Here is a 143,771-nt window from a genome sequence, read left to right as displayed (position 1 = left end):
GAGAGTACAACTCTACCATCTTTGATAGGTTTCTATTCTCGTCCCGCAATACTTCTAGCTGGTGTCGATTCACCTCCACTATCCTTGACCTCTCCCTTTTCAAGCTTTTTATAGCAGTCTGACACTCCTCAACCATACTTCGCTCCGCCGCCAACTGACCTTTCAGCACCTCTACCTCATGGGACTTCGCAAGTAGGCGATGACCCAAACTTGCGACTGTTGCTGTACTCTGCACGCTCAGTGCCAGGGCATCGCTCACGACCCGGTTGTCATCCCTTGTCCCCAGAACACGTATATCTTTAGGAGTCACTAAATTTCTAGCCACTCCAATGGCAACATCGTTGTCCAGGAGTATTGAGTCAGTTACTGTCACAGGCCCCCGTGCGGAAGCAAAGTAGGGCATCCATACTGGTGCCGCTGCTTGGCCTCGTGTCTGAGTCGGTGGAGCTAGGTTGAGATCCAACGAAAATGGGTAGTTAGAGGCCATTTGATTTCTCACTCTCTTTTCTTCTTTCTTTCTTTTCTCTTTTGTGTGTTTCTGAGTTTGCATTTTTTTCACCCTTTCTTATAGACTTAGTCTTTGACAAACCCTAGCCATTACAGCATCTGAGCATTTTCTGAATCTCCAGCATTCCTTGAGTCCCACAACCTTCTCGCCTTCCAACCATACCCAACTCATTTATCACGACGTGTCTTTTCTGAACGAACGCGTTCAATAAAGTCTTCGCGCCTTTCCATGAGCCCGTAATTTTTGCTTGTGGAGTCTGCGGCGCCTCTATGCGTCGACACGTGTCTCGCCCTGTCTGTTGGTCCCTTACACTGAACCGAGACATCATGACCCATGTTAAAATCTCGCTCTTTGTGTTGCTAATCACGGTTCGATAGTTTGTTTTTACAAAACTAAATAATAATAAAAAGCCGGAAATGAAAACAAATTGTGGGTCGGGTTTCACTTTAGTTTGGGTTTCAAAGTGGGTTAAATTCACCGTGGTTTGTGTTTCGAAATTGTGGGCTTTGGGCTTCAAAATTTTTTTGGGTTTCAGAATTGTGTGATTAGGGTTTACTGTTTCATTTTTTTGTTTGTTTGTTTGTTTGTGTTGTAATTTTTATTTTATAATTATTTTGTTTTTGTTTTCTTTTGTGATGTTGTGATTTTTTTTTATTTGCTTTAATACCTTTCATTTGTTGTTATGACATTGTTTGTGGCTAATTTTTAAACATTGAGGACAATGCTCATTTCTAGGTTTGGGGGTATTGGAGTTTAGCAAGTAAACTTGGTTTTTCTTAAAATTAAAAAATTAAAAATTTTAAAAAAAAAAATTAAATTTCTTTCTTGTTTTGAATCTTATTTTGTTTAGTCACTTTCCGAACACATTTGATGAGATTGTGATAAATGTTGCATGACTTAAATAAAAAATTGAATTTTATTTATTTTTTTAATTTTTTTTCCTTGTAAATTTTTATTGTAAAATAATAATAATTAATTAATTAATTAATTTGGCATCGTTATAGCATGACATGTTCGAAACCTTCTTTGCACTTGCCATTTGTTTCATAATTTTCCAATTAAAGGATTTGCATGATCTAAAGAATTGTATGAATCATAAATTAGACTTATTTAACCAACTATATAAAGTGAGCTTTTGAGCCTTGTACTTCAATTCATGAGTGTTATATACATATTCTTATTTTCTTGTCATCAAAGTTGTTGTTTGATCTCATTATTCATTGATTTGGTTGAACACTTAAAAGTCATTCATTCTTATGCAATTTGATTTCATAACATTTAAGAAGTGATATTAAGGCCCTCTTTGGATCGTTTGTGCCTTTCAAGCTAACCTTATGCATGCTTAAGCATGATTTTCCATTGTTAACCATTTTGAGCCTACATGTAAACCTTTTCTTTCATTTTACCAATTATATTTCCTCGCCTTAGCCCGAAAAACAAGAATTTACCTTTCTAAGGAACTCATGAGCTCTAATTCGGATGTGTTTTTCATGCTAAGTTTGGGAAGGGATATTACATAAAGAAAAAGAAAAAAAAATTCACTCAATTGGTGAAAGAAAAGAAAAGAAAAGAGAAAAATTGTGATTAAGTGGTGGTTGAATGAAATTTCATTTTTGGGTTTCATTTTTGGGCCTTCTAAATAAATTGGTGTTTGTTCAATTCAAGGAAAGGAGTATGAATAATTGTAAATGAAGGTATAAGGAGTTTTGATCGTGTAAAAGAAAAAATCTAATCGTGATGATTCGAAGTCTTGTAAACAATTGTTTTATGCTCTTATATTTTGAGTTTCTTGGACTTTGTTTTATCCATACCCTTCATTTCTTACTCACCTTACACCCTTGGCCCCATTACAACCTATGCTAAAGACCTAAATTGATCTTAAATGTCATGTGGTTGAATTGCATTTATTTTTCTACTTTTAAGTGTTTGGCATCCTTCTTGAGATCATATTAATGCAAGTTCTTCATCTTTCTATTGCGAGTTAAGTCCCTTATGGTTTAACTCTAATCTCATGTTTATAACTGAGTGTTGCATTGTAGCCCTCTTCCGAGTGATTCATTTGTGAGAGGACAATTTTGGTGAGATTTGAAGTTGAATTTGTGCTTTGTATAATTTTTGAAATTGTGTGAAAACTAAGATTGGGGAATTTGTTGCATTTGGCTATCACACTACCACACTTTGAGCATATTATGTTTTGAACTTTGCCGCTTTGTGAATAATGTCCAAAATTGAGCTTTTATTGTTAAAAACCTTTGAGTCATGTGCATGAGTCATTTCTCTTCAGAAAATGTTCGGAAAGATTGTTTTGAGTTCTTTTTATTTTTTTTAATTGTTTTTCTTTTTGTTTTATTTTTTTGTTTTTGTTAATGTATTTATGTTTGTTTTTGTTTTTGGTTTTGCTTAAGGACTAACAAATCTATTAAGTTTTCTAACCATTTTGTTTTGTAGAGTTAGTAAAACGTTTGTGGGTATCGTATCTGTTAAACCCTCAGGAGACACAACTCCTCCTACTAGGGATGCCTAGAGGTTTAAAGGCTTGTTGCATACGCTCAATGCAATCGAGTTACCTACGAAAGTGGTCTAGTTAACTTCTTGTTTTGTTTTTAACTTTGTTTTGTGTTGTTTTGCTCGAGGACTAGCAAAATCTAGGTTTGGGGGTATTTGATCGGTTCATAATTGTATATCATTTTGTACCCTTCTAGCTTATGATTTGGTTATGTTTTTTAGTTAAACTTGTGCTTTTAATCCTTTTTGTGTTTATCTTTCAGCTTTAGGTAACAATGATGGCTTTGGATAGGAAATGATGCAATCCATGCATGTTAAAGCCTGATTTGGATAAAGGGAAGAAGTGCTTAAAGACAAACTCATTTTGGCTACAGCCCCCTGCCAGTCCAGTTTCGTAGGTCATATTGCAAGCTTTGTTTTAGCAACCTACATAGCTCGGATGAGGCAACATTCTTCATGAAAGTTGTTCCAATGGGTGTATACTATAACATATCCAAAATTCAGCCCCATTGGATAAATATGGAGTCTGTTACCTAGCAAACACAGAGCCATGCTCAGGATAGATTTTATCAGCGCGCAAAATGAGTTAGCAATTTGTTTTGGCCTTAACTTCCTCCTCCGACCTTGGATTGGCCCAAATGATATATGGCTGGAAAGAAGACATTCTGAACTTCAAGTTCGAGTGCTTAAAGTCTTAATTTGCTTACGTGAAGCCCAATTTGTAAGCCCTTGAAGTTTCTGGTCATGCTGACCTCAGGATGAGCTATTGTTTCTGGTTGGAAGCTTGGTCATGGTGAGCTAGGCATGAGCTATTGTAGCTGGTTGGAAGCTTGGTCATGGTGACATGAAGATGAGCTAGGGCTGCTGGTGGGATTCATTGGTCAAGTGCATCAACCAATTCATATTTTCTAATACAAGTGTTGTATGCATTAGCCATATCAAATTCAGATTTTCACTTCCCCTAGGCCTATAAATAGAGAAGTTCTCTAAGCTTGTAAACACACCCCAAGGGGGGGAGCTCTCAAACACTTCTCTAGAGCTCCCTTCCCTTCTCTCCCTCAAATTCTCTTAGTTTCTCTTTCTAGTTTTCAATTGTTATAATGAGATCTTTGTGCTGAAATTTTCCTTTAAGTCTTTCCAAGTTCTACTTTAATTTTCATTGTTATGTAAATTCTTTTCTTTAGTTTCAAGTTTGATTAGTTTCCAAGTTTCAATTATGATTTTTGTTCTTATTCATTATGCTTATAAGTTAATATGCTAGTTTGAATGATTGATCACCATTTAGGCTTGCATGTTAGCTATCTTAGTTTGAATTAAGAGTAGACACCATACTTTAATTCGAATTGAACTATGAATAGGAAGAGTATGTATGGACATTCGACAACAGGGATTAGATACATGCTTGGTTGTTTAAATTGTTCTTCTATGCTTAATGGGTTCCTAATGCTTAATTTTAGGTTAGACAACAAATGATCAAATTAGGGAATTAGGAACACAAGGTTATGACCACACACCATGGCTTAATCATACATTAGCTAGAATCAATCCGTTAATCTAATTGAACTTGGGAACTTATCTGCTTGAGTTAGTTATTTTCTTTCTTCCTTGTTTTATTTATTTCCCTTCTTTTTCATTTCTGTTTTGTGTAGGGAAAATGAATTGAATCATTCAATCACCAATCCTCGTGGGATCGACCTCGCACTTACATACGCTATACTACCGAACGGCTCGTGCACTTGCGAGTATCACAAGTTGAGGATGCAGCTGAATCCATTTTGGTGCAGCTGTATCTACGCAACAGCGTGCTCAGTTCAAAGCCCTTCTCCTTGGGTATGACCTCCTTGGCTATGTGGATGGCACTCTCGCTTGTCCTGCCAGCAACAACACCCTTTGGAAACGCCAAGATCAACTCCTTCTCCACGCTATTCTTGCCTCTGTCTCTGAATCTGTCATCTCCCTCATTGCTGCTGCCTCAACCTCTAAAGACGCTTGGGACAAACTCACCAAGCTGTATGCGAACCGTACACGTTCTCGAGTCATGAGCCTCAAGGAACGTCTCACCCTTGCTCGTCGTGATTCCAAGCCCGTGATGGAATTTCTTCAATCCATCAAAGCCCTTGCTGACGAACTTGCCCTCATTGACTCTCCTATATCCGACGACGATCTCGTGATCCATATCCTCAATGGTCTCGGCTCTGACTTCAAAGAGATCGCTGCTGCTATTCGTGCTCGTGAAACACCTATCACCTTTGAAGAGTTGCATGATAAACTCGTTGACTTCGAGAGTGCACTCAAGCGCCATGACACTCATCCTGAACCTCTTGTTGTCACTGCCAATAATACCCAGTGAACCAACTCCAACCGTTCCTTCCACAAGGGTTCTACCACATCCCATGCCTACAGGCCACCTTCTCAGCAACGTGGTATTCTTGGCCCCGGCAACTCTTCTCCACACACTTCCCGTCCGTTCTCCGGCCAGCGTCGCTCCTTCAATCAACCAGGCCACGGCTACAAAGGTTTCTGTCAATTGTGTGATCAGCAAGGTCACAGTGCCAAACGGTGTCCACGTGCTCAGGTTCTCCCCTCCTCTGATCCCACTGTGAACGTTGCTACTGCCCCTCATACAGCCACCAGTTGGCTCATCGACTCTGGCGCTTCTCATCATGTCACCCCTGATCTCGCCAACCTTTCTCTCCACACCAATTATGAAGGTCCTGACTCAGTTGTCATTGGTAATGGTTCAGGCATGGGTATCACCCATGTTGGCTCCACCTCTCTTCCTACCTCCTCTCGTGCTTTTGCCTTACATGATGTCCTTTGTGTGCCATCTATTAAAAACAATTTAATTTCTGTCTCTCAGTTTTGTAAATCTAACCATACTTCTGTTGAATTTTTTCCCTCTCATTTTTCTGTAAAGGATCTCCGCACAGGGGCGACTCTACTTCAAGGCCCGAATAAGAATGATGTGTACACGTGGCCCGGGTCAATGAGTGACGTCTCCTCCCCTTCTGCACTTGTTAGTACGGCTTCTACCCTGCATGACTGGCATAGTCGCCTTGGCCACCCTTCTCAACTTGTCTTGGATCAGCTCATCCGCTCTCACTCTCTCCCTGTCACTTCAAAGTCATCTGTTAAGTCTCCATGTGTGTCGTGTCAATGTAATAAGAGCCATAAGCTCCCATTTCATTTAAATTCTCTTTCTAGTCACCGTCCATTAGATCTTATCTACACAGATGTCTGGGGTCCTGCTCCCCTTCTCTCAATTGATGGTTTTCGCTATTATCTCATTTTTGTCGATCATTACACAAAATATATTTGGTTTTACCCTCTTAAAAACAAGTCTGATGTCTCTACAATTTTTCCCACCTTTAAAAACCTTGTTGAAAATTACTTTCACTCCAAAATTGTTTCTCTTTATTCTGATGGTGGTGGCGAATACACAAAACTTAAACCTTTTCTCGCCTCTCATGGCATTACTCATCTCACCACACCTCCCCACACCCCCCAACATAATGGTTCCGCCGAGCGTCGCCATCGTCACATTGTTGAGACCGGCCTTACCCTTCTTCATCAAGCCTCTATGCCACCACTCTACTGGTCTTATGCCTTTCAAGCTGCTGTATATCTCATAAATCGTCTTCCCACTCCTCTCCTTAAATCATCCTCCCCCTACTCATCTCTTTTTGGTCAAATACCCAACTACCGTAAACTTCGTATTTTTGGTTGCCAATGTTTTCCGTGGTTACGACCTTACAACACCCATAAACTCCAACCCCGCTCTCGTCCTTGTGTCTTCCTTGGCTATTCAACCTCTCAAAGTGCCTATAAGTGTCTTGACCTATCCTCCAATCGTTTGTACCTTTCTCGTCATGTCGTTTTTAATGAGTCTATTTTTCCCTTTACCTCTCATGTCTCACCTCTCTCCTCTGTCTCTAAAACCGCTATGCACTCTTGGTCGGTTGCAGCTGATCCGGGACCCATTCATGATCCTATGCCGAACCCACCAGTCGTGCCCCCTGCTATTACAGCCGTGCCACTTGCCCCTGCTATCGTGTCCCCTGCCCCTGCAGCACCATTGCCCTCACCAGCGGCACCAGCGTCACTTCCTGTTGCATCGATGCCTGCACCGTGTACACATCCTTCTTCTTCTGTCTTGGGTGAGTCTTCTCTTCCTTCTTCTGAGACTACCATTCCCTCATTGCCCTCCCCTCCACCACCTCCTCCCCCTTCTCGTGTCGTTACCCGCTCTCAAAATAATATCTTCAAACCTAAACAGCTTCACACCACTACTAAACAGTCCACTACCCAACATCCTCTTCCACCCTCCCTTGAACCTACATGTGTTTCTCATGCCATCAAAGACAGCAAGTGGCGCTCCACCATGTCCGATGAGCTTACTGCCTTGGCTCGGAATGGAACTTGGGAGCTTGTTCCCTTTCGCCCTCATCAAAATTTAATTGGATGCAAGTGGGTGTTTCGCATCAAGCGTCATCCGGATGGACGTATTGACAGGTACAAGGCTCGTTTGGTGGCCAAAGGGTTCCATCAGCGCCCCGGTATTGACTTCTATGAGACCTTCAGTCCGGTGGTCAAACCCACCACTATCCGGGTTGTCCTCCATCTTGCCCTTGCTCGTGGCTGGCCCATCCGGCAACTTGATGTTAATAACGCTTTCCTTCATGGTACTCTTCACGAGGAAGTATTTATGTCTCAACCTCCTGGTTTTGTTGATTCAACTTATCCCTCTCATGTGTGCAAGCTCCGCAAGGCCCTTTATGGTCTTAAACAGGCACCTCGGGCATGGTACAAGGAGTTGAGCTCCTTCTTGGTGTCTCATGGTTTTCATCACTCTAAATCTGACGCTTCTCTTTTTGTTTATCACCATGGCTCTGTTGTGACTTACTTTCTTGTCTATGTCGACGATCTAATTGTGACTGGCAGTGACAGGTTGTTCATCACCAAATTTCTTGACACTCTTGCTCAGCGCTTCTCTATCAAGGACTTGGGTTTAATACATTTTTTTCTGGGTGTTGAAGTTATTTCTACACGATCTGGTTTGTTCTTATCACAGCACAAGTACATTCGGGATCTTCTCATTCGCGCTCACATGGAAGGTGCCAAGGATGTTTCAACGCCCTTGTCTACCACCCCTGCCCTTGTGCTCAACGATGGTGCAACTCCTGCTGATGCCACTCTCTTTCGCAGTCTTCTTGGTGGTCTCCAATATCTGAGTCTTACCTGTCCAGATATTGCCTTTGCAGTCAACAAACTCTCTCAATTCATGCACCGGCCTTCTGACCTCCATTGGGCTGCTCTCAAACGCCTGCTCCGCTATCTCAAAGGCACCATCTATCATGGTCTTCATCTTCATCGCAACACCACTCTCTCTCTCCATGCCTTCTCTGATGCGGATTGGGCCGGCAATCCTGACGATCGCACATCCACCACTGCCTATACCATTTTCCTTGGTGGCAACTTGATCTCATGGAGTTCCCGCAAACAACGCTCTGTTGCTCGCTCCTCTGCTGAAGCCGAGTATCGTGCTGTTGCTTGCACCGCTGCCGAGCTCTCATGGGTGCAGAATTTACTTCGTGAACTGGGTGTTTTGCTTCCTTCACCACCTGTTATTGCCTGTGACAATATTGGTGCTACCTTTTTCTGTGCCAACCCTGTTCTTCATTCCCGCATGAAACATATTGCCATTGATCTTCACTTTGTTCGTGATCTTGTCGCTAAAGGCCTTCTAACGGTTGCTCATGTATCCACTATTGATCAGTTAGCCGATGCCTTGACGAAACCTCTTTCTCGCCAGCGCTTCCAGTTACTTCGTTCCAAGATTGGAGTCACCGACGGCGGCTCCATCTTGCGGGGGCGTATAAGGGAAGCTGTAATTTCTCCTACACTACAGCCGTATCAAAATCAAATCAAATAGCTGTCTGCTATTAGTTTACTTTCCTTGCATATATTGTTGACTTAGAATATTCAATTGTAATTTATTTCCTTTCCTTCTTAGACACAGAAATCTCTGTATATATGTAAAGGGTTTTTTGCCCACTGAATAATCAATAAAATATACTCGTTATCTTACACCACTTAGGGAGACCCATTTTGGGTCTTCATGCAATTACACAAAAATATTGGGTCCAAATTTAAAATGTAGTATTTTCAATTTTGGCCCATAACTTTTGAAATTACAAATTTTGCCCTAATACACTAAAAACAAAACTGTTTTGTCTTTTAGTGAAACATTAAAATTTTATGTTTGATTTAAATGTTCCATTGGAAATAAGCCCATAGGTTCTAAAGTCTCAATTGTTTAATGTATCATATCCTTTATTGTTTAATTTGATTAAATGATTGGAATAAGGATGATTATGGACTTAAGGCCCTAAAAACCAAATTGAGCTATGGGTTTGTAAATTATGGACTTGGCCATTAATTCATTAGATGAATGGGTTTGATTGAATGGATGGATTGTAACTAATTTTATTTTTGAGGTTGCTTAAATTAGCAATTGGTTTGTAAATTAAATAAAAGCTTGCATGCTTCTCCTCTCTCATTCTCTTATGTAATTTCCATCTCCCTCCAAACACAATTCCCTCAAAGTCCATTGGGCCTTGAGTCTTCTATAGAAATTAGGAAGAAGGAAGCCCAAGAAGGAGACAAAAGAGAAAGAAGATTAGTTAGGGACTTTGAGAATAGTCTTGGATCCAATGCCCATCAACCATGAATGTTTTAAAGAAGTTAAAACGCGTAATAAAATCAATCACCCACCAAAGACCTAGATTCAACATCTTGGCTCAATGTTGAATCGAAAATGATAAGTCCATAACCATCCATGAGCCTATAGACAACTATTTAACCATACTTAAGAAATGCAAAATGTATTTCGTTAATAGTAACACATATTCCCATTTTCAAGATACAACAGTTTTATGAAATTGATTTGAGTTTTTTTTGAAACTAAATAGTGGGAGTATAGTGTAACTATTAATATGTTTAAATGGAGTAATAATTGTCCTAGGACAATATGTTGTCAAAACGATTAAAGTGTTTAACAAGATAAAAGATGAGACCCAAAACTCCCTCAATCAATTGATAACATTAAGTCGATAAACGAAAGGCATTCTTGATGTCCTTTGCTTGGCCTTCCACCATGATGGATTCCAAATGAGCATGACACTTATGAAGGCTTGCCTCAGACATGGGGAAGTTGACAGCAACAACGCATGTTTAGGAGGGATCCATTTCATGCATTTGATGTTGCAAAGGTAGGAACAAGCAAAGGCCAACATTCTAATATGATTAGGTTTCATGTTTGATTCCTACACTAAGCAAGCATGGTGGGCTAAGACTTAACTAGTACAATGGGACTTCACGATAACATTCAGGGGTTCACATTTGCTAAAGGCCAAATGAAATGGGTAATCACATCAAGATGTGAAGAGGTAAGTGCGCCTTCTCTTTATTGTATAAAGTGCCCTTAGATCCTATTATGGTGTGGTGATTTGGATAATAGGGAGCCTCCCATCCCACTGCGAGTTTTAACCAAAAACTCTTAGATTCCATGTTGAGGGATATGAGAATTTGCCAAAAATAGTGGGGGTTACCTTTTGACTTAAAGACACGAGTCAATGGTAAATCTAAAATCAATCTAACACTTAGCTATATGTGTTTATAGATATGTCTGGATTGTCTAGAGGGTCATAACTTTCCAACATGGTACCGCAATCTTAAGATATTCATGACTATCGAGAAGATTGTGTACGTACTAGAGTAAGCTCCTGACATAGAGCCCTTTGTTGAAGATGCTTCTCAGGAAGTACGTGCTAAGTATGACAAGCACATGGAAGCATGTGGATGATGACTGTCAGGCTAAGTGCTACATTCTGGCTTCCATGAATGAGGAGCTCCAGAAACAGCATAAGCATATGATGCATGCTTGCTGACATGATAACCCATCTCCAAGAGCTTTATGGAGAAGGCACACGCAACAGATGTATGTGAGCTTTTGAAGACCAGGATGGTTAAGGGAGCCCCAGTCCACTAACATGGATTGAAGATGATAGGACTCATTCAGCAGCTAGAAAGTCTTAATAGTCCACTGGACCGCAACTTGGCTAGATTCTGGCGTCCCTTTCTGATTCCTTCTCCCAGTTTGTTATGAACTATAACATGAGGAAGATGGAGCATACTCTCTCAGATCTGCTAAACATGTGTGTGACTGCTGAAAAGACCTTCAAGAGAGAAGGAGGGGATGGGACCATTGCTGTTTTTGAGAAGGGTTCAACTTCTTCTGCTAAGCCTGGTAATAAGGGTAAAGGCAAATTCAATGCTAGCAAGAAGAAGAAATGGAACCCTAAACTCAAGCCCAAGGGAGGCGTTAAGAAGAAACAGGAAAAAGGAAAAGCGGCGAAAGGATAGTGTTTCCATTGTGGGAAATACGGACATTGGAAAAGGAATTGCTGGGCTTACTTAGCTAGCCTGAAGGACAACCGAGCTGAAGGTACATCTTAATTTGTCACTAAAGTTTTAAGCAAATGTTTATACCTTACATGAGTCTAACAAACAATGATCTATTGTAGGTCATGTTGTTGCCCAGATAGAGAACTAGTAGGAAGCTCATAGAGATGAAGATTGCTGGGATTCGGAATCGTCAAGCAAGCTTTTATTTGTTTATGGAGATCTTTTAGAACTTATGAACTTATTTAGTTTATTTGGTTTTTGGCATGTATAAAGAACTTACATGCTATCTTCATGTTTTAGAAGATAGTTTTATGGTTTCTATGACATAACCACTAGTTTGCTTTATATATGACTATTCGTATTATGGTAATATGAAGTTTGATCTCTATATGCTTTGTGAGATGAATGTATGAAACTGTTCTTACATTAATTGTTTAGAATATTGAGATATGATAAATCTAATACAAGAATGATTTCTAAAAGGTTTATATTTCACAATCAAGATAATATTCATAGATAAACAACGTGTGGTTCTTTAAAGGTTCCAATTCTTACCTATGAGTTGCATCTAGAAATTGAGAAATCCAAACAATCTAAGTTATAAACTAGAATGGAGATCACATGAGTTGTATAAGATAATGAATGGAATGGTACCCATTGTCTCTCTATAGCATTCACCGTTGATCGCTCACGGTTGGACTTTACTAATTCCGAAATCCAAGAGATTTAGGATTTCAAGAAAGCAAAGAAAAGGGAAATCATTTGGAGGGCATCGACACTCTTTTAATTGTTATGAAGGGTTAATGCTTAAACAAGATACCTCTTAAGAGTTAAAGAGTTTTCTTTACAAGATATCAAGATATCTCAATGGATGATCTTTTTCACAAAGGATAATAAAGTATAAATCCTTTATGATAAGTCATCGAAATCCCTCCTTACGTCGTAACCCCAAGGATAACAAAATATTTGATACGTCCAATTGAACGGTAATGAGATTGAAATTGTTATAAAGTTTAGAACTTTATAGTTCGAAAGGAAAACTTATGGGACATCCTAGATCACCTAAAGGATGTCATATCCATCAAAGAGTTAATGGATGCTTGTTGTGAAACAAGTGTAATGATTGATTGTAAGCCACAAGAGGATTATCGGACAAAGTGACAATTCAACTCTTTTTCGTTGACTCACCACATTTAAACATGCAAGATAAATGGTATCTTGAATAAGAATTTTAGAAATGGTCATATTCCAAAAGGAAAAGTGGGAGCCCATTCAAAGTTTAAAAGAAAATTCCATCACCAAATGAAGTCTTCTTCAAAAGAAATCTACAAGAAAGGAATGAAAAGTTCATGTACTTTATGTGATATGACCAAGATACTATTATAGCAGGTTGCACATAATGCAAGAGTATATTAAGGACAATATGATGACATCCCAGGATCAGAACCTGGACAATTGATAAGTATGTCTTTTGTGTTAGAAGAACACAGATAGACAAAAGGCGAAATATGTGAAGAGAATAGTATTAGAGCATTAGAGTGGAAGTGTACACCTAAGTGACTCTGGTTGGATCCTAATTCCTATATTATAGGAAACAAACTCTAGAAAGCTGTTCTCGATACTTGGACATTGTAACATAGTTCATGACCAAAAGCAGTACATATCTATGCAAAAGAAGTTGATACATCAACACCTTTTGGATGAAAAGAAAAATCTCCTTTATAGGAGTAGTTCCTACCATGAAAGATCAATGCTCTTATAGTAAGAGAAATTCTCATGGGGCAATAGCTCAAGCTGAGGAACTCAAGTCTCATCAGGCATCCAAAGTCCGGAAAAGACGTTATATAAATGAGTTGGTCACTCATGACGTCGATCGTCTCTAAGTTGCAAAAGAAAGTTGATATAGCAAAGATCACAAAAGTCTAGAACACATTGGCTATAGCTTCGTCTCTAAGTTGCAAAAGAAAGTTGATATAGCAAAGATCACAAAAGTCTAGAACACATTGGCTATAGCTTGATAAGCGTCTCAAGGTCAAACACATTGTGTGGCTGATTGGCTTTACGTGCAAGTGAGAGATTGTTAGATATATGCCCTAGAAGCCAATATAAAATGGATAATTCTAAGGAAATAATATATAGTAGTAAATGGGCAAGAACGTTGCTTTAGATACATAACGTACACAAAGTACAAGTCCATGAATTAAGATATAAATGGAAAGTGGTCTAAAGAAGTTGGATACACGAGACCTTTCCATATATATGAATATCGTATCCTAAAATGTTCCTGGTTATAGGATCACCAATTGGATAATGGTGATCCGCAAAGATTGGTACACATTATATTTGCTCAATTGGGAGAATGACTAGTCTCAAGTCATTCGTGTAGAGACACTGAGACAGATGTGTCGGTGCTCTATAGAAGATGGAGTCCACTGAACGCGATCAACTCTAGAATTCTTGTATGGAAGTCTTATTCACAAGTGTCAAACAAAGAATTCTAAGTTGTGATCATGCGAATTAATCCTTAAACCTGAGACATCACAGTTGTCTTGTGTATATGTTGTTTCTCTTTGAGAGCACTATACGATCGTATCAAAATGATGTGACTTAAAGGTCTTCCTCAGGATTCTTAGCATGTACGTAGAGACACGTGAATGTACAACAAGGAATCTCTGCTCTTAGTAAGAAGAGAGAATACTCTAAAGATATGTTTCGTGAATCTTTGGCCAAAGTATTGGATGGAAATTGAAACAAGAACGTTTGCAATTTCATCAAATTGAATCATATAATCTAGAGATGTCATATTAGGGATTTTGACACAAGTTTACCATATCCCGAGAATATGACATAGAGTATTGAATTGAGAAGGATCGAATTGCATTGTAATCACAAACTGACTAGGTTCTCTAAATGAATTCTTTTTAGCTTCGGTAGCAATGACATACTGCTAGGTGTCACTCATGGCTTGTGGAAGCCCTCTAAGGACTAATTATAATTAGCCTTCACCAATAGGGAGAATTGTATGAAGGGATACAATTCACACTTCATTCAGAGTGAATCATTCAAACCCATTACCTCGCTAATTAAAACCTATAAGATTGCACACCGAAAAGCAATCGATTGGGAAATTAAGAAGAGAATGAATGATTTTGTGACTTGGTCAAAGTCAATGTGAAAGTCAAAGGTCAAAGTCAAAAGTCAAAGGTCAAATGGTTGGTTGACCCAACACTTGACACAGTCAACTAAGGATGACGAGGATCAACATTTGTTAGTACTACTGTTAACCCCAGGTGTTCGGTACGCTAGTATTACTATTAGCCTTATCCTTGAACGTAACTCTAATTTGTAAGTTTGTTCCATTCAATTTTATTTTCTTGTTTTATTTCAGAATTTCCATTTGATTTCATCTTGTTGTGAAATATGCCACTTTTGAGTTGGATGAATCGACGAAGGTGTTGCAGACGAAAGTGGATGCCATTCAAACTCCTTCCCAACCTCCCTTATCTCACTTATCAATCAAAGAATAAACACGGAGAAGAGCAGGTTGACCAACAATGGACTATCATCTCCCCTAAGGCATTGGCCGTGTAAATTATGTGAACTAGAGTTTACATCTTTTAACGCTTACGGTTGCCATATGAATTCTCACAGGCTTCGTGGACCTAAGCCGAAATACTTACCTTTGGCTGCCAAGCTGTACAACTGTAAGATATGCAACAAAGGGTTTCCTCACTAGGTTCGCCCAACTCGGCCGCAACCCTTACCCCAGGTGTTCGATACACTCGTACTAGTCTTAACCTTATCCTTGAACGTAATTCTAATTTGTTATCCTCATCATCACCGTCATACTCATCATCTATGCTATCACCATTTAGTAGCTCATTGTCTATCCCATCTTTTATATAAGCTTTTTTTCTTTTTTCAATTTTTTTGATACGATCTAGCAAAAATATGAAAGTTGTTGCGGTGGGGCATCCTTTTTAATCATCCTTTAACAATCAATGCTTCGGATTTAAGTAGTAAATTTCATAGTGCAAAATCTTTATACGTGATTAGAGATCTTCAATGTGATGGTTTCGTTGGCTATGAAGATGAAGATGGTGCAAAACAACTTTGAACAAGGCAGCTAATCACATCTCATTCTTAGGTTTATGAGAACTCTTAACCTACTATTTTGATTTTTGTGAATTCTTAATGCCTATATATAGTGTGCCTCTACTGTCTATATGTATTGTTTCTTTATTGTCTATATGTATTGTCGTTGTGGCATTCATATAGTGTCCCCAAGATATCGCTAGAGTATATATGTAATGTTTTATAGTGTCCATTGAGTGCTTATATAACTTCTCCATAATGTCTCTGGAGCCAACCAACAAAAAAGCCAATTGGCAAACGCATAAGTGTTAACTTTAAATTTGTATTTTTTTTCTTTGAGACGAAGCGATACATTACATTTATAAATCAAGCACAAAGGATGTTAGGCACCTTTTAAAATTTTATTTAATTCACCAATCAAGGTTATAATTATTCAAGTGTTGTGAGTTTTCCCCTCCCAATAGGCGTCTTTTACAGAACACTAGTGTGGATTTATTAAAACCCACTCTGTTTCGTTTTTTCAATTCGTCTATTGTATTTTCACTATGTTATGAACTTTTGTGTATGGTGCTTATGTCTTCTCTCTCATGTATTTTCAATATGTTATGAACTTTTGTGTATTTCGATGTTGTAACTTATAACAATGTATGATCAAGTTTATGGCCACTTCGAGCCTCTACATTGCTCACATTGTGTCCCTGCACTGCACATCACATCATTTGGCCGCACTAAAAAAAAATTGACTTTTAAAAATAACAAGATTTGTGTTGTATATACCAATTGTAATTCACATTAATTTAGGTGGATTGGTTGAAACAAATAATTGAAATGGGGTAACTAAATATGGAATTACATTTAAAAATGTATGTGGGGTGATTTATCCCCTAGTCAAGGTTGCAATGGTTGTACATACCCCATAAAATGAATAATTGGGACCCTGCAACATGTCATGGTTGCACTCGCTGCAAATGGCTCACAGAGATGAAGTTCTGGTTCAAACTCTTTAAAAGACTGACATATTAGTGTTCCCATGTTTACAGGCTACAATTCAGCTTTGGCTCAAATGACTTAATACCAACATGTCAATAACAACTTTGGCTAAAGGAATACCAAATACTTAAAACCTAAATTGTGATAATAACACACCTATATAATATATTTAAAACATCTCCCGCTCCCATTTTTTTTTACCAATGTGTGTAAGGAAGTTTATAATAATAAGTTGGTCATATATATTGTAAGTTTGTCTGCATCCCACTAACATATAAATTAGGGAAAAAAATAATGTGTTTTAACCATTTGTATATAAAAATAATAATAATGTATGATACATTTTGGGTAGTTGATCTTACTCAAACCCCAATACTCCACCATTTTTCTCAAGTTTGTCACGTCCTTTTTATTAGTTTTACTTTTTGATATATTTTATTTTCATTGATTATTATGCATTATTTGATACGATTTCTTCTAAATTATTGAGGTTTGACGTTTTGACATGACCCTTTGTCTAATATATTAGATGTAATGTTAGTTTATGTAGTGTCTCTTTAATAAAATTAGATTATTAGTTCGTCTCTTTTTTTGATACACCTATGCTTTAATGTCATTACAATTACCCTCACATAACAAGTATGTCTTGACAACACTTACAGACAACTTAGCATCATATAATAGAAACATGAAGAATTAGACATGACCATCAAACCTTGTACTACAAAATGTTCATATCATACTAATGTTCCCAGTTCGTAACGACTCTGCTCGTTGTCATCAGGTTATTATGGCCACCACAGTTGTCGAGGAGCCACAACAACACTTATGCAGCACTCGGAGTTTCAACACTTGTCACACTTCGCAGGCGCTACTCCTTGGTGACAAAAACTTCATACGACCCACTAATCCAATCACCCGATGTGGCAGAGGGCAGAAATGCCTTTTTCCGTGCACTCTTTGATATTGATTTCTCCCTCATCAGTAAAGGACTTCAATATGTCCATAGAATTTTCACTCATTTCGTTATATATGTTCCATAAGCATATGAGATACAAGGCCGACTTGTGTCCACCACGTGCAGTCACAATGAGCTGTTCGACCCCTCGATGATATTTTTCTTTCACGAAAAGATTACACATCGCCGCACTGACGATCATAAGTGTGGTAAGGTAAGTCCAATACAAAATGAACTGGAAAATTAACTGGTCATCGCTAAAGTGGGAATAATCAGATTGCTTGCAATATTACAAAATATTCATATGATTTGAGTACATTGTTTCAAGTCTTCATCCAACACACAATTTGCAATATTATAGTTTTGACCAGTGAGGGATCCCACTACACTTAACTTACAAGCTTTTGAAAGCAATTCACTAAAACGCTTATTCTTCACTCCACCTGCAAATCTTTTGTGACATGCAAAGGTGTGTGCACTCTCCGGACATAGTTTATGGTTATGATCTTTCACAAAATTATGAACATGCCATTTTCCTATCTTTTCACATATAAGATTGCCTTGCAATCTGTTTTCAAGAAAGGTTAAGGGTTAAGAGAGTTACTTTTCCTCTTTTTTCCATATCTTGTACAAGAAAATCTTGCCTCAATCCATTCCTCATAACTGTAAGAGTGACGACCACCTATTTTTGCAACAACAAACCTTATATTAGCTTGGCATATTGTAAATATAAACAATATGCATCGAGCTCTAAATCAAATTCCATGCCATTATAAAAAGGGTGGAAGCTTGTATTTCCATTAATTAAACTTCCACCATCAATACGTTCTTCACCCTCATCATCATTATTGGGACTCAAATTTAAGTAAAAATGGAGTCCCATCACCACCTAATAAAACATATAGGAATGAGAATACATTTATAGAAGCAAACAAATCAAACTCACCAACCAAATTAATATTTACTATAATAGAACTCCAAACAATTCATAATTTTGGAAATTGAATTTTTATTTAAAACAATTCCAGTATAAAGATAGATTAGCGTAATAATTGGTCATTTCCATTCGTTGTGGTTCCATTCCTGTTTCATATCCCTAATAAAAATAGTTGGTCATTAGGAACTATTCCAGTATAAAGAAGTTTTACATATGTTTTGGTTTCATTTGTAGAAATGAAAGAAGAAAACTATTCCTAGTAATTCACTGATATGGTTGAGAGATGCATGATCTATGTGGTAGCATGTGCCTGCCAGAAAGGGAAGCATGAGGCTTGTGGTTGTAAACTGCCAAGAGAGAGAGAGGACTGGCGCTTGTAGATCAGAAGATGACAGATAAAACCTTCAAAATTCCATTGGGTTTTTTAAACAAGTTTAATTAAGAACCCTTAAATCCTCCATTTTTCTACAAATAATTCAAAATAAATTTGTTGCACATAGTGGCGGATCCAGGATTATATGGCTAAGGGGGCTTACTTGTAGTTGAAAAAAAGGACGGCGGACGGTGGCAGAAGGTGGCAGCACTGGGCCACCAGTGAAGGGTTGATGGAGGCTAGGGTTTGAGACAGTTGGAAGAGTTGTGAAATTGGGACTAAAGGTTTGGAGAGGTGCTGTGCAGAGTTGGGGTCGGGTAAGTGATGCTGTTCGTTTTTTTTTTTTTTTTTTTTAAATTTTTAAAACCTGGCCCAAAACGACATCGTTTTAAGGCCAGGCCAATTTTTTTTTAAAAAAAAATTAATGAGCCTTGGACCAAACGACGTCGTTTGGCAAGGCTCGTTTTAAAAAAAAGACACGCAATGCACAGTTCAGCTACGCAACAGAGGAAGCCAACGCCTGGGACTTTCATCGAGCACTTGGTGTCATACAAGGGGGCATCCAACAACTGTCCAAGGGGGCTTTCATGGAGTCCCTTGCCAACTTTCCAGCCTTCCAAGGGGTTGTCCGACCCCTCTTGTCCCAACGTGTGTCCGCCCCTGGTTGCACAGATATGGGTGAGACACCTACCCTACTATGGGAAATGATGACAAATATCAATGCTACTAAAAAGTAAATCTTTTTACCAAAAAAGAAAAGAGTAAATCATATCTAAACCCATTATTGACCAGTATCTAACTCCACTGATGGCCAGCATCTAAACCCACAATTGTTTGCCTCGTTAACATACAAAATTAACCTCTTTTAAAATACCCTGGTCACACACTTGGTGTTTTGCACCAAATTTTAATTCGAATAACCTTACCAACAACATTTTTGGTACCAACACCAACCCCCGAAAAAACAGCACCAACAAGGTCAGTACTAGTCTGTAGCTGAACTCTTCCATCAGTGTCTGCTTTATTTTTTTTTTTCCATAAAAAAAGTTGTGGGTGCAAACCACATGGTAGCTCTCACACATATTGGTGATTAGGCAGGGAAAATCAAGCACGGTGCGAAAATTATCAAAATGTCCATAGGACATGGAGATGATTGACATAAAAATAAGTTGGGATAATGGAGTAAGTTCATGCTGAATTAATTTAAGGATAACACAAGTGGCTTCCGAGTCTGGTGATCTATGTTTCGAAGGAGAGGGAAGAATGTTGGTGTGCACAATAAACCATAGCAAACTATAATAGCTTTCCATATGTGATTTTGCCCATATCTGTGGGGAGCTGTAAGATCTCATATCGACCAACGAAGAGGGGGTGATGTGCCTTATATGTAAATGCCCGCCTCCATCTAGCACGAGGCCTTTTGGGAGCTCACTGGTTTCAGAGTCATAGGAACTCCGAAGTTAAGCGAGTTGGGTCTAAAGCAATCTCAGGATGGGTGACCCACTGGGAAGTTGCTCGTAAGTTCCCAGAAACAAAACCGTGAGGGCAGAGAGGGGGGGCCTAACGCGGACAATATCGTTCTATGGCGGAGCCAATCCGGGATGTGATAATTTGGTATCAGAGCCACTATGCCGTGTGGTGCGAGTGCCGACGAAGACGTCGGGCCTCTACGGGGGGTAGATTGTAAGATCCCACATCGACCAACGAAGAGTGGGTGATGTGCCTTATATGTACATGCCCGCATCCATCTAGCACGAGGCCTTTTGGGAGCTCATTAGCTTTAGAGTCATAGGAACTCCGAAGTTAAGCGAGTTGAGGCTAGAGGATGGGTGACCCACTGGGAAGTTTCTCGTGAGTTCCTAGAAACAAAACCGTGAGGGCAGAGAGGGGGGCCTAAAGCGGACAATATCGTGCTACAGCGGAGCCGATCCGGGATGTGACAGGAGCGGATTCGCTATCCCCAAATTCCATGTCCCCTTGTGTCTCCTTTCTAATATTTTGAGATGTGTGTACCCACTTAACCTTGAAATTAACACCGTCAACTTCGTAAAATTTAGAAAGAAAAACCTAAAAATCAAAGAGAAAACAAACACAATAGCAGCAGCCACCACCCCCATGACTTCCATGCCCTTTACCCTTCCATGACTTCCTCCCTCAGCCACAACCTCACCACACCAACAATACCTACCTCTTTACAGTTGATTGCCCCACTTTCGAGAGCACAGAGTTCATCCCGGTCAGATTGAGGGAGGCCATGAGTGGTGGCGATGTTGTATGGAGACAGAGGAATCCTTTTACCTCATACAGGAACAAAGCAAGGATACCTTCTTTCTAGGCAAGGTCTAAAATATCGATAGTTTCGAAAATATCGGTAGTCTAAAAACACGAAAATTTCAATGGAAATATCGGGATATTATCGATATCGATAAAAATTGAATAAAAATCACGAAAATTATTAGAAAAACTTGGAAATTTTTCTTGAAACTTTGGAGGATGTTTATTTTGTTAATTATCTATTACTTTGTCACAAAAAATTGGAAGGAAATGCAATGCATGATGAGTTTAACTGATTTAACTTGATTATATAGCGAGCTGACAAACACTATGAGTGTAGAAAATATGTAATAATTAATGAAAGAAGATTAAACACACCATAATCATTTATTTATAATGATTTACTATAATATTTTACACTTTATACATTGCATGATAAGTTACATGAGTGGCTTAGTACCACATAGAGTTCCTATAAGGTTCAAATTTGAATTATTTACACTAACACCTCCTGAGGTTTTCGGCTTTTTCACAAAACTCCTTGAGGTTTTAGAAATTACAAGAAGACCACCTGAGGTTTTAAATTGTTTTCACAAAACTCTTTTTCATTGATTTTTCATCCAAAGATTGATGATTTTATACAAAAACAATTCTCCAAATGACAAAGTTAGCCTTTGAGATTAGATTGCATATACTTCATTGAGGTTAATTTTGTCATTTGCATAAGTTTTTTTTTCCAATGAAATCATCAATTTTTGGACAAACAATCAACGAAAAAGGGTTTTGTGAAAACAAACTGAAACCTCAAGAGGTGTTCGTGTAATTTTTAAGACCTGAGGGAGTTTTGTAATTTTCATTGTCTTCATCATCTCGATATTATCGATATATATTTTGGCCAAATATTATTGAAGTGTGAGAAATTATCGACGTCGATATTTTCCGATAGTATGATACTTATACGATATGTGTTTGGATATGTTCCAAACTATCCTAGATCTGAAAAAAAAAAAAAAAAAATCCTCGATATTATCAATATTTTAGTGATTGTTTTTTTGTGGGTTTGCAATGAATTCTTTCTCCTACCGAAAAAAAAAAAAAAAAAAAAAAAAGGACCTAAAAATTCAGAAACAGAATTGGGAAATAATTAAGGAATTATAGCTGCAACTTACTTTGTCTTTTATTGGTTTAAGCTTGTGAATTAATAAATTTTATTTAACCAGCAGCCTGATGATGATAAGCTGAGCATGGAGGGCAATCTCTTTGAGGGAATCGAAGTTCCTGTTAGGAAGTTTTGAAATTTTTAGCAAATGTTGTAAAGCATAGCTTGGGGGAAAAACAAAAACAAAACAAAAGAAAAAATATTGACTTATCTTTCTTAGCAAATAAGGTGTTGTCTTGTTTGAAGTATTAGGCTAGACTTACATAATTATGTGTAAAAACATCTAAAAGGAAGACTTAAAAAAAGAATAATAATATTAAAGATATTATTTTTCTGACGTGTAGGCTAATACAATCAAATCTTTAATTAATAATACTTTAATGTAAAATATTATACCATTAGCCATGGTGCTGCATTATCAAGTTCATTAAAGATTTGATTGAATTTGATCAAAATATTATAGGAGGAAAATTTTGCAAGGACCACAAACATTGGGGCTCCACACTACTGGGACGTATCAAAATCAAAACCTTATAGCCTTTATTAGCTTGTTTGGTAAGTTGGATTATATGGCTCAATAGGATTTATAAATTGTAGCCAAATTTTTAGTAGCCTAAAAACAATATGGATTAAATTCTGTCTAATCATACTAAGAGGCAACTGAAATGGTTGGGATTAAGTTGGATCGGATTATGTCTAATCTTGCTAGCCCATGTAATAGCATAGTTTAGTTAATGCAGCTCCTTAATCATGAGTAGTACTAAATACATCCTTGGATTAATATTATCCTCTCTAATCTAATGCAATCTAATTCTACCTCATTCAATCCTACTCGCCAAACATCCCCTATTTGTAGAAATCCAAGCAATTTTATTTCATTAAACGAGGAAATAAACTCCATGCAAAATCAGAATATATATATATATATATATATACAGTTATTCTCTTATTCGGATGTCCGCACGTTATTATCGTGCGGATCCTATTGTAAACAGGCAGGAAAACAGAGAGGGGTAGTGCAAAATACACGGCGTCCGCACGATAATAACGTCCGGATGTCCGCATAAGAGAATTTTTGTATATACATACATAAATATAAAGTTTCAATTCATCATCTTTTCAAATTTTTCAGTCCAAAATATAAAGTCAGATAAGAGGTTCAACACAAATTCAAGACAATTAGGTTTTATGCTCCTCTTTAGTACAAACCAACATCAACTTCAGATGTCAAGGTAGGACAGGAAGTTCCACCTTGTCAAAGGAAAAGAAACTCACCCACCCTTGCTCTTCATGGCAAACCTTCAAAGGAATGTTCTCACATTGTCTCTCGAGGGCTTCAAGGTCTGCTTTGGATGGTGGAGGACCCCTAGAACAGAGAAGGCGAGTGTACAGTTAAATACTATTACACAAGATTGGGATACTCGAATCGATTACTAACACATAAAATTTTGAAAGAACATTCTTTTTATGAATGCCAACCTCCCAACTAATTTATCCATCTAATGTTCAGCGTCCACCTTCCACCACCTATTACTATTGATGAAGAGTCTAAACTTTGAAAAGATGATAAACAGGGATGCATTAAAACTTTTAAGATGACAATTGCTAAGGGACAGCCTCAAATTTAACAAGATTTCCAAATAATAATTGCAAAATAAGAGTGCAAGAGAAGAAAATACAAGATAGATGCCTTCTTGTTTTGTTGCATAAATAAATTTGTTAACAAAAAGCTTCTCAATAAAGTAACTCCTACTGCACAAACTCCGTCACATACAACCTCGCCAATATGCAATTTAACATGGTTTTCTAGTTACTAAGGAACTAACTGTTAATTACTCACAAAATATGCAGTCTTCGGACTATTCAAGGAATAGATATATCTTAAGATAATAACGATTGATACTTCAAAGAAAAAGAATCATGGCTAATCACAAACAGAATTAATTTTGTTAAATTCTCAGGATTGCCAAAATATGCATACCTAGTAAAGCAGAGCACAAAACTTGGATCACCAGGAGAAGACTTCCTGAACTTGCTATTTGGGAGATAAACATCAAAAATCAGCCTTGCTTCATTTATTTGCATCCCATGGAACAATCCAATGACAGACCTAGTCTCTTCTGATCCCAATTCCACCACCTCATCACTTTCCGGACAACGTTGAGAACAAACAGTTTCATAATTACTCTTCAAACTCTTCATAGACCAGGGGATACCATGCCGCCCAACAATGTAACCAAGAGACTTGAGTTGCCTATAAGCTTGAAATTCCTCCCAAGAACACCCATTCCTTCTATCTGAAATCTTCATATATATATCTTCCAAGGAAAGTGTACCACTATCATCCAAGAGAAGCAAGTCGCCTATTTCAACCAAAAACCTTTAAAAGGACTGTTACAATTTGCAAGAACTTCCATCTCAACGGAACAAGAAATAGGAAATTTTCATGCTAATGAGTACTACCAGACTCTGAATTTACGTTGAACCCCTACTACATTTATTTAACAGTCCCAAGTTTTGGTTAAAGCGCAGGTAAATTTTAGTTGACAATAAAATTTCAGTTGACTTCATAATAGACAATGTTTGTGGCCCTCTACCCAAATTTGTTCCTCTTCATGCACTTTCTTTTTCGTTTGCTTTAAAATTATTGAAATGGAAAAATTTCAGAAGATAATTGTAAGGCCACCAATGCTTGAAAGGTAAAAAATTCAGATACATACAAAACATTCAAATTTAAGGCTCATTAAGGGAAAATTAAGACAAATGAAATGAAAAAAAACCAAGATTGATATAGTTGACTTATTTCGAGTCAAGTCTATTGGTTTTTACATAAACTTAATATTTCAGTAACTTCGCAAGAGAAACCCTCAAACGTAGAGCACAAGAATCAGAATAAATAGACTATATTGTATTTCACTTACAAAACTTCCTCAATAGAGTAATAGAGCTTGCTATGGCGCACAATTCCCGTGGATATCCGATATCTACCCTTTTCAACTACCACCTCAGCCATGCCCATCTGGTCCTTCCAGTGAGCCTTGGATGTGATTTTCCTGAAAAGAATGATCAACATGAGAGCAATATAGAAACTGTACTGTATTTTGTTTTTCATAAAGATAGTCATTTACCTGGGCTGAAACTTGGATGCACACCCAGAAGCATAGTGATTTTCTTCATCAGTGCTGTTGGCATGTTGTGCACGGGCCTCAGAAACACTCTCCCCTAAATAATTCCCCCAATCCACGACCTCCATAATACCTAAAAATTTCAATCAAAAACCACAGCCATTCAATCTGCCACTTAAAATAAGGTTACATCATATAACAAATTCAGAATTCATTTCAATGAATCAATCTATATAAAATAACAAACGCATTCAACCGACTACTTCTATTCAATCTAGCATGAGAAGATTAATAAATAAAAAAGAAAAAAAAAGAATTGCAGATGAATGATAGTAGATAGTACCTGGCAGCGACTGGTGTTGCTGACTTGCTTCCGTCGGCCGGTGACTCTTCGACGCCTACCGGCGTGCAAGGGGTGACGGTGACACACAGTAGCGGTCACTGGTCTGCACTCTCAGTACTCAGCAGAGGGCTGGGTTTTGCCTTTACTCACTGGTTAAACGGCTTCCGATGGGCCGTTTATTTTCAAAGCATGGTTTTTATTTTATTTTATAAATGGTCTATTTATTGAAAGTTTATGCTCTCAAACTTTAAAATCAATTTGACCCAAAAAAAAAAAATTAAAAATCAATTGATGTATGTTTGCACATAAAATTCATCATTTACGTCGCATCCCATCAAAATTTTATTAAAATTGGTAAAGGGATTTTTTTATGAGCAAATTATAAAAAATACCATGACAGAGAATGGAGAAATTGTAATAATTCTCGAAAGATGACTTAAAAATGTCATATGTGCCAACAGGGTCTAATTAAGTGGAAAATGGCATTAACTTGTATACTTTGAACTCTCATGTCATCGTGATGTGTGAGAAATCCTATCCCCTCCTATAATTTAAACTATCGTTTGTACTAAAATCAATGTCATAAGCAGATGCTCATATTATTTTAGCCACTATTTTGTGCTTTTATTTTTCCGGGCCAAAATATCCCAGGCTTTTTTAATTTTTTGGGATCAAAACACCTTGATGAGGCATCAAATACTTGAGCAAAACATTTCTAATGGAATATTGCAGGTTGAATTAGCATAGTTTACATGACGTTCAAGCTTTCTTTATTGTACAATTGTTGTTGGGAAAACGCATCGACTTCAATACCACCCTTTTCTTAATTAGACATTCAAAAAGCACGTACTACTTAAGTTGGATTGGATTTAAAACACCATATTCTAATGTATAATCTTCGTTCATCGGAAGGTTCAAATATTCAAATCCCAATCCTATCCCAGTAATTAGAAAACGCAAGTTCAAGTATTCTTAGCAGTTCCAATGCACTACAATCAATCAATCTGTCTGTATATATATACTGCTAAAATTGCAAAAATGCACTTTGGAATATTGCAAAAATGGGAGGCAGCAAAGGATCTAGTGGTAATAGTAATAGCCAGGTGGCAAACCAAAATGCTGGTGGGGCCAAGTCATCCGATGTGGCAGCAGCAGCAGCAGCAAGTGGTGGTGGAGCCCATGCAGCAGGCCAGGGTCTATGAAAGCTCCTGGAAGAGATGATACAATCTCCAGGGAGAGAGCATTGAGAGCAAGCCAGTTGCCTATTTCAAGGATTTGCGCAAATAAAATAGCTACGAAATAACTACTTACTCACTAGTATATCAATAAAAAGTACCCTCATCTTGGATTTGGGATTAATTACTAATTTCATGTTGTGTTTAAGTTTAAGCTTTCTTTCTGCCATTATTTTGAAAATTTGTTTTACTATGTGGAATTCCATGTGATATCGTAACAGGAGAGCCGTGTTCTTGTTGAGCATTGTCTCCCATGTGGATGAACTATATTTTGACGAAAATACTCTTTTAAAGTTGGTCATCTGATGAGACGAGATCAATTTTAAAGAAAAATGTGATAAATGGGATGAGAATGACCAAATTAATCTCCATTACACTCAAACATCGGAGTTCAGAATAACTTACCTTTCTCATATAAAATATTTAAAATCACACACAAACATTGCGGTAAATATGTAATGCGCGTGATTTTGATGCTCATATGTCGCCGGAGAAATCCGACCACAACTCACTTCAGCTTGCCTAGTTGAATTCAAAACCAGGAAATTGCTAATATCAAATTAACAACTGTGTCATCGAAGTACTACCGCTACTTTAAATTGTATTTTACAATTGGTTACATGCATGGTAATATCAACCAAACCATACAGGCATCTTGGCCTACTGTAGTTCGTCCGCTTTAAAAGCTCCGGGCAACTTTCTCATACAAATCGCGAGGCCAATTCCTACTGGAATTATTTGCAATGAAGCTAGCAATCTGCAAAACCCAAAGGACGCGGTCAATCATGAAGCAGAAAACAGTAAATCAACTTCCAATCCATCTAACTTTTACTAGTATCCAAAGTTAAACTACAATGTTCACCTAACAGTAAAACATGAAACTATTGGTCAAAGCATACCTTAGCCCTCAAGGCGCGAAGCGATCCATCAGAATCCACCATGTTGTCCAGACAAGTGAGTGCAACCTTCAGGAGGTCCGGAACACAGGCTTGGACATGAGGAGATAAATTCTGGAACACATCAGTGGTAGCATCTGGTGTCCGGGGATCTAATGGAAGAAATGGAAGTCTGGCAACCTCCCTCAAAGCATCAGCATAATGGCCTCCTCTTGCCAATTTATGGATTGACAGTACGGCCTCAAGTTGTCTTAACACTATATACTGCTCTGAAACACTTTCCCTCTCTTGAGGACTGCACGGTACATTCAAATGAATGTTACGTCAGAGAAATTGCATAAAAAGTGAAATTTCATTAATAATGAGAAAAAAAGAGTTAGTAAGAATTGAAAGAAAAAAACGAACAAACCATCCCAAAAATACAGTTGCTCAATGTATATTCTTTACAAAAATAAACACGACTCTTGTACACACTTCAGCATCCAGAAAAATACGACATGTTTATGGTGAATCAATTGCCAAACCATATGAATGCCAGAGGAAAATATGTTTTATTTCATGCGTATGTTTGTAGTTCTTGAAATCTGATTTACATATCCTAATCATATCGTTGGGAGACTCAATCTAAACAGCATAGGACTCAATACCAACTGTGTGAGCATATCCCTCAAAATTAGGCACCACTGTAAACAGAAACATCATTCAAACTAACTCAAATTTAGAGGGAAAAAAAGTACACATAAGCTGTAGAGTGTCAAAATGACCTGATTTCAGGATAATATTTGTGCATCTCCAAGATCTCATTTCCAGAGTGAATGAGACCAGCAGTTCGACTCTCACCATCCAATCTACCACGTGAGAGGGCACAAATAGCTTCAGAAAGGCACTTGTTAATCGTATCCAATGCCATCGAGAATGCCCCTATTCGTTTCTGAATTTCTATAGACTGAATGGACAAAGAAGAGTGGGGGGAGAACACAAGATTACAGAAAAGAGCAAAAATAAGTCGTTATAGCATCAAATATATATATGTGCATATAGTGGGAAAATCATTTACCTATTTTTTTTAAAGAAAGAAACAACATATTAAATAAGGAAGAACAACATCTGAAGAGGGCAGAATCAAGATTAAAAACATTTATCTGGTTTTTTTGGGGGGATAATAAAGCACTTCCCCAAAAAGTTGAGAGCAAGATGGGAGGACCAATCCAAGAAACATTAAAATCAGAACCAGAAGAAAATTGCAAACTGTTGAGGGTTAGAATACTCAACTCAAATCAAACCCTCTATCCTAACCAGCTGCATGAGGTAATTTATAGGGCTTTCAATACATAGTTAATACTTCATTATACCCAAATAAAAGAAAAATGGTTCATAAAAATGGTTCATATTGGAGTCCAATTTTGGCTCAAACAAGACCCACCACCCAAGAAGTACTAGAAGGAACAGGGTAAATCCATCAACAAGGCCAAAAAAAAAAATAATAATAACAAAAGAATAATTATTATTTTCCCTTTGAACTGCCAAACAGTAACTAAGATGGGAATCAGAAGGAAAACTTACATTACTAAAAATAAATAAATAAATTAGCCCAAACAGAGGAAAGAGGATAAGCACTACTTGCAACTTCTCCATAACAAGAAGCATGGAAAGCAGGGAAGATATATTACCTTTTCATACAATCCAGCTTCCTGACATTGGTGAGCAGCTTCAAGCAGAAATTGTTGTCTTTCTTTTGCATCAGTCAAAAATCGCCCCAATTCACCTTCTTCTCCGGCACCTCTTGAACCAAGTAAAAGATAGATGCCCCCATCCCGTAACAACAGTTCTGTAAGGAGCTGCTTCAGCATCAAATTTCTCTGCCTTTGCTGATCCACATTACCTCTTCCAGACCATGACAACTGCCCACCACCAACTGCAGCAGCAGCTTGTGCATAATATTCTAATGCCACCTGAAGATTACCAAGACGTAAATACACAGACCCATACTGCCTGATTATACTAGATGCCTCTGCGTAAGCATCCATCACGCCCATTTTCTGTCCAGCCCCAGCTCCTTCAGAAAGGACCCCATGGTCTGCTAGCACAATTGATATGTGGGCAGCGTCAATGTTATATCCTTCATCTCCAGTTTCCTTGGACAAGTATACCACACCTGGTATCAACTGGATGCTTAAAAGCAAAACATATGGGTACACCAGAGGGTCCTTTCCATTTTTTGTATAGTATGAGGGGTCAAATTTATTCAAGTAAATCTGCAAATCATCCAATGTGTATGGTACCAAGCTCTCATTCATGACAATGGGTGCAGCTCCACCAGGGCAGTCTCTTACAGCTGACAATTTGAACCACAAGAAATCCTCTATGGTGTTAAAAAGAGTAGGTAGATCTCTTAGTAGGCGGTCGATTTGCCTACGAGAACCAGATATGAGAGCATATAGTAACAACTTTTTCTTGTCATATGCAGCTCGGCCCACACGATCACCCGTTCTTAACATTTTTTCACATTCTTCTGATGCAGCAGCTGCAATCTCCGCAGGCACCATACCTCCAGTATTAATCCACTCAGTAAGCTGTCCAAAAATGAAGTAATGAATAAGCCGGCATATGCTATAAATTTAAATGAATATAAAAAAGTCTTTACCAGAGGAGCAAACTGATTTGACACGCGAGATGACAAAGCAACAGCTCTTGCTTCATCATAATACCCAGTTCTCAAGCAAAAGTAGATCTGCCACATACAAATAGAACTTAGTGACAAGCATGCAAAAATTATGTATTACAAGCATTTCTTTTTTGACATTTCCGTATTCTTCAAATAGTTTCACACAATAAAGTCATCCCCTTTCTCTGACACATATGACATACTTAAAATTTAATCTAAGGAACGATTGAAATTTGTGAAAATGTGCAAGTATTAAAACTTGTAAGCTGAATATATTAATTATATTAAAATTCAACTTCATATATTAGGATATGTGGTAAAAGAAAGGTAAACAGGGAGTGAAATTGTAACTTCAGAAATGCAAAAGTGAAAAACAGAAGACCTGCTGCCAAGTGGTATCAACAGGAGGCTGCCTACGAGCATCGCCTGCATCAAAATCTAGAACTCCATAATCTCTTAAACGAATCTGCAGAGAAACAAAAGAATACAAAATTGCATGATAAAAGATCCTGAAGGATAGTATTATAACATGTAACAACATGCTAGATCTCACAGTTTAAAGAAAAAAAAGATTACAAACCCGAAGAAAGGCACGAATTCTTTGTAAATTTCCAACAACTCCTCCAAGGGCTGCCTGCAATGAGATCAAGAGGTGACCATGAATTGTGATTGTTGTGATGAAAAGTGATATAAATTACACACGATATAAAGAAAAAGCTTCTTGCAGAAGTCAAATTGTAATGGCAAACCATTAGAAGTCCAAGAAAATTAACCAAATGGGTTGATAGACCAAATGCATAGCACGTAACCATTGTGAACAAAACATATTTAACAAATCTGTTTAGCAACCAACATACAAAACAAATTTAGTACCTGTGCAGGATGACTTTGGATTGTATCCATGATGTATTTTTCATGCCCCCATTCCAGGTGGCGCCTTGCCCCAATAACTAATGACATCCGTTTCGAAGCACCCCGTTGTATGGTTATATCTTCGCCCATTAATGTCTGTCAACATAATGAGAAGATCGTCAACCATTGATAATTTAATGCATATAATAGTGGCAAACTCCAAAAAGGTGTACATACTAACATACACCAGATTAACGAAGCACATATCTAGAAGTGTACCTGAAGAAGGTGCCATATCTTCTGCATGTTAACTGATTTTCCACCAGATGCATCAAGGCCTAAACTCTCATAAGCACCCTTGAAAGCTGAAGCAGGCTAGTGGCAGTAAAAGAGAACAAATAAAAAATTAATAGCAATCCTTTGATCAATATAGCAGAGCTCATTATCTAGTAGCATCCACATTTAGACAGGATGGTTATTGCAAATAAAATAAAATAAAATTGTAAAAGGCCAAGGCCACCAAACTGAAAGGACAGTATCATGAAGCACTCAAGTTGGACTCACAAGAACTGCCACATTGACAGCATATTGAGGTTCATTGTAATTTGTTAATTCAAATACACTCAATCTTGTAATCTCAGATTCCTCACAATATGATAGACAGATAGAGTAAGAATTTGAAGCCTAAAAGAATTATACATTAAAAAAGAAAACTTACTTTAAACGGTAATCCACGCTGCCTTGCATTATTCAGATTTTTAACAACTTCTGCATAGACAGATGTTTTCTTCTCAAGGATGGGCTTGCTAGCTAAAGGTACAAGCTCCGTACTAGATGGAGTAGATGAAACTTGAGGGCTAGAAGTTATGGACGCTATTTGACCAGAACGACTACCAGCGCTGCTAGTATAAGTCATGTTAGTCCTGGGTAATGTTGAAATCTGACTTAGACTTTGAAGGAAATCACGTTTTTCTTTCTGCCAATCCTCCTGCAAAATATCAAATTCCGCTGATAACCAACATTGACCAATGAGCAAAAATAAGCATCTCACTGATTTAAAACACTTTCATGTCAATTATTTTTTCCTTCTCTAAGTAGCATTTTATTTTTCCTGGCACAGAATTAATCCTTGATACTGCAGCTCGCAATCATTCATTATTTCATCCAACAATAACAGAATCTTAACAATTCCATTGGATGAAAATGGCCAAACATAAAAAGAATAGTCAAAACTTAAACAAGGGAAAATCCAGTGATATTGGTATCCATTGGGGTACACTAACCTCCAAAACTTTTAACATGTAATCATTAAAACTTCTAAGGTTATCCTTCTGAGCTTCTTGAAGAGCTGAGACCATTGTCATTTGATGGACCTAATGAGACAAAAATTATACACATTATGATCAAGGTACCACTATCAATCTCTCAAAAAGGAGAATAAGCATTGCCTCTGAAAAGTGAATAAAAGCATTTTAAGCTATGCATAAGAAAAAAAAAATGTGCAACCATATTAGATAATATTGCTCATTCATTTTAAGAGAAATTAAAGTAAGGCCAATATGTAAGGCCATATTAAATGATTTGATCAAATTTTATAAGCTGCACTCTGACATCGCAATAAATGGATAAATTCATATGTGAGCCATAAAGAGAAAATTCATAAATAAAAAATCATGAAACACTACTCTATTAGGTACCGTTAGACGCCTTGAAGACAAATATTCGGAAAAAAAAAAAAAATGCATCTTTTATTGGAGAGTAAATAAAGACAAATGTAGATGTAGTTTTGACTTTGGAGGGAGAAATATAATTAGATAATGTTGAGAGCATAAAACCACATGGAAGTAAAACCTTGCATAATTTTGCATCACCCACAGAAGAAAAAATAAAAACAACGAAAGCAAGACTACTTATGATCGTTCTCTTAATAGTTTCCATTGCCTGTGATCAGTGAAAGATACGTAATTACACATGAAGCAGAAGTAATTAACCTAGATGTCATTCAATCATTACAAGCAAGGATAAAAATGCTGGTATCAGGGGAATATCATTGAACAATTAACCAATATGTCACATTGATGTCAACATGCAAGGAAGAAAAAGAACAATCAACTGGCAACAAGCATTATAAGATATGTAGGAGTTGCATCTTGCAATACCTATATTAATAGCCAAATTTTCAACAACAAAAATTCTTTCAAAATAAATACATAGTTTGTAATGGCTAATTCATTAGTTCCATCATGTTATTCCACACAATTTAAAGCCAACAATCAAATAAAATCATGTTTTAGCAAGAGTTTCGAATGTTAAAGTAATGAAAAGAACATATACTAAACTAATCAGATCATTAGTGAATAGAGTTAAATCTACCTGCTGCAGATACTCTTCGACAGTTGTTGCTTCAGACGGAAAAACATCCTCAAATGTTGTCTTTGAATGATGAAAGAAAAGGGAAAATCACCAAACTAATTAGTATAAGAAGGTCAAGAATGGGTAAAAACATTTCTGAAACTAGAAGATTATGACACAATTGTTCTCTAGATGTCTAAGCCCAGCAAAAGAAGGGAATAGGTAACAGGAGACATAACGCAGCCATTGACCTAAGAAAATAACTCAAAGCAAGTACAGTTAAAATTTGAACTAATGGTTCCTTGATTGAGCTGAACTGAGAATAAAGAGAAACATGACTTACAAATAAAATTTTGGAATTAAAGAATAGTCGCATTTCACTTGCCTAAGGAGATTCGTATAAATATTAATTTTACTTTTACATTGTTCGTGAAGCACACAAAATTTTAATATGAAGTATCCAAATTGACTCATCAAATGTTTTGGCATGGTTAATGATGCCAAGGAGGCCGATTATACACAGTACAATTTATAAGTATAATTACCTTCAATTCAAAGGACTTAAGGTCACGTGCAAGCTGCTCCGCATTTAGTCCCTCACGTGCAAGAAGCCTGTAAAATATGAACAGGATATAGTTGAACAGACGTACCATCTAAAAGGTTAAGCACACGACATAGAACGCAGAACAGAACTTGATATATACCCTCAAACTTATCTGCAAATCCATGCTTCAATTCACTTTCTTATGTTTTAAGAGTGAGTAGACTGAATTAAAGTGACTTGTTTTAGGAAAATAACTTTATTAACATGAAGTAAACTGAATTTGAGCAATAAAATATCTTTTGAGACGGTAATAATTCAAATACCTCGTGGCAGCAATGGATTGTTGAGGAGTCTCAGTTCGTAGAGTTTTCGCCTTGAGTTTCTTCGATAATGTTTCTAACTGATCCAAATTTCTCTGAAACATATAGAAATATGAATTCAGAGTCCTGAAAACTAGATACCTGTATCCATAGAAAAGTTTATCTCTTTTTGGTCTCATAATATATAACCGGAAAAATTAAATTTCTGCAGTTGACCTCCTTTTTGTCTCAACTAGACACCACCAGTCAAAAAATTCCAAATACAAAAGGAAAAGGTACAAGTCTAGGGTTTTGATTCAAAATCTTATCTAAACATCTTTTCAGCAACCCAGCAGAGCATATCAGTGGAAAGCGAAGAAACACACCAAAATATGTGCATTACAGTCAGCGGAACAGCAATAATATTATATGAACCTACAGACTAATATTAGGACTTGATTTTGTATTCTTCTTAATCAAATGGCATCTAATTGCTTCAGCGGTGGACCCTCAGGGTGCAGAATAATGTGTCCAAAAATCTGGGTAATGAATCATCCAACATTCAGATGTCTAACTTTTCCTTTATCCTTCATTCTTTTAGCAACCACACACATTGTTAGCGAGAGTGCAGCTAATGTGAGCTTGCCTATTGATTTCTAAGAACTCACAATGACGAAAATCAAACACTAGAAATGAAACTTTTATTTGCTTTTCCCGAATTTTCTTGGAAAACTAAAGCAAACACAGCGATTACAGAAAGATAACAAAAACCTAAATGGTGAATTAGACTATGCCTAAGTTGATAAAATTCTTTCTCAAATGTCAGTGAAACCCTAACACTAGAAGTTTTTCGGGAAGATGTCAAATTTCCTTCGTTTTCTCGAGAACCAAACGGAAAGAAAGTAAAGCGAGATGAGCTGAACCTGTAGAGGAGGGAACTGCGCGGAAGGAGCGGCTTGTTCGAGAAGCTTGGTGGAGGAGTGGAGCAGATCGGTCCAGCTGCTCATGTTTTGGTCGGTGGCCATGGCTGTCCAAGAGAGGGAAAGGGTTTAAGAGCTTTTGCAAAGTCCTAACACAATTTAAACGGCCATTGTATTGTTATTGCTAAACTGCAGACCGCTGCAGAGCTACGCTTCTCTCTCAATTCCTTGTCACTGCCTAAAAAGTTGAAGGCGTTAAAAGGTGAAACTTTCATTATTCAAAACAAAAAAAATTAATGAAATATTAAAAATAAAATCATTCATTAATAAGAATAATATAGTAAATTAACGAATTATTTATATTAAAAAATTTATTTAAAAAAATGAGGACACTTTATTTTATATATATATATACAGAGCACTTCCTTTGTAGGATCTCTCAAATAAACTTATTTGAGGGACACATTTGTAGGGCCTACTCCGCTTTGTATTTCACTAATCCAAACCGTCTATTTTATAGATATTAATTTGAAAATCATCTCTGTAAAAAAATTACTTGAATCCGATATTATTTGAGAACTCAATTAAATTATTGAAATTTTAGTACTTTCTAGAAGCACCATGTTCATTGATTTTGCAGGACACAATTAGGGCCAGTTTGGTATTGATATGCTGTGAAAATAATTGCTGTCAGATTTGTTGTGAGAGAAATCAACTGTGAGAGAAAGCTGTTTGGCGTTTGGTAAACTTTTTATTAAAAGTGTTGTTGGTACGGATTCCCGTATAATCAAAAAATGATTGCCGTATAATCATTAAACTCAGCGCCTTTTCAAAACTGATTTCTGCATAATCAGAAAATGAAAGCACATTTTTAGCTGCTTTCCTTAATAGCTTTATCTCACAGCAATTTGTAACAATAAGTGATTTTCTCATAGTTTACCAAACGGGTTGGGCTTCCCAAATTTTTTTAAAAATCACTTATCATCTCAAATAAGCAATACCAAACAAGCACTTAGATGTCTAAACGGTTTCCAATTTATCTAATTTTTTGTAAGGATGATCTGTGAATGAAAACTTAAAAAATATATGGTTTGGATTATTGGGAAAAAAAAAGTATAGGATACCCTAAAGGGTGTCCTCAATAGAAGGGTGAACATTCAAAACCCTTGCCCCGAGGCCTTAATATTCACTTGTATAAAAAAAAAAATTAATACTAAATTTAAAAAGAACAAAATAAACACAAAACATGTGAATTGACACTCTCATGCGGACGCAAATAAGGCCAATTAGCTAGAATAATGTGTCGTTTAATTACAGTTGAGTTTAATTCCTCTCATTTTTATCTCTACTATCATACACTTATGCCATAACTTATGATGTCACAGAATTCAGCAAAAATAATTATGACAAAAATGTCCATTAAACAAAAATAACGGTAATCACATTTTTCTAGAATAGTTTACCAAAGATTATTCCGCTCAAAACAAATTATATATACCTGATTTAAAAATTAAATGTATTCCAACCAAAAATTTATATGCACACAACGAAAATAAAATAAATAAATAAATAAAGGAAAACCTTATTGGCTAGTTGTAATATAAAACTTAGAGATATTATTATCCAAATAATTTTAATATTCATATACGATTTAGGGCTTGGCACTGGTCTCGTCTCTGGTCCAGGACAGCAAAAGCCCAAAAAGACCAAGCAAGGTCCAAGAATTCCCACAAGTCTATTGCGAACAGATTTTGATGTTGCATTCTTGTTATATTCCTCTGAGCTGAGACTGTGAGATGCCACTGCCATATAGAATGTCGAAGGCGAACGCTGCATTGCGCCAGGGTGGCAAAGCTCTCAAAGATCTCAACTTGCTCAAGGTTTTGCAGTCTGAGATTCAACATGAGCTTTCCTGTAACCCCCCTGAGGTTCTCTCTCTCTCTCTGGTTTTTGTTTCTGTTGTTTTTTGAGAAATTAGCTTGTGGGTAGACGAATATTGGTTAAGTTATTGATGATACAGGTAAGCCGAAGCTCTTCAATGGGTGAGTTTGTGGTGGAGTGCGATTTGCCACAGTCCCAAGATTTCGTTTTGAAGAGAAAGTATGAGAGTGGTGAGGAGGTTGCTGTTTCAGCTTTGTTGGGTCCTTTCTGTCCTGATGGCTTGGAGGGAGTGGAATGTCTTTACCCAAGGGATGTTTTGATGAAGGTGTGTTTGAAGAAGCCTGGTTTGAGCTCAATGCTGCAGTTTGATTGCAGTGTTTATGAGAAAGATGGTATTGGGTCTGGGTTTAAAATCCATAATGCCTATTGTTTTCAACCATCTGTTGGTCTTGGCCCTTCAGTCTATAGGCCTCCATTCAGGTTAGTCAGATTCAGATATACATTTACTTTATATCAACTTATACACCATCTGAAGATAAGCTTTCTGTTTCTGTTATTATCATTACCTTTGGGACTTCGGTTGAAAAGAAACGCTTGCTTGTTGTCAATTATTTTCACTTTCTTTCTATAGAACATAAACAGGACAAAAACAAAATGAAACATAAGGTTGGCAGAAACAGCAAAAGCACTGTAATATCTGAAGGGGTGGTTCTCTCATTGTTTCAGTCGGAACTTGTGCTTTGCAACGTTATGCTCAAGAAAGCCATTCAGGAACTGAGCCATTTTTTTTGGAACTGAGTTTTCTTAAGCAGAGTAAATTTTGAATAACCATGATGAATTTATACCTTGGGCCTTAGATTCTAGACATAGAGTCTCTCCCCTCTCTTTTTTATTCCATGAGCAGGTTATGTTGTTTAGATTTTTTTTTCTTTTTCCTTCAAAACGAGTCAATGTATTTTAGAATTATCCCAAAGGAATGAAATTGATCTTATCTATATGAAACCTTCAATTGTGTTGTAACAAATCAGAAATATGAACTTTTGCTGTTACTGGGAATATGACTATGGAGGAACGCTGAAATCAGAACCATATACTTAGTGGATTATTGATCGAGCAAAGTGAATCTGATTGTTGCTGCACTAAATCTTTTGGGGGTACTTTCCTGAGACTACTAGAACATTTTCACCTATGTGTTTGATAGGGCATCCTTTGTAGCTAGACTGCACCAGAAGGCATAAAAACCTAATGAATATGCTGTTACGGTACTGTGAGAAGTCCCCACAATTACATTAATTAATCTTTTTTTTCTTTCTGAATTTTTGCTTGAATTTTGCTTGATGGTTTCTTATTCAATAGTAACCAACTTTGCATGCTAGAGAGTTCTTTGAAAGAACAAATTATTAGAGAGTTAGTTGTTAAGACTTTGGCTAGTGATGGATCGATATTATTGGCCAAAGAACTGAGTATTGGGAAGCTTGGTGAAGAGATGCTGTGTGTAATAGCATGTCCTTACAAAATACGGGTTGTACACTCCAGTCCCACACCTTGGCTTCATCTTAGCATAGACTTCGTTCTTAAACTTCGAAAGGCAGTATCACTGCTAAGAGGACTCCTTTTGAGGTTGCTTGTGTAGAGAAGCTGCAATATGCTGTATTCACGAGTTAGTGAAAATGGAGCTGCCTATGCTGATCATGTAAGGCCTATTTATGATGAGATCATGTGCCTGAGTACAGATTGAATGCGTTTAATGGCTCTTCAAGGAATTTACCGAAAGTTGATAAAGTTTTGGTGCATGAAAGGAAAGTGATTTGCAAAGTTAGTTTATCATAAGCTAGACTCTAGGAAGATTGGTCATGCTAAATATAAAGTGGATTAGCCAAATATAGAAGATTAGCTGAAATGCTTGGGGTATTTCTACCAGATGACATAATGTCAGCCCTACTTTCAATGTTGTCGAACTTCTTTTATGGTGGAGTTGAGAACCAGCAGCAGCACCCCAAGGCTTTGGCGGAGGGGAAAATGGTGCGGTGTTAGGGAGTGGTGTGATGGCTGTGCATTGGATGGTAAGAGTAGAACGAAATAGAAGAATTTTGGACATCATTAGGTGAGAGGGAGGGAGATTTGTGTGATAGAGTTCGATTTTGGTCATCTGTGTGTGTATCAGTTTCTTCCTTCAATTGTCTTGCTAACTGCTTAGCTTTGGTTGTCAGCAGACAACTTAGCATCTCCAAATTGTTGTAATATCAGATTGTACACTTCTTTATATCTGAATGAAGTGCTGTTTCTTTATTTCAGATTGTACCTGAAAACCAACCTATTTTGGCTTGCTTATTCATCTTGCATTGCTCTGCTTTCTACTTAATCTGGACTATCTTTTCCATGCTTAATTTTATAATTTCTTTTGTGGGATTACCCTACTTCAGATGCTTTCTGAATGTCATCCATCCTATTATTGTTGCATATAAATACTGTGTTTATTTGCCTAACTGTATGTTTGCTTTGTCTTTGAATGGTGAAACTTTCTCTTCTTTTTTTTTTATTCCTAGATTTATTTTCTTATTCTTCTCTTTCTTGTTTTTTGTCTGTATCTTTGACAGCAAATTGGACAACGAATTACAAGTTGAGCTTAAGAAATATCTAGTATCCAAGGGTATTGGAGAAAGCCTGACCAACTTCCTCCTCCACCACCTTCACAAAAAGGAGCAAGCTCAATATGTGGACTGGCTGCACAAACTTGAATCATATGTTGCAAAATCAGAGTGACAGAATTCAGTCGCAGTTTCGAAAGTCTTTAAATGTTCGTTTGACAACTATGAAATTAGGCAATTTGGGTAGTTCTAACAATGTAACCTGCTGGTGGTGTATTGGTTGCTTGGGCTGAGCACTCTGGTGCTCCTGTTAATGGATTCCTATATTCAGATCAAGATACGAGGGGGGGAAAAAGAGGCAATGACTAAAGTTTATGGTCCTGTAAATCATGATTAAGAGACAAAGCTATTGATTTCTTTTTTGGTTCCGCTTATGGTGTGTTTGAACGAGCAATTTAACAAGAACGATATTTAGGTATCGTCTGGTGATGTTTTATTTTCTGTTCAATTTAACAAGAACGATATTTAGGTATCGTCTGGTGATGTTTTATTTTCTGTTAAATTGGTGATGTGGCAAGCCACACATCCACCACGCGGACACAACCCAAAAAAACAACTCTTTTAAGAATTCTAATATTTTCTAAACCACCCCTGCCTTGCTCTTTCCCCCTTTCCCTAAACCCAACCCACGTCCAGTCGCTCTTTGGTTTTCTTTTCTTCACTCTTTGCGTGACTCACCTACTGCTACTGCTATTGCAACCAGCATTAATCTGCAAAACTTATACACCATCCAATCTGAGCTTTCTGTTTCTGTTATCATCATTGGTGGTGTGGAGTGGATATTTGAATTTTTTCGGTTGTAATTGGTTGTGTGGATATTTGAAAAACACAAGTGTTCTTCTATCCATCACTGCAATCCTTGATGGAGGAAGCTGAAAGAAGAACTGAATAGAATTATAGAACACGCATGCACCATGAATGGTTTTCGGTCGCACCATGAATGCATACAGTGTGGTCTACCTACCACTGCCAGCATTAATATTGCAGCGGAACCACCAGGATTGGTTCTTATTGGCTCATCAGTTGCTGCAGCATGCTGACTTGTATATACCCCGAGGGATTATCATGGTGTAAGAGTCCTCAATCTTATATAAACCCCCCACCAAGTATCCAAAACCTTCCACCAAAATTTTCGTCTTCTTCTTCTTCTTCCTTTTTTTTTTTTTTTAAAATTTTTAATTCTTTCGTCTGTTATTTTTCCTTCTCTTCTTTTTCATCTTTGCATTACAGAAATCTCATTCGCATAAATAAGGACTTTGTGAAATAGCGCCTATTGAGGTGTTACCTACTCACTGGACTTTAGCCTCCCAAAGTTCCTCTTTCAAGTTGCACAGAATTTCTGAAATCCTCTTTCATATGGAACTTTCAAGTTCCACATTCCCCAAATCCCATCTCTAAGTCCCTCATTCAAACACACTGTAAATTCCATTCCAAAATCCCTCAAGCACTCCGTACGCTGCGATTATATCCAATGTGGATTTTTCCAGTTGCTTTGCCAATAAACAACAACGTCCCACATTGCATTGGCGAGTTTGCGAATAGATGATGGTTTGAAGAGGAAAACTCGATATCTCAACAAACCATCAGCCATTCGCAAACTAAAGTCATGTATGAGAACAACTTTGGTTGGGGCCGACCATTGGCCATTAGAAATGGCAGGGCAAACAAATTCGATGGGAAGGCTGAAGGGAAACAAGCCAAAAAGAATGGACGTATGTTGAGAGTCATGTTAAGAAAAATGTTCAATGTGTAAAATGCCGAGCAATTTTGGTTATATACAAACTCAAAAATTTATATTGCAGTAAGGTATTACAAACAATTAGCAGAAAATGAGATGAAGCTCATATTAAAAAGAAAAACATACTCAAATTGTGGCCATTGGATTCCCACAACCATAATATCATTGCCTTACACGCAGCCTACAAATTCTAATCTCAAGTGAATTAAAAATTAAAAAATTATTAAACCATTCAAATCAATCAGTTATGAGTCATGACCTTGCACGTGGGCTCCACAACAACCAAGATTGGTCTGCACCATTATCAGTCCGACTCTAATCTAGATTGCTAATCCGCCTGAAATTCCACCCAACCTAAATTGTCACCCACTTTTATACATACGTTGGCGAAGTTTTTCGGGTTCAAAACCCAATTTTTGACTTTTCGTCCGACACATTAGAGATGGCCTAAAGTTACTTGGTTGACTTTAGCCCATAATGATAATATCTAATTCTTTTGTCCATTTAATTTTAATTTTTTGTTTTATAATAAAAAATGTATTAAAAATCAACTGAAAAAAAAAGTACAAAGACGCTAAAGAGAAACAAAATAATTTTTTTCTCTTGCATTGGTTTGGTCCTTTGATTAATGAAATATCTTTTGCCTTCAAATAAGCCAAAAGAAAACAGAAAGAAAAAAAGCCAATTATATTTCGTAAAAAATAATAAAATTCATTTGGTTACTAAAATAATCATTTTAAAATATAGTAGACAAAAGCCAAAAGGAATTAGAAAAAAAGAAAAAAAAAGGAAGCTATGTTTGGTGAAAAACGTTTGGTTACTAAATCATATTATTTGAGCAAATGTGGGTTCGGCTAGTTAAATAGGACAGCGAGTTTGCCTTTTTACACCCAAGTTCGAATCCCACCCCCTCTCCATTAATTTAAATTATCATTTATATAAATAAATAAAAACCATATAATTTGAATTATGATTTCTTCTCACCCCATTTATATTTTTTTAGAAGTTTCAATCCTGTAAAAAGAAACTAAAAAAGATGGACTAAATGCAAGGGGCTTGTAGTTAGGGGTGGGCATGGTATGGATTGGATCGGTTTCACCTCAAAATTGTGGCCGAATCAAGTAAAACATAATGGTTTGGTTCGGTTCATTTTTTAAAATAATCACACAAGAAACCGAACCAAACCAACCAATTTAAGATAGATTGGTTCGATTTAATTTGATTTGGTTTAGTCGGTTTGGGCATAAGCCCAATTCTCTTTCCTTTTGCATTTTTTTTTTATAACATTGTTAGCCCAATGAATGACCACTAAAAACTTCACAACTTGCTACATACTTTTTTCATTTTCAAGTGTATCAAACCATCCTAAATTTCAACTTCCCATAAAACTTCAAATTTCAGTAACTAATATAACTCCAAAGGACCACCAAACTTCTAATTCAACATTCATATCTAGTTATTATCTAAGTAGAGGAATACACATGTAAAATAAAATATAAGTAAATAAATATACAAGTAGATGGTCCAGTTCAGTTTAGATCGGTTTACAGAGGTTGAAAACCGAATCAAACTCAACCATAAATGGTTCGGTTCGATTTTTAAACTGTTTGACGTTTTTTTACCGTTTTGGATCGGTTGGTTTAGTCAGTTCGGCTAGATTGATGTCTACCCATACTTGATGATCAAGTGGTTACGAGAAATTATCTCTGTACCTAAGTCCTAGGTTCGAATCCCACTCTCTTGTGTAAAAAATAAAATGTACTAAATTATAATATTTAGTAATTTAATGATTTTTATAATTAAAAAATAATTGCAAACCAAATCCCCTTGGGATCCCAATATTTCAGAAATCAAAACCATTTTTACAACAATAAAGGACGAAAAGTTAGAAAACCAGACACAAGGTTGTGTATGTGTCATAAAGTTGGAAGAACATATGCCATTATATTAGCTTCACAATATGTATCGTGAATTTCATACCACTTACATAGGTGAAAATTGTACACTACATAAAAATAAACCTAATGAAAATAGGACAAATTACAAAAGATTCCCTAAATTACGGGGTCATTTTCAAGTTCATACCCATTTTGTAAGATATTTACAACTTTGTACTTAAACTCCTGGAAAACCTACATTTAATCATTCAAGGCCAACACTTGAACACCACCTATTGGGTAAAGGGTAGGGGTAAATATTCAAGCCTAAAAAGTGAATACCACATATTGGGTAAACGCCTAGTAATTTAGGCCCAATCAATTAGCCCCCTCTAATACCCTGTTAAATTTGAGAGAGACGAACCAACGACCTATTATTAGCGATACTGATATTGTCCCCAACTTAACCACTTACATATACAACATGTGTGGTGTTTGATACAAAAGGCTTTGATGCTATTAGTAGTGGAACCACCCATTATATGTTGGCCAAGTTTTCGATGTGGGATTGTACATTCTTTCCGAACACCCAAAAAAGTCAACTAAGTTTCTTGAATTATGAGGGAAAAACAATACATACAACTCATAGAGTTTCTGGACTTTATAAAACAATCTTGACAAAAAAAGGGCCACTAATCTTCTTTCGAGACATGACATAAAGAGTGCAACTTAGTAACTCCATAACCCCAACGCGTCAATGAACAATAGATTTACCATGACCAAGCAGGAACACCTCAAAAGAGCAGCCCCTCAAGATGAGGCACAACCAAAGTCAACTCAGATTTGGGGCAAACACAATAAATTTTCCAAAAGAAGATCAAATCGGTATAGAACATTGAAGATCCGATGGGATCCAAGGAAACCCCATGTATATGAAGTTCTCTCTCTCTCCCTCTTGGTCGGCTAGGTTTTTTTTTTCTTCTTTGTCCATTTTAAGTTTAACTAATTAGATTTGTACCTTGACCTCATATATTCACTGGATGTCTTGTGTTTAAGTTCCTACTCACTTTTCTTTCTTAGAAAAAATGATGTATTTTTTATTATTTATAAAAAAAGTTCATACATAAACTATAAGCTTAGGTGCTCTAATGGCTCCTATGGTGAAATCTCACACATTGCCTCTTGAAAACCCAAAGTGACCTTCTTTACTGAATTGACTGATGTTTAGCAAGTGACCCACTTTTTACCCCATTAACCGACGTTTTGGGTCTCACTTTGTCCCTAATTCTTAAGTATGTAAAAAAAAAATCCATTTAAAAATGTTGATATCACATGAATGAGCCTTTTTTTTCTTGCAACTTAATTGCTCTACTAAGTCAAAGTGCCCCTTGATTGATATTTTACATCTCACTATTGTAATATATATATATATAGTCCCCTTCAGTTGAGGATCCCTGAAATAGTGTTATTTGAGAGATGAGGCGCTCAACCGTTAGCATCTATTTTAATGAGTTAATTTGGCTAAGATTGTTTTACATATTTTTACCCATTTTTTGCCAAATAACCCGACACATCCGATGCTGGAGAAGACCTAAGGCACACATGCTCGCAAAAGGGAAACGAAGGAAGAGGAAGAGCCCTGATCGGTGCATAATTACATGTCATTTTGTATCCTTCTAACTTATGATTTGGTTATGTTTTTGAGTTAAAATTGTGCTTTTAATAAGTTTTGTGTTTGTTTCAGTATAATAAGCTTGAGACTCATTAAATGTATTTTGGAGACAAGTTAGCTCATCGGTGTCTGCAGATCAGTCAACTTCACGAATTGGACTGTACTTGCTCAAGAAGAACCAGATGATGAGCCCTATATCATTGGAAAGATGAAAAGGTCTAGTTTTTGGAAAATTTTACGGTTCATGATTCCGAGTCTTCTAGAGAAAGTTATACAAGTTTTGGCAACTTAAGGTCAAATTCGGCAGCATCTGCGTTACTGGGCCAAATATCACATTTGAAGGGCTTTCCGATTTTTCCTTGAGCTGGACTGCATATGCTTGGAAAGATAATTCAAAGAGCTTCAAGATCCAGATTTTTCCAGATTTTGGAGGAGGGAAGATCAAGCCCAAAACAAGCCCACAAGCTGACTGCAATGAAGTCAATTCCAGTCTATTTTCGGCAATCAACTTGCAAGGCCCAAAACATACACTTGTATTGCTCAGATGGGAATACATTCTACGTACAAGTTGTTCCAATGGGTGTCTATTATGACATATCCAAATTTGATCACCATTGGATACATATTGAAACCTCAGGCCTTCCTACACCAAGCCTAGTTCAGAAGAATCTTTTATTTCCAGCAACCAAAAGAAAACCCACATGGGTTGGCAGCAAAAGGCAGTCACAATTGAACACCTTTGAATTCCCATGTGAAGAAAGCTTGATGTGCAGCAAAAGAAGTATGGGATGGAGTTGATTCCAACCACACTAACATTGACAAGATGAAGTGGGAGTTATGGGTTGTATTAAAAGAGGAATGATGGTGTTGGATTTCATCATGATGTTCCTCCCTCTTAGCCCTATAAATAGAGAAGTCTTCAAGCTACAAAATTCACTTCAGCCATCCTCCACACTTCCATCATTCCATCAACACATCCAGAAATCGTCCTCATACATTCCCACAACCCCAAACACTCCAACAATCAACCCAATACTCTAAACTGCCCAAAATCACCAAAACAGCTCCAGAAAACCTCCCTTCCATTTCCCTACGAATTTCCTCTTTCTCAACCATCCCCACTCACCCAAACTCATCCCAAATCACCTACTAGCTATCATACATCATTCTAGACGTGGGGACGCTTTTGGAGAAGCATTAGACGTGGAGAAGCACTTGAAGAAGTCTTGGACACCACAAGAACTTCATAAAAGGGGTTTTTCTACTCTTATTGCATTCCTTATGTTTTCTCATTTCTATCTAAGTTTCTTTTCCATTATGAGCAGCTAATTTCATAACTAGGGCTTCGATGTAACCTAACATGAATATTCTAGGTTTATAAGTTTCAAGTTTGGAGTTTCAAGTTGGATTCATGATTCATGTTCTTATTCATTATGCTTATCAGTTAATATGCTTGTTTGAATGATTGATCACCATTAGAACTTGTATGTTAGCTACCTTGGTTTGAATTAAGAGTAGACACCATGCTTTAATTCGAATTGAACTGTGAATAGGAAGAGTATGTATGGACATTCGACAACAGGGATTAGATACATGCTTGGTTGTTTAAAATGTTCTTTTATGCTTAATGGGTTCCTAATGCTTAATTTTAGGTTAGACAACAAATGATCAAATTAGGGAATTAGGAACACAAGGTTAGAACCAGACACCATGGCCTAATCATACTTTAGCTAGAATCAATCTTTGAATATGAATTAGACTTGTTACTTGACTTCTTATAACCCAGAATTGAATTGTTATGGTGATTCGAATGCCCTAGTCTCCAAATCTGTTTTCCATCTCTTAAAACCACTCTGTTTACTTGTTTTTGTTTGCAATTTCATTTTGCTTATTTTGTTCAACAATCACAACCACTCTTGCTTTAAATTCTGTTTTAGACATAACCTCTTACTTTCTTGAATTTGGTAATCTAAGTACATAACTAGTTTTAACTTCTCAGTCTTCGTGGGTACGACCTCGTACTTCTCTTGCCATACTACTAATTGCCCCATACAATTGCGAGTTAACATAATATTAACAACAAGCCCCTTGCAAGCCTAAAAGAAAACCCACTCTCTCGAGATGAAGAGATGACCCACCATTTCCAACTCAGCTTCCAAGATTTCTATTTCTATAAGGTATCCACTGTCGTGGTTTTTTTTTCCTTTCGAAATTTGGGTTGTGGTCGTCGATTTAGAGATGTACGAGTCTGAGTTTGTAGATTTTTGAGTTTTTTTAAAATCTGAGTTGAAATTAATCTCCAGATTTAATATGGGTTTGGAAAAATTCATGTGACTTATGATGGTTGTGTTGTTCTGGTATCTAACATGGGTTTTTTTTTTTTTTTAAATCGATTTGAAGATTTCTGCTAAAAGTTGAGATTACATATCCAAATTTGATATGGGTTTGGAAAATTTCATGTGATTTACTTATTATTGTTGTAGTTGTTGTGATGTCTAATATGGGTTTTAAAATTGATTACAGCCACAAGAATATTAAATAATATTTTTTTCTGGCATGGAACTTCTCATTCAAAGTAATTGTTTGTGCAAATAATCTCGCGGGAGAATATTTGCTTCAAGATCCTTTGCCCTTTGATCTTCCTTCTCTCTCGTCCTCGATTCCTGTAAAAAAGACCGGAGTAAATAGACCACACCCGGGGGGTGTTGGCCAAAGGCCCTCCGATGCCTAATTTAGTTCGATTGAATCTAGATGAAACAATAGCTAAAAAGGGTACGGAGATTTCTCTAGGGTGAGAACCTGTCTGCCGCGCAAATCTCACGGCCTGGAGTTCCGGGCCGAGGGGATATGCGTTGACACGCGGCTTCCTGCTTTTGGGTGCGCGGGCGTGCCAGCACGGTCTACCGTGCGTCGAGATGGTTGATGTGGATTGAATGGTTAAGTGGTGCGCCTGTTGGACTCGTCTTCTAATCAAACGATTGTAGCCGAGAGAGGAACTAATCTCGGCTGTTAGGTTCACGGCCTGAGCTACAAGGCCGTTTAGTGATGGTGTTGGTGGTGGGTTTTGGGCGGTACTCCGGCGCGTGGCTCGACGAGCGACGGTCGTATGATATATGGGGTGAATGAGCGAATAACAGAGATGGTGCTCCGGTGCCTTGAAAATCAAGGGTCGTATGATATATTGATGAATGGATTTTCCTTACAGTCTAACACTACTCCTAGGAAAGCAAGTAAAGATATTGAAAATGCATTACAGGAAAAAAAAAGTTGCTCCGTGGGAGGCTTTGGTTTGGTGTTTGAACCCTTTGAATGTAGCTTGAGCCTTGTATTTATAGGAAGAGTTCTTGGAGGAGTACTCGAGGCTGAAAATCCGCATGGTGGAGCCTGATTAGAGCAAGTGGGTAGTCTAATCCACATTTGGGATCGTGAAGTATGGTGGTGTGACCTCATAAATCCTGGTGAATCTCGGCCGCCGCCATGATCATGGACTCTGCGCTTCTGGCCGTGGAGACGCATTTATGGCTTTGATAGCTGGTGACCTAATATCTCAAGCTGCCAGAATTCTTGTGAGAATGTTCACGTCTAATCACTTTGATCCTCATCACCAAATCCTGACTTCAATCACTTCCCACCTTCCCTCGTGCATTAAATGCTTATTTGTGGCCAATGGGTTTGCTACAATAAACAGAGGCACTACTTCATTAAATGAAGCATGGGACCCAGTTGTCACGTGATGATTCGACTTTAATGCATTTGGCCATGATTTTGTTTGGCCTCGGCCTTAGCCATTTTTCCTTTGTTTCTAGAAAGGCCAGACATCTTGGCAAAACGCTGCGCTTTAGCTTTTACGAGCCAGTGCCAGGGCCGAGAAAAGGGACTCCTTCGGCCAGTTCATGATCATGATTTATTAGGCACAAACAGAACCTGGTGGGCGGAGCCGTGTGGAGAAAATATGGAGAGTGGAGAGTGGAGAAGGAGAGAGAAAGCTTCGAGTATTTTTCTCGAGTTTTGGAGTTAGGTTTAGAAGTAGGTTTAGATGTCGTCCCTTTAATGATGAATGAAGTCATCTATTTATAGGAGCCTCGGGGCTAGGGTTTCGTAGAAATTTAGTCGGACTTGATTACATCCCTTTATTAGGATAATATCTAAATTAATGATATTATCTCATTAATTATAAGATAATATCTTATAATTAAGATATTATCCCCTTATTAGGATAATATCCAAATTAATGATATTATCTTATTAAATAAAGATAATATCTTATAATAAAGATATTATCTCTATTAATTAATTAACCAAATAAATTAGTTTAATTAATTAATTTAAGGGATAATCTTCTTTTCCACATGGCGTGCTGTAATTGGTGATCAGTGCATATTTATATATCATTTTGTACCCTTCTAAGTTATGATTTGATTATGTTTTTGAGTTAAACTTGTGCTTTTAATAATGTTTCAGTGTAATAAGCTTGAGACTCATTAAATGCATTTTGGAGACAAGTTAGCTCAAAATGGTGTCTGAAGATCAGTCAACTTCACGGATTGGACTGTACTTGCTCAAGAAGAACCAGATAACGAACCATACATCATTGGAAAGATACGGAAGTCTAGTTTTTGGAGAATTTTACGGTTCATGATTCCGAGTCTTCTAGAGAAAGTTATGCAAGTTTTGGCAGCTTAAGGTCAAATTCGGCAGAATCTGCGTTACTGGGCCAAAAATGACATTTGAAGGGCTTTCCGATTTTTCCTTGAGCTGGGCTGCATATGCTTGGAAAGATAATGCAAAGGGTTTGAAGATCCAGATTTTTTCAGATTTTGTAGGAGGGAAGATCAAACCCAAAACAAGCCCACAAGCTGACTGCAATGAAGTCAATTCCAGTCTATTTTCGGTAGTCAACTTGCAAGGCCCAAAACATACACTTGTATTGCTCAGATGGGAATACATTCTTCATAAAGGTTGTTCCAATGGGTGTCTATTATGACATATCCAAATTTGAGCCCCATTAGATATGTGTTGAAACCTCAGGCCTTCCTACACCAAGCCTGGTTCAGAAGAATTCATTTTTCCAGCAACACATGTGCAACAACAAAAGAACTTTATTAGCCAGCAACAAAGACTAGCAGCACATGGGTTGGCAGCAAATAAAGAGCCAGACTTCCATGCTAAAAGAAGAAACCAGCAATCCCATGTGAAGAAAGCTTGAGGTGCAACAAAAGAAGTATGGGATGGAATTGATTCCAACCACACTAATATAGACAAGATGAAGTGGGAGTTATGGATTGTATTAAAAGAGGAATGGTGGTGTTGGAATTCATCATGATGTCCCTCCCTCTTAACCCTATAAATAGAGAAGTCTTCAAGCTTCATAACACACCCCAAGGGGGGAGCTCTCAAACACTTATCTAGAGCTCCCTTCCCTTCTTTCCCTCAAATTCTCTTAGTTTCCTTTCAAGTTGTCAATTGTTGTAACAAAATGATTTTACTAAATTTTCTTTCAAGTTTTCAAGTTCTACTTTAATTTTATTTGTAATGTACATTTTTTCTTAAGTATTCAAGTTTAATTAGTTTCCAAGTTTCAATTATGGTTTTTGTTCTTATTCATTATGCTTATAAGTTAATATGCTAGTTTGAATGATTGATCACCATTTAGGCTTGCATGTTAGCTATCTTGGTTTGAATTAAGAGTAGACACCATACTTTAATTCGAATTGAACTATGAATAGGAAGAGTATGTATGGACATTCGACAATAGGGATTAGATACATGCTTGGTTGTTTAAATTGTTCTTCTATGCTTAATGGGTTCCTAATGCTTAATTTTAGGTTAGACAACAAATGATCAAATTAGGGAATTAGGAACACAAGGTTAGGAGCAAACACCATGGCTTAATCATACTTTAGCTAGAATCAATCCGTTAATCTAATTGAACTTGGGAACATATCTGCGTGAGTTATTTTCTTTTCTTTCTTTCTTTCTTATTTTATTTATTTTATTTCTTATTTTTTCTGTTTTGTGTAGGAAAACTGAATTGGATTATTCAATCACCAATCCCTGTGGAATCGACCTCGCACTTACATATGCTATACTACCGAACGGCTCGTGCACTTGCGAGTATCACAAGTTGAGGATGCAGCTGAATCCATTTTGGTGCAGCTGAATTGACGCAACAATTGGAGACGAAAATATTTGCTCCCACAATAATAATATATCTTGAGTAAGTAAAGTCATATTCTACCTATGTAATTTGCTTGTTCTTGATAAAATTGAATTAATTATTTTCATTTGCTTTGTCTTTTCAGGATGATGTACTTTTGAACTCCTAGTGAGTAATGGCAAAAGATATCCAGTTTTACAATTGTGTTCAACATATTTCTGGTGTTGTATGTTTGCATCGACAGAGATCCATTTTAAGCTTATCTAAGCCGTATAGCTTCTTAGGGTCAGTTAAATGTGAGTTATTTTTTACTAGACAAGAAATAATGGAATATATGAGGTTTGAAATTTTGTTAGGGTCAGTTAGATGGTGCAAGTCTTTCTGAATAGTTGTTTATCTGACTCTATTGAACTATGAGCAAGGGCTGTTTAACACATATCTTGTTTGATTACTTTGTAATTAGTTGTATTAATAATTTTTTTTTATGCAATATGTCAGATTGCGTTCTCTATTTTGCCTCTTATCATCTTTATTTGCTTAGATTTGTACTTTGCATCAAATGGAAGATTATTTCTCCAAAATTTGCAGTGTTTGTGATAATCTATTGAGCTACACATAAAGTAGATGAGACACAACATGTAACGAGGTTTGGCCATGCTTATGTCCTCAGAGAGCAACAACAGTAACTTTTCCATTATGTAAAATAATAGGTTACAACTTTAGTGTTTACAATATATGTGGCTCACTGATTTTTCTCTCCTGGAGAATTTCTCTATGCGCTCTTTTTCCTCTCCTCTCACTTTCTTTCCTTCTCTTCTTTCTTCTCTTCCTTTCTCTCCTCTCTGCCTGGGCTCTCTGTTCCTTCTCTGATGGTTGGTGTGTATCACGCAAGGGAAGGATGAAGCCTTTTTATAGGAAAAGTTGATAGCTTCCCCTGAGTGTGCAATAAACTCATGCACCAAAGTCTTCAAACAAATAGTAAGTGGGCTCCACTACTTAATTCTTTACAACAATAATGTACTTTTTCTATGGGTATATTTTTGCTTACCAATTTAACCCAAAGTGATAAAGGTACACTTGGATTAAAGTGGTGAGAAAAATGCTCCTCTTTTCCCACTAATAATGCACACATAAACAATCTTCCCTGGTAGTCCAACTATTCGAGTGTGGACTTCTGGATCTTAAAAAGACTGCGACTCCACACCTTTGGTTTCCCCTTCCCATTCCCTTCCCTCTCTCCCTCGAGTCTTTGCCTTTGAGCGACTCTATCTTTTTCTGCGTCTCTCTGAATATTGTGAGGACAGAGAAGAAAACTGTGGAAATGGAGAGGTACTTGAAGGACTTCGAGGTGGAGAGCAAGAATCCTTCGGAGGAAACTATTCGGAGATGGAGAAAAGCCGTCGCGCTCGTCAAGAACCCTCGCAGGAGGTTCCGCTTCGTCGCCGATCTCGCTAAGCGGAACGAGACCGAGAAGAAGAAGCGTCAAATGCAGGTCTCTTTCTCTCTCTCAGCTTATGCATTTTTTACGTTTTTGTTTTCATTTCGTTAAAAAAATATGAACACGCCGCCGTTTATAGAGGTTTTACTGGGCTGATTGTTTGGTTATTGAGAAAAAAAGGGTAGGAAAACAAAAGAAATTAAAACGATTTTCAGCATTTTAATTTGAGTAATTTGGACTGCTAAAAACTCAGTGATCGCTAATCGTAGGTTGTAAATTAAATCGTCATTTCCTACTGAATGGATGATATTTATTTAGACTAACCGCGCCTGAGGTTTTTTTTAAAAAAATTAAATTTATTTTAGAATTAAAAAAGATGGGTAGTTGTATTCCATAAAAATAGGATCTATTTTCTGATTTTTCATTTATTTTATTTTATTTTTTTAATATGAAAAAGTGTGGGCATTTGTATTTTGAATTTTTAACCATTCTCTGCCTTTTGCTTTATATATATAGATAGCATTTTGGATTAGGACTCACAAATGAAAGAAAGAAAGACAAGCAGGGTGCTATGGATTTTGTTTCGGCTTACAATGCGTTACGCGTGGGTGGTCCCACGTTTGTTTTCAATTTCTTTATTGTAGTAATGTTTTTCGATCTCCGTCCGTTTTGAGAGCTCGTGGTATTGATGCCCACATGCATTACCTTGTGTACTATTGTATTGATGGCCTCCACTACACCGTGGAGATAGGAAAATCATCAGCGTGCATTACTAAAACAAAAAATGTGAGGTTTGAAATTTTCTTAAAAAAGAAAATATCAATTTTCCGATGATGGGTACAAAAATAATAAAAAGATCTGACTTCATCTTCCAATAATGGCAAGGGAATGAAATTTCTAGGAGCTTTCGCATGACAAAAATGTCAAAAATAATGACCTGTAAAACAAGAGGGTTTCGTCGTGTTGGTAGTGGGTGGCCATTGATAGAGATTATTGGCTGTCTCTGTCCTATTTGATCCTTAAAATGGGAGGGTGGGTGATGCAGGAGCATCTGCGAAGCACTCTAAGATTACATGGCATAAAATTATGCTTCACTTGTTTTTTGTTTGTTTTGGTAAGGAGTATTATGGATCGTAATAAATTATCAAGAAAAATTGTTTTTACATTAACGTCTTGTTTGATTATAAAACCAAAAAAGGGGTTGCAGGAGTTGGCACATCATGCTCAACTATTTGTTTAATTTCAGTTGATTGTGATTTTCAGTCAAACACGGTGCAAACACGGATTTGGTCGACATTCTGAAATAATAATTGTCAGCAACAATGTATATATTGAATGCTGAGATGCATTGAGAGTAGTTCAAATCTGATGTAATAACTGATAACAGGACTTCGTTAGAGATCTTATTTGAGGACCGTACAAGAGAAACAACTGCATATATGTGTGCAGATGCACAAATGTGGTTGTAAGCTATATACTCGGTGGTTACTCTGTTATTTTCAGTTGAAGACATTGACTTGTGAACTTTTACTGGTACTATTGTTCTGGGGGACTATGATTGTCATCAGTTTTTTGACTTTGTTATTCTTCTTTGTTTTACCAGGAAAAGATTCGAGTTGCTCGTTACATTCAAAAACCAGCACTGCAGTTTATTGATGGTATCATCTTTAAGTTTATAGGTCTAGTAAAAGTTCATTTTGTGTGTGGTGTGCTGATGTCATGTATTCATTCCTTCCCACTCTTTGTTATGTGATCTTATGAAGCTGGTGCTGGTGATCGATCCAATGAAAAGCCAGGACAGGATGAATACAAGCTGTCTGAAGATGCCAGAACCGCAGGTTTCAGCATTCACCCAGATGAACTTGCATCTATCACGCTTGGCCATGATATTACGGCCCTGAAAATGCACGGTGGAATTCATGGGATTTTAAGGAAAGTCTCTGTCTCACTAGATGAAGGTGTCAAGGATAGTAACATACCAATCAGGCAAAATGTTTATGGCATAAACCGCTATACGGAGAAACCTCCCCGAACATTTTTTGTGTTTGTATGGGAAGCCCTACAAGACTTAACATTAATAATCCTTATGGTATGCGCTGTGGTTTCAATAGGAGTTGGAATTGCCACTGAGGGGTGGCCAAAAGGCATGTACGATTGTGTGGGAATTTTAATTAGTATAATTTTAGTGGTTATGGTTACTGCCATTAGTGACTACAGACAGTCGTTGCAATTCAAGGATTTGGACAGGGAGAAGAAAAAGATTTTTGTTCAGGTCACTAGGGATAAAAAAAGACAAAAAGTTTCCATTTATGACTTGGTTGTTGGAGATATTGTCCATTTGTCAATTGGGGACCAAGTTCCAGCTGATGGAATTTTCATATCAGGATACACTTTGCTGATTGATGAGTCAAGCTTGTCAGGTGAGAGTGAGCCGGTGAATGTATATGAAGAGAAGAAGCCTTTTCTTTTTTCAGGAACTAAAGTGCAGGATGGGTCAGGTATAATGCTGGTGACAACAGTTGGTATGAGAACCGAATGGGGAATGTTGATGGAAACTCTGAGTGAAGGAGGAGAAGATGAGACCCCACTGCAGGTAAAGCTGAATGGTGTTGCTACAATTATTGGTAAAATTGGTCTGACTTTTGCTGTGTTGACATTTTTGGTATTGGCAGTAAGATTTTTGGTGGAAAAAATACTTAACAACGAGATCACTGATTGGTCTTCAACTGATGCAGTAACCCTATTGAACTACTTTGCTATTGCGGTAACTATAATTGTTGTTGCAGTTCCCGAAGGATTACCATTGGCAGTGACGCTGAGCCTTGCTTTTGCTATGAAAAAATTAATGAATGATAGGGCACTCGTAAGGCATCTCTCAGCATGTGAGACAATGGGTTCTGCTAGTTGCATTTGCACAAATAAAACAGGGACATTAACCATGGACCACATGGTAGTTAACAAGATATGGATATGTGAAAAACCTTTACATGTAAAAGGTAAGAGTAAAGAAATATTGAGTTCAGAAATATCTGGAGCATCAAGCATCCTTTTACAGGTTATATTCCAAAATACAAGCTCTGAGGTTATTAAGGAAGACGGAAAGACCTCCATTTTGGGGACACCAACAGAGTCAGCATTATTAGAATTTGGGTTACTTTTGGGTGGCGATTTTGATGCTGTGCGCAGAGAGGCTAATATTCTTAAGGTTGATCCTTTCAATTCTGTGAGGAAGAAAATGTCTGTGCTTGTAGCTTATCCTCATGGTGGGAAACGAGCATTTTGCAAAGGTGCATCAGAAATAGTACTGGGAATGTGTAACAAATTTATTGACTTTAATGGAGAATCTGTTATTCTCTCCCAAGAACAGGAAAAGAATATCAAGGATGTCATTGATTCTTTTGCTTCTGAATCCTTGAGAACTCTCTGCTTGGCTTTCAAAAATATAGATGACTCTTCCATCGAAAATGACATCCCCGATAATGGCTATACATTGATAGCAGTTGTCGGTATCAAGGATCCTGTGTGCCCTGGGGTCAAGGATGCAGTTCAAACTTGTTTAGCTGCTGGAATAACTGTACGAATGGTCACTGGTGACAATATATATACGGCTAAAGCCATAGCTACAGAATGCGGCATACTCACAGAAGATGGTTTAGCCATAGAAGGACAGGAGTTTCGTAAGATGTCTCTTGAGCAGAAGAAAGCTGTTATACCGAGGATTCAGGTTACTAAATAATTTCATTGGAAAATTTTCACCCTTAACCATAACTATTTAAAGATGTTCACAAAAAATTTAAATGTTCATGTGGATACAGGTGATGGCTCAGTCTTTACCGTTGGATAAGCACGCCTTGGTAAAAACTCTGAGAGATGAATTTGGTGAGGTAGTTGCAGTGACTGGCGATGGGACCAACGACGCTCCTGCTTTGCACAAGGCAGACATTGGACTTGCTATGGGAATCGTAGGAACAGAGGTTTGTGTCTCAGCTATTATTTTTGTTGTTTGTTTTATTATTGTTGTTACTAATATTACTATTTTGGTGCCTCGTGCCCATATTTACCCTTGGACAGAAATGACCACCAAAATAGAACTTCTTCCTAAGAAAACCTGACCACCAAAAGAGAACTGCTTCCTAAGAAAACCTGAACAGGCCTCTCGCCCTCTTCAGTACCCTCCGAGCAAGAAGCTGGTGAATGCAACTTAATTGTTGTGTCTTGTTCTTTTTGTCAATTTATGTTGCTTTTTAACACCCCTCTGGTCCTCTGACTTGGGAAATAGGCCAACTTGAGATATTTACTGTGATTTCCCTCTGGTCCTCTTGCTAATTATAGCATATACCGCTTTCTGGAAATCACAAGTCCCTCTGCTTAAATCAACTATTGAATTATATTCAGCTAATTATCGACAATCTGAATGTGCATAAGGATAACTACCATTTTGTGTCATTTAGGATTTGTTTTCTCCTCTCGGCTGCTTGATAATTGGATGTTGTTCCTTGTTCTAAATAGCCAATTCATGGATGGTATATACAGGTTGCCAAGGAAAGTGCTGATGTCATCATATTGGATGACAATTTTAAGACTATAGTAAATGTGGCCAGATGGGGACGTTCAGTGTACATAAACATTCAAAAGTTTGTGCAGTTCCAGTTGACAGTTAACGTTGTTGCTCTAATAATCAATTTTGTTTCTGCATGTGTCTCAGGTATGTTGGTCTGGCAGATTTTTCTCGCATGCTACACCATTATATTTGTTTAGAAAGACACAAATAAATAACGATAAATTTCACATCTCTTTCAGGATCTGCTCCCCTTACGTCTGTGCAATTGCTTTGGGTCAGCATGATTATGGACACTCTTGGGGCATTGGCACTGGCAACAGAGCCTCCAAATGATGGACTTATGAAAAGTCCCCCTGTTAGGAGGGGTACAAGCTTCATAACCGAGGCCATGTGGTGGAATATCATTGGCCAGAGTATCTATCAACTGATTGTCCTTGGAGTTCTCAATTTCTATGGGAAACAGCTACTTGGACTTTCTGGTTCAGATGCAACTGAAGTTCTAGACACTGTGATATTCAACACATTTGTGTTTTTCCAGGTACATTTTACTGGTTAAAAGCAACCCTAGTTTTCTCTTGCATCATCAACACGTTTAACTTTGATACAGCCTATAACTTCTTCTGGGCTATGCATGTGTCCGTCTGTCTCTCTGAAATCTTAACACACCAGCATAAGTACTCGAATCCCGCATACATATGATGTTTGTTTGCTTTTGTTTTTATCAGGTGTTTAATGAGATAAACAGCCGTGACATAGAGAAGATAAACATATTCGTGGGCATGTTTGACAGCTGGGTATTCCTAGGCGTCATGGTTTGCACAGTGGCCTTCCAAGTTATCATAGTAGAGTTCTTGGGAGCTTTTGCTAGCACTGTTCCACTAAGCTGGCAACTATGGTTGCTCTCCATTTTACTTGGATCTGTTAGCATGCTTGTTGCAGTTGTTCTCAAGAACCTTCGCAGGAGGTTCCGCTTCGTCACCGATCTCGATAAGAAGCGTCAAATCCAGGTCTCTTTCTCTCTCTCAGCTTATGCAGTTTTTACGTTTTTGTTTTCATTTCGTTAAAAAAAATATGAACATGCCGCCGTTTATAGAGCTTTTGCTGGCCTGATTGTTTGGTTAACGAGAAAAAAAGGGTAGGAAAACAAAAGAAATTAAAACGATTTTCAGCATTTTAATTTGAGTAATTTGGACTGCTAAAAATTCAGGGATCGCTAATCGTAGGTTGCAAATTAAATCGTCATTTTCTACTGAATGGATGATATTTATTTAGATGAGCATTTTGGATTAGAACTCACAAAATGACAGAGTTTTTTCTTTGCTTGATTTTCTCTGCTGCCAAACAAGCAGGCGGCTAGGGATTTGTTTCGGCTTACAATGAACTTTTATGATGTAATAATACTAGTTTCTTTTGTAGGCTTCTTCGGTAGAGTGGGCGTTCTTACTCTCTGCCCTCTGCCTAGAGATTTTGTCCCTTGCTTTTGATCAGGCTTCCTCCCCAAGTAAGCCCCACTATGCACTGTTTGGTATGATATTGGCTATTGCAGCTGTACTCATTTGCATCTGGGAGCTCATTGACAAGGGTAAAAGGGAAAGAGTTGTATTAAGGCAGTGGGGACGGTTGTGGTGGTTCTATTATCCAGATCCCCCGCCTAGGCTTTTTGGTACTGTTCTGAACTTTTATGGATTAGTTGGGGGAATTGCCCAGTGTATTTGCTCGACTGTTCAATACGTTTTCTTCCTTCGGCATGCTGATAATCCTATCAAAGTATCCCTTTGGCCTGCCATCTTTGTTATATGCTTAGGTGCTAAAAGATTAAATGATAATCGAAATGAGATCCACAGAGATTGAACAAAGACTAATTGAGAGTAGACCAAATAAGGGGATGGTTGTAAAAGATTGTTGTTGCGAGTTTTAGATTTCAATTTTAGTTATGTGGCCGTGTCTGTTGTAAAATATTGTAGTTTTGATGCATATATGCTGCTTTTCCTTCTGTATGGACTGAAGTGATCTTGGCTTTGCTAAAAAGTTTTGTTTGTAAAATATTCCTGAAGTGATCTTGGCTATGCTCTCCCCTCTCTCCTCTTCTCTCATCGCACGCTTTTCAGATCTTGGAACTCATTCACATCTTGGCAGTGGTGTTTTTCTTCTTGCTTGGTGGGTTTTGCTTTTGAAATAGTGTTTTTGTTTTTTGCTTTGTTGATTTTCTTCATAGCTTCGTACTTTCGATTTTTTTCTTTTGTTTCAATTTAATTTTTTTTTGGTTTTGGGTCATCCTAATCACCAGTTTTGATTTTCTTCATAGCTTCATATCCATTTTCAGACCTGATGATTTAATCCTATGTTGCTCCTTGGAATTTCGGTTCCCGTAACTTCTCCTTAGTATCACTTGGCAGCCTTATTTTCCTTGAAACTTTCAAATGTTTTAATCCAACAAAATTGATTTACTCCATGACATGGCTACTAACATGATTTGTCACATATTTCACTCAAAGTCATTTCATGTCACATGTAGCATGCGTTGACAAGACACATAATCTTTGATGGTAGGACACATGGCGCGTCATGTTACTGAGTAAAACAATTATGTTAAAGATATATCCTGAAAAGGCCTTAGATGTGATAAGGTTCAAATTGAAGGGCCTCCCGGCCTGTTCAGTACCCTCCTAGCAAGAAGCTGGTGAATGCAACTTGATTGTTGTAACTTGTATAACATTTACCAGAAAAAGAAATTGGTGTCTTGTTCCTTTTGTCAATTGAAGATGTTTCATTACGTAGTTTCCCTTGGGGAATAGGCCAACTTGAGATATTTACTGTGATTTCCCTCTGGTCCTCTTTTAGTTTCCCTTGGATCCTCTTTTAGTTCAATTAGGGTTATTTTTTTTCTTTTTTAATTATGAAGAAATTGGGTTATATTTTAAAAATGATGTGTCAAGTTAAAGCCCATTGGATTAAATTTTAATGAAGTGGCTTATGCAGGTGTTGAGGCCCAAAAAAATCTTAAGTAAGGCCCATGCATATTTTAAGCCCAATGCATTATCACACTATAAAAGCAGCCTAGCCGATATATACATGCCATGCCAAGCAAGGCTACAATTTGGCACGTGGGGAGGTCGTGGTACAAGTTTACCACTTTCACATGCAAACCTGTAAGGGTTACAAATTTCACAAGCCCAAGCCCACCTAGCTCACTGCACTATCAAACATTACCTAACACAAAGTCCAAGCCACTACAATACAACATAGCCCAAGCACAAGCACGCGATAACATGCGATACTAAGCAACTCCCTTTTAGTATCAAATCTCGCAACAAGCTTAAGTGGGCCCAAGCCACTTACATGCATGGGGCTTGCTGATCGGTTTGTGGTGTGGAAGGTTACAAAGTCCACAAGGCCAAATGGTTCAAAAGATGAAGGTTTTGGGCTGGGCACCAAAACCATGCCCATTTTCTTGAGTCATTAAATGGGTAAGCAGAGAGAAGAGTTGTCGCATCTATTTAGCACCCAACCCCTACCCATATCCCGTGTGAAGTACCCATACGACATTAAAACCAACCATACAACACCAAAACAAACTATACGGCACCAAAACAAACTACCTTATCTTTTCTCGTAGAAACCAACTACCCGGCACCTACATAGAATGAAGAAGTCATGTCATCTCAGCTGGGAGGCAAACGACCAAAAGGAAATGACCACCTCGAAGTTGGAGCGCACGCTTGCATAGAGAAGTGATCTCCCAGGGCCTATAAAAGGAGAGATGGGAGCAAGCGAAAAGGAGGAGAACATAGAGGGGGACATCCATAACTGGAAACACCAAAACAACCCAAGCTTTAGCCATTCCAAACTAAAAAACAACATCCATGCTCTAGCTGCCGTAAACAACACAGCAAACCATGCTCTAGATGCCATAAGCATAGGAGTAAACACACAAAACCCAAGCCTTAAACAACATCCAAAGCCTTACCAAGAACACATCGGCATCAATATCAAACCCATCCGCAAGTTGTTGGAAGTATCAAACTCAAGCCTTTCCCAATACACTATCCAATCATTCCACAATACACTGCCATAATCATCTATTTCTCAAGAAAATCACTTTCTCTTGCTAAACTTATGGATTCTTAGCTTCCACATCACAAGACTCTCATGCCAAGCCCAATATCTTGATACATCAAAGAGAACTCTCATGCCAAGCCTATCTCTGTACAACGTCTACGTATCATCCTTAGCTCTCTCTAGAGATGTCATACGCAATACGACGCCATTTTACAAGACCATCTAGCAGCTCTGTCCGGCAGCATCGTACACCATCTAGTAGTGCCATACACCATCCAGCTACACCATCCAGCAGTGTTGTACACCATCTAACAGGCACCACTATATCTCATTTGAATGCCACCATCTGGTGGGTGCCATACCTCACACAAGCATCGTACACCATCCAGCAGTGCTGTACACCATCCAACAGGCACCACCGTATTTCATTCGAATGCCACCATCTGGTAGGCGCCATACCTCATACAGGCGTCGTACATCTGCACTTGAAGCCAACCAAAACAAGCAACCCCTGAAAGTATAATAGAGTACTCCCCTAGGGCTTGCTTCCCTTTCGGGATACTTTGGGCTTAGTTCTTGCTAACTCAGAAACGAGGACTTGAAGGCTTCATTAAAGACTAGCAACCATCCGGCCCATCTAAGCCTTTCAATAAAAAAAAGACCCCAACAGCAAGAAAGAAGTCAAGCATATCATGGCAGAGAGAATCCAAGCAGAGGATTCGGATCCTATAGATAAACCCTACACCATTTAATCCAAGCATCGGAGGGATTTTGGCTAACACCCCCCGGGTGTGGTCTTTTACTCTTATTTGTTTTACAGGAATCGAGGAAGAGAGATAAGGAAGTTCAAAGGGTGAATGATCTACATGTGAATATTCTTCCATGAGAAATTTGCACAAACAAGTAATTCAATATTTATCGAAAATTTGGTGTTCAACTCAAATTTTGGGTTTTAGTTAGAAAAACAAATAAAAGAAAAAAGAACGTGCATTTTTGTCTAGACTATTTTAGTTGCAACGGGTTATATCTGAATGACAAATATAAAAAAAATCTTCTCTTCTTTGGTTCGAGAAATTCTTATCAATCATCCCAAGTTTCTCCTCGGTCTTATGAAACCAAGCATCATGGCTCATATTTGAGCAATTAATCTCACAAAACTGCAACTCATAATTAGTAAAATATGAAATGGAAAAATAAAAATAAAATACGTACGTGTATTGTTTGAAAAAATTATTAAAAAATACAAATGAAAAGTTCGGCCACTATATAATTAATTTAAAATTTATTATATATATTACTTTTATTCAACAATATATGAAAAATACATGTATAATATATGAACTTTTTTTGTATTTTGTAAATTTTTTGGATGGCTACTAGGAATTTTTTTTTTATTTTTAAAATTAAAACTTTATTGAGTTAATTAAATGGATAGATGTCAAAAGTTCAAAAATGATGTATCAAATCTTAAGTCGTTAGATTATAAGAATAGCCTAGATGTTGCGAAATGCCAATAAATTTATCGTGTGTAAATGTAGAGGCTCGGGATCCATATGCACCTACACGAACATACACAAATATAAACTACTAACAATTTCTTTATAATTTGGCAAGAAAAATGGTATGTTAAGTAAATATCTAAAAATAAACAAAATTGAAGGGAATTTAATTTTAAGGATGAGGTTGGGTTTGAAAGCCCATTCGGAGCAATTTGAGCTGAGAGGTGACAATGGCGGTGGCAACATCATGATGTGGTGGAGAAGATGATAATGTAGTCACATAGATGCGATGCGGTGGTGAATATGCTGACAAGCATATGCCATGGCAAGCTTGGCTAAAAAGTCAAAATGGTAATTTTAAAAGGAAAATGCTAGGGTTACCACGTTTTTATACCAGATTATGTAGAGGTGGGCCTTATTGTATTGGTGGGTTTCATCTTTATTAGAGAAGTGGTACACGATGTGGTATAAAAATGTAGTAAGCCTTGCATTATCCATCTTAAAACTCTCAATCTAAACTTTTGTGGAAATTTTTTTTTATCAATTTTTTTAAAAAAATTTGTGGATATTTTTATTTTTGGAGAACTTGGTCGGGAATTGATTAAGCTTATAAGAACAAAGGTTGAAAAAGAGTTTTTATGAAAAATAGCTAAAATTTGACCCCTACTTTCATAAATGTCAATTTTTATAAAAACTTTCAAATATAGCAGAAAAATCACATGAATAGACTTAAATACCCTTAAATCTAAAACTCACAAAAACCTTAAAAACAAAAGAAGCGTTCAGGGAATACTCATGATCTGTAGCGTATATTCCCAAAGTTCAATTTTTATTATGTATCAATATTACTACGTTTTCTATTTCTTTTTTTAATTTATAATTATTATAAAAATGCGAGATAGATTGATAACAAAACAAAATTGCACTAAATCATCATTGAAAATGTGCTGCTGAGTTTTCTGGTCTAGGACCAACAGAAAAAAGGCAAGACTTAACTAACTACTGTCTGTTACAATAGCAATCTGCAAACCATCATCCGTTAAAAAGCCGATCTATCTTCAACAAGATGAAGGTCTGCTTGAATCACACCCCTGGCATCCCCTTCTATCACACCATTAAATCTTTATATCTTGGATCGGTGCATGTATAAAACCATTAAATTTTGCTGTAAAAATTTATTGTTACTTGAATATTTGTTTTCAATATCCAAAGATATTCACTATAACTTTACATCTTCCATGGTTTCTCTAAGTTGGAGGTATGTGTGCAGAACGAAAAAATCAACAAAATGATCTACATAAAATTATAAATTAAATATTCTCAAAGTTTTATCTAATAGGGTTTTGCCTTTTAGGTTTATGTGGGTTTTGTTTTGAGGACATTTAAGTCTATTCAAGTGGGATTTTGGTTACATTTGAAATTTTTTATAAAAATTGACATTTATGAAAGTATAAGTTATATTTTGGCTATTTTTTTTTAAAAAAAACTCGTTGAAAACCTAGTTATGAGAGGCGGTTAAGAGTGTGAATCCTTGAATAAAAGCCATGGCAAACCACTACTAGAAAGGGACTTAAGGCCATGGCAAACCAGCCTTGATTATTGGTGTGTAATGGCCACGGTCACTATGAATTAGTGCCTTGTTGTAATCTCATTGTTTATTCTTAGGGCATGTTTGGTACGGCGGACTGTCATGGACTGGACTAAATCCTGGGACTGTCTTGGATTAGCTCGAATTGGACTAAGCTGGATTAAGTCCTGACCTACGTTTGGTGCTGCGTCGGACTAAGAAGCTGGATTGTAAAAATAGTGAAGACCTATGTTTGGTGCTGAGTCGGACTATAAAAAATAATAATAATTTTAAGATAATTAAATGTAATTTAAGATCTTAAAACTATAAACATACTTTATAGTTATCAAATTGATATGTACATTTCTTTTTCACAAAATTTATATATAATAATTGAGTATATGCAAACTCAAAGAATTCAATTAATGTATCAATAACAAAGAATTCTTCATATATATGCAAAAGTCATCCACAGGACTCGAAATTAGAAATTCAATTCACTACACACAAATCCATCATTAATACATACAAATAAACATCCACAATTCCACAAGGCAAAAGCCAGGTTCTAGTAGATACATAAGGAAAGAAAGAAAAAAAGCCAAGAACAGCCAATGAGAAACATATTACAAACCAAAAGCAAACAAGGCAAAATTAGACCACCCTTCTTAAGACAAAAAAGCACCACAGAAAATGGTCGATGTGCATCACTTGAGTTCTCTCTTCTCTGCATTTGATGACACCACATCTTGCAACTTAGTCAATAATTATATGAGGCACTTCCAGCATCCAACAGAAAAAATGTTTGACTCTTTGTCTAGATCAATTCGTTAATTTTCCATTGCACTTCTGATATCTAGAAAAATCCATTGGCTCAAAAGACACCATCAACTTCAACTCTGAAATTATGCATGCTTGCCTACACAAGTTGTTTTGACCTCCAAACATGGGAAAATTTCTCAAGCCTGCAAGTACGCATATAACATCTCAAGTCTCATCAAATAGAACTTTGCAGCTAAAGGAATAATTAATTACATGATACATATGCAATAAACAAAGCAGCTGGAAATGAAATGAAACCAGGATAGGCAAATCTATTTCTTCAATCACAGAAGCATTTAATGGGTAAATTGAACAAACAACATATAGGTTAATGGGAAAAGGTAAAATTTCTTCATTCATCGTTAGCCACCCTAGTCCTTAAGAAAAAGAGACACATTAATCCTTACCTTCCCCTTCCTCAAATTTCTTTCCTTCCATGCCTTGAATTCTATCCCTATGCTCGAATGACATGATCAGTCATAGAGCAATATCAACAAGCTACAAAAACAAGTCTCCTCATTACCCATTCGAACCATGCTCGAATGACACCCAAAAACAGAGTGATGTTAAAACAATTCCTTCTGAGCCACAAAACATGACGAAGAAGTAACCAGGCTAGATCACAGGCAAAAAGTACTTCATAGTGAGAGTAGCAGAGTTACTGCTCTGTCGAAGAACTCTGTACTAGAAAACCATCAAATGATGACAGTCAAAGTGAGGATTTGCAAGGTTTGTCATGTAATACCAATCCATCTAACACATCTACCTAGTGAATAAAAAAAAATACATTCCAAGCTTAATTATGAATGGAATCAATTTCGGTTATATTTGAAACTCTGCACCATTTATAAAGTAAACAACCTATATTTTCACAAAAGAGGACTAGTAAACATCCACAAAAATTAAAGACCCTGTTGCACCACATACGCACTTGTTTATTTGAATTGAACCCAGAAAGAAACCTCACCCATAATCTTTTAGCAATAGCTATAATACCCAATTAACACACAAATCAAGAACACAAATTAATTTGTCGAAGAAAATCATGTAGAAATGTGTCTTTAAGGTTTAAGATTTTAAATTTGTGGTCTTGATTATCACTCCACTAATAGAAAAACCTAATAATCTTATAAAAAAAGTGACTGCTTGGTAATACTTAATACTTAGAAACTGGAAGCACCACCACTTCGGTTGTGAACTTGTGAGCCCCCGACTCTGAGGTGTCCATTGCTGCACAACCAATGTAAAAAAAGAAAAATCAAAATCAAAATTCTCCAAAAGCAAAGGTAAGAGAGAGAGAGAGAGAGAGAGAGAGAGAGAGAGAGAGAGAGAGAGAGGATTCGAAGAAAGCTATAATAACAGAAATTGATGAAATTAGAATAACAGGACTTGATACCTTGAGGGATTCGTTAATTATGTTTGTGCCATAATTAACGGCCAATAGGAACAGAACACGTGGACAGGATCGAGCTTGGTCAAAGTTGCCTTCGGCACCCAACACCTGGTCAAAGTTGCCTTCGGCACCCAGTGTACCGCTCCCTCCATTAGGGCAACGCCCTCTCCTGGGACACGTGGCACGCCCACAGTCGACGTTCGCAGTCCCACATCGAAATTCTACAACAAGTGCACACCTCCCAATGCATATAAAAGGGGCCAACTATCCCAAAATAGAGGTAATCAGAACTTACGGCATACAAGCCTATTGATCTGTCAGTTGAACTTTCTATTCCCGAACTTACTTAAGCATCGGAGAGCCTTCGGCCGGTACCACACCGGTGCCCTAGGTCTTACCGTGCGTTTGCTCATATTGCAGATCGCGTAGACTACCGAGGCATCAAGGATACCGAAGGCTTAAAATTACTAAGTTGACCCTCTAAGTCAAAGAACCACTTTTTGGCGTCAACAACTTCAGTTGTGAACTTGTGAGCCCCTGACTCTGAGGTGTCCATTGCTGCACAACCAATGTAAAAAAAGAAAAATCAAAATCAAAATTCTCCAAAAGCAAAGGTAAGAGAGAGAGAGAGAGAGAGAGAGAGAGAGAGGGATTCGAAGAAAGCTATAATAACAGAAATTGATGAAATTAGAATAACAGGACTTGATACCTTGTGCAAAACTGAAACGGGCTCTTCAGTGATGTCCATTGAAGCGGAATCGTTTATCTTTCTTCTTGTTCATGTTCTTCGCCATTGCTTTGGAGATGGAACTGAAAAATCGTATAAAAAATCATCCAAATTAACAATACCCATGAAGGAATAAGAGAGGTATGTAAAGGGAGAGAGAAAAAAAACTTGCCTAAGTACAACTTCGAAGAAGAGTAGAGTCGATGTTGAAGGAAACGAGAGCGAGAGAGAGAGAGGCGTTCTAGGGCTCGGACTCGCGTGTTTTGTTTAGCGAGGTCGCTATTTTGCGAGCCATGTTTCAAGCTCGTTAGATTGGACGAGCGAGTGAGGCATTTTTGGTACTGTTGGACTATATAATCTCATTTAAGTTAGTCCCTCTTTTTACCAAACATGGGTTTTAAGTATTAATTAAGCCAGTCCAGTCCAGTGAGGCCTACCAAACATACCCTTAATGTATTACGTTGGCCCAATATGAGATTATATAATATTGTATTATATATATTAAATGAGTATAATAATGCGAATTGTAACGTAAATGTGAATTTTATTTCATGCATTGAATTACACATTATATTTTAAATTTTTTTTATAAAGGTATCAGTTGGCCAAGGTTTTAAAGCTGAGGCTCACAAACAATATTAATATTTTAATTCATGGATGCAGACTTTTGCAAAGGTGAGAATGCATGGTGGGATTCAGCACTTATAGGCCAAGGACTCTCTTTGACATGGCCAAAGTTAATGGCAACAATCGCAACTACAACAATTTTGTGTTCTGTGGCTAATTTGTTGCCAACATCTTCTGATCACGGGTTGTCTGTGGCCAATATGGATATGGGCCATAGGTAATGTGCAGCTTATAAGTGGTTTTTCTAGTAGTGATTCCACCACTTTATTTAGTTGAGTTTCTTTAGGTTTTTGGAGGACCTTTTCTATTGAGAGAGACGATAGCATACTAAACTCATACACACTACACGAATGTTAGGATTCGAATCTAGGACCTTGCCTGAGGGAGTAAATACTCCAAACCACTACAATAAAGGGTCCTTTGCTTCTTTAGGTTTTAATTGAAGGAAGTTACATAGATGTGAATTTTATTTCATGCATTGAATTATATATTATATTTTAAATTTTTTTAAGGGTATACTGGTGATTTACCCCCTGAACTTGTACCTCGCTTTCAATTAGCCCCCTATCTTTTTTTTTTTAGAAAATTAAGGATATGAATATTTTTTTTCTGCCAGTTTCCCCCATGCCGTCTAAATCCTCAACATTTCATCCAATTTGCCGTTAAATATGAGGGCATATTGGTCATTTCAAACATTAAAAATAATAAATATAAAATTAAAAATTGAAATAATAATGATATATTCACCCTCTGTTTGATAGCCACCAACATCACCACTCTCTCTTCGATCTCTTTCCCCTTCCTTCTCTTCAACATCCGTCAACATCATCACCATCCTCCTCCCTCTATCTCTTCTCCCCCCATGTGCCCACCCCCTCCTCCTTCTCCCTCCCACTCTCTCTTTCCGCGTCTCTCTCTCTCTCCCTGCCGAGGTTACAGAGAGGAAAAAACCCAAATTTAATAATAAACATCTTGATATTTTTTGGGTGGTTGTTTAGGATTTTGATCTTGAATTTTTTTTCTTTGGTGGCTGTTTGGCTGTTTGGGTTTCCTAGGGAGTAAGGTGAGGTTAATAATAAAGATCTTGAAATATTTTTTATGGCTATTTAGGGTTTTTATCTTGAATAATTTTTTTTTTGGGTAGCTGTTTGAGTTTTCTGGGAGGAGAGGTTGTGGATGTTGAAGAAAGAGGGAGACAGAAGGAGGAGGGGGCGGGTGAAAGATAGGCGGTGTTGATGTCTGTGAAGAGAGAGAAGGGGAAGATAGAAGAGAGAGAGAGAGAGAGGGAGACACACTTTGTAGAGAAAAGAAAAATAAAAAAGAAGATCAAAACCCTAAAGCCTAAGGGAATGGGGCGACGAGAGAGAGAGAAGGAGGCGGGGGGAGGTGCGTCAGGGGTAGGGCTGGTTGGCCTCGGGAGAAGCATCGGGCAGAGGAGGAGGGGGGGAAAAAACCAAAGGGAGGGGGAAGAAAAAAAAAAAGAGGTGATAAGGTTTTTTTTTTTTTTTTTGGTGAATAAAAATGGTGGCAAGTGTGCAACCACTCCGAGCCGGGGAGGGGTTAAGGTTAAAGCTCTCCCCCTGGGGTTCTTTTACACATGCGGAGCATCGAACGCAGGACCTCACTGAGGAGCCTGCTCACATTCGGCCAAACATGGTGGACCCAGCCCCAACCACTGGACCAAACCCCATGGGTGATAAGGTTTTTATTTTGTGTTATCAGTAGTATACCCTTTTTATAAAAAAGGTATTAGTTGGCCAAGGTTTTAAACCCGTGGCTCACGAACAATATTAATATTTTAATTAATGGATGCAGACTTTTGCAAAGGTGAGAATGCATGGTGGGATTCAGCACTTATAGGCCAAGGACACTCTTTGCCGTGGCCAAAGTTAATGGCAACAACCGCAACTACTACAATTTTGTGTTATGTGGTCAATCCATGGCCAACACCTTTTAGCCACGGGTTGTCTATGGCCAACATGAATATGGGCCACAGATAATGTGTGGCTTATAAGTAGGGGTGGACATTATTACCGAAAACCCGATCGAACCGGCCGAACCGGACCGTTTTTGGTGGTTTGGTTTGGTTTTTATAATTAAAAATGCATGAATCGGTAAAAAAACCGACCGAACCGGCCATGAACCGGGTTGAACCGGTTTAATTTTCTCCAAATCGACGAAAACTGAACCGGACCGAACATTTTAAATTATATTATTTTAAAATGAATTAAAACATGTGGCAGCAGCTGATTCGTCCATTTTAAACCCAAGTCTACACCTTGCCACACTCGATCGCTCGCTCAAACAAACCCTAACATTCCATTTCTTCAGCCGCTCCAAATATTTTTTCACTTCTCTCTCTCGATTAGATCTGCTGCCTCTGCCGCTCTCACTCAACCTCTCACTCAACCTCCTCTCACTCAAACAAACCCTAACCTAAGTTCTAACATTTCATTTCTTTAGCCGCTCCAAATTTTTTTTCACTTCTCTCTCTCGATCAGACATATCTGATCTACTGCCTCACTCTCTCACTTAACCTCCTCTCCCCAAAAACCAAATCCGTCGACTTCTTCTTTCAATCTCTCTGTCACTATCGTTCTCTCTCTCGCTCTCTCTCAGTCACTCGCAGGGTGGCTCTCTGTCACTCTCGCTCTCGCTCTCTCTCTCTCTCTCACTCTCAGTAACTCGCGCTCTCTCAATCCGTGTCGCTCTCTCTCTCTCTCTCTCTCTCTCTCTCTCTCTCTCTCTCTCTCTCTCACGGTCACTCTCGCTCTCTCTCAGTTTTCCTCACTCGATTTTTCTGTCAATTTGAGCCGCAAATTCTCATGAACGAGTCTGACTATGTTGTGATTTTTATTATTTGTATTTATTTATTTTAGGGCCGAAAATTTATATTTATTTGATTTATTTTGTCTAACTATGTTGTGATTTTTTTTGTTGGACAGATTGATTTTGAAGGCTAAGGAAAGGATTGGCTTGCTGCTGGTTGTGTTTTTATTTCTGGTAATTTTCTATATTTTTTGGTCCAAGAATTTTTGGTGTATGTTATAAGATGTTTGTTCACTGTAATGAATAATGTCTGATAAAAGGAACTACTATCTGGCAATTTTCTTTTTATTTGATATTTTTTGGGGGACACTGTCCAACAACCGAGTTTTATTATGTATTGCATTTTATGTACTGGTTATGTGCTACGTATATTACTATATTTAACATCTCAAAAAATTCAGGTGCTAGCTATACTAAACGAGTTTGCTAAAATTTCTCGGGTTATGTCTAACACAAGTTATAATCCTTACCTCTGTGTGTGTGTGTGTGTCTGCTTCTATACTAATCGAGTTTCCTAAAATAATGAAAGAAGAGAATGGAAACTTTTTCATTTGAAACAGAGTTCATTTTTTGTTCTCCACTAATGTTCCTTTGTGATATCATTATCTGTACAGAATTGATTTGCAGGCTAAGGAAAAAGGATTGGCTTGCTGGTTGTGTTTATTTCTCGTAAATTTTTATATTTTTGTTGTTATTTTGGTTGCTGTCATGGAAATTTATTTGTTTTCATTTGGATTTTCTTTTAAACTTTGCAAATACGCAGATTGTGATTGAGATTACTCTCACAATCAGCTATGGTTTGTAATAATTATTGGATTATTTGGACATGAGTGGTGGTTGATAATTTTCTTAGGTTTTAAGTGTTTTTTTATATATATTTGAATGATGATAAACTTTAAATAGGAGAAACTGGAAAAACAGAATGGGCCTGGAAAACTGTTTTTTTTTATAATAAAAAATGGGCCTGGAAAACTTTAAAAAAAGGAATAGGCCTGAAAAACTTTAAAAAAACCTTCAATTCTTGCTTTTGTTGGGCCTCGGCATACATCCAAACCGAACCAACCCGACCCGTTTAATTCGGGTATCGACTTAAGTCGAAAATGGGCTTAATAAACAGGTGTGCGGTTAAGGATTTGGGCCTGCCGACATGACCCGGTTCGGTGAACGGTTTGAGCCCATAACCGACCCAACCCAACCCGACCCGTGTGCAGCCCTACTTATAAGTGGCTTTTCTAGTAGTGATTCCACCACTTTCTTTAGTTGAGGTTCTTTAGGTTTAATTGAAGGAAGTTAAGACTCCACCACAAAATCAATTAGAGAATGAAAAAGTGGTCCAACTTCTTATGATATAAGGTCCCATAATTTTTTAATGGCGGACAATAGACGCAAAAGCAAGCAGAAAAATAAAAATAAAGAAAAGAAGAGTCAATTAAAATACTAATAAAAAACCAAACCTAAGGAGTGACCATTTTTGTGTTGTAGAAAATGTAACAATTTTTCAAACTTAAAGCTACTAAAAAAAGGATGGACTAAATTGAAACACTACAGAAAAAGAAACCCTAATCAAAATAACTTTAGTTAAAGCCAATATAAAACTCTTGGTCTAAATCAGCATATCTTATTTTTAAATAAAATTATATAATGATAAATGATAAATTAAAATAAAATAAAGTACTTGACCATTGGAGTTTGTCAAAAAGTACATTGCTGCTGGTGATGTTCTTAGATCAAGCTCTGGGATGTGGGTTAAAGGGTTTGCTGCTAATATTGGTTATGGTTAGATGCTGCGTTATGGGGTATCTACTATGGTCTCAAATTTGCTTGGGATATGGGTTGCAGTGATGTTGTGCTGGAATCTGACTCAGCCATTGCAATGCATCTTCTCAATAAAGCTGTGGATGCCCTCCACTAGGCCTCATCATTTGGCCCGCGGGCTCATGGGCTTACGGGGCCCGCCCGGCCCATTGAAAAAAAGCCCGGCCCGGCCCGTTATGGGCTTTGAGAGGGCCCGGCCCGCTTGGGCTTGGGCCGGGTTTGGGCTTAGGTGTTTGAAGCCCGGCCCGGCCCATAGGCCCGGCCCGATTAAGCCCATGAAAGCCCGGCCCGGCCCGCCCACAAAAACCCGGCCCGTTAGGCCCGCATACATATATAATTATGTATAAATAAGGGTTTAGAATTAGGATTACATCACTTGAATGACAAATCTCCCTCTTTAATTTTTTTTTGTGTGTTACTTGTTATAAAAATTGTGTTTGTTTCCATTGAATTCTACTCATTCCTAGTTTATAATTGGATGATTAGCACATTAATTTGTGTCATTTATTAATACAACAATTATATATATATATATATATAAATAAGACAAACAACATATCATATCACCAAACATAATCATACCACCAAATATAATCATATTTTTCTTTAACACATCACCAAATGATGAGCACAAAATTAATACAAGTTTTATCCTTAAATTTATAGTTTTTAGTATTTTCTTTTGTTTTATGTAAATCTATTAGAGTATTTTCTTTTGTTTTATGTAAATCTATCAAGGAAATATGCTCAAGACAACGTGAAAATGTGATTACATACAAAAACATGAAAATGCATACATAAATTTAAATTTTCAATTTTGTTGTAGCATAATTTTTTTTTTTTTTTTTACACTTATTATTTTTTAGGCCCATTTCGGCCCGGCCCGTTGGGCTTAGCCCGGCCCGGCCCGATGGGCTTTTTCAAGCCCGACTCATGAGATGGGCTTGGGCTTTGAATTTTCTAAAAAAACCCGGCCCGGCCCGGCCCGATATTTTCTCTCTCCTCTTTAAAGCCCGGCCCGGCCCGGCCCAAGCCCATGAAATTTGGGCCAGGCTAGCCCGGCCCGGCCCATTGACGAGCCCTACCCTCCACCCTCTTGCTACCTTGTTATGGGGCTGCCAGGACGACATCAAAAATGTTGGAGCTGCTCTATTTATCATGTTTATCGTGAAAGCAATATGGTGGCTGATAGACTTGTTAACTTGGGTTCTTGCCTTGATTTGGGTCTCTGTACCTCTCAAGTGCCTCCGGACAGTATTAGGTCCTCTGTTGATGATGACCTGCGTGGTCTCTGTAGGCCTCGGCCGTAATTTAGTTTTTTCTTTTGAGTATGGCCCCGTCTTTTATAAAATAAAAAAAATAAAAATAAAAAACACACCATTAAAAGAGACAAACAATTCAAGACAAATATTGAAAACACATGGAGAAAAATCATTTCAAAGTCCTTATGGTATTAATAGTGGGATGGATGAACGCTATACTTAATTTGATATATAATCATTTCCTCCAGAAGCACCTGGCAATTGTTGACCATTGTCTATATAATGTTTATGGAATATGTGAATCAGACGAAGAATTTATAGAATGTATGGAGTTTCATGTCAAAGAGTGTGCCAAAAACCACGTCTGAAATTAGTCTACATTTTGAGGTAAACTTGTTAATATTTGTATACTTGTTAATATCCACAATTGCCTTCATATATTCTCTATAATATATACTCAAACTCTTTGTCAACACGGCAACGTGGTCTAGTCTAGAAGAAAAGAACATTGACTTGTAGATCAAATGGTCTCAAATTCGAACTTCTGTAGCACTTTGATAACGTGTATGTGAGAAACTCCCATCTCCTCATCATTGTATGGGGGGCTCTTGTATTTCTTCTTCCACATTAATTCTTGGGCTCTTTACTATCTGGTCATCATTTTATCCAATTTCAATTTACCTGAACCAAATAATAACCCCTTCATCTCCATAATCTCTCTCTCTCTCTCTCTCTCTCTCTCTCTCTCTCTCTCTCTCTCTCTCTCTCTCTCTCTCTCTCTCTCTCTCTCTCTCTCTTTTCTTGTGCGATTATTTGTGTACATTATTGGACTCACGTTTCTTTTTCTTTTTCTTTTTTATTTATTTATATTTTTGTCAGATATGGAGGGAAGGTTGAAATATGTTAATTCTTGCTCTGGAACTTGCTCGAGTATTTATGCATTAATAAAGAACTACGAGTTTGGTTTTCGTATTTCTTGGAAATATCAGCAAAACAAATCATGTTCTCGTGGAGTGAAGAATCAAATAAATTATGTAAATTTACATGTTATGATGTAATGGGGCCTTCTCTAATGCGAACTCTAAGATGCGAACTCGTTGCGAACTTTTGTTTTTAACCGTTGGATGGCTTGTGTGGCTTTATTTTCTTTTTTTTCGCTCCTCTTCCAACGGTTAAAAACAAAAGTTCGCAACGAGTTCGCATCTTAGAGTTCGCATTGGAGAAGCCCCCATGATGTAATTATGAAAAGACATATTTAGTTATATACCCATTTTTAGCTCTAGTAATATATAAAGATCCGAATTCTTTGCTTGAATTCTCTTTAGCATGACCTGCTTATCTTTTATTTTAAACATGCCACCTCATTTAAATATCATCCAATGGCTATGAAAATAACACCAGCCTAATCTTCTCTTCCCCAAATCAGTTCTTCATCCTCGTTACAACTTACATGTTTTTTCTTTTCTGTTATTTTGTTTCAATATTCTTCCTCAAATCAGGTTCTTCCTCTTGTTAGATGTTTTTCTTTTCTGGTTTTTTTTTTTTTGTTTTTTTTTTGTTTTTTTCCAAATGGAGGGTCTGATTCCATATCCAAATATATAGAAGAGTAGAAACAAAGCAAGAAAATAGATTCTTTTTTTGTCGAAAGTAGCAGATTCATTCCAATGGCACGAAGGCCGGAAAATACAAAGAGACCAACTAGAAAGCAAACAACTATTGTATCAAATACAGAACTCTTCCCAGGTTGCCAATAGCATTGTCAAATACATTTTTTAAAATTGATAAATCTAAAACCAAGAACTTAATCAACATTTCACAGAAACAATTCATTCTCAAGGCATGGCTTATTCACTATCGGTTTGTCTTCCCTTTGGATATAGCCTTCGCAGCATCAATCCATAAATAGGACAGTGAGTTCGCCCTTTTACACCCAAGTTCAAATCCCACCCCCTCTCCATTAATTTAAATTATCATTTATATAAGTAAATAAAAACCATATAATTTGAATTATTATTTCTTCTCACCCCGTTTATATTTCTTTAGAAGTTTTTCAGCCTTGTAAAAAGAAACTAAAAAAGATGGACTAAATGCAAGGGGCTTGTAGTTAGGGGTGGACACGGTATGGATTGGATCGGTTTCACCTCAAAATTGTGTCCGAACCAAGTACAAAATAATGGTTTGGTTAGGTTCATTTTTGAAAACAATCACAGAGGAAACCGAACCAAACCAACCAATTTAAGATGAATTGGTTTAGTTTGATTTGATTTGGTTTGGTCGGTTTGGGCATAAGCCCAGTTCTCTTTCCTTTTGTATTTTTTCAACATTGTTAGCCCAATGAATGACAACTAAAAACTTCACAACTGGCTACATACTTTTTTCATTTTCAAGTGTATCAAACCATCCTAAAATTCAACTTGCCATAAAACTTCAAATTTCAGTAACTAATATAACTACAATTCAAATATCAATAACTCCAAAGGATCACCAAACTTCTAATTAAACATTCATATCTAGTTATTATCTAATTAGAGGAATACACATGTAAAATAAAATATAATTAAATAAATATACAAGTAGATGGTCCAGTTCAGTTTAGATCGGTTTACAGAAGTTGAAAACCAAACCAAACTCAACCATAAATGGTTCGGTTCGGTTTTTAAACTGTTTGACTTTTTCTTACTGTTTTGGATCGGTCAGTTTAGTCAGTTCGGCCAAATTGATGTCCACCCATACTTGTAGATCAAGTGGTTACGAGAAATTATCTATGCACCTAAGTCCTAGGTTCGAATCCCCCTCTCTTGTAAAAAAAATAAAATGTACTAAATTGAAATATTTAGCAATTTAATGGTTTTTATAATTAAAAAATTATTGCAAACCAAATCCCCTAGGGATCCTAATATTTCAGATATCAAAACCATTTTTACAACAATAAAGGACGAAAATTTAGAAAACCAGACACAAGGTTGTGTATGTGTCATAAAATTGGAAGAACATATGCCATTATATTCGCTTCACAATATGTATCATGAATTTCATACCACTTACATAGGTGAAAATTGTACACTACATAAAAATAAACCTAATGAAAATAGGACAAATTACAAAAGATTCAGTCATTTTCAAGTTCATACTCATTTTGTAAGATATTTACAACTTCATACATTTAATCATTCAAGGCCAATACGTGAACACCATCTATTGGGTAAAGGGTAAGGGTAAATATTCAAGCCTAACAAGTGAACACCACATATTGGGTAAACGCCTAGTAATTCAGGCCCAATCAATCAGCCCCCTTTGATACCTTTTTAAATTTGAGAGATGAACCAATGATCTACTACTAGCAATACCAATATTGTCCCCAACTTAACCACTTACATATATGACATGAGTGGTGTTTTATACAAAAGGATTTGATGCTATTAGTAGTAGAACCACCCATTATATGTTGGCCAAGTTTCCGATGTGGGACTATACATTCTTCAACACTACGAACACCCAAAAAAGTCAACTAAGTTTCTTGAATTATGAGGGAAAAACAACACATACAACTCATAGAGTTTCTGGACTTTATAAAACAATCTTGACAAAAAATGGGCCACTAATCTTCTTTCGGGACATGACATAAAGAGTGCAACTTAGTAACTCCATGACCCAACGCACCAATGAACAATAGATTTACCATGACCAAGCAGGAGCACCTCAAAAGAGCAGCCCCTCAAGATGAGGCACAACCAAAGTCAACTCAGATTTGTGGCAAAGATAATTAATTTTCCAAAAGAAGATAAGATCGGTATAGAACATTGAAGATCCGATAGGATCCAGGGAAACCCCCTGTATATGAAGTTCTCTCTCTCTCTCTCTCTCTCTCCCCCTCTTAGTTGGCTAGGTTTTTTTTTTCTTTGTCCATTTTAAGTTTAACTAATTAGATTTGTACCTTGATCTCATATTTCACTTGATGTCTTGTGTTTAAGTTCCCTCTCACTTTTCTTTCTTAGAAAAATGATGTATTTTTTTATTTATAAAAAAGTTCATACATAAACTATAAGCTTAAGTGCTCTAATGGCTCCTATGGTCAAATCTCACACATTGCCTCCTGAAAAGTCAAAGTGACCTTCTTTACTGAATTGACCAATGTTTAACAAGTGACCCACTCTTTACCCCATTAACCAACGTTTTGTGTCTCACTTTGTCCCCAATTGTTAAGTCCATAAAAAAATCCATTTAAAAATGTTGATATCGCATTAATGAGGCTTTTTTTCTTACAACTTAATTGCTCTACTAAGTCAAAGTAACCCCTTTCCCCTTGACCGATATTTTACATCTCACTATTGTAATATATATATATACAGAGAGCTTTTATTGAGGGATCCCACAAATAAGCTTATTTGAAGGACACCCTTGTAGGGCCTAATCCATATTGTATTTCACTAATCCAAACCATCTATTTTGTAGATATTCACTCAAAGATCATCTTTACAAAAAATCACTTGAATCCGATATCATTTGACCATTCAATTAAATTATTGAAATTGTAGTACTTTCTTAAAGCACCGTGTTCATTGATTTGGTAGGACACAATTAGATGTTTAAATAGTTTTTGATTTGTCTAATTTTTTACAAAGATGATCTATGAATGAAGACCTACAAAATAGAAGGTTTAGATCATTGAAAAAAAAAAAATTGTACAGTACCCCAAAAGGTGTCTTTATTTGAAGGATTCCTCAATAGAAGGGAATGTATATATGGGTCCTTCTCCATTACGGAGTCCACGATGCGGATTAGTTACGAATATCTATTTTTGACCGTGCGATGATTCCAACTTTCAACGCTTCATTTCTTCTTTCTTTCTCTCACCGAGTTCACTCTTCTCTCTCTCCTCTTTCTTTTTTATTTTTTCTTCCTTTTTCTTTTCTTTCCTTCTCTCTTCTCTCTTTGTTTCTTGCGTTTATCCCTTTATCTCTCTCTCCTCTTCTTTTTTTTTCTTCTTCTTTCTCTTCACCAATTTCTTCTTCTTTCCCTGCACCAATTTTATTCTTCCTCTCTATTCCTTATCTCTTCTCTCTTTGTTTCTTTTTTTTTTTCCTGCGTTTCCCCCTTCTTTGCTAATGGTGGTGGTGGTGGGGTTTAAGGCTCTGGTTTTGCCTCTACCATTGATTCTATTGAAGAAGTCTCAATCTTTTGAATGATTTAATATCCATAGAAATCAATTTTTTGGCTTTTGTTTTTAATGACAACAATATGTTGGCTTTAACTGGAATTGGAACTTGAAGTGATGAATGATGTTTTTGCTTTTCTCAGAAGTGTTTGCTTTTCTGGAGCGTGTGTGGCTTCTTGGCTTATTTGTTGGGCTTCAATCTTCAAAGGGGGAAGATGAAGGGAAAATTAGGTGTAGAGATTTCTAAAATCCCTAGACGCTATGAGAGAACAAACTATCTAGCCTATACACATCCTTTATCAAATCAAATAGAAGCGGAAGCAAGAAAAGGCTAGAGATTCATGCAAGTTTCAACCTAGTTCCCAATCTTTATCGGTTTATGAAAGTTTGCACCTTTGACACTAATATCACATATTAAAGAGAAGATAGAGAGTGAGGTTCCTTTGGAGTGTATCTTGAATCCCAAAAATGGGATTCAAGTAGAGGGAGTTGTCCCTTAATTGTTGATTCTCCACCTTGTTCTCCAAATAGGCATAATATGGTTATGCCCCCCCAAAGTATCTTCACCAAGGTAGAATGAGAATGAGAGAATAAGGAACCAAGAGAATAAGAAGAGGTGCTAGCCTTTCTTCTCCGTGATGGCTGGCCAAGAGGGTTTGGGAGAGTGAGGTTTTGGTTTTTCCTTTCTTCCAAAGTATCCAACTTGAAACCCTAAAGAAGTATGGTAATATGGCTATGAATATATAGAGACATTCTGTCACACATGTGTTCCCAAAAGCCCCCTTTGTGCCACACCCCTGCCTATCTTGGTCTTTTTGGGCTACATTGGTCTAACACATCAATCCTTTAATGTGTCACACTATGCCTAAGTCCATGAGGTCCATTTCTATAAATATTTGAGTCATATATGACCAAAATTAAAGTTCCATAACTTTAATTAATTCATTAAACTAATCCAATTAGTTTAATTGATTTAATGACCTAATAAATTAAATCACTATCTTTTCTAACAAGTGTTGGTCCTAGTCAATCTTATGTTGACCGTGTCAAGTCTCAGGTCAATTGTTTGACCTTTGACTTTTGACTTTGACTTTGTCTGAGTTGCAAAATCATTTATTCTCTTTTCAATTCTCAATCCATACCTTTTCCGTGTGCGATCTTGTATGTTCTAATTAGCGAGGCTATGGGTAAGAATAGTTACTTCTAAACTGAATGTGAATTGTATATCTTTGTACAATTCTCCCTATTGACGAAGGCTAATTGTTATTAGTCCTCATAGGGCTTCCATAAACCATGAGTGACACCTAACAGTATGTCATGACTATCCAAGCTAAATAGAATTCATTTTTAGAACCTAGTCAGTTTGTGATTACAATGCAATTTGATCCTTCTATATTACAATACTCTCTGTCGTGTATCCTGGGATATAGTTAATTCGTGTCAATTTCCTAACATGACATCTTTAGGTTATATAATTCACTTGGATGTAATTGCAAACGTTCTTGTTTCAATTCTCATCCTGTACTTTGGCCAAAGATTCAACGAATCAAATCTTTAGAGTATTCTCTCTTCTTACTTAGAGTAGAGATTCCTTGTTGTACATTCAATTGCCTTTGTGCATATGCTGAGTGTCCTAAGAAACACCGTTAAGTCACTTCCTCTTGATACGACTGTATAGTGTTCTTAAAAAACAAACAGCTCATGCACAAGACAACTATGATGTCTTAGGTCTAATGACTAATTTGCATTATCATTACTTAGAATTCCTTGTTTGACACTTATGAGTAAGACTTCCATATAAGAATTCTTGAGTTGATCACATTTAGTGAACTTCATTTCTATAGAACACCTACGCACTTGTCTCAGTATCTCTACACGAATTATTTGAAACTAGTCATCCTCATGATTGAGCAAACATAACATGTACCAATTTTCACGGCTCACCATTGTCCAATTGGTGATCCTATGACCAGGAACCTTTTAGGATACAATACTTATATGATGAAGAGGTCTCGTGAATTTAACTTCTTTAGATTGCTTTCCATTCATATTTTTATCCATGAACTTGTTACTTTATGTAGATTATGTATCTTAGAGCATCCACAATGGGCTCTCTAAACCACCTCCTTAGACAAATTTTAGGGAGGAATTGGAAAAATACAACTCCAACCATGCTCCCTATCCACCTCCTAAAATAGGGAGACCTCTAGGAGCTCCTAAATTTGAGGAGAGAGAAAGGACTCCTAGTGGCTCCCTATAATTTATTACTGCTTTATTTAATGAGTATTTCAAACCTTTAATTAATACTAACTATTTTTTATATTATTTTTAATAGAAATGGACCAATTACAAAAGAGTTATAGCATTTATGACTCCCTAAACTAGAGAGCATGATTGGAGTTTAAATTTTATAGAGAGCTCCTAAAATAACTTTTATATGTTTTTAGCTAAAATTTAACTAAAAAATAGGGAGCATGATAGTGGATGCTCTTACAGTAACATTCATGCCTTTTTGATTATATTGATTATATTGATTATATTATATTCTTAGAATATTCCAATATATATTGGCTTCCATGGCATATATCTAACAGAAGATTCTTATTAGAATCAGAGACTCTGTTTGAGTATGTTGTTCTTCCATGACTGGTTGGTTTTGTTTCTGAGACATTTTATTACTTTTCACTCTCCTCTTTCTTTCTTCTTCATTCTTTGAGAATGATTTGGGGGAAAAATGATTTTAGAGGTTTAAACAGTCCATGAGAGCAATACATGGAGCAGTCAATTTTTTCTAGTAATTATAGCTGATGCCATGACAATTTTTCCCCCAAATGATTTTTTCCTCAAATCATTCTTAGAGAGAGAGAAGGGGGAAACACATGATTATAAAAAATAAAAAAAAAGGACAAACATAGATAAGAGATAAGGAATAAAGAGGAAGAAGAAAACTGGTGAAGAGAAAGAAGAAGAAAAAAAAAAGACAGATGAAAGAGAGATAAAGGGATAAACGCAGGAAACAAAGAGAGAAGAGAGAAGAGAGAAGGAAAGGAAAGAAAACGAAAGAAAGAATTAAAAAGAAAGAGGGGAGAGAGAGAGAGAGAGAAGAGTGAACTCGGTGAAAGAAAGAAAGAAGAAATGAAGCATTGAAAGTTGAGATCATCGCATTGTCAAAAATAGATATTCGTAACCAATCCGCATCGTGGACTCCATAACGAAGAAGGACCCTATATACAGTCCTCTTCTATTGAAGGTTTCCTCAAATAATTTTTTTTTCAATGATCCAAACCATTTATTTTTCACATCTTCATACCATAAAATGCCCTTGGTTAATACAAACATTAAGAATTAAAATTATTAATGAGGATAATATGGTAAATTCACACTTTTTCATATTAATGTTTTTTACATTAAAAAAAAAAAATCAGGTAATGGGTCCTATTTTTATGGAACACAACTACCCATTATCTTTTTTAATTCTTAAAAAAAAAAAAAAAAAAACCAATTGGCACATGCTAAGGGGCTAGTATATATATACAGTCCCCATATATTGAGGGTTCCCTTAAATAATTTTATTTTGAGAGAAATCTCTTAAATTAAGAGGGGCAAAACAATCTTTTCCCTATGAATTTAAATAGGTCCATCCAATTCGGGCCACATTGTTGTCCTATTATAAAACAAAATTCCAAACCCATTAACCAAATCCAAAATCAAAATACTTAATTTATGATATCTTAATTATTAATTATTTTTTTATCACTAAACTATACTCTTTTTTTTTTTTTGGTAAACACTAAACTATAGTCTATACACTAATTTTTCTTATATTTTAGCCTATAATGCTAACCCATTCACCAATCCGCATAACGGACTCTGTAAGAAGGACCCTATATACAGTCCCTTTCTATTGAGGATTTCCTCAAATAATTATATTTGAGAAACACCCTTTAGGTCTATCCAATTTGGGCCACATTGTTGTCCTATTATAAAACAAAATTCAAAACCCATTCACCAAATCCAAAACCAAAATACTTAATTTATGATATCTTAATTATTATTATTATTTTTTATCACTAAACTATAGTCTATACACTAATTTTTCTTATATTTTAGCCTATAATGCTAAGTCAAACTTCGACAATTTCAGAATTAGGGTATAACGTGATTTTCGCAAAAAATAATAAATAAAAGACAAACGTGACGAGTCCAAAATTTAACCACAATAATTAAACCTCCAAGGGAAAGTTAGTGTCACTTTCTAATTTGTATAATCCGCCTAGGAAATCCAAATCACGTGACGAGAAAAGCAAAGTAAACACTTTTCCCACTAATAATGCACACATAGTTGACCCCAAAAAAAAAAAAAAACACACATAAACAATATTCTCTAATTAAATAATCCCACCAACACGGTAAACCACGTGACGTGGCCTCCATCTACGGCAGGCCACAGGACAAACGTTTTGTACGCACATGTACGGAATCTTTCCTAGTCGTCCAACTATCCGCGTGTGGACTTCTGGATCTTAAAAGACTACGACTCCACACCTTCCCCTTCCCGTTCCCTTCCCGTTCCCTTCCCTCTCTCCCTCTAGTCTTCCGCCTCCGAGCGACTCTCTCTTTTTCTGCGCCTCTCTGAATATTGTGAGGACAGAGAAGAAACCAGTGGAAATGGAAAGGTACTTGAAGGACTTCGAGGTGGAGAGCAAGAATCCTTCGGAGGAAACTATTCGGAGATGGAGAAAAGCCGTCTCGCTCGTCAAGAACCCTCGCAGGAGGTTCCGCTTCGTCGCCGATCTAGCTAAAAGGGACGAGGCCGAGAAGAAGAAGCGTCAAATCCAGGTCTCTCTCTCTCTCTCTCTCTCTCTCTCAGCTTATGCAGTTTTTACATTTTTGTTTTCATTTCGTTAAAAAAAATATGAGCACGCCGCCGTTTATAGAGGTTTTGCTGGCCTGATTGTTTGGTTACCGGGATAAAAAAGGTATGAAAACAAAAGAAATTAAAACGATTTTCAGCATTTTAATTTGAGTAATTTGGACTGCTAAAAATTCAGTGATCGCTAATCGTAGGTTGTAAATTAAATCGTCATTTCCTACCGAATGGATTAGAACTCACAAAATGAAAGAAAGAAAGAAAGACAAGCAGGAAGCTAGGGATTTTCTTTCGGCCTACAATGCGTTACGCGTGGGTGGGTCCCACGTTTGTTCTCAATTTTTCGATCCCCTTCCGCCTGGAGAGCTCGTGGTGGTATTGATGCCCCCATGCGTTACCTTGTGTATTATTGTATTGATGGGCTCCACTATACAGTGGAGATAGGAAAATCATCAGCGTGCATTATTAAAATTTAAAACAGAAAATGTGAGGTTAGAAATTTTCTTAAAAAAGAAAATATCAATTTTCCGATGCGGTACTTTTTATATTAGGTACTTGCGTTTAAAACTGAAAAACTCAATTTCATTTGCCTCAACAGAAAACGACGCGTAATAGGTTAGTCCATGGGTTACATAAAAACGATGCGTAGTCAGAAACGTTATAACCAAAAAACAGTTTTTCTGGTCGTGCTGATGGGTACGAATATAATAAAAAGACCTTTCTGACTTCACCTTTTAATAATGGCAAGGGACGAAATTTCTTGGAACTTTCGCATGACAAAAATGTCAAAAATAATGACTTTAAAACAAGAGGGTTTCGTCGTGTTTGTAGTGGGTGGCTATTGATAGAGATTATTGGCCGATTCCCTGTCCAATTTGATCCTTAAAATGGGTGGGTCACCCAAGTGGGGGCATCGTGGGCTCTTTAAATTTTCTATAGATAATATTTCATCCACTTGAGTCTTAAAATATTAAGATAAGCTTCTTTCTGTTTTATCTATATATACATGACACGCAAAAGGCAAAGAATGGTGAAATATTCAAAATATCAAAAAAATGGTTAATGCAAACATTAAGAATTGAAATTATTAATTAAATGAGGATAATATGGTAAATTCACACTTTTTTATATTAAAAAAAATAAAAATAAAAGAAAAATCAGATAATGGATCCTATTTTTATGAAACACAACTACCAATTATCTTTTTTAATTATTTATTTTAGAAGGGTTTCATAGGTCCACCAATTTAATATTTTCCATGCTATTTCAATTTATATGAATATCATTGATCTGGCATATATGTATGTGATGCTAACATGGCATAAAATTATGTTTCACTTGTTTTTAGTTTGTTTTGGTAAGGAGTATTATGGATCGTATTAAATTATCAAGAAAAATTGTTTTTACATTAACGTCTTGTTTGATTATAAAACCAAAAAAGGGGTTGCAGGAGTTGGCACATCATGCTCAACTTTTGTTTAATTTCAGTTGATTGTGATTTTCAGTCAAACACACACGGATTTGGTCGTCTTTCTGAAATAATAATTGTCAGGACCAATGTATACTTGCGTGTATTAGAAAACAGTATGTTAAGTTCTAGTAATTCTTAAAAAGAAAATATATATTAACTCCAACTTCCAACTTCCAACTTCCAAGTGAAATTTTCTAAATTTTATTAATGCTGAAAGTGAAAGATACTTCAAAATAGTTTTAATTTTGATTTTATGGTATAATACTAGGGTCATGCTAAAGAATTGAGAATTGATATATTGCGTGATGATTAACCCGGAAGATTATTTTGATCAAAACAAACTTAATTGAAAAATAGGCTTTTGAATTCTCCCGTTGGAAATAAAGGAAAGTTTTAGTTCGTAACATTTGGGCTCCATTTAGTTATATCAATTGTTTGTTAATAGTTCTGTAAATGTTTGTGTTTTCAATGCTCAGATGCATTGAGAGTAGTTCAAATCTGATGTAATAACTGATAATAGGACTTCATTAAAGATCTTGTTTGAGGACCGTACAAGAGAAACAACTGCATATATGCGTGCAGATGCACAAATGTGGTTGTAAGCTATATATGTTTGAATATAGCCGGTGGTTACTCTGTTATTTTCAGTTGAAGACTTTGACTTGTGAACTTTTACTTCTACTATAGTTCTGGGGGACTATGATTGTCATCAGTTTTTTGACTTTGTTATTCTTCTTTGTTTTACCAGGAAAAAATTCGAGTTGCTCTTTACGTTCAAAAAGCAGCACTGCAGTTTATTGATGGTATCATCTTTAAGTTTATAGGTCAAGTAAAAGTTCATTATGTGTGTGCTGATGTCATGTATTCATTCCTTCTCTCTCTCTCTGTTATGTGATCTTATGAAGCTGGTGCTGGTGATCAATCCAATGAAAAGCGAGGACAGGATGAATACAAGCTGTCTGAAGATGCCAGAACCGCAGGTTTCAGCATTCACCCAGATGAACTTGCATCTATCACGCGTGGCCATGATATTAAGGCCTTGAAAATGCATGGTGGAATTCAAGGGATTTTAAGGAAAGTCTCTGTCTCACTAGATGAAGGTGTTAAGGATAGTAACATACCGATCAGGCAAAATGTTTATGGCATAAACCGCTATACGGAGAAACCTCCCCGAACATTTTTTGTGTTTGTATGGGAAGCCCTACAAGACTTAACATTAATTATCCTTATGGTATGCGCTGTGGTTTCAATAGGAGTTGGAATTGCCACTGAGGGGTGGCCAAAAGGCATGTACGATGGTGTGGGAATTTTAATTAGTATAATTTTAGTGGTTATGGTTACTGCCATTAGTGACTACAGACAGTCGTTGCAATTCAAGGATTTGGACAGGGAGAAGAAAAAGATTTTTGTTCAGGTCACTAGGGATAAAAAAAGACAAAAAGTTTCCATTTATGACTTGGTTGTAGGAGATATTGTCCATTTGTCAATTGGGGACCAAGTTCCAGCTGATGGATTTTTCATATCAGGATACACTTTGCTGATTGATGAGTCAAGCTTGTCAGGTGAGAGTGAGCCGGTGAATGTATATGAAGAGAAGCCTTTTCTTCTTTCAGGAACTAAAGTGCAGGATGGGTCAGGTATAATGGTGGTGACAACAGTTGGTATGAGAACCGAATGGGGAAAGTTGATGGAAACTCTGAGTGAAGGAGGAGAAGATGAGACCCCACTGCAGGTAAAGCTGAATGGTGTTGCTACAATTATTGGTAAAATTGGTCTGACTTTTGCTGTGTTGACATTTTTGGTATTGGCAGTAAGATTTTTGGTGGAAAAAATACTTAACGACGAGATCACTGATTGGTCTTCAACTGATGCAGTAATCCTATTGAACTACTTTGCTATTGCGGTAACTATAATTGTGGTTGCAGTTCCTGAAGGATTACCATTGGCAGTGACGCTGAGCCTTGCTTTTGCTATGAAAAAATTAATGAATGATAGGGCACTCGTAAGGCATCTCTCAGCATGTGAGACAATGGGTTCTGCTAGTTGCATTTGCACAGATAAAACAGGGACATTAACCACAAACCACATGGTAGTTAACAAGATATGGATATGTGAAAAATCTTTAGATGTAAAAGGTAATGAGAGTAAAGAAATATTGAGTTCAGAAATATCTGGAGCATCAAGCATCCTTTTACAGGTTATATTCCAAAATACAAGCTCTGAGGTTATTAAGGAAGATGGAAAGTGCTCCATTTTGGGGACACCAACAGAGTCAGCATTATTAGAATTTGGTTTACTTTTGGGTGGCGATTTTGATGCCGTGCGCAGAGAGGTTAATATTCTTAAGGTTGAACCTTTCAATTCTGTGAGGAAGAAAATGTCTGTGCTTGTAGCTCATCCTCATGGTGGGAAACGAGCCTTTTGCAAAGGTGCATCAGAAATAGTACTGGGAATGTGTAACAAATTTATTGACTTTAATGGAGAATCTGTTATTCTCTCCCAAGAACAGGTAAAGAATATCACGGATGTCATTAATTCTTTTGCTTCTGAAGCCTTGAGAACTCTGTGCTTGGCTTTCAAAAATATAGATGACTCTTCCATCGAAAATGACATCCCAGATGATGGCTATACTTTGATAGCAGTTGTCGGTATCAAGGATCCTGTGCGCCCTGGGGTCAAGGATGCAGTTCAAACTTGTTTAGCTGCTGGAATAACTGTACGAATGGTCACTGGTGACAATATAAATACAGCTAAAGCCATAGCCAAAGAATGCGGCATACTCACAGAGGATGGTTTAGCAATAGAAGGACAGGAGTTTCGTAACATGTCTCTTGAGCAGAAGAAAGCTGTTATACCGAGGATGCAGGTTACTAAATAATTTCATTGGAAAATTTTCACCCTCAACCATAACTATTTAAAGATGTTCACAAAAAATTTAAATGTTCATGTGGATACAGGTGATGGCTCGGTCTTTACCATTGGATAAGCACACCTTGGTAAAAACTCTGAGAGATGAATTTGGTGAGGTAGTTGCAGTGACTGGCGATGGGACCAACGACGCTCCTGCTTTGCACGAGGCAGACATTGGACTTGCTATGGGCATAGCAGGAACAGAGGTTTGTGCCTCAGCTACTTTTTCTTGTGTGTATCTCAACCTTGATGACCAAGCATCATCTTACTCAAATAACTCATTCTATAACACCCATTTTTAGACTTATGGTTTAATTCTATGTTGCTCCTTGGAATTTCAGTTCCCGTAACTTCTCCTTACTAGCACTTGGTGATGTAGGACGCGTAGGACCTAAATTTATTAGTTTCCTAATGTATTTGTTAGTTTCCTAGGTTCTCTAGTTTTCCAAGTTCTAGTAGGATTTCTACTTTTCCAGATTTCCAGATTTTCCAGATTTTCCAGATTTCCAGATTTCTAGTTTTAAGTTTCTTATTTTATTTGGGTTAGGATATCTGTTTAAGCAAGGGATTTTTATCCAATTATGTCTAGGTTTTAGTTTGCTATAAATACCCCCATGTAGTTCTTTAAAATGGAGATTTGAATGTTGAGTAAACCTTTTCTTAGAACTCTCTGATTTTGTCCATTCAATCTATATTTCTTCTCCTCGATCTCAGATATTCTTCTTTGTTCTACTGTTTTTGTCCTTTATCTCATCTTTTCGATCTCTATTTCTTCTCCTCGGTCTCTTATATTCTTCTCCGTTCTATTGTTTAAGTGCTTAATCTAACACCTACGGGCTGTACTACATCAATTGGTAATCAGAGCCTTCCCTCACTTTCATTTGCGTTTGCTCTCTGCCATGGAACCCCAAACTGTGGCCAGCCTTGCGGAACAATTTCATGCGTTCCAAGACAAAGTTTCTGAGGATATCGCTGGCATGGAAACCCAACTCTCCAAGCTCAGCGCTGACCTCAAAGATGAGTTGGTACAAGCTCACACACATCGTGCGACGGCGGACCTTGCCATCACCAAACTCCAAGACTCCGTTCAGTTGCTTATCAATCACTCTCGGGCTGGACATGCTGAACCTTCTTCTACCTCAGTGGTGCTCTCAAGTTCATCTACGCCATTGCCACAAAGTGGCCTTTTGCCCACTCCACCGGTGGATCAAAAATTCAAGGCCATGCCATACGGCATGTCGCATAGCTCAACTGGGCCCTCACTCGACACGCCCAAGGCTCAATTGGAGCCCTCTTTTTCTTTTGGGACTATGCCATCGCTCCATTATACCCAACACACAATGGGCCCTCCTCCAATGACTACTCAGACTCCTACCCTGCCACCCTTTCCACATGCTCAGTACACTCATCCCCCTCGCCGTTTTGACAACGATGTCATCCGCCACATCAAGCCTACCGCTCTTACTTTTGATGGTTGTGGGGATCCTACGATGTTTCTTGATTGGGTTTAAGCCATGGAAGATTATTTCGCCTGGTACGACTTGACTAATGCTCATAAACTTCGCATGGGTAAGATGACACTACAGGGAGCCGCTAGACAATATTGGAATTTCGTGGAGGAGCAACTATACCAATTTGGACAGCCGCCTGTGACTTTATGGGACGAGATGAAATTAAAGCTTCGCGAACAATATCTTCCCACCTTTTATTGCCATCAATTGTATGAACAATTATGGACCCTTTCCCAAGGCAGTTTGACCGTTACTGAATTCCATGCTCATTTTATCGAACACGATACGTGCGGGGATTCATGAAGAACCCGACATCACTGTCTCGCTTTATCCATGGTCTTTGTGACGATATCAAGTGTGAAAGTCCGGTGGTTCCGTTCGCATACTTTGGAAGATGCATATTGCCACGCATTGGAAGGTGAGACATATTTGTCGCCACAACATTCAAGATATTCTGGTCAACTTGCAACCGCCAACCAAACTCTTCCCACTACGGATTTGACGGGGTTTTAATGACCATCTAAGCTGCCTGCACCACCACCTAACAAAGGACCGGCTGTTTCTACTAATGCTCGCATTGAATGTTTCCATTGCCATGCCAAAGGACATATTGCCTCTCATTGTCCGCAGCGAACTTAAACTATCAACACTCCCGCTAGTGAGCTTTGTGAGATTGTGGAGCCTCTTGAAGGTTTCTATGATCCGGACATTGATGATTGCTAACCCTCGTCCCCTATTTTTCATACCTGCAGTCGGCGTTGTCGTCATTACTTTACCTTTTGTGGTTGTTTACTCATCGGAGTCAAGTTCTTTTCGCCAAGAGAGAATGGTGCAGGACGTGCAGGACCTAAGTTTATTAGTTTCCTAATGTATTTGTTAGTTTCCTAGATTCTCTAGTTTTCCAAGTTCTAGTAGGATTTCTACTTTTCCAGATTTCCAAATTTCTAGTTTTAAGTTTCCTATTTTATTTGGGTTAGGATTTCTGTTTAAGCAAGAGATTTTTATCCTATTATGTCTAGGTTTTAGTTTGCTATAAATACCCCCATGTAGTTCTTTAAAATGGAGATTTGAATGTTGAGTAAACCTTTTCCTAGAACTCTCTGATTTCGTCCATTCGATCTATATATCTTCTCCTCGATCTCATATATTCTTCTTTGTTCTACTGTTTCTGCCCTTTATCTCGTCTTTTCGATCTCTATTTCTTCTCCTCGGACTCTTATATTCTTCTCCGTTCTATTGTTTAACTGCTTAATCTAACACCTATGGGCTGTACTACATCACTTGGCAGCCTTTTTTTCCTTGAAACTTTCAAATGTTTTAATCCAACAAAATTGATTTACCCCATGACATGGCTGCTAACATGATTTGTCACGTCACTCAAACTGATTTCATGTATGTCGCATATAGCATGCATTGACAAGACACATAATCTTTGATGGTAGGACACATTGCGCGTCGTGTTACTGAGTAAAACAATTATGTTAAAGATATATTCTTGATGCATAGCCAAAAGAAAAATAATTAAGGCTGTAGTTTCGAGTTAATGTTGTTTGTTTTATTATTTTTGTTACTAATATTACTATTTTGGTGCCTAGTGCCCATATTCAAGGATTGAAATATCGGCCGATACACAGATATATCGGTATTTTCAATTGTTGACACCGATACTGGGGGGTAAGGCCATATCTTCCCCTGTATCGACGATATATTCCTGATAAGTGCAATATCCCCGATATTTCCCGATACCCATAACATAACCCAAAAAAAATTCAGAAGTTTTGAAGACAATTGAAGCAAATCGAAACCCAAAAATAGCTAATCCTTGCCTAGAACCCTATAATTTATTAATATGAAGAATCTATGCACAATCCACTGCCCACATACCTCTAATCCATCTAAAGAGGACATGGCGATCAGTTTTGGATCTATGAGCATAGGAACTAGACCTAGTACTAATTCAAATGAATCTTATGATGGCTATGGTTATGTTATGTCTGATTATAGTGGAACTAGTTATGGAGCTCAAGATGATGAAACATATTATGGACTTACTAGTTGGGTTAATCCTAACTATCGCATATATGGGAGGACAGTAGGGAGCTCAAGATAGACCTATGTGCACCATGTTCAAACATGGCTTACAAACTGCTCAAGTTACATGACTTGGTATGACTATTGTATCTATCTAGATGATTGTTCCTCATTGTTTGAACCTCCCAATAATTTTCAGTTGCTGATTTCTGGAAATCACAAGTCCCTCTGCTTAGATCAACTACTCAATTATATTTAGCTAATTATTGACGGGGCGTTTTTTTTTCCTACAATCTGAATGCGCATAAGGTTAACTACCATTTTGTGTCATTTAGGATTTGTTTTCTCCTCTCGGCTGCTTGATAATTGGATGTTGTTCCTAGTTCTAAATAGCCAATTCATGGATGGTATATACAGGTTGCCAAGGAAAGTGCTGATGTCATCATATTGGATGACAATTTTAAGACTATAGTAAATGTGGCCAGATGGGGACGTTCAGTGTACATAAACATTCAAAAGTTTGTGCAGTTCCAGTTGACAGTTAACGTTGTTGCTCTAATAATCAATTTTGTTTCTGCATGTGTCTCAGGTATGTTGGTCTGGCAGATTTTTCTCGCATGCTACACCATTATATTTGTTTAGAAAGACACAAATAAATAACGATAAATTTCACATCTCTTTCAGGATCTGCTCCCCTTACGGCTGTGCAATTGCTTTGGGTCAACATGATTATGGACACTCTTGGGGCATTGGCACTGGCAACAGAGCCTCCAAATGATGGACTTATGAAAAGGCCCCCTGTTGGGAGGGGTACAAGCTTCATAACCAAGGCCATGTGGAGGAATATCATCGGCCAGAGTATCTATCAACTGATTGTCCTTGGAGTTCTCAATTTCTATGGGAAACAGCTACTTGGACTTTCTGGTTCAGATGCAACTGAAGTTCTAGACACTGTGATATTCAACGCATTTGTGTTTTGCCAGGTACATTTTACTGGTTAAAAGCAACCCTGGTTTTCTCTTGCATCATCAACACGTTTAACTTTAATAGAGCCTGTAACTTCTTCTGGGCTATGCATGTGTCCGTCTGTCTCTTTGAAATCTTAACACACCAGCATAAGTACTCGAATTCCGCATACATTATACATATGATGTTTGTTTGCTTTTGCTTTTGTCAGGTGTTTAATGAGATAAACAGCCGTGACATAGAGAAGATAAACATATTCGTGGGCATGTTTGACAGCTGGGTATTCCTAGGCGTCATGGTTTGCACAGTGGTCTTCCAAGTTATCATAGTAGAGTTCTTGGGAGCTTTTGCTAGCACTGTTCCACTAAGCTGGCAACTATGGTTACTCTGCATTTTACTTGGATCAGTTAGCATGCTTGTTGCAGTTGTGCTCAAGTTCATACCGGTCGAAAGTACAATTAAGCACCACGATGGATACGAACGGCTTCCATCTGGTCCTCCCGACAGCATAGTTTGAACAGGTGCTTCGAAACTGCCCTTTTTTCTTTTACCCTCATTTTGGATAAAGGAATTGAAAATTACATAGAATTCTAAAATGACGGAATTTAGATTTCCATCACTTAAATTTCTGGCTATCAAAAATTTCCGTGTTTGGATTTATGTATGTCGAATTTTGTAAACGACAGAATTTTGTAACCCTCCGTTTGGATGAAGGAATTGAAAATTATATAGAATTCTAAAATGATGGAATATAGATTTCCATCATTTCAATTTCTGGCAATTGAAGATTTCAGTGTTTGGATTTATGTATGTCGAATTTTGTAAGTGATAGAATTTTGTGAATGGCACTATGAAAATTGTGAAATGACGCCTATATTGGTGGAAATTAAACTCAAGAATTTGATCCCCCAATTTCCTGACTCTTAGTTAAATTCCAAGTTGTTTTCTTTCATCCACACGGACCATTAACCAACTTCCTGAGGTTTAAAAAATAATCCCAGTTTTCCTTTATAAGCCTACGAAGTTGTTTGAAGCACATTGTGATGCTTGAAATCCTTCAATACAATGTTGGGATTTCATTAGTTTTCCCTCATGCCTAGTTGTAGCACAATCTGCATCACTGATGTGTAATTTTGTATTTCAATTTATAATATAAATTAAAAGACTTGAAATCCCAATATATTTCAAAATATGAAATTCGAAATCTTGAGATACCTTCTAATTACAATCCAATTTTCTTGGGAATTTTCAGATTTGGAACTATTGTTCCTTCAAATATCACGTCTCGAGTTTTGGGAGTTACTACAGGTATTTTTTGTTTTTGAAAAGATTAGTATCGCCTCGCAGCTATACTTGGGATTTTTTTAAATCAAAAGATGGGCATTTGGGCTCTTTGGTTCTATGATTTAAATTAAACCCAATTAGTTAATTATTTATTTATTTATTTGAATTATTTTTAAAATTCAAATATCATATAATGTTTTGCCACTCTATCTGATACCTGTTAGCCACTCTAATTAAACACAAGCCCTGGGTCTATAAAATTACATCAAATTCGCAGAGAACATTCATATCATCATTCGTGTATAGCCTTACAGTTAAACACACAGAATTCGCCAAAAATCAAAGCCCTAGTGCTAGGACATTAATTGTCACGCCCCGAATTTTCAACAACAATTAATCTGCAAAATTAAACAGAACAACCAACGATCCGGGACGCGAAGCTCGGAACCTTCAACAAAAGTACCTAGAAATTTAAACTTTTCTTTTTTGATACAACACCACTGTTCCGAACCACAATGTCAATAATGACTCAACTCTTCTGAGTCAAATATTACATTACAAACTCACAACATAAATGAACAATCATCATTTTACATAATATGCTCCTCAGAGCTTATTTCACACAGCGGAAGTCTAACACTCACCAACACTCTCACACCACACTTTACAGTCTGTGGAACCACCAATGAGCCTCCTGCTCCTCACCTTAATTCTCCTGCTCACCGTCTCTACCACCTGCAGGATTTTCCCCTACACCATTGAATAGTGCACCGGGTTCACCACAGAACAACCCGGTAAGCTTTCTAAAGCTCGTATGAGTAAACCACGTCCACAGTATAATATGTCAATTGCACATAATATACAAACACATGCACTTACATTAGCACACCACAATCCTTGTATAACCAAGGTAATCATAATCATCAATATCATCACAATCACAATTCTTTTGTTTTATTTAAAGAACTGTTACGATCACCACCTGTGACCACACCAAAACTCTTTATTTCAAAGTAGTTTTCACACGTCAATTGTTTGACAGATAGAAGAGAGAATACTATGAACCTCTAATCTATAACACTACAAAACACCATAGTAGTGTTCACTCATGATTACACACCAGTCATGAGTACTAGATGGCGCCAGACTAGAGCCACGAGAATGCCCACCTGACAAACTCAGAAGAGATTCAAGGTATTTTCCCCTAAATCCATCAACACCAAAACACCAACACCAAAACCAAATAAAATGTCTTTTCACACTAACATTTTACAAAAGGAAACAAACAACATGTTAATTATAGCCATTAACATTATCCAAAATCACATTATAATAAATATAATAATTCGTGATTTTTACTCACGATTAGGATGGTTTTACTCACCTTTCGTCCAAGCTGCGTCTTCAACAACTTAACGAATCCTCAATCTCAAACCTCAACGAGCAACTCAATCTCCAATAGTACCTAAGCAAAGTACATAGCTCAACTTAGCGCAAAACTCCAAAAATCCAAGATTTCGCAACTAATGACGAAATTGCGCTTTGGACCAACCGGGGGTCCAAAGCGATCAAATCTCGTCCAACCAACTTCAAAACTGTGACATACGTGCTGTCGACGTCGAATCATGACCAATGACACCCATTGTCCAAAAGGTCACTATTTGGGTCCCGTGGGTCCCACATGTCTAACCGACACTCCAAAAATCCGCCTTTGGCCCACAACCTCGGATTCCAAATCCGATCTCACCAATGGACTCTAAATAGTCCCAACATCACCCTGCAACAATTTGGGCCCAATCCAACGGTCGGATAATTCTACATTACACGATCGAATGGCGATCGCTCGCCTTAACTTTGAAATTTAATAACTTATGATCGGGACGTCCGATCATCAATCCGTCTGAACCTACAGACTCCTCACAACACCAGCTACAACATAATTAAAATTGGACACGATCCAACGGTCCGATAATCTCAAATCAATGGTCCACAATTGTGAGGCTCCGATCGTCGATTAAACGACGGAATCTCAACAATTTAAACATACTATCATGTTCAGTAACTCCAGGACTACATTCTGTCTCTAAAGCCTTAATTCAGAATCGCCACCCTGCGCCGCCACGCGCCGCCACCGCCGGTGGTGGTTTGGGTACTATTCCGGCGACGGACCACCCTAAAATCGCCGGTCAAGACCTATGCCAAAATGTTCGTAATACTGAGTAGAACAACTTTAATTCTTACCTCGAGGTCCAATTCGAAGTGTAAGTGGCTCAAACCGCCGGTTGAAGTTGCTGATTTCACTATTGACGAACCAACTTCGCGGCGTCGCCCTACCTTCACCGCACCTCCGATGGCTCCGATTCTTCTTGGGTTATGTTCACAAGATATCAGGCTTTCTATCTGGGTTGGTGGTGTCGATCACCTCCACCGTACGCCGCCGCAGAAGCCGCCGGAAATCGCCTCTCCGACGAGCTCTCAAACTTCCGGATTCAATTGCAATTTCTGAATCCTCAACAGTGTCCATCTGACATTTATAGGCAAAGTCTCTGTTTGCAATTTAGTCCCTGAAACTTCAAACGAGTGTAACTTCTTTGTTTCAACTCGGATTCACGAACCGTTTGCGCCTACGCGTTCGTGAGATCAATCTTGATTTTCCAATTCAAAAATCATAATTTTCTCACTTCAATTTCTTGTACTTCCTTTGTAAAATCATAAACTTAATCATAAAGGTATTTTGTCCCAAATTGAGATTAAGTCACTTAATTCCAATATTTCCACACCAAACCAAAATCATACAACATCCAAAATAGTCACACGACTTAATAATATTTTCCACAAAAATAATAAAACCAAATATTATTTTTGAGGTCATTACATTCTACCCTCCTTAAAGGAATTTCGTCCCGAAATTCAACCCGCTTCGTCCTCAAAAAGATGAGGATACTTCTTCCTCATTTCAGACTCCAGTTCCCAAGAGGCATCACCCTCGTCATGGTGACTCCACAACACTTTGACTAAATCCACCTGAGCTGTTCTAAGCTGTTTGGTCATCCTGTCCAAGATGCGTACAGGTGCCTCTACATAAGTCGCATCTCCATTGACTTCAACAGTACCGAAATCAATTACGTGTGAAGCATCCTTAATATACCTCCTCAACATTGACACATGGAACACGTTATGAACACTTGACATCATTAGAGGTAATGCCAACCGATATGCCAACTCACCGACTTTATCTAGAATCTCAAAAGGTCCAACAAATCTGGGAGATAACTTCCCTTTCTTTTTACCAAATCTTATTACTCCCTTCATTGGTGAAACCTTCAAAAACACATGGTCACCAACTTCAAATTCCACACTCCGCCGTTTCTTATCTGCATAACTCTTCTGACGGTTCTGTGCTGTACGAATTCTATCTCTGATGATAGAAACCTTCTCTGTAGTCTCTTGAACTACCTCAGTATGCATTACTTTATTATCACCTACCTCAGCCCAACAAACAGGTGATCTACATGGCCTTCCATACAATGCTTCATACGGTGCCATACCAATACTAGAGTGATAACTGTTGTTGTAGGCAAATTCTATCAAAGCCAAATATTCATCCCAACTTCCCTTGAAGTCTAAGACACATGCCCGAAGCATATCCTCCATCACTTGATTCACTCGTTCAGTTTGACCATCAGTTTGAGGATGAAAAGCTGTACTCATATCCAATCTAGTTCCCATGGCCTTTTGGAAACTACTCCAAAACTTAGAAGTGAAACGAGCATCCCTATCCGAGACAATGGATACAGGAATCCCGTGCAATCTCACCACCTCACGAATGTAGAGCTTACTCAGTGTGTCCACTGAATACTTCATAGATACAGGCAGAAAATGTGCCGATTTCGTCAGTCGGTCCACAATAACCCAAATTGCATCGTGACTCTGTTTAGTCTTAGGCAATCCCACTACGAAATCCATAGCAATATTTTCCCATTTCCAAACAGGAATAGATAAAGGTTTCAACAACCCTGATGGCCGTTGATGTTCTGCCTTCACCCGTTGACAAGTTAGACATTTAGTCACATACTGTCCCACCTCCCTTTTCATAGCAATCCACCAGAATTGTCTCTTAAGATCCTTGTACATCTTAGTACTTCCTGGATGAACCGTATACTTAGAACGATGAGCTTCATCCAAAATCTCTCTCTTAAGATTCTCAGATTCAGGCACGCACAACTTCCCTCTGTATCTCAAACCACCATCACTCCCAATTGTCCACTCAGAAGGACCTATAAAAGTTGGTTCAATTGTTAACTCAACCATTTTAGCTTGCATTCCCACATCTTGAGCTTGCTCTTGAATCACCTTACTAATCAAGCTAGGTTGAACTGTCATACTCCCCAGAAAAATATCTCCTCCAACTGTAGTTGGTACTAGGTCCACCTCTGTTGCCATTTCCAGCATTCTCCACTCCTGTGCCATTACAGATGCGACCACTCCTCTAGGCTTGCGACTCAATGCATCTGCAACAACATTAGCTTTCCCTGGATGATATTCCAACGTGAAATCATAATCCTTTATGAGTTCCATCCATCTCCTTTGCCTCATGTTCAGCTCCTTTTGAGAGAAGAGATACTTTAAACTCTTATGGTCTAAAAAGAGTTCAAACTTCTCACCATACAAATAATGCCTCCAAACTTTCAAGGCGAACACCACTGCAGCCAATTCTAAATCATGTGTAGGATAGTTTCTCTCATGCACCTTCAGCTGTCTAGATGCATAAGCAACCACTTTACCATTCTGCATCAACACACATCCCAAACCCTGAAGAGACGCATCACTATAAATCACCAATCCTCCTCCTCCTGAGGGAATTGTCAACACCGGAGCAGTAGTCAATTTCTTCTTCAGTTCATTGAAAGCTTTCTCGCAATCCTCATTCCAAATGAACAACACATCTTTCCTTGTCAACTTGGTCAAAGGTGCAGCAATACTTGAGAAATCCTCAATAAACCTCCGATAATAACCGGCCAAACCCAAGAAACTACGAATCTCAGTCACAGTAGCAGGCTGTTTCCACTCCATAACTGCTTCCACTTTAGAAGGATCCACTGATACCCCATCCTTAGAAACCACATGGCCGAGAAATTTTACTTTATCCTGCCAAAAATCACACTTTTCATACTTGGCATACAACTGATTCCTTCTTAGTGTTTCCAAAACAATTTCAAGATGCCGATCATGATCTTCATCATTCTTTGAGTATATCAAAATATCATCCACAAACACCACAACAAAATCATCCAAGTAAGGACCGAATATTCTGTTCATCAAATCCATAAACACAGCAGGTGCATTAGTCAACCCAAAAGGCATGACAACAAACTCATAATGTCCATACCTGGTTCGAAATGCTGTCTTAGGAATATCTTCCTCCCTCACCCTAACTTGGTGATATCCTGACCTCAAATCAATCTTTGAGAACACAGTTGCCCTCTTCAACTGATCAAACAAATCTTCAATCCTTGGCAACGGATACTTATTTTTAATCGTCACCTTGTTTAACATTCTGTAATCCACACATAATCTCAGTGTGTGATCCTTTTTCATCACAAATAGGACAGGTGCACCCCAAGGTGATGTACTCGGTCTAATGAACCCTTGTGCCACTAAACCATCAATTTGAATCTTGAGTTCTTTCAACTCGGTAGGTGCCATTCTATATGGAGCCTTTGATATTGGTGACGTTCCCGGAATCAATTCAATAGTAAACTCTACTACCCTCCTTGGAGGCAAACCCACAATATCTTGGAAAACATCCTGATACAAAGATACTTTAGGAACATCTTCCAATGCCAGAACTCGTTCTACTCTTTCCACAAGAGCTAGAAACCCAAACTTCATAGTTGCATCAGTTTTAATGCACCTATGCCGAACCACCGCTTGTCCAGGAGTATGAAATGACACTAACATTCCATGACAATCAATTACAGCATGATTACACCGTAACCAGTCCACACCAAGTATCATATCATACGAGTTATTATCCAGAACAATTAAATCAGCAAGGAACTCCTTGTTACCAATCAACAATGGGCAAGACTCACACACCAAAATTAATTTCACAGAATTACCCAAAGGTGACTCAACAGTTAAAGGTACACCAAGCAATTTAGGAGTTAATCCCAACGCATTCACAACAGATTGAGAGATAAAAGAATGTGATGCACCAGTATCAAACAAAACCCTCACAAGATTATGAAAGAGAGTTATTGTACCTTCCACACCAGTATTCCTCTGCCTTTGACCCACAGCAAAGACTCTGGCATTTCCTTGTCTTTGTTGTCTCCCCGGTTTGTTTTCACTCTTGCAATCCTTAGCAATATGTCCTGGCTGACCACAAGTAAAGCATGTATACACCTTAGGCTTGGTACAGTTTATTGACAGATGATCCACCTCATTGCAGTTATAACATCTAATGGGCCCAGCTTGCTTAGAATGTGCCTCATTTTTTGTCGCAGTCAGGTACCCCGTCCTCTGCTTCTTGCCAACACCTCCCTGATTCCCAGTGGTGCTACTTTGTGCTGGCGCCTTTCCTTTCCCCTTGACATCTCTCTTGACATCCAGACTCTTCTTGAACTCACTATTATTTGCTTCGATAGAAGCTGCACACTCCACCAAATCCACCAATTTCGTATGACGGAAACCAGTCACCATCTTTTTCACATAAACATTCAAACCCCTTTGAAACTTCTGGGTTTGTTGCAACTCACTCAGAGGGTCTGCAAAACGAGACAACTCAGCAAACCGTGCCTCATACTCCCTCACAGTCATCCAACGACTTCTTTCAGAACAATCCAAATGTTCCAACACTGAGATCCATCTCAGATGTATCCATACTAAACATCTTTAGAGCTTACCCAAAGCCCTAACAAAGCAAACCAATTGCTCTGCTAACAACTGTCAGAGCTGACCATAAGCTCTAACACTCCATCAGAGCAGAACCACATGCTCTGATACCAAACTGTCACGCCCCGAATTTTCAACAACAATTAATCTGCAAAATTAAACAGAACAACCAACGATCCGGGACGCGAAGCTCGGAACCTTCAACAAAAGTACCTAGAAATTTAAACTTTTCTTTTTTGATACAACACCACTGTTCCGAACCACAATGTCAATAATGACTCAACTCTTCTGAGTCAAATATTACATTACAAACTCACAACATAAATGAACAATCATCATTTTACATAATATGCTCCTCAGAGCTTATTTCACACAGCGGAAGTCTAACACTCACCAACACTCTCACACCACACTTTACAGTCTGTGGAACCACCAATGAGCCTCCTGCTCCTCACCTTAATTCTCCTGCTCACCGTCTCTACCACCTGCAGGATTTTCCCCTACACCATTGAATAGTGCACCGGGTTCACCACAGAACAACCCGGTAAGCTTTCTAAAGCTCGTATGAGTAAACCACGTCCACAGTATAATATGTCAATTGCACATAATATACAAACACATGCACTTACATTAGCACACCACAATCCTTGTATAACCAAGGTAATCATAATCATCAATATCATCACAATCACAATTCTTTTGTTTTATTTAAAGAACTGTTACGATCACCACCTGTGACCACACCAAAACTCTTTATTTCAAAGTAGTTTTCACACGTCAATTGTTTGACAGATAGAAGAGAGAATACTATGAACCTCTAATCTATAACACTACAAAACACCATAGTAGTGTTCACTCATGATTACACACCAGTCATGAGTACTAGATGGCGCCAGACTAGAGCCACGAGAATGCCCACCTGACAAACTCAGAAGAGATTCAAGGTATTTTCCCCTAAATCCATCAACACCAAAACACCAACACCAAAACCAAATAAAATGTCTTTTCACACTAACATTTTACAAAAGGAAACAAACAACATGTTAATTATAGCCATTAACATTATCCAAAATCACATTATAATAAATATAATAATTCGTGATTTTTACTCACGATTAGGATGGTTTTACTCACCTTTCGTCCAAGCTGCGTCTTCAACAACTTAACGAATCCTCAATCTCAAACCTCAACGAGCAACTCAATCTCCAATAGTACCTAAGCAAAGTACATAGCTCAACTTAGCGCAAAACTCCAAAAATCCAAGATTTCGCAACTAATGACGAAATTGCGCTTTGGACCAACCGGGGGTCCAAAGCGATCAAATCTCGTCCAACCAACTTCAAAACTGTGACATACGTGCTGTCGACGTCGAATCATGACCAATGACACCCATTGTCCAAAAGGTCACTATTTGGGTCCCGTGGGTCCCACATGTCTAACCGACACTCCAAAAATCCGCCTTTGGCCCACAACCTCGGATTCCAAATCCGATCTCACCAATGGACTCTAAATAGTCCCAACATCACCCTGCAACAATTTGGGCCCAATCCAACGGTCGGATAATTCTACATTACACGATCGAATGGCGATCGCTCGCCTTAACTTTGAAATTTAATAACTTATGATCGGGACGTCCGATCATCAATCCGTCTGAACCTACAGACTCCTCACAACACCAGCTACAACATAATTAAAATTGGACACGATCCAACGGTCCGATAATCTCAAATCAATGGTCCACAATTGTGAGGCTCCGATCGTCGATTAAACGACGGAATCTCAACAATTTAAACATACTATCATGTTCAGTAACTCCAGGACTACATTCTGTCTCTAAAGCCTTAATTCAGAATCGCCACCCTGCGCCGCCACGCGCCGCCACCGCCGGTGGTGGTTTGGGTACTATTCCGGCGACGGACCACCCTAAAATCGCCGGTCAAGACCTATGCCAAAATGTTCGTAATACTGAGTAGAACAACTTTAATTCTTACCTCGAGGTCCAATTCGAAGTGTAAGTGGCTCAAACCGCCGGTTGAAGTTGCTGATTTCACTATTGACGAACCAACTTCGCGGCGTCGCCCTACCTTCACCGCACCTCCGATGGCTCCGATTCTTCTTGGGTTATGTTCACAAGATATCAGGCTTTCTATCTGGGTTGGTGGTGTCGATCACCTCCACCGTACGCCGCCGCAGAAGCCGCCGGAAATCGCCTCTCCGACGAGCTCTCAAACTTCCGGATTCAATTGCAATTTCTGAATCCTCAACAGTGTCCATCTGACATTTATAGGCAAAGTCTCTGTTTGCAATTTAGTCCCTGAAACTTCAAACGAGTGTAACTTCTTTGTTTCAACTCGGATTCACGAACCGTTTGCGCCTACGCGTTCGTGAGATCAATCTTGATTTTCCAATTCAAAAATCATAATTTTCTCACTTCAATTTCTTGTACTTCCTTTGTAAAATCATAAACTTAATCATAAAGGTATTTTGTCCCAAATTGAGATTAAGTCACTTAATTCCAATATTTCCACACCAAACCAAAATCATACAACATCCAAAATAGTCACACGACTTAATAATATTTTCCACAAAAATAATAAAACCAAATATTATTTTTGAGGTCATTACATTAATTTAGATATTTGCATCTTGGTGGAGCAAACACATGCAAAACTACAAGCATTGAGTATGTGTGAAATTTTGTTTCAAGCACATTGCAATTCTGCAAGCCTTTATTTGCAAGAACAGTCAGTTTTTAATTTATTGCCATATTTAATTTCATTATTCTATTTGTTGTTTAATTAAATTATTAGAATAATATTGATTGATGTTCCTCCAGCAAGTTTCACGCAAGAGAATGAGTTAGATCAAAGGTAAACATTCCCACCAAAAAAGAAGTAGAAAAAATTGAACTCTCGTATTGATTTACTGTGAAATTTCTCTCTTCAATATCTGCCTTGGATTTATTGAAATTAGCCAATTAATATCAATAAAATATAAACTAATGCAACTAGGAAGATACTTTTTTAAAAAAACAAAATTTAATAACATATTTAAATAGTATAGCTGGCATTACTTTTTTTTATTTAAAGGATAGCCTAGTGGCTATACTCGAGTATTTTGTTATTTTTAAAACAATAGTATAGCCAAACGGCTTTACTACGGTAATTATATATATACTATTTTATTTTTTTTAAAGGAAGAAATAACCCTAAACCCAGGAGCGTGAGTCACTACTTAAAAATAATTAAATTGTTTGAGAACTACAAAACTGAAAAAATTAAAAATAAAGAAGAGAAATCGTTGAAAGCCAGGGTAGAGACGACGTGTAGAGATGGATAGGCGGTGGGGAATCCATGCGCAAGGAGAAAAATTACGGAAGGCATTGGCCCTCCCAAACCTGAACCACGAGCGGCCATCTGGCGGGGAAGGAGCGAATGAGGCATCAGAGGGGAAGAAGAACTGGGTTTCCAGGAGGACTGGGTTTCCTGATTTTCCTGCGGAAGTGGGGAGTTTACATTTTCTTTATGGGAGTTTCACTAAAACACTCAAAATAGGGGCTGAAATTATAAAAAAACCTAACACCCAAAACACTTTATAAACACACCCAAAACCCATCATTACACACACTCAAAACCCATTTATAAACACACCCAAAAAATATACAATTGTTGATTTTGGGGTTGATTTTGGGTGTGTTTCTATGTTTAAATAGTGTGTGAGTTTTTTTATAAATACATGTCTAGAATTGGGTTTATTTATAATAATCTATTTCTTTATTTTTGTCCCCTAGCGAAGTCCGCCAAAATGACCATATTGAGTTTGTGCAACTCCAGCTTGTAACTTCTGACCCAAAAAAAAAAATTAAAAATTACTCCAGCTTGTAACTCCTGCCGTTGATATTTAAATACAACTAGGAACCTACCCTCCTATCAACGGCCAGGAGTTTTTGTAAGCAAATTTAACGTTTGAAAAAAAAAACCCAACAATTCAAAATGAAGTCCAACAGCCAAAATGTTAATATTAATTAATCTAATCCCAAATCTTCCTAAAGTATATAAATTATTTGTTCATAATTTTTGTGGTTCCCCTATACCATTTATGAATTAAAATTTTATTTTCGTAATTTCAATTTTTTAAGTTAAAATGTTCAGAAAAATAAATCATAATGATATAAGCCAAAATTAACTTGAGAAAAATTAAACACAAAAAAAAACTGTAGAGTTAAACCATTCTTAAACAATTAATAAAGCAGCGGACTCAAATTTTGAGTCTTGTAAGGTTGGAGGAAAAAATTGTTTGAGTCCATACAATACATGAATAGTTGTTTTTTGCAGGGTGAAAATTTAGTTTTAGCCCTTTTAGAGCACTTCCAGCATTCGGCCCCAGCCCGGGCAACAAGGGGCCCAAGCCCTCATTTGATGTTCCAACTGGCTTCTACAGCCCTGGCAGCTTGTGGGTCCCAGCAAATCAGGCCAGCCTAAAGGCAAGAATAGTCTGGGCTGTTGCCTGGGTTTGCTAACGTCAGCAACATAAAAATATATATATATGAAAAAATACTAAAAATTTAAGATTTTTTTAAAATAAAAACTTAGTCATATTCTTCACTTCCCACACCAAAACTCTATACAAATTCCTCTCCTCACATCTCATGTAAATAGTGGTTGCTATGGCAATAGGTGGAAACACCACAAGCCTTTTGCAAGGGCTGTCACTATTCACATGAATAGTAACAGCCCTTGCCTCCTCTTGCCCTTTGCCATGGCAAATGGGTGTAAGTGCTCCTATGGTTCGAGATGGTCTAAGGGCTTTATCTTGCAATATGTCCCCTTTGTTTCTTTCACTAAAAATAGAGAACAAAAACTTAAATCAAAGTAGAAGGAAATTGAATTGAAGTAAAGCTCATAGTGGGGATCAAGTCCATCGGCCAAATTGGTTTTATGACAACAATTATTTTGTTTATCTTTTATTTTATCACGAACTCATTTCTCTTGCTAGGGCTACGATGTAGCCTAACCATGAATACTTAATTTTTATAGTTATATTAATTTCTGATTACTATTCCATATTGAGTATTTGTTACTGTTCTTAATGTCTTAAATATCTAGCTAATATTTAATTGATGATCTAAATGGAGATCGAGAGGAGATGTTTGGTGTTTGCTTCTCGTAACAAATACCATGTCTTGAATGAGTGACTGAGAGGGACTAACATGACTCATGCAATTTTCTTGCTGGTTCTCATAGAATGAGTTGTTAATTAAGAATATTTTTGATTGAGCCCGAGAGGGGATATCAAATGAATTAAGAGAAACCAACTGTCAACATGAGTAGTAATTAAGGTTAATTGGCTATAAGAATTAAGTGGAATTGATTATGGTGAAATCGGATGTTCTAGTGTCTCATCAACTTGATTTTTCATCGTTAATTAAATTGCTATTTTTTATAACTGTTTTAGTTTAGTTAAATCAATCAATCTTCTTAATCAACTGTTCAAATAAACTTTTGAATTAATCACAATTGGTAATTAAAACGAAATTACAGTTTTCGTAGGGACAACACTTCACTTATCTCTATATTACTTGTGTGGATTGTGCGCTTGCAATAATTTCACAACACCTACCATACTGTCAATGGAGTAGCCTAATCGCCTTGCCAAATGTGCCTTGCATTTGCGAAGTGTGGTTTCTTGGTTTGAAGAGCCACCATATTATATTTCCGATGTTCTCTTTGAGGATTGTAACTTGTAGATTTTTCGGATATGATCTTAGGGGGATTGAGAGGGAGAGGGGGGGCTCTATAGGAGGTAAGGTTCCTTTTCCCGCTTGCGGTTGAGAAGGTAGGCTACCTAGGAAGACCGACGACCACTACGCTTCATTTGGTGTAGAGTAGCTCGCCTAATCCTCTAGGACATAGTCTGGTTTTTGTATTTGTTACTCATTTTCCTCATTAATAAAACATTATCGCCATTGTGTTTAAAAAAAAAAGAATTAAAAAAAAAAATTAAACTCAGTAAAAGAACCCAATTGACATATGCTTGAGCATGTGCCAAGAGGCTAGTAAAAACTAAAATAAAAAATAGCTTAAAGACATTTTTAAAATCAAATGTAAATACAAAAGATAAGAGAGGAAAGGAAGGCAAATTTGTGTTTGCCAAGAGGCTAGTTATTTCACAAACCAGTTTTCATAATTCTTCCATAGAAATGTGGTTGATAAATTATGATTAAAGATTCTAATACGATTAAACATAAGTATATAGATCATTTAAAAGGTTAACATTTATGACACGAGCCAAGAGTCTAGTTTGGCTCATTTCAAATTAAAAAGATACAAATATATTATTTTGAACATTTTTTTGTTTTCACCATGAGAGGTTGTTAATAAATAACTATTACGGTTCTACTACATTGAACTATAATGATAATTATACATCATTAATTTTAGAAGGCCACCATTTATCACACATGATCCAAGACTCTGTTTGGCTCCAGTTTGGCTTATTCCAAGTGGAAAAGTAAAATTGTATTACTTTTTAGCCTCTTATATTCTATGATCAATACCCGCGACGTTTCAATTATGCATGGGAAAAATTAGCTCATACCAAATTGAAAAGATGCAATTATTTTTGGGCATGTATGTTTCTATCAAGAGATGGAGAGTCGGTATCAGTTGGGAGATCTACGTATATTGTCCATATGGAGAATTCTGTTATGCGTAAAAGAACCAATACAATAAAAGAACAAATCAAAAACAAAAACTAACACATAGACCTCTGACGAGAACTGCAACTATAGACCAATACAGTAGACCCACATGAGAGGATCGCAGAACATCCCAACTGTCAAAAGAAGCCTTCTATGAGCAAAATCATAATCCTTTGATACCCACACAAACTGCAAGGCATACCATAGCAGAAACCAGGAGAGAACACGTAGGAGAAACACAAAAACAAACTGCAAAAGGACCCATGAGAAGCACTCTACTTCAACTCAGAACTGGACAAAGAAAACCTCCTATGACCAAGCATAGTTCTTTGGTCGGCGCAGAGTAAAGAAGAACGCCCCATCCCAACAACTACCACCAGCGTCGATGCTACCGCCGCCATTGAAACAGAGACAAAACATTAACCACTAGGTATCACAACTCTCCTGAGAAGGGACAAAATCCAACGTCACCACATAAACAACAATAAAAGGACCCTCGAGAAGCACTCCACTTTAACTCAAAACCGGGCAAAGAAAACCTCTTATGACCAAGCATAGTTCTTTAGTCAGCGCAGAGTAGAGAAGAGCACCACATCCCAACAACCACCACCAGCGTCCATTCTGCTGCGCTGTTGAAACAGAGACAAAACATCAGCCACCAGGTATCACAACTCTCCCGAGGAAAGACACAATCCAGCGTCGCTACTGTCGCCGCTGTCGAGACGAAGACAACACCAGCCACCTAAAACACTACAAAAACAATCAAACAAAACAAACAAACAAACAAATCTAGATTATTTGAGGAGGGGACAAAAAGGAGAAGATGGGATAAAAGGAGGGGAAAAGATGGGAGAAAAAGATGGGGAGATGAGGAGAGGAAGGGGAAGATGGGCGGAGAGGAGGAGGGGCAATGGCCACCTCCCCCCTTAGCTTCCTTGCAGTTGGTTGTCGGCAAGGAGAAAGGAGGCCAGAGTGCGGCTAGGGTATTTGATGTGCCACACATCAAACTAAGGGTTTTAAAGAATAGAAAAGTTGATATAGATCCAAATTCCTATTGAGGAATTAGGTTTAATCCTCGAATTTGGTGACTTTGATCCAAGTCCTTTGACTTTTGTGCCACATAGAATTACATTACTTTTTAAATATTTTATGATGTAATCTTTTTACTATTTTTTTAAAAAAATTATTTTTTGTTCCAATATTGCCCCTTATGACTTGAATCGGGTAATAGTCATTTATGTCATATTGCCTATTGCATAGACATATATATATATATATATATATGTGTGTGTGTGTGTGTGTGTGTGTGTGTGTTTTTTTTTTTTTTTTTTTTTCTTCATATTTTTAACAATGTGTAATAGTATTTTATGTACTTTTTTTTATAGGTAACATACAATTTTATTTTGTCTATTTTTGTATTTGACTTATAGGTAGTCTTCTAATTTATGTTCCTAACTTATACACAATTTATCATTGAATATTTTTCGTTGCTAATAATAAAAATATTTACTTATATGTCAGGTACATAATTTAATGTGGGTGCTTATCTGATTGATTGGTATAATATGTGGGTCTTTACTTTTTATTGATTAAATTGTATTTTATCCATATATTAGGAATATTATCAAGGAAAGAATTCAAAATTTAAATTCTGGAATTCAATTACAAGGAAATAATGCATTAAATTTAGATTTTCAATGTGTTTTCCTTATTTACCTCAAAAGGTAAAATCGACACAACAAAAAAGTAATAAATATCAAAGGACCTACATCTAAAACAAAAAAACGCGAGGACTAAACCCAATGACAGCTAATCGTTTTGGACCTAGATCTAATAAGCCCTTTAAAGAACCACTTAGGATTTATTACAGCTTTTAAGGACGAGATTGGAAAGCTTTATACCACTCGCACCCCAGAATTTATTTCCCTCAACCCTATATATGGTTTGTGGCCAGACTCAAATTATGGTGACGGTATCATTATTGGTATCATAGATAGTGGGATTTGGCCAGAAAGCTTAAGTTTCAAAGACCATAGTATGAAAACTAGAAATATATCAAAGTGGAGAGGATCATGTGATGGAGGAAAATATTTTAACTCCTCTTCCTCTCTGTGTAACTCAAAAATAATAGGAGTGAGATACTTTTTTTTTTTTTTTGGTAAACTAGAGGGGAAAAAAACCCCGAACACAACAACTACAAGGAAACAGGACAAACTAATCTAGCTTTCGCTACACCAGTGATATCATCAAGGAGAAGAGAGCCAATCCAACGAGGAGCTTCGTCAAAATAGAGGATGCCCAGGTCTAAGTTGTAACTCCAGTTTGCCAATTCGTTAGCCACACTATTTCCTTCTCTATAAATATGAAGGAGAGTGCAGTTATCAAGCTGTTTCATGAGAGCACAACAAGCATTAATTAGGGGAGCAAAGGGGTGATGAGTCAATCCATCAATATTCTTCACTAGATGGACGACCACAGCAGCATCCATTTCAATATTAAGGTAGGTTATACCTTTAGTCATGGCAAGCTTAAGTCCAAAATATAACCCCCAGATTTCAACATCCAAAATATGGCCCTGGCCAAGGTTCACAGAAAAACCACCAATCCAATTACCAGAAGCATTGCGAATCACACCCCCAGCGCCAATACAACCAGAGGAGGTGCGTCTTGATCCATCAACATTAAGTTTAAACTGAGCAGGGTGATCGGTTCATAATTGTATATCATTTTGTACCCTTCTAGCTTATGATTTGGTTATGTTTTTGAGTTAAACTTGTGCTTTTAATCCTTTTTGTGTTTATCTTTCAGTTCATTGAGCTTTAGGTAATAATGAGGGCTTTGGATAGTAAATGATGCAATCCATGCATGTTAGGGCCTAATTTGGATGAATGGATGAAGAGCTTAAAGACAAACTCAATTTTTGCTACAGTCCCCTGCCAGCCCAGTTTCGTAGGTCATATTGCAAGCTTTATTTCAGCAACCTACATAGCTCGGATGAGGCCACATTCTTCATGAAAGTTATTCCAATGGGTGTATACTATAACATATCCGAAATTCAGCCCCATTGGATAATTGTGGAGTCTGTTACCTAGCAAACACAGAGCCATGCTCAGGATGGATTTTATCAGCGCGCAAAATGAGTTAGCAATTTGTTTTGGCCTTAACTTCCTCCTCCGACCTTGGATTGGCCCAAATGATATATGGCTGGAAAGAATACATTCTGAACTTCAAGTTTGAGTGCTTAAAGTCTTAATTTGCTTAAGGGAAGCCCAATTCTTAAGCCCTTGAAGTTGCTGGTCATGCTGACCTCAGGATGAGCTATTATTTCTGGTTGGAAGCTTGGTCATGGTGACATGAAGATGAGCTAGGGCTGCTGGTGGGATTTATTAGTGAAGTGCATCAACCATTTCAGATTTTATAATGGAAGTGTTGTATGCATTAGTGAAGTGCATCAACCATTTCAGATTTTATAAAACAAGTGTTGTATGCATTAGCCATACTTAATTCAGATTTTCAGCTTCCTTAGGCCTATATATAGTGAGGTTTCCCAAGCTTGTAAAAACACCCCAAGGGGGGGAGCTCTCAAACACTTCTCTAGAGCTCCCTTCCCTTCTCTCCCTCAAATTCTCTTAGTTTCATTTTCTAGTTTTCAATTGTAGTAATGAAATATTTGTGCTGAAATTCTCCTTAAGTTTTTCTTAGTTCCACTTTACTTTTCATTATGTAAATTCTTTTCTTTAGTTTCAAGTTTGATTAGTTTCCAAGTTTCAATTATGGTTTTTGTTCTTATTCATTATGCTTATAAGTTAATATGCTAGTTTGAATGATTGATCACCATTAAGGCTTGCATGTTAGCTATCTTGGTTTGAATTAAGAGTATACACCATGCTTTAATTCGAATTGAACTATGAATAGGAAGAGTATGTATGGACATTCGACAACAGGGATTAGATACATGCTTGGTTGTTTAAATTGTTCTTCTATGCTTAATGGGTTCCTAATGCTTAATTTTAGGTTAGACAACAAATGATCAAATTAGGGAATTAGGAACACAAGGTTATGACCAAACACCATGGCTTAATCATACTTTAGCTAGAATCAATCCATTAATCTAATTGAACTTGGGAACTTATCTGCTTGAGTTAGTTATTTCTTTCTTCCTTGTTTGATTTATTTCCTTTCTTTTTCATTTCTGTTTTGTGTAGGAAAAATGAATTGAATCATTCAATCACCAATCCTCGTGGGATCGACCTCGCACTTACATACGCTATACTACCGAACGGCTCGTGCACTTGCGAGTATCACAAGTTGAGGATGCAACTGAATCCATTTTGGTGCAGCTGTATCTACACAACACAGGGCCAGGGGGTTTCCAGGAGATGAAAGAGTGCACCTTATCCACCTTACACACAGCAGCAAGGGAGGCTTTAACCCAGTCTTTAGCAGCAGAGAGAATTATTTGTCTTGGATTATAAGGACGATCCTCTTGGTTGTTGAAAGCCAATTGATTCCGCCATTTCCAAATATACCAACAAGTGTACATAAAGGTAGTGTTCCAGTTTAAGTTGCCACTCTCCTTGGCTGAAGAAAAAAGATTGCTCAGAAGCCAAGGTTTAAAATCAGATCTGAAAAAATGGGGGGGAGCTTTAGTAGTCAAAATAGTCCTCCAAATCTCTCTAGCTCGTGGGCAGTCCCTGAGGATATGAATAATAGACTCAGTGTGCCAGTCACAAGCTTTACAAGCCGGATCCCCAGTTAGCTGACGTCTCATTCTTTGCTCATTGGACATCAACTTACCTTGATACATAAGCCAGCAGAAGAACTTCAATTTAGGGGGAATCTTCATTTTCCACAGAGTATTCCAAGGATGGTCAACCTCGCCAAGATCAGAGAAATGCAAACTGTAAGCAGATGTGACAGTAAACTCACCATTCGCAGTGGAGCTCCAAATCTGGTCATCCTGAGTGTTGCTATCGCAACCAATAGGATAAGAGATGATCCTTTGCACTAGGTCCTCAGACACCACAGTCCTGAGTTTTTCAATATTCCACCACCCATTTTGTAAAAAACTGGATATATTGCAACCCATGTCACGCATATCAAGAGCTCCTTCATGGTACATGAGAGGACTGTCACAAATCCAACTGTCCTTCCAGAAATTAGTCGTCTCACCATTCCCAATTCTCCAACTCATGCCTTTGGCTAGAAGTTTGGAGCCATAAAGGACGCCCTTCCAGGTGGAGGAGCAGTTGTGCCTGGTTTTCAGGGTTTGATCAAGAATGGATTGGCCTTTTAGGTATTTGGCTTTAAAAATTTGAGCCCACAAACCGTGGTCATTGGTGTGCAACCTCCAGCCAATCTTTGCAAGAAGAGCTTTGTTCATATCATCAGTTTTTTTAAAGCCAAGACCCCCATTACATTTTGGTCTGCAAGCCAAATTCCACTGGCAAAGATGTATCTTCTGCTTTTTCTCAGTGCCACCCCAGAAGAAGTTCCTATTCAGACGATCAAGATTAGTGCAAATACTGGCAGGTAACTTAGTAGTTTGCATAGCATAGACCGGGATAGCAGCAGTCACTGCTTGGATCAAAGTAGCCCTCCCTGCATAAGATAGCAAATTACATTTCCAGGCCGCAAGTTTCTTCTGGACTTTATCTACCAAGCTTCCATAAGTGGTCTTGGTGATTCTGGAGTGCAGTAAAGGCATGCCCAGGTACTTGCCTAGGTTATCAGTTATAGGAGAGCCACAAATTTGGCTGATCTCATGGGCTAACTCCTTAGTAGTATTTGGGGAGCAGAAAATAGAAGACTTCTCGAAGTTCACAGTTTGGCCAGAAACTTTACAAAACAGATCTAGACAATATTTTAAGAGTCTCGCTTGCGAGGTATTGGCTTCGGAGAATAAAATCAGATCGTCAGCAAAGAACAAATGAGAGACAGCAGGACCTGATTGAGAAGATTTGACAGGTTTCCAAGTCTTCTTTCCCACAGCATCATAGATAATATGGGATAATTTTTCAATGCACAACACAAAGATATAGGGAGAGAGAGGGTCACCTTGTCTAATACCGTTGCTGGGAGTGAAGGAGTTTGTCAGTTCACCATTAATGCTGACTTGATATCTGACAGTGGTGATGCAGTTCATAATTAGTTGGATGATCCCCGTGGGCAGCCCAATTTCCCCAAGAACACTTTCAATAAATCTCCAATTAAGCTTGTCGTACGCTTTAGATAAATCAATCTTCCAAGCTAGAAAGCCTTTTTTCCCCTTGGAACCTTGAAATTTGTGCATAATCTCTTGGGCAATGAGGATGTTATCAGTAATATGGCGACCTGGGACAAAGCTGACCTGATTGGGACTGATCAGCTGGGGCAGGATAGAGCGTAATCTTGCAACTAGGATTTTAGAGATCACTTTGTAGAGAGTACAACAAAGGCTGATCGGTCTAAACTGAGCCATGGAATGAGGATTACTCACTTTAGGAATCAGGGTGATCAAAGTGAGATTGAGGGTCTGAGGAATCGTCCCCTCCTGAAAAGCTTTGGAAACCAACTCAAAAATATCATTCGCACAGATGTGCCAATTATTTTGGTAAAAGCAAGCAGGAAAGCCATCCACACCAGGGGTTTTAAGACTACCAATATTAAATAAGCTCTCCTTGACTTCCATGATATCAATTTTCTTGCCCAAGTCTTTTAAAACTGCTGAATCAATCATAGGGAAGAGATTGGGGAGGCTGAGGTTATTAGCCAAGTGAAAGTCCTGCGAGAACAGACCTGAGAAAAATTGTACAGCCAGAGCTTTGATCCCATCCGCATCCTCTATCCAATGACCATTATCATCCTTCAAATTTTCAATCTTATTACGCCTTCTTCTGATTATGGTCGTCATGTGGAAGAATTTAGTATTTCTATCCCCCTCTTGTAGCCACTTAACTCTGGACTTTTGTTTCCAAAATAAAGCTTCTTGGTCAAGGATGAGATTGAACTCTTGCATAAGCTTGCCCTCAAGCTTGCGCAAGTAGTCATTAGGACCATTACACAGATTCTTCTGGATCCCAGTAAGCCGAGCCATAAGGTGAGCTTTCTTCTGATGAAGATGCCCGAAGACAGAGGTTTTCCATTGATGCAGGGGTTTCACTAAGGCACAAGACTTATCAAGGGCATTTCCAGTTCCAAGTGACCAGTGATGGGTAACGAAGCCTTTAAAATCCTCATGTTTCATCCACATAGCCTCAAACCTAAACGGTCTGTTGTTGGGAGATAAAGTGAACTGGGAAGTCAAGCTAATTTTAATGGGACAATGGTCAGATTTAGTCCTCGGAAGGTGTCTGATATGAGCCTCAGGAAACGAACTTCTCCAACTCAAATTGCAAATGGCTCGGTCAAGCCTCTCGAAGACCCTTTAGTTAGTCCAAGTAAACTTCGGCCCAACAAAACCCAAATCAATCATTTCATTAGCATCAAACCAACATTTGAAGCCTTTCAATCTTCTAAGAGTGGCTCCCCCCAATTTATCCTCCGTTGAAAGCATATCATTGAAGTCCCCAGCCAGCAACCAAGGCAATTGGTGGCAGCCAGCCACAAAGTTAAGGTATTCCCAAAGATTCTCTCTTCTTTTACTGCAAGGCTTAGCATAGATTGTAGTTAGAAGCCAAGGGGACTGTCCAGGCCAAGAAACACAAGCATTAATGGCTTGATCATTGGTACCAATAATATCAACAGTGACTTTACTCGAAAAGAATAGAAAAGTTGATATAGATCCAAATTCCTATTGAGGAATTAGGTTTAATCCTCGAATTTGGTGACTTTGATCCAAGTCCTTTGACTTTTGTGCCACATAGAATTACATTACTTTTTAAATATTTTATGATGTAATCTTTTTACTATTTTTTAAAAAAAATTATTTTTTGTTCCAATATTGCCCCTTATGACTTGAATCGGGTAATAGTCATTTATGTCATATTGCCTATTGCATAGACATATATATATATATATATATGTGTGTGTGTGTGTGTGTGTGTGTGTGTGTGTGTGTGTTTTTTTTTTTTTTCTTCATATTTTTAACAATGTGTAATAGTATTTTATGTACTTTTTTTTATAGGTAACATACAATTTTATTTTGTCTATTTTTGTATTTGACTTATAGGTAGTCTTCTAATTTATGTTCCTAACTTATACACAATTTATCATTGAATATTTTTCGTTGCTAATAATAACAATATTTACTTGTATGTCAGGTACATAATTTAATGTGGGTGCTTATCTGATTGATTGGTATAATATGTGGGTCTTTACTTTTTATTGATTAAATTGTATTTTATCCATATATTAGGAATATTATCAAGGAAAGAATTCAAAATTTAAATTCTGGAATTCAATTACAAGGAAATAATGCATTAAATTTAGATTTTCAATGTGTTTTCCTTATTTACCTCAAAAGGTAAAATCGACACAACAAAAAAGTAATAAATATCAAAGGACCTACATCTAAAACAAAAAAACGCGAGGACTAAACCCAATGACAGCTAATCGTTTTGGACCTAGATCTAATAAGCCCTTTAAAGAACCACTTAGGATTTATTACAGCTTTTAAGGACGAGATTGGAAAGCTTTATACCACTCGCACCCCAGAATTTATTTCCCTCAACCCTATATATGGTTTGTGGCCAGACTCAAATTATGGTGACGGTATCATTATTGGTATCATAGATAGTGGGATTTGGCCAGAAAGCTTAAGTTTCAAAGACCATGGTATGAAAGCTAGAAATATATCAAAGTGGAGAGGATCATGTGATGGAGGAAAATATTTTAACTCCTCTTCCTCTCTGTGTAACTCAAAAATAATAGGAGTGAGATACTTTGATAAGGCATATAAAGATCGTTTCGGGAAATTAGCTGGAAACAAAACTCAGCTAGGGATACTGACTGGCATGGGACCATTACTTCCTCTATAGCTGCTGGAAATATTATTGTATGTGTGGGCAGCAAGCCAGCACCCTTATTGGCGTCTTACTCTCCAAGAGGTCCATCAGTTTATTTTCCAACAATATTAAAACCAGATGTAATGGCACCAGGAGCATTAATTTTTTATAGGAATCATCATTTGGTCCCTAGGCTCGAACAAGTTCAAACTCAATCCCAAAATTTTTGAAACTAAGGATACCAAACGCCCCCTTAGATTTTTTATACTGAAAATCATGTATGAAATATTTCTTATCGAATGCAATAAAATATTTTGATACCTTAGTTTTACTCCAATCTTGGTTCAAAGAGAATATGGTTCCAAAATGGGCTATAAATAACTAGGATCGAATCTGGTACAAAGGAGTTGCCTATACATGTAAGAATACAACACCACAATGAATTCTCTTTCTTTCTCTAATACAACAACACAATGAACTCTCTCCCTCTATCAACTAAAACAATATTCACTAAGAATATAGTTGCACATAATCTCACTAACCTCTTCAACAATAATACTTAAGCGAGCAAAAACAAAACAAACAAACAAAAAAATGGTAATTGCCAACGATCAATTATCTAAACCTCCGTTTTGCTTCTCCGTAAGCAACGACCCCCGCAACAGTTATCATGTAACCACCAATACCGATAACAGTGACAGGATTCTTGAAAAGAAGAATTGAGATAACAACAGCCACAGCACCTTTTGCATTGCCTAATACCTGATTGCAGCATAATTCCAGTCACGAAATTATATGGGAGTTCAAGAATAACAAAAGATAAAAAAAATAACAGAAATTTTAGTCACCTACAACAAATTGATTCAACTGCATTTAGAAGTGTTTGCATGAATTGTGCAAAGAACCTTCGTATATGCATATATATGGAACCCTAAGCACGAGACAAACAAAAAAGAAAACAAAATTTTACAGTCATTCGAAGGAGCTGAAGACGTCTCTTATCTAGACGTCAACGTCCAAACTATATGCAGATGCAGTGGCCGCTGAACTGGCTTATTTTTTATGCTGCTAGCAGCAACTTTCTTTGACCAACAGCAGTTTTCATTAAAAAAAAAAAATTAAATCCCAGTCCAGATAGGGTTGACTAATTAAGCGGGTGTAGTGTCATCCTATGAGCTTATATTTTAACTATCAGTTTTTGGGCTACTGGGAATCGGAAAAAAGACACTTCTGATTGACCGGACTGCAGCCGCTTCAGGAGAAATGAAAGCATTGTGTGTGTGTGTGTGTGTGTGTGTTTGTTTCCAGCCTACAGTCAAATGATCAAAACAGTTCACTTCCTAGGTTCTTCAAGGATCATCCATGCAAAAACAAAACATAACGAAAAAGCCTAAGATCTAATTGGTTAATGTGTGCCGGACGACCGACACAAAATAATTTGCCTCGCCAGGCAACCCACCTCCACCACCAGTCGAGCGAGGCAGGAACGCACGTCTTGTAAAGAGCTGGACTGTAATTATATACATACATATATCGAGCAATGTTCCCTTGTCAAACAAATGCTTATGTTGCAAGACTATAAATTTATATCAAACATTTCAGAATAAATTAACATGATCAATGGTCCAAAATAGTGTGGCAACCTAAGCATCATATATGTATGCACATATACATAAACATACATTATATATTGTGTATCATTTTTTATCCACTGAAATTAGAACAATTGACCTAGTAATTTGGGAAATAATTATATAAGACAGAAAGAACTAGGAAAAACAAGGTGAAAGATGTCAAAACCTGAAGTGTTAATGCACTTGTATGTTTGGTCACCAAGAAATTTGACAAATTAGCAGAATACGCCATTACTGAATTAACCAAAAGAAGTAACCACATGAATTTATGCTCCCTTCCAAGTGACAGAGTGACATCTACAACATTGGGCTCCATTATAAGTGCAGCAGGCAACAACACTAGAATAGCAACTGGAGACATATACAGCAGCAAATTCATGGAGTTCAACTTTTCCCTGTTAAGTACAAGACATATAAAGAGACCAAATAGTAATAAAACACCAGATCAAGAAAAAAAGAGTGCTTCAATTTGGCTTCAGATGAAGATGGAATAGAACTAAAAAGGAGACATTTACAATTTGAACAGAAAATATCACAATTCTAACTGATCAAAAAATTATAATATTCTGTGCAGAATGTCCATTCCTTGTCAACCAAGTCGAGCAAGATTGGAGTATATCTACGAGCATATACAAGAAAAAGAGCAGAAACACCAAATAGAATAACTGCCTCAATAGAGAATGTATATACACATATGCATACATTTGTGTGTGTAGGCTCTAGCCAAGTAAAAAAAATAAACAATCAATTTAGGATTACAACACTCAGACGGTATAGAATAAGACATTCCCGATTTCTTTACCTTAGAGAAAAAAACACTCATAGTTTAAGTGTTTTAGTCATGAGTCCTAATCGTAAAAACAGATCTACTAGCTCAAGATTGGTTATTATATTTTAATTTAACTAGATTTAACTATATATATTATGTCTGTCTGCAAAGAAATGATTTAGATTGATTTTCGCAAACCCGGAATCTTTGTAGCTACATGAAAATATAAGTTTCAGGTCTCTTTGGGGACAGGTAACCTAGAAAACAGTTGTGTGTGAAGCAATCAAAGGGCCTCTATACTTCTCTAGCCTACTGCTAAATGGCTTTCACGCTAGGACCCTCATCTCTTGCTTCGTTCTTTGGAAAGAGAAAATATGTAATAATATAATATTTGAAGAACAAAAGTTAGATTCCAACACATTCAGAGATCAGCCTTCATAAATTATTGAAGTTCACTCAATCAATATATTTCACTTCCTTCCCTACGACAGGCACATGTCTAGGTATTAAGAAAACCGGAAACATATATTTGCATTCAAAGGTATATTATTACTTTTAGTTGTGTATCCCTGGCCATATCATGCCCCACTTTTTCATAAGTTCCTTATCAGCATACTATAACTAGCACATTCAGTAGTGATGAGAAGAGTTAGAGTTAATCCCTTCTTAAATATTATCAGGTGGTAAATGTTAATTACCAGAAACTGTCCAAATATAGAGAGCTAATATAAAGTTTAAACAAGTGTTCAGATGAGAAATTATACAGTGAAAAGCTTTCAAGTTTTACCCTTCAGAAGAAAGTAGGATACCCTGAAGAACAGACTTAAAGGCCCTTGCAGCAGTTGCACTAATGCACATAACAAACCCAAAGAAGTGAAAACTTGGCTCGCCCTGCCACCAACCAAGAAATTCGTGTGATTCTACTAATATTGCAACGGAAGCACATTGCTTATACGAAAAACGAAAAACGCAGATTACAGTATGGCATATGAATAAGGAACCTAGCAGTCCACAGCATCAATTAAATGAATAGTTTATTTCTTCTTCTCCTTTGTTTATTATACTTGTATAGTTTACAAAGAAAAAAGGATAACAAAACAACTAGAGAAACTAAGAAGCAGGCTGTTACATTCTTCAAAACCATCAGATACAAATATCATATGCCAACACAAACTTTAATCACCAGCCTCGCATCACTACATTAGCCATTCATGGTTTTGATTATGGCCCATCCTTGTTTCTTAATTGCTTACACCAGCCACGGTCTAGCACCGGTCATTATCAATTACAAGTGATTTAGTTTTAATTTTTTTACCAATATCCTCTCTATTAAAAGAACAGAGCATTTCCAATTACTGTAATCTTCAATACCACTTCTCAAGCCAAATGCAATTATCACCGGAAATTGACATGATTTCAAGTTTCAGCCAGATAGAAAATCTAGCTAGTGTAAAATAAACCATCACAAGTTAACCCCTGTAGCTGATCTCCAGATCTGGATCAGTAAGTGGCATCTATCAACTATATATATATATATATATCTGGACAGAAACTAATTAAAGCAGCTAAAATAAGAAAAATATATTTGCATTTCATACGAAACTAAACAAATTCAAAGCAAGATACACCGGGAATTTAACAGCATTTGAATACAGACCAAATCAAAATTAATTTTCCCAAAAAATTAAAAAATAAAAACTACACAGAAGCAAATAAAAAGCAATGTTAAAGCTATGAAATGCTGATTAAAATAAATGATCCAACGAACAAGATAAGCATACCCCACTAGCAATCACCACTCCAGTAACAACAGGCACAAGAGCAGCATAGGTGACCCAAGCCTCCCTCTTAAGGGTCGCCAAATACGCAAAAAGGGCAGTGAAAAACGGTGTCGTTGCACCGACAGCCTGATTAAACGACACCGCAAGGTATCTGAGTGAAATATTGCCACCCACAACAGACCCACAAAAGACAATGCTCAAAGTTGCAATCTTGACGAACTGGGACTTAGATTTGAGGGTCTGCAAAGGCACAATCTTGAGGAAAACAATGGAGATGTAGCTGAGAATGGCGCAGGCAGCCATGTGGCACATTGTGAGGAAGATTGGGAATCTGAAGCCATAGTTTGAGAGCAAGAACTTGTTGAGTAGAATAACACCAATGTTTGATGAGTACCAGAGGATTACGAGGGAAGATATGAAAATGGCTTGTTTCTTTGACGACATTTTCAAAGGTTTTGGTGAAAAGATTGTTGCTTGGATTTGTTTTCTCCTTGAACCAGGTGCTTGGATTTGTTTGGAGAAGCTCTCATCTGAGCTTCGATCTTCAATGGAAAATAATTATGTCCTCTTTTTGGTCTCTCGGTTTGTTTTTCTTTTTCGCTTTTTTGATACGTAGGTACGGAGCATTTGCTGAGATGTGTGTACGACGCGTGTGGAAAGGAACATGCCATCGTGGCATGAAAGAAACGTTTGTTTTTTTTTGTCTGAGGGTAATGATGCTAGTTAACTCTAAGAGCATGTCCACCTATAAAGGCTAAGGCAAGGCAAGGGCTGCCATTATTCATGTGAATAGTGTCAGCCTTGCCTTAGTTGGTTCCACCCTTGGAATGCTAGGGCAAGGGCAAGAAAAAAAAAAGATTATGCAACAAAATATAAACAATTTAGAAAGTGCATAAAATTGTTATGTATTTATAGGGAAAATATCTATAATTTTTTGGTATTTTTTTAAAAAAAAATTGAAAATTTTTTGGATTTTTTTGAATTTTTTTTACTCGCTGACGTCAGCGCCTTCGGGCTGCAGCCCAGGCAAGATCTGCCCGTGGGCTTGCCTAGTTTGATGGGACCCACCATTTGCCCGGGCCATTTCTCTCCCGCTGGAGCTCTCTTGGGCTGCCTTGGGGGGCCTTTTGCCCAGTCTTGGCTCAAGGCTGGACATGCTCTAAATAGGGAAGGGAAAAAAAGAAGGAGATTCACTATTATACCCAATATAGAGGCCTAAATTATTAAAAAAAAAAAAAACTTATATGAAATGGACTTTAAAAACACACCAAAGCCCATTTACAATATAACAAAGAGGCTTTTAACTTCTTATAAATTACAAACCTGTCATCAATTTCTTAAAACAAGTCCAACCCCAAAACCTCATAAAAATACCCAAAACACTCAATAGGGCATCAAAGTAATTTAATAATCAAAATTAAATTCAATAAGGTCAGCTGTCATTTTTTGGGTTTGTTTATAGAAATTAAATGGTGTAGGGTTTATCTATATTATTAATGCTAAAAATGAGTATATGACTAAATATCTCAACAACAACGAACCAAAAAAAAAAAAAACTCAAATTGTTCAAATTGGCTTAAATATGCAAATTCCAAAAGTTTGGTTCAAGTTTTTACACCAAAAAAATATAATATTAAATTGAATCGAGTTTAATTTCCATTTAGAAATCCCCTAAATTAGGAATGGCATAAATTCTCATCAGGGAAATATTTTTATCGGGATAGGGGTGGGGATAGGGATGGCAACGGGCCGGTTCGAGGCCAAACATGACAATACCATCCCCATTCTCGGCCCGTCCCCACCTTTATCCCCGGTTTTTAAAAAAATCGAGGAACCCCTTTGGGGGCTACCTCCCAAACCCACCTTGAATCCCCATTTTTTATTTAAAAAAATATTTATCATATACTATAACACTTAAATTTCATCTTAAATTATCATTAAACTCAATTACATTCTATTGAATTATAAAATTCAACTCAACAACTCAAAATAATCTCAATTCACTTTGACAAAACTAAATATATATTATATTATAGCATGGATATATTATATTATAATATATATTAATAGAAAATAAATATATTACTTATTGTGTCAGGTATAGGGATAGGGATAACAATACAATCCCTTGCTTGTCCCCGACCTAGGATTTTTAGAACTCGGGGATCTCCATACTTGCCCCTGATTTTCTCATGAAATTTCCCCCCATTAGGATCGGAGACCCGATGGGGACTCGGCCCAACAGAGATTTATGTCATCCCTAGGTAGGGGTAGGGGGATGGGGAGCGAGAACAGGAATGGTATTGTCATACCTAGCCTCGAACCGGTATGTTGTCATCCCTATACTAAATCGTTATGCTGCCTAATGTAGACTCTTTTTGTCTCTCTATCACTCTCTCTCTTCTCTATATCTCTCTCGCTCTCTCTTCTTTGTACTTTTTCTTTATTTTTTTCCTTAGTGGATAGAAGATCTTGTCCTCTGAATCAAAAGAGGAAAAGCAACTTGTTGTCAGAGCACTTCCACCCATTTGCCATGGCAAAGGGCAAGGGGAGGCAAGGGGAGATACTATTCATGTGAATAGTGGTAGCCCTTGCAAAAAATAAGGTGTGTTTGCAAATACTATTCACTTTTTTTTTCTTTTTTTTTTTTACCTAAACAATTAATTTGGAGAAGATTTTCGGTTCTCGCGTGTCAATATTTATTATAAAATTCATATCTCATAATTCGAATGAATTTTTCGGATAAAATTTTTGAATAAAATTTTCGGATAAGATTTCGGTTAAGAATTACTACTAATTAAATAAAAGACAAGAATTAGAACTACTTTAATACAAAACATTAAAATACAATGAAATAAAAGGCAAGCAAACTAACTTAATGGTTTTGATCATTTAACCAATCGGTGTTGCTAGGTCCATCGTCACAGAAAAGTCTTATTCTCATAACATCCCTTCGTTCTAGCTTCCAAAATTGTTTTGTTTCAGGGGACATATGGCTTGTATCCATGTCCATGGTTTCCCGGTCCTTCTTCTCAATGTCTTGTTTGCGTACATACTCCCTTTCTCTTGCATATTCTTCATTCATTGCCTTCTCGTCCGCATCTTTTTTCATGTCTAATTCAATTCTCATGATGCCGTTCCTTGCAATTTGCTCCAAAAATTTTGTAGTATCATTGTTGGAAGTACTCCCTCTCTTTGCCTTCGTCGCCTTTCGACTAATAGGCCTCAGCTCCTTTTGGATTGGTGAGTCTTGACTCATTGGGGAATCCAAAGGCGAATCCAATGCCGTTGAATCATGGAGTGGCGTCTCGTTCAACACAACGATCGGACTTGTGGGAATAATTCTGAATCGTTTGCAATTTTTCACCACCTCCCAACATTGTTGATGGTTGAAAGATTTTTTGTTTTACCCAATGGCACCGAACCACATTTGTACTTGCATAATCTATTTTTATAAAAAAAAAAAGGAAATGCAAGTAACGTTACAAAAATATTGCAAATGCAAGAAACATTAAAAAGAATATTGGAAATGCAAGAAACAATAAAAATATATTGGAAATGCAAGAAACATGAAGAAAAAAAATTAGGACATTAAATTTAATAAAACGGAAATTTCAAATAATTTACCTCATTGCTAAGATTTTCACCGCTTCGATGGTTGTCCCTCGCTTTTGCCAAAACATCTCTCCATTTCCCCAACTCTTTATTCGAAATTTTCCACCTACTACCCAATGCCATTTCCGTATGAGTTGAACCCGATCTTTCACAAAATGCTGCATGAATTTTTTTCCAAATATGACAGAATGTCATCTCATTGCCCGTGACTGGACAATGACTAACTTGGACCCAAGACTCACACAACAGAACATCTTCCATGGTTGTCCAAGTCCCTCCGGCTTCGATGGAAGATGCCAAAAGATGGTGACTAAAAATGAAAATTGAAAGTGAAGAAAATTTTGTATAGAAAGTTGTAGGGGTCTTTTTCTTCCAGCGGCAGGTGGGCTTAGCTAATGAAATTGTCCCCTTTGTCTGAGTTCGAAAATTAAGCCCCAAAATGCTTCGAAAGGGCAGCAGGGCCTTAGGAAGTATTTTGGTTACCTTCACCAACCAAAACAACAGCAACTTACAGATAATTTCTTCATGCTTACAGATAAAATCTTGGGCTTGGCATGAGAGGCATGTGGCATGGAAGCAAAATCAACATGAGTTTAGCACTGAGGGAAAATTAAGTGTTTCTAAGGGAAAGATGGGGTATTAAGGTAGGAGAGGAAAGGGTTTTGCAGAGAGGTTTGGCTGAGAATGAGGGAAAAGAGAGAAATGGGTGGCTTGAGTATATCTTCCGGCAGCTTGGCAGTGACTCTGAGCAGCCTGCCAGAAGGGAAAAATGGGGGAAATAAGAGTAATAGACCCAAAAAGCACGAAAATTACTAAGTTTGCAGGTGAGGGAGAGGAAGCTTGCTCTCTGAAGTGTGTGTTGTGTTGGGTAGAAGAGGCCCTATTTATAGTTGCTGGGGTTTGTTCTTCTCCAAGAAACCCTAATGGTTTCTTCTCAATCTAGCTAAGCTTTCCTCCTTCTTTCTTCTCCTCTTTTCTGACTTACTTCATGGTGGCAAGGTCAGCTCTTGTCCAATCCCACAAAATCAAAGGTTTTGGGTGCTCCAAGCTTCTTCCAGCGGCTGCCTCAGAAGGGAGCTTCCCCTTTTCATGGCCAAATCTGATGAAGGAAAGAAAGTGGGTGTGCCTGCTGGTTTAAGAGATGGCATCCCTCCTTGCGTGCTAATATCCTTTAGTTCCTTGACGGATTTTTGCTTGGAACTTGCTCCCAAGCCTCCCAGCAGCCCCTTCACGTGTGGACTTCCAACTTTCCTTTGTGGTTTTGTCTTCAAACTGAGTGCTAGGTCTGATTCTGCCTTTTTATTCTAATTTCATAGGCTTTTTAAGTCCACCACATGATTCATCCAATGGATGTGATATTTTGATCAAGTGTTGGGCCTTTTAGTTGGTTTATTCTAATTGGGGCAATTGGCTTATTTTGGTTGGGCTATTCTAGTTGGAGCAATGGGGCTATTTTGGTTGGGCTATTCTAGTTGAGGCAATGGGTTACTTTCTCTCTTGTGCTTACCCACGTTTGGGCCTAAAAAATGGGCTTGAGTCCCGAGGCCCCCAAGCGACCCGAGACTTCCATTTCTCGACCCAATCGATGGGCCCCATGATAACTTGTTACCATCCATACCACAACCCACTCAAGCAAGCCCCGGGCATTTGAGTGGCTTGGGCCCACTTAAGCTTGTAGCGTGACGTGTTGCTTATTTGCTTGGCGTGGCATGTGTGCAAGCGCGTATGACGAACTTTCGCGTGCCCTAATCGGGCTTCTCCTCGGTAAGGTATTGCATTGGGCCGAGAATTTATTTGGGCCGAACCGTGGATTTTTTGGGCCTCAACAAAAGTGAAAAATAATAGAAGGAGAAGAAAATGTATAAGGATTTGGTGTTGAAAGTGATCAACATTGGTAGGTATATATAGATAAAAATTCCAGAAATTTTTTGGTAATTTTTTTAAAAAATTCAAAACTTTTAAGCCTAAAACAAAGCCTGTCGTTGGATTTGAGGGAAAAAACAATTGGAGCGACCAGAACACGCCACATGGCATGTTACTGTTGGTGGACGTCAGGGCTAACGCCAGCCTGGCATCAGCGCACGGTACTTTGAATTTTTTTTAACGTTGGCGCTTGTCGGGCGCTAACGTCATGCTGGCGTCAGCTGCCTTCGGGCTCAAGATCAGGCTGGTTTGGCCTGCGGGCTGGCTCGGTTACGTGGGACCCACATCTTGCCCTGGCAAGCTTGGCCAAATGGAAGCGCTGGCCTGGGCTTGGGCCCTGTCCTGCTCGGGCTTGAGTCAATGGGTGGAAATGCTCTCATAGGAGCTCCCACTCATAGATCTTGTTGAATTGACATCAATTGTTTGGTCAACAAACCATAGTCGATTGATAGTCTTAATAATTCAGCGTCATTGTGCCAGTCTCCTCCACCGAAGGTGTCTCGTTTGGCCCTGGCTCGTCTGTCTAGCTTGGTTTGGTTATCTATAAGGGTGGGCCCGATCCAGATTGGATCGTTTTCACATCAAAACTATGGTCGAATCAATTACAATACAACAGTTTGGTTCGATTCAATTTTGACAAAAATCATAGAGGAAACCGAACCAAACCAAACCAAACCAAACCAATTAAAAACAGTTGAATTCGGTTTGGTGCAGCTGGTTTGGGCCTAAGCCCAATTCTATTTCCTTTTGCATTTTTTCAACATTGTTAGCCCAATTACAACCAAACAATTCACAACTTGCTCTCTACTTTTTTCATTTTCTAGAATATCAAACCATCCTAAAAATCAACATGCCATAAAACTTCAAATTTCGATAACTAATTAGCTAGAATTCAAATATGTATATATAGTTATTACCTAATTAGAGTACTACACATGTAAAATAAAAAAAAATAAGGTTAATTACATTTTTGGTCACTAGGTTTGGCTCGAAATCAAATTTGGTCACCATAATTCTAATTTTTCCAATTTCATCACCGTACATGCAGTCATTAACAAATCAAGTCCAATGTCTTAAATTTGTCAGTTTTAAGGCACATGCTAGGTTCATCCAGGGCTTTATTGTCAACAAAATAATACTTCAAAAAATACAAAACACAAAATTAAAAATTAAAAAAAAAAAAGAACAGAAAAGGCATACAAAGAAAAGAACCCAGCAATCACCCTCACATAGCGGCCCATTCCACCTGTACCCTCCAACTCCTCCTCCTCCTCCTCCTCCTCCTTCTCTCTCTCTCTCTCTCTCTCTCTCTCTCTCCAATTATATTAAACAAAACATGTAAAGCTGCTTCAAAACCTTCTTCCCCAGTTAAGTGTTGTACTGGGCTGGAAATATATTTGGGTATAGCCTTGAATTTTTTGGGCCTCAACAAATACAAGCAAGCGATAGTCTAAACTACAAAAGGGAGGGGGGACTACAAAAGGGAAATGGGTTTCTCACACTCTCTCTCACACACACACACACTACCAAAGTGTGAGAGTTCAAACCTAAGAATACTGATCTGCAAGTTAAGACATTTTTCCATTAGGCTAGACCCCTTTTGCAATGTTCTGAACAAAAAAAAAAAAAAAAAACAGAGACCCCGTTAGCAATGCATGAGGTTACTTTTGAAATAAAAAAAAACAATTGCTTTGAAAAATAAAAATAAAAATAAAAATTCTTTGAAAAAAAAATAGAAACTTAGTTTTGATTATAAGTGTGGAGGGTGTGATGGGAGGGAGTGAAACAATATAGTAGTTGTTTTATCATTAGTGAGAATTTTTTTTCTTCTTTCTAAATAATTTTTTATATATATTCCTTTTTGTTTTTGGTAATTTTGATATTGGAAATAGTGAAACTTGTTCGACCAGAGCATGTAAAATACGTGGCAAGATTGAAAATATATGAATAGAGTATTTGTCAAGTGATATGATATATTGGGCCTACACATATCACAACGTGGCTTTTAAATCTCTCTTGCATGACTGTAATCGACAAACATATGGTAGGCACAGAAAAAAGTTTCGATGATTTTAAATATTTTAAAATGAGAATTGTTAAATACACTTTGAAACTATTCCTGGGCACTAATTCATTTATTTACACAAGTGCATGAAGTTACTTTGAAGAACAAATAAAAAATTCCTTTTTAAAAACTATAAAAAGTGTAATGCAAAAGAAAAAAAAAAAGTTTTCATTGCAAGGTGTGGGGGAGAGTGGTGAGCTGGGAGGGATTGAAACAAAAAATAGCAGACTCTTAACATTTTTTTTTTTTTGTTGAAAACCAAGGTATACCCCGCGCGATTGCGGGGACTAACCCTCGAGGTACTGTCGGGCGCAAAGCGGGGACCTCTCCCAACAAAGTCTGCTCTATTCACAAGCGCCTGGGATCGAACCCAGGACCTCTTGTTTAAAGGATCCAAGCCCCTTCCACTTGGACCAACTCCTGTTGGTTTAACATTTTTTTTTAACAATGAAGTCTTCATATTTAAAGTTTTTGAATCATTAATAACTCAAATATCATTAATTTTTTTTTCTCTAAGAATAACTTTTCCTACATTCTAAATTTTCTGAAATTTAGAAATTGGGAATGGTGAAACTTGTTCGACTTCGGCATGTAAATTACGTGGCAAGGTGAAATTTATTCGGCCTCAGCATGTAATTACGTGGCAAAACTGAAAGCACATTTGTTAGGTGATATGGTATTATGGGCCTACATATCGTGACGTGGCCTGTTCATTATTTACATGGCTATGAAATCCCTAGCCCCGTTATAGTCGACGAAAAGAAAGGGTAATTAATGAAAATTCTTCCAATGAGAAATAATAAACATTTTAATATATATATTGAAATTCTTCTATGCGGACATTCGAACGTTATTATCGTGCGGATACTATGTATTTTGTAAAAGAAATGGTAATTAATGAAATTTTTTCTCCCAAATCTGAAATCCCCATTTTCTCCCAAATCAAATTCCCTCAACCTAACCTTATTCTCCCAAATTCCACATTTTCTCCCAAATTCCCCCTTTCTCAACCTGACTAATGCTCCCTCTATTTTGTTAAGAGATTGAAAAGAAGTGGTGGCCATATCAGCTAACGTAACTTCTCTCAAATCTGACGGAATAGTTAACGTCAGACACTTATTGAAAGTATAGATGGTAGATTGAAATATTTTAAAGAACAAGTGATAATTTGAGACTATTTTAAAAGCACATGGGGCATATCCATAAATAAGCCTTCTTCAAATGAGAAATGATAAACATATTTAATATATATTCTCCTATGCGGATATTCAGACGTTATTATCGTACGGACGCCATATATTTTGTACTCCTTCCTACTATATATACATACAATGCTCTTTTATTAAGGGATTCCTCAAATAATTTTATGTATATAAATTTTAAAAAATGTTGTGAAAAAAAAAAGAAAATTGTGAATTAGAGATGGAAATTTCCATGTTCTCATAATAATGAACCTTAAAAGAATCGACCAAAAAAAAAAACCTTGAAAGAAAGAAGTTACTTTTTACCAAAAGAAAACAAAAAAGTTACTTAAAATGACCATATTACCCCTCAACAAATTCCGTTCCCTTCCCACCCATTCTCTCTCTTTCCGAAACGAGCAGCAGTTCGTCGCTTTTAATAGGCAGCAGCAGCTCTCATTTCTGTCACCAGCAGAGCCAGAGAGAGTGAGAGTGACAGAGAGAGAAGACGTCTCTGGTACGCATTTTCTCTTTCTAACTTCAACGCCGCGAAACCCTAGGCATTGCTTTCTCAGATTTTTCTCTTTCGAAGAATGGGCTCTCATTTCCACTCCGATTCTTAGTGGCTTTTCTCTTCTCTCAAATACCGTCTTTTTCTTCCCCATTTTCCCTGTCCTTCCGTTCTGTTTGGTTTCCGAGAAAGGTACATTCTCTTATTTTCTCTCACTTTCTACCTTACTTTTACCATGGCACAACCTACCGCAGCTCTGTTTTTCATGCCTCGACGCTAGAAAGTAATCTTCCTTGGTTCCTTTACTCTGTCATTTGCTTAGAACTTTTATTTTCAACTACTATGCTTGAACTTTCTCAATCAATCTTTTGTTGATGAGATACTCACATACACATTTACGAGCTTTCATTATTTCATTGATTGTTGGTTGTGTGCACAGTTGAGCATCAACAATTTGTAGTCAGTTCAGACGTTTACGTTTTTTTTCTTCTTTTTTTGGTTGCTAATTTCTTAATTTTTATTATTCCTATTTCCATGCTTGTTCTGTTTCTAAAAGTTCTGTGATGATCATGAGTTGATTATTTTGTTTTTTATTTTATTTATGTATTGATTTTATATAATACTAATTATATATATTATTTTCTTTTTCCGGCCGGGGTGAGGGAAAGCTGCAAACGCTGATTACTTGCTGCTATAGTTTTTTGCCCGCTTTCTTGATAGTTTGTGGGTAGCTTTTAGCGGAAGAACTGGATGACTGTTTGGTTTTATTAGCTTTTTTAAGTAATAAAAAATATTAAAATATTGCAGTGGCTAAGCTTTTCGTCATTGCACTCCTTTGTTGTTTGTTTTCTAATTTAACGATTGAAATGTAAGTCCCATTTGCATATATGTTCATTCCTAAGGTATTCATTAAACTTCTAGTGGTGTACTGCTGATAACGATTTGGGTTCCATTTTCATAAAATAAGTTGCTGGATAATTTGACTTGGTTGACATGATATTCTGAACCTAAGGTTGAGCCCTCTTTCAAGTTATAGCATTTGCTTCAAACTTCTATATCAAATGAATGAACTTTATCTTTGTGCTCCTGGTCAAAGAATCATGACTTCGTCGTATTTGCATTTCAGGATAATATATATATATATATATATATACCTTTGAAATTCATGGCTTGGGATCTATGGAGTTCACCATATGACTCTTGGGATCTATGGGATTCACCAGATCATCAAGGTTTCCCTAACCTCTCTTGCACCATTGCTGGCTAGTTTTCATATCGAAGAAATACATTGTTGTAGAACTTATCTTAGGAACATGTGGCTGTAGAGTTTGTACTAATGTTAGCTGAACTGAATGCTTGCTTATCAGTTGCACCTGGGAGCACTTACAGCACAGAATCTGGATGGGAGTGCGACTTCTACTTTGGTTGTGGTCGTGGTATAATATGTTTCTTTCTATTTCATTGGTGTCATTCCTTGTTTTCCCTGTTTGTGCTTTAATAGCCACACTGGTCTTTTCTTATGATTATAGATCTGATAGAAGAAGATGCAATAAATGAGAAATGTTGCATACAAGTGTTGAAGATATTAATAACAAAGGCAGATACTGAAATTGATGAACTTGAAAAGGATTTGGTGGCTCTTCAAAGTGAACTAGCCTGGGCTGAACATGAAGAATGGTCTGAAATATGTGGTAGTGCCTTGAGAGAAAAGATTGCTTGGCTTGACATTTCTACAAGGTATTTGAGAAGTAAAGATGAGAATAATAATGACGTCCAGTTACTAATGCATAGAGAACCTGCAGACAATATACACGACATACTGAAGGCTCTTCTGAGAAAGTACTTCCCGGTGAAAGATGAGCAGGTGACTATTAAAACTTAGTCTTTGCTTTTAATGTTTGAAAAAATGAAAGGAAACTGAACTTTATTAATGAAAGCAATTGTACAATACCGAGGACAAGACTCAAAACCATCCAAGACAAAAATAAAAAATACATTAAGAAACAACAGCATTCCAGTTTGATAAAATAACAGAAAACAAACTCTTCCTTAACTCCGAAGATACCAATGCCCAAAGAGAAGCCCAGAAACACAACCTCTCCCACAAATAATCAATCTCCTCACCCCTTGCATTCTCAAATACCTATCTATTTCCTTTTATTCACACTACCCAAATAATAGCCAACATACCACATCTTCCCAAGATCACATCCCACTTCCTACCTCCAAAATACTTGTGCTTCTTCCAAAACAATGCCGCACATGTTGGAATCACCCAGCTCAAATTACCCCCCTTACATAACCTTAACCAAAGAGTAAATGCTACTGGGAAGTGCAAAAACAGATGATCGACGCTCTCATCATCTTTCTTGCACATCAGACACCAATGAGGAGAGAGACAGAGATAAGGTCTTCTCCTTTGAACCATATAACAGGCATTAGCTTTTCAATGAGCAACAATCCAAGCTAACACCCTTATCTTTGAAGGCATTTTGGTGTTACATATTGTATAAGAGGGAAGGAAATGAGAAAGAAAAGGATTATGCACAAGCATAACACTCTCCAACCAAGATACTAGAGATATGAATTCCCCAACTTCCTGATATTGAAATTTCTACTAAAACAGAACAGCCAACATCCCTCCAATAGAAGAATTATGATGTTGTGATATTCCATACAAGCTAGCTAAGAATGGCACAAAGCTGTTTACCCCACCCATATCTCTTCTCAAAATTTCACCCTTTCCTCATTACCCACCACAAGTTGACAGCAAGAGGAAAAAGAATTGGAGACTTGAGAAGTATCTTTCCATGGGCATCTGCTTGAACCATGAATCACAATGTTAGAATACCACCCCTTCTCTTGCATCCCGTACGTGCTTTTAATGACAGCATGCCATAGGGAATCTCTCTCCAAATAAAATCTCCATAATGGAGTATTCACTTTTAATGTTGATAAAAAGGTCATTGCAAACTTGCAATAAGAACTCGACATGGTTATATGAAGCCTCCTTTATAGTGTCACATGTTTTCAAATTTATTCACCTTCAGATCTGCCAATCATAGGATAGTTTATTTCCTCCCACTTTATTGCTTTTCAAAGGCATGTTTGGATTAGTTGAGATTTTCCTCCTCTTTATCCGCCAAAACTTTCTTCTCCTGTTTGTTGTTTGTTGGTTCTGCATTTTTCGAGATCAAAACGTTATCTGGTTACCTTTGGAATGAATGGTATTTGATGGGACCTATCTAGAGAAATGGGTCAACTAAAAAAGGTTTATTAATTTATATACACATGGTTTTTGTTTGCTGTTTTTGAATCCAGTGCTTTTAATGCTCATAACGATCCTAATTTTGAAATTTGATCCTCTAACAATTTTATAATGAACTGATATAATCAATACATATTTTTCTTTCTACAAAAAGCAGACTCCAGAAGTCATTGCCTTAAACTCAAGCTCAGATTCCTCACTACATGCTACTGGACTTTTGGATGGGCACAAAGACTTGAATAAATCTGACTCACATAGTGTTGTAAAGGAGGAACGTGGTGAAATTGGCATTACTAAGGGAGAAAGATGTACAAGTACGACTTTGAAGTTTCAAGAAGAGAAAACAAATGACCCCAAAACAATTAAGGTTTGACAAGCTCTATCCCCCTTATTGTTGAACTCATACCACTATATTATTCTTCAAATTTGGATGAATGTGCTTACAACTTGAGGGTGCGCTACTTTGGACCATTTATTTTTGTGTGCAAGTCTTCCTCTTTGAACATAAGCTGTTTGTGACTGCTTACAATGTAGCATGACTCTGCAGTAATATCTTAGGTTTTTTCAAGTTATCATAATTTCAAACTGTCTTTCTCTTTGACATGCAAAAGCTTTCCAGATGCTCTTGTAACTAATTTTATGCATGATGTTTGACAATATTACTAACAATGCAATATTAAGAGCCAGATTTTGATATAGAAAAGCTCAGGGGTGATTAAGGATTTCTGAAGTAAATATTTTGGAGGTGAACTGGGACTCTTTCAAGTAGTCGGTGGCTATTAGTTGTGTTTATTGTAGAACACAATCAGACCTGGCTGTGGGCAAAAGGTTTGGGGGCAGGGGAAATAAATAATACAACCAGAGGCCAGGCTTTAAGTCATAATTGCTTATCAATAGCTTGAATATATTGAAATAAGATTCATGGAGAACCTTTGCAGCCCTTCAAGTAGAATTAAAGAAAAAAAATTAGCAGCATATTTATGCAAAGAACACCTAACAATAGAACTTGTGTCAAATAGACAGGTGTGCAAGAAGGTGAATACGTGTGATTTGTTTCAGAAAAGGGGACCTAATTGTTGTCTTCCTCCTAGTTGGTGTATTATGTGTAAAATGAAAGGGGAGAGTGCAGATCATCTGTTTTTTCATTGTCCAGTAGCTCTAAGTTTGTGGTATCTATTATTCAGGGAGGCCGGAGTGAGCCATGTAATTCCAGAAGGGTGCCATTCATTGCTTAGTGAAAGACTTGCTGCTTTTGGTAGAGGAGAGAAGGCTAGGTTGTTGTGGGCTTCCGTTCCATCAGATTTCAAGGACCTTTCTCTGTCCATTATTTTGCTAGATTGGAAGGCAGCTCTAGGATAGCTTTTCTGCTGTAGTTTTGTTGCTGTATTTCTCTTTTAATCAGTGTTATCCTGTTGACTGGTGGTCTCCTTGTTCTCTTTGTTTTTGGACTTCTTGTTGTCTTTTTGTATTTTATCATTTCTTTCATAAAACCTTTTTCTTCTAAGGTTTCACACCAATTTGGGGCCATATTTCAAAACCTTTTTGCTCTTGATATTTGTATTGTCTAGATGGCTTCTGAATCGAACCATATGCCAAATATATATGAGGCCTCAGTTCAGTAAGAATTAACGGACTCTAATTTTTCAACAATATAAAAGCAAAAAATGGATTTACTGTTAGATTTTATTCCATAAACTTCTTAAACATGCAATATTCATAGACCATAATGAACGTTAAACATTTTGTGGATGTTGTCTCATGACCAGAATGTCGATAGTTAACTGAGCAATGTCCTTTAATATTTATCGACTTATTTCACATAAATAAACATGTTCCCCCTCCCCCCTGCAAAAAAAAAAAAAGAGGGTTAAATTTAGGTTAGGAGATCTTTAACAATGAATTATGTTGTATTGCCTTCAGTTGACACATGATCTTTAACAATGAACAGCCTGCAAATACTAATATCATGGATTCCAGCCCAGATTCTTTAAGACTTGCAGCTGACTACTATGACAAAAAGAAAACATCAAGCAATAGTAATTCAAAAAGCACTCGGCAATGGGAGGCCAAAGGACAAGGTCTTACTTGTGAGGAAAATAAAACATCAACCATGATGTTTAACGATGAAAAGCCTGCAAATACTAATATCATGTATTCCAGCCCAGACTCTTTGAGACTTGCAGCTGGATACTGCGACAAGAAGAAAACAACATATTCAGAAAGCACTATGCACTGGGAACCCAAAGGCCAAGGTCTTGCTCCAGACGAAAAGAAAATGATTCAAGATGCATCTATGTTCCATAAAGAGAAGAGTGTGCAAAATTTAGAAGTTGAGGTTTGGGTCTCTCTCTCTCCCTCTCTCTGTGTCTCTCACTGTTTTCATTTCTCTCATTTTCATTATTTCAATGCAAAATTATGCCATGTGTTGCAATTTAGATTAAATAAACGTGTCTATTAGTTGAACCTTCTATGCAATTATAGACATGCCGTGCTGCAGCCATGATCTTCTTTTCTTTATAACTTTTTAAGAACATCTTACTCGCCCATCAATGCGAAATCACCCTGACCTTAAGATGGCTTTTTTTATATTCAGATTTCTTTCACTTTCTATCAGATTCACATTTGAAGTGTAGAAAGCGCCTATCGAGTTATGACCTTAAGATGGCTTTTTTTATATTCAGATTTCTTTCACTTTCTATCAGATTCACATCAGTCTCGTATCAAGTTATGAACTTATTATTTATGCAATGCAAAGAAGGCATCTAGAACTATGGATCCATTTGGTGTTTCCATCTGGAGAGCAAGCAGAGTTCATGAATCGCATATCCACTATTATTGTTTTACGCATTTAAATTACAGGGATTGTGCATCTGCAGCATCCTAGTTGTGCAACTGAAAATCAAGTAGTGCTGTAGCTACAAAACAGCACTTCTCTTACTTTCTTAAATTGTGCTGGAGATCATGTGTTTAATAATTTGCAGATTCATCGTTTTTTTTAATACCTTCACCTCTAATAACCTATCTTCTATATTTGTCACTCATAATTTCATAATAGGATTTATAGTCTGGACATGATTTTTTTATTTATTATTTATTTTAACAGCATGCTACTATCAAAGATTCAAGTACAAGTATCAGCTGCCCTGATGAGAATGACATATTGAATTTTGTTTATTCGGAAAGCATCAATGAGAAGGTGGATGAATACAGTTCAATACCTGTGGCAGATATTACAGGTTCACTATCGAGGCCTGATGGATTCGGAAGAGATTTTGGTAAAACGGTTGAGGTACTTGCAGCTGCATTGTTTGTATAATGTACATCAGAAGCTAATGTGTATCCATAGTGCATAGTCAGTATGTTTGTGTGCTGTAAGAGTTTACCATTATTGAAAACACAACTTAGGTTTTCTTCTAGAGCTCAACTTAGGTCCAACTCTGACGTATTCCTTCTACTTGGGAATAGCTCTACAGTACTAACATTTTGTTTCTCTTTTGCTCTTTAGTTTCAAATTGAACTGCCTGAAGATGCTAGTGTCAAATATTTCAGCTCAGATTCTCTAAAATATGCAAATGGCTGTTCCAGTGAGACAAAAAATTCATGCCTGCCTCTCTTGGCAGAAAATGGATATGAGGAAGTAAGGAAACAGCCTTCTACTTCCACAGAAAAAAATCAAATGTTGAGTTTATCTTTAAATCCTGAATCAAACCTTGAAAAAACCGAAAAGGTACAAGAAGCTCTCCCTTCTCTGTAATAGATATACAGTTACATCTCTATAACAATTATGTTACTAACTATTACATCTCTGTAATAGTAACAATTGTGTTACTCATAATATTGATTTATGAATACAAATTGTTTCTTTTCAAAAATAAATAAATAAATAATATTGATTTATGGTATGAACATAATTTATTTTTGTTTACAATGAGCAGCATATTGCTATGAAAAATTCAAGTACAAGTGTCATCTGCCCTGATGAGAAGATCAAATTGAAAATTTCTGATTCAGTAATTATGAATGAGATGGTTGAAGAACATGCTTCAATGCCTGTGGCAGATAATATAGGTCCATCATTGAGGCCTGATGGACCTGGAACAGATGTTAAACTGGTTGAGGTACTTGCAGCTCTCTTGTTTGTATAATATAGATGAGCACCTAATGTGTATCCGTACTACATAGTCAATATGATCATGTGCTGTAAGAGTTTAAAACTACTACAGTACCTCTCTCTTTTCTGTTATAGATCTCTGCAATGGTAACAACTATGTTGTTCATAGTATGACTTATGGTCCGCCCATAATTCGTTTTATTTTACAATGAACAGCATGTTACTATAGAAACTTCAAGTACAAGTGTCAGCTGTCCTGATGAGAAGAACAAATTGAAAAATTCTGATTCAAAAATCATGAGTGAGAAGGTGGGAGAACACACTTCAATACCTATGGTAAATATTGTACGTTCATCAAGGCCTGATAAACGTGGAACAGATGTTGATAGAACAGTTGAGGTACATGCAGCTCTCTTTTGTTTGTATAATTCACATCTGCACTTAATGTGTATCCAATTATCCGTACAACATAGTCAATATGATCATGTACTGTAAGAGTTTACAACTACTGCACCTTATGTCTTATGTTTCACATAGTTTAATTCAACTGAAGGAATAAAAAGGTCCTAGTGTGACTTATTCCTTATACGGAATATTTTTGCAGTAGATCTTAAAATTTTGTTTCTCTTTTGCTCTTTCATTTCAATTGAACAGCCGGCAGATGGTGTTGTGAAATATTTCAGCTCAGATTCTCTTAAATACGCAAAGGGCTGGTCGAATGAGATGAAAAATTCATGCATGCCTCGATTGATTGAAAAAGGATATGAGGAAGGAGGGAAAGCAACCCATCAAAAAATAGAAAAGGTAAGAGAAGCTCTCTCTTTTCTGTAATAGATATACAATTACTTCTCTATAGCAATTATCTTACTTTCTTATGGTCAGTTACAACTATCTTACTTAAGAATTTAAAACCTAGGGAACCATCCTTGTTTATAAACCTGTAGTTGCAGTACCAGGCTGACTGCACTGCAAGGGATCACAATTCTTAGCTCAATACCCCTGCTCTGGTCATTAACTTGTAATAAGGCATATTTCTCTTTCTTTTAGGAGCCTGCAAATACTCTTGTTAAGTATATGAGTCCAAATTCTTGGAGACAATCTGCTAGCATCAACAAGAGGACTGAATGTTCTGAATCCAGATTATGTGCTTCAAGACACGGAAAAAATGAAAAATCTGATGTAGAGCAAAAGCTAATTGACTTTGTTCCTAAAACTGCACGGAAAGTGGGCATCAAAGAATCCAAGGTTATTCTTGCTAACAAGACGGTATGTTCTAATACATGTTTAAAGGGTGCTGGGGATGTCAGTAATAATCTACAAATAGTCAAGTTTCAAGAAGGTGGTCTCACTGACCTTGGACATTTTGCTTTGCCTTCAAAAGATCAGATGGGTAAAGATTCAACCAAGCCTAAGTTAAATGATGTAGGAGAACCAGCAGAAGAATCTCAAAAGGCTAATGCTAACCTCCACAAGAAACCCCGTGTGAACTTGGGTTTGGAACCACAAAAGCCAAAGACACAGAGGAAATCACCATTCAGTATGAAGAATGTCCAAGAACCAAGTTTTCCTCCTACAGATACATCGTTCATTCCAAATTCCAAAAAGGAAAGAAAATCAATAATTGATGATGACAACACCAGTTTAAAGCAGTTTTTAAGTTTGATGCACTTGAAAAAATCAGTTCACAGTACCAAAGTTTCAGCTTCACCATCACAAAAGAAGAGGAAAAGGACTTCAACTTTGCCACTTACTGCAGAGGTTAAAGATTTGCCTGTAGATTTGGATTTGCAAGATTCACGCAAGGATGCAACAGATGGTGGGAGTAAGAAAGATCTTCAGATTGTAGTCTATGAAAAAACGGAAGATCTTCATATCATAGAACCCTACTCTGTTGAAGATGGTTCTTACGCTGGGGCTTTGGTTCCTCACACAATTTCAAGCTTGAAGAACAAGAAAATAGTTGAACTGAGGAAGTTGGCACAGAAAATCAAGCTGACAGGGTATTCTAAGTTACGAAAAGAGGCTCTGGTTGAAAAAATAGCCGAAAAACTCAGCTGTTGTTGATTCCATTTTGTCCATGTTTGTGGCTATGTTCCTTGCACATGTTTGATGAGTTATGAATGGATCCACTGTGGTGTAAATAGTATCATAACATACTTCTTCTTTGTCCATAACCTACACCTTGTAGTACAGGAAAGAAAGTGCGGCCATCCCCTTCATAGGTTTAAGTTACGGATTTGCATGAAATGGTAGTTCATATATTACACAAAGAAAACATAGAACTTTGGGACAATGGAGCTGTTTAACTGGAATAGGACGTTAGATTTTCTCTAGGTTTTTGTATACGAACTTTTGTTTTCGCATCTGAATACAAGAATTGATGAAACAACTGTCTGCTTCTCAGTGAAGGGATTATGTTTAGTTTCTTTTCAAAGATTTGAGTAAATTATGAGGTGAGAAACAAACGACAGTGCAGTTTTTATATGTGCAGTCGTATCCAATGAAGTTCTTTTGACATTTGTTCATTTGAGTCTTTATTTCACCGTTTAAATTTGTGGGAAGGGGATCCTTTGATGTTGGTTTGAGGAGTAAGTAGTAGATTTGCATAGATGACATCTTTAACTTCTGTTATTTGACATATGCTAGCTTCAGTGTACTTTTGATCGGGAGCCAAACTCCTGGAAAAATAATTGTGTAACGGTAACACAACATGGCGTTACAAATTTACTTAAATTCTAATTTTCGGGGTAAACCAATTGCCAAATCAGCGGGAGCCATTCAATCTACTAATCAATGTGCTAGACCTCAGATCGCACATCACTAACTTGCTTACTAGCATATCCACCACTAATTGCAAGCTTTTGGGCAAAATCAGTAAATCAAGAAACTGAAAAGTTCCTCTCAAAAAACAGAAAAAAAAACACTAAGTTAACTGATTTCAAGAACATTAGCCTTCCCTTAGCAAGGATCGATTAATAAGAATTTTAAGGCTGGCTGATGTGGATATAATAATATGAAATCAGCTGAGGCTGCCCTAACATTTTCGAGGTATGCATGTGAAATGTTCATCTTGGAATTTGACCTTCACCATGCATCCATTCAACGGCTATATCACGAAATAGAATTTGGTAATATCACAAATGTACAGGGACTGACTAAAATTTAGTTAAGCATATTTGGCATCTTTTCGTTTCATCACAACACCCTCCAGAATTCCGTCTGTCCCAAAATTACCAGAAAACTCCTGAGGATCAACTGGACCAGGCAGCTGAAATGAGATAGAAAAATGCCCTGACGGACAAAGATTCTGTGTTCGCATTTCAAACATCTGAGAGTATCTGTAGACTGTCTTCTCACCTGTCATTGTCACTCCTCTTATCAACACTCGACCCTCATTTTCAACTTCACAGCTGAATTCCCCTGTAGTGAAAAATGAAATCATCACTCTGCATCCGTTTAGTTAATGAAGTATACAAGTTGTAGTGCTAGCATCGAAGAGGCCATACAAGTGGCTGCGGACAGACATATGTGAGAGATAAGTCTCCGCCACTTTGCTGTGGTTTATTGAAAGTGAAATATGTGTCTTGAATCATTGGTTAAGCATTTTTTATATTTATTAACAAGGCTGCACAAAGACATACATGCATGTCTGTGTAGTTTCTGTTTCAGTACCTGGAAATCTATTTATTATTCGTTTCATTTCAGTAACTGATTCAATTTTTTAAGTTGATAGAGCAACTTACTTTCATCTCTTCGGACTCCAGGAAGAGATACACGAAACAAGTATGAATCCTCACATTCTCCAATGTCAATCAGCCCTATTGTTGGTCCCACCTGCCTCTTTGCTGCACTCCCAGTTAAACCAAATCCATCTCTGGTGGCAGCTACAATATTGGACCACTCTCTTTTAGTTGGAAGAGAAGGAAGAAAAATCATAGCAGGATCGACCTTCTCCACAGGATCAGAGTCATCTTTAGTAGATAAAGGGGCCATATAACTATACCGCATAGGCGAACCGTTATATGGCACACTACTGATAGGTGCCACGACATGTACATGTTTCAGAGGATCCTTCGATTCCACGAGATTATCTAAATGTTTTGTTCCCCTAGAAGTTTGACAAGAACTAGTGGGAGGTGACTCTCCATTGGACTCCGGCTCCTGCACCGACAAATTATATAAAACACTTCCATCATAAGTATGCAGCCTTGCAGCATCTCTATCCAGAAGAAACTCCTCCAGTCCAGTTAGCCTCTTAAATCTTTCAATGTCCTCTGTCTTAATGTAATGCATTTCTGGGTTATTAATAAATACAATGTTCTCAAAGATATTGTATCTGTTACTGAACTGTGAATTGGGGTGGAGTTGGAGAGGAAATAGATCAGGAAACTGAGGGTAATTGGCTGTGGTGTCTTCTCGATGGCTAAGGAGGTTACCATGGAAGAACTGGTATAACACAGGTAATTTAACAATGGCAGATTTATCAGCCTTCCGAAGAACATAGTAGTACACCTGCTCTACCTCCGCAGTTTTCAGGTGGGATCCACCTAGTTGCTTAAAAGTATATGGTGGAAGTCGCTCAGCTATTCTCTGCAAAACTGACTTTGGCGGGCTCTCTCCTTTAAGACCAGGCCCAAAGTAGGTACCCATAATGAAGTACAAGAGAAAGCGCTGATCATCATTTGCCATCCTCCTTTCGACATTGTTAGAATCTAAACCTGTGACAGAATTAGATTGTGTAGCCTGAGATGAGCCATCCATCACTGCTGCCATTTAAATTTAGAATCTGCAAGAAGTTAAGATACAATAGGATATTATAAGCACGCAATTACTCTGACACTGAAAAAAAAACTTTTGAATATATTCATGTTTCAGATCAACTCATCTTTTCACTTATATGTTTTAATTCTCCTCTCAAAACTTACCTCACAACCCAACCCATTCACACATAAGAATGCTGTATGAGACATTTGAAAAGTTATTACTAGAAATCAAATCACTTTCTCTCAACTCACCATAAGCATACTCTACTATATGCAGTCCTTGAAGATTCTCTCTATCTCTCTCTCACACACAAAGCAGGTGAAGCACAAGAAAAGACAATGTAGTTCACGTAGAAAACCATTAATAACTGAATTCTCATATGGATTGTCTTTCTAACAACTAATATTGCAAAGAAAAATAATCTGACTGATAACCTAAAGAAAGGAAATGATTGTGGACTCCAGATTCAATTTCCTTTTGTTGCAGTGGCTTTCGAAAAGCATCAGTGAGAAAACTAGTAGTGAAATGCTATATCTAATATATCTCATTCGACATTTTTTTTTAAAGTCACTGTAGTTTTGAATTTTGAAAAGCATCTCTAAATGCTTGTCAGAAACACCCTACAAACAGAAGTAGCAGCTGCTCACTAAAATGTACCATGCCTCTGCCCTGGAAGAGCAAAAGCAGTACCCAGAAAAGCTTCATCCGGTGCAGCCTAAACCCATCAATGAAAACAAATGCAGCTCAGGCTATCAGCTGTGTTAAGAAGTTCAATGACCTTTAACAAAACTTGCGCGTGGAGACAACCGCATGCAAATCCCAAAGAAGCATTTTCGGGCTAATCCTGTGCATACGAGTGTAGCAAGATATAAAGAGTTAAGCATATCCAATTTAGCAAACACTGTCACTGAAAGAGATTCTCATACCCATTTAATCAAACAGTTAGTAGGCGAGGTTTAATATGAAAAACCATCATCATAATAACTTCACCAACATCATAGACATCCCTCCTTACCAAACGGCAACAAAAGCAACTTGATTTAACCGAGTAAATAAATTATACAAACAAAAACGAGGAAATATTAAACTGAATTGCTCCGCAACCACTTCAAAATCATGGAAATTAATTAATTAGAGGGAAAAAAAACATCAACCCTACCCATTTGCTGTAATGCAGAAACAAAAACACTGGAAAGAAGTAGAAGCATTGCCGACGAATTCCCACAAAAAAAGATACACAAATTTGCTTAAAAGTTAAACCCAAAAGAGTAAAAGAGTAAATTAAGAATGGTGAGAAAGAGGAAATGAAGGATGGTCACCTGAATGGAGGAGAAGCCTGGGGAAAAAGAACGGGGGAGGGAG

General features: G+C 37.4%; 8 protein-coding genes, 3 long non-coding RNA genes and 2 pseudogenes across 25 annotated transcripts in view; 7 read left to right on the top strand and 6 right to left on the bottom strand.

Moving 5' to 3' along the window:
* The first annotated feature begins 10,911 nt into the window (after positions 1–10,911).
* LOC148293205 (uncharacterized) lies at positions 10,912–11,627 on the top strand (annotated as a pseudogene).
* Positions 11,628–23,361: 11,734 nt separating this feature from the next.
* On the bottom strand, positions 23,362–25,938 carry LOC110773040 (uncharacterized). 2 transcript variants are annotated; one of them, XM_088255926.1, is made up of 5 exons: positions 25,734–25,938; positions 25,394–25,523; positions 25,187–25,318; positions 24,247–24,603; positions 23,362–23,631 (listed from the first exon to the last, which is right to left on the bottom strand). In XM_088255926.1, the coding sequence occupies exons 2-5, from the start codon at positions 25,516–25,518 to the stop codon at positions 23,493–23,495; spliced, it is 753 nt and encodes a 250-aa protein (XP_088112052.1). In that variant the 5' UTR covers positions 25,519–25,523; positions 25,734–25,938; the 3' UTR covers positions 23,362–23,492. The 2 variants fall into 2 exon arrangements, with proteins under 2 accessions (XP_088112052.1, XP_021833217.1); XM_021977525.2 differs by having other exon boundaries at positions 24,247–24,645; positions 25,734–25,936.
* A 1,416-nt stretch (positions 25,939–27,354) lies between these two features.
* On the bottom strand, positions 27,355–35,740 carry LOC110773262 (Nucleoporin interacting component (Nup93/Nic96-like) family protein). The gene is made up of 15 exons (XM_088244414.1): positions 35,500–35,740; positions 34,601–34,692; positions 34,279–34,345; positions 33,755–33,814; positions 32,665–32,754; positions 32,100–32,369; positions 31,661–31,756; positions 31,403–31,537; positions 31,110–31,163; positions 30,912–30,995; positions 30,509–30,595; positions 29,535–30,437; positions 28,629–28,810; positions 27,868–28,159; positions 27,355–27,725 (listed from the first exon to the last, which is right to left on the bottom strand). The coding sequence occupies exons 1-15, from the start codon at positions 35,599–35,601 to the stop codon at positions 27,648–27,650; spliced, it is 2,592 nt and encodes an 863-aa protein (XP_088100540.1). The 5' UTR covers positions 35,602–35,740; the 3' UTR covers positions 27,355–27,647.
* A 1,468-nt stretch (positions 35,741–37,208) lies between these two features.
* LOC110773047 (Mitochondrial glycoprotein family protein) lies at positions 37,209–40,394 on the top strand. The gene is made up of 3 exons (XM_021977536.2): positions 37,209–37,424; positions 37,517–37,857; positions 39,975–40,394. Exons 1-3 carry the CDS (start codon positions 37,293–37,295, stop codon positions 40,138–40,140), a joined length of 639 nt encoding a protein of 212 aa, XP_021833228.2. The 5' UTR covers positions 37,209–37,292; the 3' UTR covers positions 40,141–40,394.
* A 12,182-nt stretch (positions 40,395–52,576) lies between these two features.
* On the top strand, positions 52,577–59,513 carry LOC110773092 (putative calcium-transporting ATPase 11, plasma membrane-type). 3 transcript variants are annotated; one of them, XM_021977595.2, is made up of 8 exons: positions 52,577–52,961; positions 54,511–54,565; positions 54,671–56,631; positions 56,723–56,881; positions 57,417–57,612; positions 57,708–58,006; positions 58,194–58,475; positions 58,885–59,513. In XM_021977595.2, the coding sequence occupies exons 1-8, from the start codon at positions 52,791–52,793 to the stop codon at positions 59,317–59,319; spliced, it is 3,558 nt and encodes a 1,185-aa protein (XP_021833287.2). In that variant the 5' UTR covers positions 52,577–52,790; the 3' UTR covers positions 59,320–59,513. The 3 variants fall into 3 exon arrangements, with proteins under 3 accessions (XP_021833287.2, XP_021833296.2, XP_088100036.1); XM_021977604.2 differs by having other exon boundaries at positions 52,578–52,961; positions 57,441–57,612; XM_088243910.1 differs by lacking the exon at positions 52,577–52,961 and adding an exon at positions 53,405–54,372.
* Positions 59,514–65,077: 5,564 nt separating this feature from the next.
* On the bottom strand, positions 65,078–67,926 carry LOC148293204 (uncharacterized). 4 transcript variants are annotated; one of them, XR_015825603.1, is made up of 6 exons: positions 67,708–67,926; positions 67,518–67,618; positions 67,155–67,366; positions 66,812–67,072; positions 66,579–66,645; positions 65,078–65,558 (listed from the first exon to the last, which is right to left on the bottom strand). It is a non-coding gene; the product is annotated as an uncharacterized LOC148293204 (long non-coding RNA). The 4 variants fall into 4 exon arrangements; XR_015825605.1 differs by having other exon boundaries at positions 66,572–66,645; positions 66,812–67,366; XR_015825602.1 differs by having other exon boundaries at positions 66,812–67,366.
* A 2,856-nt stretch (positions 67,927–70,782) lies between these two features.
* Positions 70,783–71,726, top strand: LOC148293203 (uncharacterized). Its single transcript, XR_015837061.1, has 3 exons — positions 70,783–71,005; positions 71,108–71,165; positions 71,606–71,726. It is a non-coding gene; the product is annotated as an uncharacterized LOC148293203 (long non-coding RNA).
* A 12,011-nt stretch (positions 71,727–83,737) lies between these two features.
* Positions 83,738–93,763, top strand: LOC110773272 (putative calcium-transporting ATPase 11, plasma membrane-type). Its single transcript, XM_021977781.2, has 7 exons — positions 83,738–84,062; positions 86,313–86,367; positions 86,470–88,430; positions 88,522–88,680; positions 92,434–92,605; positions 92,701–92,999; positions 93,194–93,763. The coding sequence occupies exons 1-7, from the start codon at positions 83,892–83,894 to the stop codon at positions 93,497–93,499; spliced, it is 3,123 nt and encodes a 1,040-aa protein (XP_021833473.1). The 5' UTR covers positions 83,738–83,891; the 3' UTR covers positions 93,500–93,763.
* On the top strand, positions 88,687–92,427 carry LOC148293202 (uncharacterized; annotated as a pseudogene).
* A 23,380-nt stretch (positions 93,764–117,143) lies between the features above and the next one.
* Positions 117,144–121,571, bottom strand: LOC110773280 (UDP-URONIC ACID TRANSPORTER 1). The gene is made up of 4 exons (XM_021977788.2): positions 120,972–121,571; positions 119,978–120,081; positions 118,588–118,816; positions 117,144–117,549 (listed from the first exon to the last, which is right to left on the bottom strand). Exons 1-4 carry the CDS (start codon positions 121,413–121,415, stop codon positions 117,403–117,405), a joined length of 924 nt encoding a protein of 307 aa, XP_021833480.2. The 5' UTR covers positions 121,416–121,571; the 3' UTR covers positions 117,144–117,402.
* A 9,831-nt stretch (positions 121,572–131,402) lies between these two features.
* LOC110772962 (Rho termination factor) lies at positions 131,403–139,864 on the top strand. 5 transcript variants are annotated; one of them, XM_021977472.2, is made up of 11 exons: positions 131,403–131,498; positions 131,634–131,696; positions 131,796–132,130; positions 133,689–133,901; positions 135,483–135,875; positions 136,638–136,823; positions 137,040–137,261; positions 137,470–137,652; positions 137,862–138,044; positions 138,300–138,449; positions 138,693–139,864. In XM_021977472.2, exons 1-11 carry the CDS (start codon positions 131,432–131,434, stop codon positions 139,707–139,709), a joined length of 3,012 nt encoding a protein of 1,003 aa, XP_021833164.1. In that variant the 5' UTR covers positions 131,403–131,431; the 3' UTR covers positions 139,710–139,864. The 5 variants fall into 5 exon arrangements, with proteins under 5 accessions (XP_021833164.1, XP_021833152.2, XP_021833159.2 ...); XM_021977460.2 differs by having other exon boundaries at positions 131,634–131,702; positions 133,692–133,901; XM_021977467.2 differs by having other exon boundaries at positions 131,634–131,702; positions 135,483–135,869.
* LOC148293201 (uncharacterized) lies at positions 138,370–139,128 on the bottom strand. The gene is made up of 2 exons (XR_015825635.1): positions 138,999–139,128; positions 138,370–138,858 (listed from the first exon to the last, which is right to left on the bottom strand). It is a non-coding gene; the product is annotated as an uncharacterized LOC148293201 (long non-coding RNA).
* A 632-nt stretch (positions 139,865–140,496) lies between the features above and the next one.
* Positions 140,497–143,771, bottom strand: part of LOC110773002 (increased DNA methylation 2) — a 3,384-nt gene continuing 109 nt past the window's right edge. The window contains exons 1-5 of one of the 5 annotated variants that reach the window (XM_088244016.1): positions 143,729–143,771; positions 143,569–143,597; positions 143,188–143,253; positions 141,389–142,431; positions 140,497–141,065 (exon numbers count right to left, since the gene is read on the bottom strand). The exon at positions 143,729–143,771 is cut by the window's right edge and continues 89 nt beyond it. In XM_088244016.1, the coding sequence (XP_088100142.1) occupies positions 140,812–141,065; positions 141,389–142,418 (1,284 nt within the window). In that variant the 5' untranslated portion in view covers positions 142,419–142,431; positions 143,188–143,253; positions 143,569–143,597; positions 143,729–143,771 and the 3' untranslated portion in view covers positions 140,497–140,811. Of the gene's footprint in view, positions 141,066–141,388; positions 142,432–143,056; positions 143,254–143,568; positions 143,598–143,728 lie in introns of those variants that run through there. The other 4 variants (XM_088244017.1, XM_021977501.2, XM_021977496.2 and 1 more) reach the window with 4 other exon arrangements.

This window comes from Prunus avium, chromosome 7 (assembly GCF_965620075.1).
Source record: "Prunus avium chromosome 7, drPruAviu1.hap1.1, whole genome shotgun sequence".
Taxonomy (NCBI): domain Eukaryota; kingdom Viridiplantae; phylum Streptophyta; class Magnoliopsida; order Rosales; family Rosaceae; genus Prunus; species Prunus avium.
Note: the sequence above shows the minus strand (reverse complement) of the source record. Positions and strands in the feature narration are given on the sequence as shown.

Excerpts from the sequence above, each read along its gene's own strand:
- LOC110773040 (XM_021977525.2), bottom strand. The coding sequence starts at position 25,518 with ATGGAGGTCGTGGATTGGGGGAATTATTTAGGGGAGAGTGTTTCTGAG. Across the intron at positions 25,319-25,393 it reads GCATCCAAGTTTCAGCCCAG|GAAAATCACATCCAAGGCTC; the intron begins GTAAATGACTAT and ends CATTCTTTTCAG. Across the intron at positions 24,646-25,186 it reads TACTCTATTGAGGAAGTTTT|GTTTTTGGTTGAAATAGGCG; the intron begins GTAAGTGAAATA and ends GTCCTTTTAAAG.
- LOC110773262 (XM_088244414.1), bottom strand. The coding sequence starts at position 35,601 with ATGGCCACCGACCAAAACATGAGCAGCTGGACCGATCTGCTCCACTCC. Across the intron at positions 31,538-31,660 it reads AGATATGGCACCTTCTTCAG|ACATTAATGGGCGAAGATAT; the intron begins GTACACTTCTAG and ends TTATGTTGACAG. Across the intron at positions 30,996-31,109 it reads GAATTCGTGCCTTTCTTCGG|ATTCGTTTAAGAGATTATGG; the intron begins GTTTGTAATCTT and ends GTTTCTCTGCAG.
- LOC110773047 (XM_021977536.2), top strand. The coding sequence starts at position 37,293 with ATGCCACTGCCATATAGAATGTCGAAGGCGAACGCTGCATTGCGCCAG. Across the intron at positions 37,425-37,516 it reads TTTCCTGTAACCCCCCTGAG|GTAAGCCGAAGCTCTTCAAT; the intron begins GTTCTCTCTCTC and ends TTGATGATACAG. Across the intron at positions 37,858-39,974 it reads GTCTATAGGCCTCCATTCAG|CAAATTGGACAACGAATTAC; the intron begins GTTAGTCAGATT and ends TATCTTTGACAG.
- LOC110773092 (XM_021977595.2), top strand. The coding sequence starts at position 52,791 with ATGGAGAGGTACTTGAAGGACTTCGAGGTGGAGAGCAAGAATCCTTCG. Across the intron at positions 52,962-54,510 it reads AGAAGAAGCGTCAAATGCAG|GAAAAGATTCGAGTTGCTCG; the intron begins GTCTCTTTCTCT and ends TTGTTTTACCAG. Across the intron at positions 58,476-58,884 it reads ATAAGAAGCGTCAAATCCAG|GCTTCTTCGGTAGAGTGGGC; the intron begins GTCTCTTTCTCT and ends TTTCTTTTGTAG.
- LOC110773272 (XM_021977781.2), top strand. The coding sequence starts at position 83,892 with ATGGAAAGGTACTTGAAGGACTTCGAGGTGGAGAGCAAGAATCCTTCG. Across the intron at positions 88,431-88,521 it reads CTGTTATACCGAGGATGCAG|GTGATGGCTCGGTCTTTACC; the intron begins GTTACTAAATAA and ends ATGTGGATACAG. Across the intron at positions 88,681-92,433 it reads TGGGCATAGCAGGAACAGAG|GTTGCCAAGGAAAGTGCTGA; the intron begins GTTTGTGCCTCA and ends TGGTATATACAG.
- LOC110773280 (XM_021977788.2), bottom strand. The coding sequence starts at position 121,415 with ATGTCGTCAAAGAAACAAGCCATTTTCATATCTTCCCTCGTAATCCTC. Across the intron at positions 120,082-120,971 it reads GAGTGGTGATTGCTAGTGGG|GGCGAGCCAAGTTTTCACTT; the intron begins GTATGCTTATCT and ends GGTTGGTGGCAG. Across the intron at positions 117,550-118,587 it reads CAAGTGCATTAACACTTCAG|GTATTAGGCAATGCAAAAGG; the intron begins GTTTTGACATCT and ends TGCTGCAATCAG.
- LOC110772962 (XM_021977454.2), top strand. The coding sequence starts at position 131,432 with ATGGCTTGGGATCTATGGAGTTCACCATATGACTCTTGGGATCTATGG. Across the intron at positions 131,703-131,795 it reads CTACTTTGGTTGTGGTCGTG|ATCTGATAGAAGAAGATGCA; the intron begins GTATAATATGTT and ends TTATGATTATAG. Across the intron at positions 136,824-137,039 it reads ATTTTGGTAAAACGGTTGAG|TTTCAAATTGAACTGCCTGA; the intron begins GTACTTGCAGCT and ends TTTGCTCTTTAG.